The following is a 116,486-nucleotide window of genomic DNA, read 5'->3' as shown; positions in this document are numbered from 1 at the left end:
TACCATATTGAGTATGCTAATGCATGCATTCTTAGATGTAAAGATGAATTACTGTGTTTTACATGTGGTGTCGTCTGAACTTTTTTATCAGGGAACTTGAATATAAGAAAACAATGCGATTGTGCGACAAAGGTTTATTCTGTTCTCGGCAAGATGAAGTCTTGTAAATGTTATCAACTTCATGACTTTTTTATATTGAAACCACTCCACTGCTCTTGTAATTAGCTGATTTTTCCAAAACAATGCCAGTGGATGAATCGTATTTTGATCAAATTGATTTTTTTTAAACAGAAATGGGTTGTTATTTTCAATGATTTTCAAATAATCTTATGATTCTTAAAGTGTGTTTGATATATAAGATTATAATAAAATATGATAAGATGATATTATGAATAATATTAAATTAAATAATATTATTTTATCGTGTATTTGATGTGTGTAATTATTAAAATAAAATAATTTTATTTATCGGTCAAATTTTTTTTTTTTTTTTAAGTTTAGACAAGTAATTTTTAATAGTATAATAAAACATATAAATTCAATTTTAGAAGGATTGAATCGTTCAATGCAAAAAAAATGATTAATTTTGGTATTTTTTTTTTTTAAGATATAAATCAAATATGATATAAAATACTTATAATTTTATTTTATCTGTTATTTTATACATCAATTATAATCTTTAATCTTATATGATTATTTTGTTGGATTTCATATTTCTTTTCTTGTTTCTTCTCTTTTATTTGAAAACCAAGTTGTAAATTTCACTATTCCAAGACATTCGAGAGACGCAAGGTTCCCTTTTTTTTTTCTTTTTCTTTTTTTGGGCCAAGGTAATTAATTAAGAGATTATAGATATGTTAGAAATATAAAGATTATAATAAGATAAAATAAGATAATATTATGAACAAAATTAAATTAAATAATATCATTTTATTTTATTGTTATGTGTATAAAGATCAAAATAAGATAATTTATTTATTAGTCAAAATTTTTTTTTTCAAAATTTATATAATTTAAATTATTAATGTAATTTTTAAAACTATAATAAGACATTTAAATTTAATAATTAAAAATAATCTCTTAATTTTTCAAATAATAGGGTTATCTTATTGACATAAGATATCTAATCTTTTCAATAATTTAATTATTTTATTTGAGTACATAACAAAAATGTAATAAAATGATTAGTATTTTAACTTTTAATTAATCTTATGTGTCAAACATAAGCTATGTACTGTGATTGAATGTATTTTAGGGTTTTAGCTTTAAGCATAAGGAGTGAATCGTTTGGGGCTTCGAATTATCAAATTTATGTCATTTTACATCATTTTATGTGCTTGTAAAGATTAATTAAGTAGCTTTTCTCTTATCCTGTTATTATATTTATTCTATTTTTAAAGATTTTGTTTAAGACTGAAAATATTCTTTTAAAGGGATGATACACATCTTTATATATATATACACATACACACTTTTAGGGGACTTTACAGTTTCCATGATATAATTTTATGCTCCACTTTTTCATGGGGAGACAGCACTTTTCTTTTTCAGCTTTTTGGGAACGTGGATTTTGAGTCTGGGAAACTTTGCTTCAATGTTGATACTAATAATACTAATAATATTACATCCATTGGTAAAATAGACTCAAAATTAAACATTTCGTCTTGTTATTATTAATATTTCCCGAAAGGAAAGAATTATAATTTTAACTTAAGCATTAGGATCAAAATTACTGATAAGTTAAAATTATAATCCTCACTTCACTTGTTCCTCATAGTGCTTTCAACACTGCTTTCAAAAGGAAGTACGATACGATGCCCTCCCCTGCTAAAGCCTAAAGCTGGTTGGTGGTTGCCCTTAGGCCCCAGCCCCAGCAGGCCAGCCAGCTAAGAGCTCAGCCCAGGTGGTGGTCCGCGTCTATGCTGTAACTAAGGCAAGAATGATTGGATTCCCACATCGGAATCTGTCCCAAATGCTTCAAACCGAACAAAAGAATCCAAGTAGAATGGAAAAGGGTCTTCATCAAGCACAAAATTTGAATAATTGGGTTGCATCATCACTGGAGTTTCTACCATGTCATAGTCATAGTCATAGTTGAAGCACTGAACCGCACGTTCCATCCATGAAGGATCTCTAACACTAATCTGCTCCTTCACTTCTTTCTTCTCATCCAAATCCAATCCCTCTGTTGTCCTTTTTGGACTTGTGCTGAAAATTGGCTGAGAATTATGTGATTGGCTTGGTTTCTTGCTATCCTGCAGGGTCTCAGTGTCTTCGTTTTCAATCTGTTTCTTGTTTGAGTCAACAGCTTTTCTTTTTCCTAAAATGCTTTTCTTGTTCAAATGGGTATTCCAATAGTTCTTCACCTCGTTGTCAGTGCGACCAGGGAGTCTCCCAGCAATTAGAGACCATCTACAATTTAGAAAAAAAAAAAAAAAACCCAAAATCATCAAATTAATGCTACTCAAAACAAAGAAAAGTTTCTATGTGTATTTGATAAAATTATGTAAATTGCACCCGAACGTTTAATTCAAGTGAGCGATGCATGATTTCCTACTCAATAAGCAAAGTGCGAATTTTTTCTTTCCCAATGACAAAACCATATATATGTAAAATAAACAATATATATATATATATAAAACATTGATCGGAATTTGAATCATAATCATTGAAACTAACCGGTTACCAAGAAGCTTGTGCATTCGGATAATAAGGTCTTCTTCCTCCTTAGACATGCCGCCACGTTTTATGTCTGGTCTAAGGTAATTCTTCCATCTCAGTCTACAACTTTTCCCTCCTCTCATCAACCCTGAAAATACAAATTAATATGTAAGGTATTGACTAATATTGTTGCCTTAATTATAAAATTACTTCATCATCAAAATTAATTAATTCAGGAGATGAGAACTGAGAAACAGTAGTATTAATTGATATACCTGATCTCTTAGAGACGGTTGCCCAGTTGCCTTCCCCATGAGTCTCTATATAATTCTTCAAAATCAAGTCTTCCTCTGGTTTCCATAAACCTCTTTTTGGCTGAGCCTTCGTTTCTTTATTATTCTCCATGTTCTTGCTTCTCCTTATCTTTCTTTTTCTTTTTTTCTGACTCACTCACACGCTCACTGAGTTAAACGAGAAGGAGAATATTATATGTAACATATATAGGGGAAGAAAGAGATTTCTAGCTAGCAAACTGAGATGTCAAATCTTTGAGCCATTTTTGCAGAACATTCGTGCATGGACAATACTGAAACAGTAAAAGGACTGACATGGGAGGGCCACCTTTTTTTTTTCATTTACTTTAGCTTTGCTTCACACCATCTCTCTCTCTGTTAAAGCCAAGGAAATTTTAGTAACCAAATAATTCACCTTCTCATATTAAAATTTTTAAGATCAATATCCAACCCAACATTTATCATTTCCATATTTATATATATATATATGTATGTATGTATGTACAGTTCTTATTCATACTGTTGCATGTGGGAAATTAACTTTTAAACAAGATTTTGCATGTGTTTAAGATTTATTATAGTTTATGATTTTGAAGAATTCATATAAATAGAGTGGCTAAGTTTAATTCTTTTATTAAGTGACAAGAGATTCTTAAAGTTTGCTTAATATATATATTTTTTGAATCAATTCAAATACGTTTATTTACTGAATCTAATAAATTTATTAAAAATTAAATTAATTTTTCATAGTCTCCCAAAAAATTCTAATCATATAAAAGTTTGTTCAGGTGATTGTTATTTTAAAAAAATAATTACAATTCAATAATTCATCTCCAAATTCATAAATAAAAAAGAAAAACAAAACATAACATTATTTTATTTAACTCCAATAAATAATTCTAAAATTGATTTAAATCTCCAACTCCTAACTATATTAAAAGATTGTGCAAATTTTGCAAACCAACTATATATATGAAATATAGTGTCATAAAAAATTTGGAATTAGGGTTGTTACTCTTGTTATCTTCCATCCTTTCTGATCCTCAAAATGTTTTAATGGCTGTTGCTGAATCAAAAGGACATATATAGAGGAAGGTTAGTTGAGCCTAATGCTATATTTTTAAGAAACATGCAAAAGTTCTAATTAATCAAGCCTATGCCCAGTTCTACCAAATTTATGAATTATATCAATGATAATTGTTCTTCAAGTACTTTGTTTGAATTCATTAATTAATGCTACTTAATGATGGAAACTAATAAAGAAAAGAAATATAATTAAAATAGTATTGGGGATATGTAAAATTGTAAATGATCTGAGGCACCACTATCCCCCCATTGCAGCTTTGTGAGCCCCATGAAATGACATGCAATTCTTTTGTATTTTTTTTTTGGGTGCTTGCTTGTTATTGGGTTTTTTTTATATATAAACATGATTATAATTTTAAAATAAAAAAATAATTATAAATATTAGAATTTAAAATCAATTGAACATCAATTTTTAAAATTAATTGAATTAAGTTTTAAATTAATTATAGGGTATTAACATGGTGGAAAGAAATGAAATAAATTTTTATTTGTTTAAAAATTGAAGATGTGGAGGGTGGGGAACAAGGGCAATGAATTAATTGCATTTCAGTCATATCAGTCAATTCAATAGTAATTTTTTGCTTTTGAGTGCTATAATTTTCCTTTTTTTTTTTCAATCTCTCCTTGCCTACAGCAGTTTGTCTCAAAATCTTTGCCAAGATAAAACAAAATAGTATGAAACAAACAATCATACCTCTTATCATTGAGTTAGCAATAGGGCTTGATTCCAATAGGCTTTTGTGAATTAATTTGCCAATGTTGTCTTATTCGGGCAACCTTTTACCAGTCTTTTCTAGCTACTACAACCCATTTTACTTCAATTTTTCCAATAATTTTCTCATATCATCAAATATAAACTCATATAATATATATATATATATATAAACACAGCCAAAACATATTTCAAGACAACAAAATGCTACTAGTATCATATTTGACTGTCGGTTACCACTTACCTGGGAACATGTAACAATTCTCATGGCGTTGGCCATTGGGTTGACAATTTAGTTCAGGATTCCTTCAATGTTGAGAATCGTGTCTGCTCAGTTCCACATCTAAATAGTTTCATTTGACTCTCAAGTTAATCAGTCTTTAATATATACTTAATAATAGACTCTTCATGTGTAAAATGAAAAACAACAAAAGATGGTGCAATGACATTATTTGTAGTATATTGTCTGAACTTTCAAATGAGAAATTGAAAAGACAAAATCATTAGCTGTGCCAATTGATTACAAGGAAGCGAATACAGTAGGTAAAGATAAAGGAGGAAGAAAGTTGGTTGCCAACGTAAACCAAATTTGAAGGTCGGGAACACTGTGTCTGGCTTCATGTCTGTCAGAAACTACTGTTGCATTATTCTCTTGTTGTATCTTGCTTTGCTTTTCTTTTTTTTTTTCGTGTCATTATCACAATGTCAAGGACTCCCAAACATATCACATCCTTTCACTGCCTGTTTACATAACTTTAGGTTTTTTTAGACAACTTTATGTGAATTCTGCAAAGATTTTGGGTTTAATTCTTCAATAAATGGTTAGTGGGATTTTTCCCTTTTTACAGAGAATGAAAGCTGCAATAAAATCCTAGTCTATATCTCCCCACTTCCCCTCTCTCTCTCACTCACAGATAAAAAAAAAAAAAAAAACAACAGAAAAAGGCTTTCACATGAAGTATCATTCACTTCATCAGATTTGTATTCTTGAAAACATCATATGTGCATATATATTCTATTTAGCTGAATTGGAATTTCTTTTCAAAATAAATACTAATCATTTTTGTCTTTATGATATTGTCACCTAATGCACCAATTCAATCTGTATTTAATGTATTTCAATTTAACTAGATTTTATAAGGTTAAAAAATAAATTTTAAATTAAATTTTGAATAAATTTGAGTCGAGCATTTTTTTAAAAAAATCAATGTTAAGGATTTTATATGATTCCATTTTGATTCTGTATATATATTATTATTTGTTTAATTTTATATTTATATATTATTTTATATTCATATTAAAAAAATATTTTATATTAGAAATAAATATTTTATTAATTTCAAATAAAATCAGATCAATTATAAACTTAAATATATACAAATCAAATTAAATTTAAATAAAAAAATATTTTAATATCAAATTAAATTTAAATATTAAATTTATAAAATCAGATAAATAAAAATTTATTCCGTACTAAACCAATTACCAAGTATTAATGCAATGTCTATAAACTAGATCCAATGATGGGATTGGCACCAATTTTATGATGTAAGTCAATTTCTTGGGATAAGAATGTGATGTTTAGAAAAAAAAAAAAAAAAAGTGTACACATATTACGAAGTGGCTGCAATATTAGCATACTTTTACGCTGGCAACATATGGGTGGGCTTTTCTATCACGATTCCTTCACTTTCCCATCATTTCCACAATGATATTTCAACTTTTTTTTCTATCCCATTTCACAAGTGAAAGCGACCAGCCAAACTCCAAATTGATCCCCTCCTTCCTCTTTTGATCTTGCAACCACGAGTAGCACATTTTTTTCTGTAAAATTTCATTACTTCTTTCGTCTCAAAATAATTATTTTTTTATTTTTTATTTTTATTTTTCGAAATATAATATTAAATTATTTTTTTAAAAAAATACATTCTTTTTAAAATCTGAAACTCAAAATTTACTAAATTTACAAATTTTTGTAAAATTTTTTTTATTTATTAAAATAATGAACAAAATTAATTAATTTAAACAAAAAAAATTCATAAAGGACAATAATTTTGAGACGTAGGAGTATTTTTTGACACTCAAACATCACCAAAGTAATGACTTTTGAGTTTGAGTCAGCAGACAGAAGGACAGGATTCACGTGTGTATATTTTAGTGGCTGATGGAACAAGTCTATAGCATAGAGACCGTGACCAGCAATATTATGAAAAATAAGACATGTTAATTTTAAACATGTGATTTGATAAAAAAATTAAAAATATATATTTCGTATTTAATTATATAATATTATTCATATTTTGTATGTACACATTTAACATATATAAAAATAAAAAAATAATATTATTTTCACATGAAATATATATTTAACATGTATGAAAAAGTGAAATAAATTGCCACGTTTTTTAAGTGCTAATCCTAAAAAATAATTTCCTCATTCATTTCTCACTCACCGACGCACAGTCATCATGCATACCGCCGCTTCTTCCTTTCTCTAGAAAAAATCTATCACAGCTGCCTATTTCGACTTTAGACTGAAAGTTTATTTCAGCATTTTCACTCATCGACTGATCAGTACTCACCACCAACCCTTGCTTTTCACTTTTACACTTCGAATTTCCCAAATTGGAACTAGCATATTTAGATGTATCAAGATAGAGATACAACCAATTCAGTTTGAGTAACTATAATATCAATTTAAAATTTAATTTAAATTTGATTAAATTTTATATTTTTAATTCAAATTCGATTATAAATAAAAATTAAATTATTTGAACTTACTCAATTAAATTCAATTAACATATAAAAATAAATTTAAATTTTATATTTATTAAAAATTTAATTATTTGTATTCGAATTCAAGTTTGAATTTAAAATAATTAAAATATATTAAAATATAAAAATTTAATTAAATTCATAAACTATTCAAATCAAATATAAAAATATTAAAATTTGACTTAATCGATAAATTGAACTGTTTAGATTCGAATTTGATTCGATAATAATTAAATTAAACTTAAATTTTATTTAAATCGAACTCAAATTATTTATGAATATTAGTGTATCATTTACATCTTTATATCACATTATCTGTGAGATATAAAAATTTAAAAGTATAAGAAAGGAGGATTGATCGATAACAAAACCTTTATATTTTTTTGGTGTTTGTATTTTGATATTTAAATCAATATTTAATCAAAAAACGAAAAACAGAAAAAAAAACAGAAAATAAACATGAAAACTAGAGTTTAGTTAATTTAGAATATTTGGAATGAATTATTTATTTTTGTGTGATGTGAGTCTTGGTGGCCTGCGCTTAATGTGGGGGGTTTAAGGTTAATATCATAGACTCGAGTTGAGTTGATAATTAAAATTTAAATTAAAAAATGATAAATTAATATTTTTATATGTTAATAAATGATCGAATTGATATAAAATTTTAAATTTTAAATTGAATCGACTCGTTAATTCAATCAAAATGATCGAAATACTTTCACTTGACAATCAACTTATATTATATAAAAAAAATATCTACTTTAACCTTTAGATACTAAAATGCCCTACCAATCTCCTTAGGCCTAATCTCTCATGTCACTACTGCCATCAATCAATTGGTCATCACTCGTTGCAAATTGTAAGATGTATGCCTGGGCTTTCTTCTTGTAGCCTGCTTGATTGCCTTCTGATACTGGACTGGCACGAATAATAGTTAACAATTATGCCAAACACATTTATGGAAAAACAAACAGGATTTTGTCTCTTAGATGTGATGTTTTGGTCTAAATTTTCCATTTTGCTTTGTGTTGCTAAATTGGATTCTCCCAAGTTTTACATTTAATTTAAAATAACCAAAACAAAACTAAATCAGATTTAGTATATAAAAAATAAATTTATATTTGATATATTATTAGTGTATAAATTTTATACACTATTAATAAATCAGATCATATCACTTTATTAACGAATAAATATCAATCCTTAAAATAAATATATAAAAACTAATATTTTTTTAAAAAATTTATTCATTAATAAAGTAACATCATATGATTCATTTCATTAATAAAATGATATCATCTTATTCACTAACAATATATAGAATTTATGTATTGATAGTACATTAAATATAAATCTATAACAAATATAAAAATAAGATATCTAACATGATTTTCACTGCTCCCATTTCGATGAAGGAGCTGATATGGTATGATATGTGAGAAAATAAATTTTCAACATTTTTTCATAGCTTCTGCTTCCTAGTCGGCCAATTCAACCATTGCTATTAACAGACTGAACAAATTTTGAATCGCTTTTAAAAATTTCAAAGAGATCTGGGCCTTTCCAGTTTTCATTAATGCTTTAGAAAATTTTTTTCTTTGCCATCTATTCTTATCCCAACATTACTGAAACATGAACCCCCTAATTGACCAACAATGTTATTAATGTACTAAACGTCAACGAACTGGTAAACTGAAGTAAAATTCATTCTCTAAGGAGAAAAATGGTGTATTAGAAAACCTTTTTAAGATGAAAATTTGATACTAATGGACCATCATGATATGGTTGGTTGGAAAACGACCCAAGGGTTAAAATGATGTGTAAAATGCAAATGGGTTGGATACATAATTGTATTGGGTCCCGATATACGCATGAATTTTAACAAGCAAATGGGTTGGGTTTGTCCATGGCTTTATTTAGTAAAGCTAGCCTGCCAAAAGGAGCAAGAAGACAATACCTTCAATGCCCAAGTCACGGAAACACCCTTCAATGTTGTCATCTATTTCTTCCCCATGTGAGAATGTGGTGGTGCCCATCTCTCCTCCGAATCCAAAGATTATTTCCAGTCCTCTCCATATCAACCTTTTGAACTAAAGTTTTAATTTGATTTCTGCAATTTTGAAATCGATTCTAATATCAATTATATTTAGAAAAAATAAAAATAAAAAATCGATACATAAGAAGCTAGAAAGAAATGTTAATTAATTTTCTTTCTTGGCGTAAATGATTTGTTCAGTTATCTTAACTAAAATAAATTCATGTCCTTTTAACGATTCGGTATTGTTCATTTATTTCTCTTATTACTGTGGTCTTCAAATTAATTACCATAAAATAATGGACTTTGAGCTTTAAAGATAGCTTCACATGCAAACATAAATGAACTTACATTTTTTTTTTCTTAAGTAAGGATTTAATAAAATGAATAACCCCAAAAGAAAGGGGACCTCTTGGAGAGACAAATTCGAGCTCTACGAATCAACCTGCCTAGTCATTAGACTGCCCCTCACCTACATTTCTAGATTCTTTGAAAATTTATTGCCTAACAAAAACAATCCATTCACACACAAGTGCCTTGACTGAGTGGCAGAGAAATTCATCTATTTCTTGATCACCATTCAAGTTGCCCCCTCCCCTCATCCAACCCCAATTCCTCATTGATTTTGCGCATGCAGAAGGATTAAATTGACTAAACGAAGCAGTCCACGACACAGTGTGATAAATGCCCTGGCACTCACTTAGCACGTTGCCTCCCTAGTGAACAACCCTAGTCATTAACTCATTTAAGTGATGGACCAATAATGGATGTCGATCCAGCTCCATCCATTGGAATGGAACCAGTCTTATCGGTAGGAAAAAATCGTTTTGTTCGAATATGGGTGGCACCATCTCACCGCCTCGTGCGGGTTGCCCCGCCTTGACCGTCTGTCTCGTGGGCTTTGCCTCTGGCTCTGCCTTGGGGGACTTCCCATCACGTGAACCCTGCATGGTTCCCTTTCAACCTTGTCCATCCTATTACAAAGCAATGGACTAATGTGAGTTGAAACGTGTTTTGGGTTTGAATGAAGGCAATGTTGCCAAACTTCATTTTATTGGAACAAAGTTTTGTTGGCATAAGCCAAAAAGTGAGACAAAATCTAAATTAAAAATATATTTCTCATCAAAATTGTAGTATTAAATTTTATGTTTAGAATTCAGCACCAAACATAACTTAAAGCACATAGGGAACATGTGTTTTATTAAACATGACAAAGTTATCTTCTGGGGAAGACCATTGGGGCAATTTTGCTGTGGGTTACATTCTCCACAATGCTTTCCTTTCTCTCTCTCCATTTCCAAATTAAAATAAAACCCATTTTTTCTTGACATCAAAAGATGAGGTCTGCCCTAGAACAATTATTCTTTAAGGAGTTCTTGTATGCTTGTGAGTGTAATTAATTATAAAAATATGCATATAAAAATTTAGTGGGGATTTATTAATAAAAAGGTAAAATTTCTATCAACTAAAACATACCATATCGAATTTTATTTATTTTTTCTTTATTTGATAAGTAAAAAAGGAAATCTGAAAATTTTGAGAGTTACCAACCCTGTAGAGAGAGAATAACAAATGTAGAATTTATTGAGAAAAATTTTAATTGGTTCAATATGATTATTGTGGATATTGTATGGCTAATTGTTAGAAGAATTTCAGTTCATAATTTTTTGTTGCGATTTTATAAGAATTTATCTAAGAAAAAAAGTTTTTCTGCTGATTGGATTGATGGGAATTGAATTCAGTAGGCAAGAGTAGAAAACTTGGATTCTTTAGATGGATTCTATGGATTGAACATCTTATCAGCTAGACAGAGAAGCTAATCAAACGTGCCATATTGAGTTGGATTCTATGGATTGAACATCTTATCAGCCAGACAGAGAAGCTAATGAAACATGCCGTATTGGGTTAAGTATTGCATGAAAGAGGCGAGGAAACCAAAGACGTCTGAATGAATTTGAATGCAAGAGAAATCATCGAGAGGGTGGCCCCCGTAGGTATGACTATCAAATCTGTAACCTAAACAGGAATTAAAGGATCTGTTGCTGTCTTAAGCTTTGCTTTCAATTTCATGGGGCCCTTTCCCTGGAATCTCAAAACCCAACTTTCGAGCCCCTCTCACTCTCCGTACAGAAGCGTGTTTGAGTGGTGACAGAACACCCAGAATTCAACTTTCACTTGGGGTTGAAACTTTGAAGCTTTGCTGTTATCAATAACAGTAGAAAATTTGTACATCTGCATCTGATTTGCTTTTTCCAGGTTATTTTGAGGATTGAATTTCTTTTTTTCCAGCTCCATTTAAGATTCAAAATCCAAGTAATTTTCTTGGAAGATCATGAGAAGCAACTCAAAGTTATGGCTTAACTTTCCTTTTTAAGTTTAGTGTATAAGTTATGTACGAAAATTCTAACTTCATTCATAGACAAACTGATTCACGAATAGATTCCTTGCAAACAAAACAGGACTCGAGGTTCATGCTTTTCCCCCCTCTCACTGTCAAAAATGGCGTCAAAGTGAGAAAATCCATGAATCAAAGAGTTGAAAAAGAAACACTCCCAGTTTTGGTGCGCGTGGAATCCTTGGCAGTGTAGTTAGCAAAAGATACAGGAAAGTCAAAACAATGGGCAGCAACAAAGTAAACAGAAGGGGGCAAATAGGTCGGCTAAAAGTGAAGCAAAGCTTGGACCCACTTCACCAAATGTTACCCTTTGTCTGCTAAATGTCCCCATCTCACCCACTAGCCGTGCATCTTATATTAAAATCCCCGGCTTTGCTACCAAGAAACCCAGATTTCCTTGACTCCTGACCCCAAAATTGCTTCTCTTACGCCGTAGCATAATAGCAATTGCCCTTGGCTTCTTTTAAAGTATTCTATTCTATTTCATTTTTGTTGGACAATTTTGGTTTTCAATTGTTATTGATGTGCATGGAGCTCCAATTGGGACTTGCCCTTCCAAGTACTCCTATTATAACCATCAAAATGTTCGACCTAAACAGCTATGGTTACGAGCCCAGGGAGGCTTTGGGTTCCAACACTTTGAGCCAGCCTTTGCTAAAACTGGGTCCATGTGACATTAACATTAACAGCAGCAGCAGCAGTAGCTCTAGCAGCGGCGGTGGCAGCAAAAAACGTGGCTTTGATGAAGTTCTACTTTTTGATGAGAACAGAAATGTTCCCAAAACGCTGCCTCTTTTGCTTTGGACTAACAAACCTAATGACGAAGATGACCCTAAAGACCTCGATGACAACTCTTCTTCTGCCATTTTCGAGTACTTAACTCTCTTTCTCTCTCCCCTCTTTTTGTTTCTTTACGTTTGTTTCGTGCGCCTGTCCGTTTCTTTGTTTATAATTGAAACCTGTCGTGTTTCTTTTAGGGTTCGTTTCAGAATAAGAAAAAAAATTCTAAAACTTGAGTTTTTGTTTTTTTTTTTGGTTATCATCAATATTCTTGATGAATGTATGTTTGGGAATTTGTTATTTATGGGGTTTAATCTTTGGTTTGATAGGAATGATGGACAGGGTTTGGTGGGGTGGCCACCAGTGAAAACCTGGGGGAAGAAGCTACGCCGCGAAGTTCCTAATGACGAAGCAGATAACAATCCCATGGTGGCCGCGGCGGAGAATGGCTGTGGTGGTAGCGCTTCAAATTCCACGTACGTGAAGGTAAAGATGGAAGGAGTTGCAATTGCCAGGAAAATTGACCTTAGTGTCCATCACTCCTTTGAAACGCTTATAAACACCCTGATGAAAATGTTTGGTATACGTAGGTAACCCGAACCTTGCTTAAATTTAATTCAACTTTCAACATTGAGTTTGATTAACAAAGCATGAATAAACTTCCTTTTTTCCTTGGTTGTTTGGGAACAGCTGATGAGAATTGGAAGAGCTTTAAACTCACTTACCAAGACACAGAAGGAGACTGGTTGCTTGCTGAAGATGTTCCTTGGAGGTACTTATCTGGGATTTTTTTTTTTTTTTCTTTTTGGTTGGTTAGATAGAAACTGACGGAAACTTGAACCAGAAAAAAAAAATGATGAAAACAAACTTTATTATTTCAGGACCTTCATTCGCTCCTTGAAATGCCTCAAACTAATTAAAAGCAGAGGCTAGCAAGCAAATGGGCTTCTCATGGACCACATCAAATTATCAAAATCATCGGCCATGTTTCAGCTTCCTTGATTTTGGTCTTAAAAGAATCCTCGTGGCCTTATTTTTTGCTTGTATTTTGAATGACAGTATGTAATATATAGTAATTTAACTCTTTTTCTGTAAAATCTGAAACTGCAATCAGATCTATGACGATTGGAAAAATATCAGAAAAACCATATGAACTGGTCATAATATTTGAATCTGCTTGCATTTTCAAGTGCAATAACTTTTAATGCTCTGCTTCAATTATTCTCAAACATTTCAATACCAATGGTAAATGGAGTACTAAATTTATTTATATTCTTCAGCATGAAACAACTTTGGGCCCATGAAAAAGGCCCTAGATTTCTTTTTCAATTGCAATGTATCTGGGTATCCCTTGTCAGAACGAGACTATCACAATTTTACCGAAGATTATGGCGTTTTAAGCTATGCAGTTTGCATTGCCATGGCTGTTGGGAACACCCAAAATCCCAAAAGGAAAAATGAGATATATCCATGTAGCAGAGTCCGGGCTACTCAATGGACCAGCCTTCCTGCACTAAGAACATGTTGGGTTTGAACTGCTAAAGTTAAGGAATTGGCCCACTACTAATTCTGGAAGGAGAAATACTAAAAATAAGAATGAAAAGTACCTTGTGTACTTGGACTGATTCATTAGAGTGCCTTTTGTATATTTTCTTTTCAAATATGTTCTTACATAGGAGATGGTAAGATTGGAAGTTAGAGGAAGAATGGTAATGAATAGAAATGATCTGTTCGTGACTGCATCTGTTCTGCTATGTCTAAATAAAGTTGAACTTCGTTGCAGAGGATGATACTGCATATGTGACACTACATATGTTTCAATTGTTATTGCTGATTTCAAACATATGATAGGCAGATTAATTATAAAAAAAAAAAATGAAAAGTTATAATATATATAAAGGACAAGGCAAATAATTCTGTCAGATGAATCACCTCAGATCATGTCAACAATACTCAAAGCCTGAGCTATGCACTACTTGCAAGGCTTGCAAATTGCATGTGACAAAGGACTTGGACGTGCAATCATCAACTTCAAATGAAAAATCTTTCTTTGGCATCCGTAGATTCTTGGAAACTTCCCCATGATATCGACCCTTATAGTTAAGTAGTCAATTTTGTTTTTTCCTATCTGTGAAAGCCCGTTGGAAATTTTAGGAATGGTTTAGATTTTATAGTATTTTTTGATGTGACGTAGTTAAATATATTATATTATTAATTAAATTTAAATATTATTTTTAATGAAATTTATTTAATATAAATTTTTAAAAAAATTTTAAATCATAATTATAATATTTTAAAATTATAATTAAAATAATTTTTTTATTATTTTTAATTTCATCAAAATTAATCTTATTATTCATCTAAATAAAACCTCATTTACACAAAAAAAATTGTTTTTTTCTTGTCTTCGAAGTAGCTTTGAAATGATGGTAGTATAATTTTGTTTTTTTTTTTCACCGTCCATATATGTACCTTAAAGACAAGTACACAATGTGTCGATTAATTTTTAAATTAATTAATATATTATTGAAATTCACGTTTAAAATTTATGAATTTATGGCATAATTATTAGGGTAAGAACTTTAAAAAAAAAAAAAGGTACACAATGTGATGGAGAAAGCAGTTTATAAAGAGCAGAAACCTCCAAAATGTACGTTAGTGGCCAACAAAGGTTAATTTGCTAGGCAATTTCCTCATGTCGTTTATTCTCTACACCTCGCAATTGCTGCTTAGCTTGTTCAACAAGTTTGGTCTCGTGTATTTTGTCATTGGATACCATCAATTATTGGATGCGTCTTTTCCATTACTTCATTCATGCTTTTTAACAGGATTGGGAGCATTTTTAAGCTTTTTTTTTTTTTTAGTTTAATCCTTTTTATGAGAGATTTTAAGTAAAGTTGAAAAAAAAAAAAACTAAAAATCAATTTGAAATTATAATATTCGATTTAATTTAAATTAAATTTAAATATTAAATATATATTTTAAAATTTAAAATCTAATTATAAAAAATAAAAAAATCAAACTGAACTGAATTATATATTTTTATTATATATAAATTTATTTAAATATATTAAAATATTTATTAAAATAATATATAAAAAAATTAAAAACCAATAAATCGAACCGAATCAATAGAAATTGATTCGAATCGAATCGATTTTAATAAAATATTAATTCAGATTCTAATCAAATTTAAAAAATTTAAAAAATTTATATTATTTGAAAAACCAAACAAAAATTGATTTGATTTCATCCGTTATTACCTATAATTTTAAACAGATATTTTCTTATATTGATTTAATGCAATAAAATTTTTATTTTTAAAATATTCTTAAAATATTCTTCGATGATTATATCTACTAGACTAATTCCTATGGGTGTAAATCTATATTCATGTTGATATAAGAATTTTAAATAATGTATCATATTCATATATACTATCTTTTGTTGGATCTAAACTGATAATATATGCGATCAAACTAGGCGATAGTTTAAAATCTGTCCATGAGAATTACCTCTAACTTTGACCCAACTTATTTATAAAACATGCATGAACTTGGACTGACTAATCTTATCTAATAATCTGACGTCTTTAATTCTAAAATTAATAATATAGTCTTAGAAACTCAAACCTCTATAATATTTCAAACACCCTAACTAAAGTATTAACAAATTTTCACATGTAAAAATATAAAATGATGTTACCTTGGAAAATATCTATAACTTGAAGAAAATAAATTGAATTATAAAAAAGTGTAAAGTTTATGGTTAAAACAAAATTTCATGATAATTAATTACAATATTGTAACTAAATATAAAATATGTATACGTGATCATTATTTTTTTATACGAATAAGGATACAGTTTAAGGCTAAGGAAAATAATTATAGAAAATAAAATTTAAACTCTAAATTTAATGAAATTTAAATTTTAAGTCTCGATGTCATTTTTTCAAATTGAATGTATGAATTAAATAAGTTAAATTCCAGATCCAAAATTATTATTTATTCAATATTTTTAACCCAAAAAGAAAAATATTATTTTTTAGATTATTTTACAAGAATGCACTTGTTTTTCCTTTTCTTAGGATTATTATTCCTGATGGATATAGTTCTAAATTTGAACGCTCTTTTGAAAATATTATTATTAAAAAAAAAAAGAAACACATTTCTCACTAACTATTGACTTTTAAAAAGTTGAAAAAGACTTTATCTCCAATTCCAAACAAGATTCGTCCGACTTACTAGAATATATAATTTTCTAAGAAAAAAAATTTAGATGAAAAACTAGAATTCTGGAATTCGATGAACAAACCTCAAGCAAATTGAAAGAAATTTTGAATCTAAAGTTTATTGATTGTATCCAATTGAAAGTGACTTTGTGGTAGTGAAATATACTTTTTATTTTTTACTAAAATTTATAAAAAATTAAAAATTATTATTTTATTTATAGTAAGTGTTCGACATTTTATGAAAAATATAAAGGAAAATGTTAACTTATTTCTGCATGAAATTATTATTTCGGTTATAAAATTTTGAAAAAAATATAATTCTTATGGTTAATTATAAAGCAAACAAATCATGATTAAACATATCATAATTATAAATGACATTGTTAAACGAATTTATATAATAAATTTTCCACTTACACGAATACATTAATGCATCAAACCGTTCAAAGAAACCCATCGATGTAGTTACTGTTGATTTATTTATTAATCATGATTCTTGTAGTATTTAACTGAAAATTCCCATGTGACTGCTTTTTCTTTTTTCTATATTATAAAAAAGAGACCCACACCAAATTTATGCAGAGGAGCGTCCCATATGATTCTCACTTCTACTTTTTTTTTTTAAATTAAACAAAAAAAAAAAGAGAAAACCGACTTTTTTGCTAGATAAATACAAAAACTCGTCTAATTAGAACCGTTTAAAATGTCTTGCGTCACAGTGAATTGACGTGCGGTTGTTTTCGTTAAACGATAAAAATGATGTGATTTTGAGAGAGAAAGAGAAAAAATATATCAAGACAAAATATCTTTTCACGCGATATAAATCGCGATGGAATTTATAAAGAAACACGATATTTTTACTTTTTAGCTCATGTTCATTAAATTCGTTTGTCATTCACGTCTGAAACAGCAAAAGCGCTCTTTCATGGTCCTTTACGCGCCCGAGCGGTGTAAGGATTTTGTACTCGCTTGTTGTGATGAGCCAATTTTGTATAGGGATATAATCGCGGCTTAAATTATCATAAGCCACCATATATAAAGTCATGATCGGATAAAAATGTCAAGGAAAGAGTAGATCATTTGTATTAAAAAATTCTTTTTATTTCAAACATTATAATTATCGATCGTAGCATAATTTTAAAATCTCATATATTCTTTAAAGGAAATGAGCGATCAACGTATTATTAAATTGTTTTACTGATTAAAGTATGTATTAAGTCATTTGTTAAGAATTATCTTTTTGATTTCGATGATGATAAAAAATCTTGATGTATTATTTTTTATATTAATAAAATATTTTTTTTCAAAAATTTTGTGTGTTGTCTCTATGTACTTTTTTTTCTTTCGATATAAAATATGCTTATTTATATGTAGTTGAGATTAATTTATGATTTATTATTGCTTATTCAAATATCAAATTATCTTTAATTGATTTGTGTGAAAATATCTATTTAAATGTCACACGATTTATTACTATATGAAAAGAAAGCTTAGCCCATTAGACTTGTCGTGTGAGTTGCGTGTCACTAAAAAAACTTTTCAGGCTTTGACAATAAATAAATATAGTGAGCACGAATTGCAGCCATAAAAAATTATTTTTTGATTAACATTTTTAATTATCAAAATTTTGAAAATTTGTAATTTCAATGGCACATGAACAAGAGGTATCGCAACGTTGACACGTGATGGATACTTTTCTTATTCCAAGGGTGTGGCTTTTCTTTTTTATTATCTTAGGCAAAAGTTGGACCGACCGCCCACGCGCTTCAAAATATTTGAAGAAAAATAACACACTTTTTTATTGTAACATAAAATCAACATTAATTTTAGAGTTGGCAAGAATTACATCTATTTGAACCCTAGTATAATTCCCTATGCCATCAAGGAAGATTGTACGTGAAAGATTCAAGAGAGAGATAGAAGAATGGAAAAAGAGAATGAGGTTTTGGTGCTGTTTGGTGATAAAGGACATTGCAATTAAGAGAGACTGCATTGAGAAAAGAGGAAAAAAAAAAAAAAGGAGAAAAGAGGAAAATATGGGGGGAAGAGGTCAAGAGAAAGAGGATAAAAAAATAGTAGGTTAAAAAATAAAAGTGTTAATAATTCGAATTAAATTATATATGGTTTTATTTGATTTTTTTAAATAACATATAGTATTAAAAATTTTTAAATTTTGATCAATTTTGAATCGATTTTTATTTTAAATCGACATGATTTGTGTCAAGTATTTAACTAAAAATTAATTGATAGTAAGTGAAGGGGTTTAACATATGTAGATGAATATGAAAAAAACCTACTATGTAATGGATTAAGAAATGATAATGAAAGAAAATCTTGATTTTGATACCATGTTAAGCATTCATTTTAAAATTAATTTGTAGTAAATGAGGGGGTACAATATGAATATAATATTACAAAAAAATTGATATTTATTAAATATAAGATAATTCACTTTAATAATTTGAATTGAATTTGTTCGATTCAATTTATCGATTTTTAAATTTTATATTTGTGTTTTCTATGTATGGAATATAAGGCTTAATGCATTGTTATTGTATATTTGAGTTTTTTATATATTATTTTAATACAACTTTTAATACATTTAAATAGATTTAGAGATAAAATATTTATTTTTATTTTATAAAAATTTAAAAAATATATAAACTAATAAAAATATATAATCTAGCTCATTTTAATTTTTTTAATTTTTCACATACCGATATGAAATTCAATATAAACTTAATATATACATTTAATTTTCATACTAAATTTGATTTGAATAAAAAATCAAATCCAAACCGATTAAAACATTATAATTTCAAATTAAAATTTTATTTTTCTTAAAATTTTCTCACCCTTACTAAGAAGATCTCAAAAAGAGAGAAAGAGGTAGCTAAAAGAAAAAAAAAAGGATAAAGACTGATAGGAAAAAAAATTAAGTAAGAACGTTTAAAATAAAAAATCCTAATATAATAAATATAGCATATTTTATTTTAAACTTATATATGTTTTATTAAGTATATTTAAATATATTAAATGCAGGCACATGACAAGTGCTATAATATTTGTATTTATCTCTATTTTTATTGAGTATTTTAAATTCATATTTATCTTTTTTTTTTTGTTCAAAACTTGATATACATATTAGTTTAATAAAAAAAAAATCACATTCCTGAAATATGAGAAATTTGACATACCTAATTGCATGCATGCATGCTTTGTGTAAAAAAAAAATGAAGGAGAAAAGAGCAATAAATAAGTAGAATAGATGCATGCAAAATAATATCCAATAAAAAATAAACATGTTTATAATGTGTTATATTTATATTTATCATGTTTAATATATATAAAATATAAAAATTATTATATCATAATTTATATAAATATATTAAATATAAAATATATATTTTTAATTTTTATCAATTTGATATAGTATTTTATTGAAATTTTAAAATCATTTAACTTTTGTATTTTTTACCGTATCATTGTACCAGCATATCGAATTTAAAATCTCCAATCGCGGCACACTTTGATTTAACCTGTCCTCCCTCCAAAACCAAAATGGCAGGTCCACGTTCTTAGTTGTTGTCCAACCTTATCTTTTTTTCAGCGCGTGCATTCACGAGAGTGGAAATGTTATTTTAAAAAGAAAATTTGCTTTACAAAAGTTGTGTTGTTGGTGAAGGAATTTCATTTTGGAATTGAGTTTTAAGGATGGAGACAAACGAAACGTATATATGGTTGTAGTTATCTCTTAGCAAAGAAACAACACAATCTATTAAATGTTTAAACTTATTAACTCACTAGTAATCATGTAAATTAGCTTTTGTCATGTATTGCATCCGAATATTTGTATATTTTTATTTATTTTCAAATAATATATAAATATAAATATTTAATATTGTTATAATTTAGAAATATGATAAATGAAGAATTCTTATTTATACATAAGATAAACTATTATTAATAATTTATTATGAAAATAAAAAATTATCATCAATAAAACTTATTTAAGATATCAATTTAGATATAAAAAAATCATTTTTATTAATAAATAGTTTTATCAAAATTTATTAAATCTCAAAATTTATAATTTTTTATTTTTAAATTACGACTTCTCTTATAAAATCATAAAATCTAATATTTCAAATGTTCAAAAAATAATTTTTTCTGAGCTAAAATTTGCTTCATAAAAATTCAACCCTAATAAATACACATCGATATAAAAATATAAAATAACCTCAACATATGCTATTACATTACTCAATTTCAGTATGTAAGTTTGGTACCATTTATCCAAATATTAAAATGTTTTTTCATTTTTGAGAAAAAATTAAAAAAATATGATAGAAAAACAATTAATATTTTTTTTATCAATATTAATTTGACCCACCAACTCTCTTTTACTTGTCATACAACTACTTTCTTATTTTATTTATTTTTTTGTCGTAATTAGGTAACATTTTTTAATTAAAATTATTAAAATTTGAATTTTAATAATTCAAAATAAAAATTTAACAAAGACAGTTAACAAAATTATGTAACATTTTTTAATTAAGCGACAACAATGTTTTTGACTAAACCTTCCTTTAAAAAAAAGGACGCTAGTATTTTTTACTACACAAAATTCATATAAATAACAAGAAAACCTAAGGCTTAGCCTGCAAAATGATGAGTACATTTAATTATACACTTGAGAAGCGAGCAAATCCAGCGTATGAATACGTCTATAAGTCCCACGACATATCAATATCTTATTAGTTTATAAGTCACTTGACTTATCAACTCATCTCATCTCGTCTCGCTCTCATCACGGTATTTAATTTGTCTGATAGTGCCACACTGGCATATTTCATTTTTCCTTTTTTTTTTTGTTTTCTCTCTTACCTTTCGAATCCCTAACCTTTTTTTCTCTCTATAAATACTTCACCAGAACAACGCAAAGAGAGAGAGAGAGACAGACGAGACAAACAGAAAAAAAAAAAGAAAAAAGAAAAAGGAAAACTAAAGGGAAAGCGGTGAAACGACCTGTGGTTCTCTTGGCTTTTCTCCGAAAATTTCTTCCGATCTGTGCAGTTCAATCTGGTAATTTTTGTTCTCATTTCTTTTTTTTTTTAATAATTTTTTGGATAATTAGTTTGGGTTGTTGAATTTTTTTAGCTAAGACTGCAATTTCTTTAGGGTTTTTTGTTTGTTTTTTTGAAGTATTATTGATCTGTGAGGAGTTCAGATCTCTTTTTTTTTGTTGATTTCTTTTTACAGAATTACAATCATGTCCTCGCTTAGCAGAGAACTTGTGTTCCTGATACTTCAGTTCCTTGAGGAAGAGAAATTTAAAGACACTGTTCACAAGTATGCTTTAATCTTTGAACTCTTTTTTCTTTCTTTCTTTTTTTAAATTTATATTATGAATGTGTTGATGTTTTTCTTTTTGTTTTATTGGTGTATTTGTTGATTAATGAATTTAAATTTAATAGATTGGAGCAAGAGTCAGGGTTTTTCTTCAATTTGAGATATTTTGAGGATATGGTGACAAATGGGGAATGGGATGAAGTAGAGAAGTATCTTTCAGGGTTTACAAAGGTTGATGATAACAGATATTCCATGAAGATTTTCTTCGAGATCCGAAAACAGAAGTATCTTGAAGCTCTTGACAAGTAAGCCATTTTTTTAAAAAAAAGTTTGTTAAGTTTGGCGTGTCTTCTAGTCCTGTTGTTTTTTCAGTTGGTTTATCTTACTTGCAAAGTTAATTTAGTTACCAGAAAAAGGGAAATGATTGTAAGATTATCTGTTTTTTACTGAAATAAATGCAGGCGGGATCGTGCTAAAGCCGTGGAGATTTTAGTTAAAGACCTGAAAGTGTTTTCGGCATTTAATGAGGAACTTTTTAAGGAAATTACACATCTGTTGACATTGGAAAACTTTAGGTATGATTGAGATTTTGGTCATTTGGTGTTGGTGCTCGGTTTGTGCTAGTCTAGCATCTTAGAACTTTGGCATCTTTGTTTTTGCATTTCATTAGCTCATGGGATTTTATGGCTTATGCTAATGCACAGAGAAAATGAGCAACTATCCAAATACGGGGATACGAAATCGGCTAGGTGTATAATGCTTGCTGAATTAAAAAAGTTAATAGAGGCTAATCCCCTTTTCCGCGATAAGCTTCAGTTTCCTACCTTGAAGAGCTCAAGACTGCGGACACTAATAAATCAAAGGTCTCATATTCCTTTTTCTAGATTCTGTACTTGAGTCATTCCTTCCTTTTGTGAGCTTTCTGACAGTAATTATTATTGACATTTAATACAGTTTGAATTGGCAGCATCAGCTTTGTAAAAATCCAAGGCCTAATCCGGACATAAAAACCCTATTTGTAGATCACAGTTGTGGACAACCAAATGGTGCACAAGCTCCATCCCCTATCACTAATCCTTTAATGAGTGCTGTTCCGAAGGCAGGGGGTTTTCCTCCATTGGGTGCTCATGGTGTAAGTAGAAGTCATAAGTAATTAAGCTGTTTCTGGAGTGTTTATTTCTTTTGACTTCATAAACAATATATTTACAGCCCTTTCAGCCCTCACCTGCCACTCTTCCAACCTCTATTGCTGGATGGATGGCTAACCCAACTCCTATGCCTCACCCTGCGGCTTCTGCTGGACCAATAGGGCTTGCTTCACCTAACAATGCAGGTTATTTAAAGAATCTTTTCATTGTGTTCAAAGCGCTTTTGCTTTACTAAGTTCCACATTTATCATATGGGTACTGATGTGCATGTTGTGAAGCTATATTTGTATGTTAGAATTACTTATGTTGTCTCAGACAAGATACATGATGCATGAAACCTGTTAGGAAAAGGTATATTTGTTGCTAATATGTTATTAAGATGTAAGACCAAGAAACTTTGAGAATTCACCAGAGCATGTCAGTGAGGTTGTTTTTCTAGTGAATGCTTATCTTGATGGACTATTATTTTACCTTCTCTATTTGTTTCTCATGGTAGCTGCAATCTTAAAACGCCCTAGAACTCCTACAACAAATAACCCTGCTCTGGACTACCAGTCAGCAGATTCTGATCATGTTTTGAAGAGATCAAGGCCCTTTGGAATGCCAGATGAGGTATCACATGCTAATAATACCCTATATTCTTGTTTATAAGCAGATTTACCTTGTGAAATTCTTTGTAACATGTGCATACCTATTTTCATATGTATCAATTAGTATGGCTTTGAGATATATGTGATGCATATTTATTGAAGTTTAGAGGATATTAATTAATTCATGTGATAAGTATAATTTAAATAAAATTGTTTATCCCTAAGTTTGAAAATTTATTTGTATTATGACTTTTTTGGGTAATAAGTAGCAACTCAAGTTTTGCTGCTTCACCCATTGTCACCTAAAAGATGGGTAATCAGTGAAATGTAGTAGAGCATGCTTGATGAGGCAGAATGAAAATTTTTGCTTTGCTTGGTCTTTGAGTGCCATTATGGTTAGTTTTACCTTTCTGTCATTAAAATTTCATCTTTGGTTTCCGTTTATCATTTGAAAGAAAAAAATGGCAATGTGTAGCTCATATAGTTTTGACTAATTTGTGAGTTTTAGTTGTCTTGTTTTATCATCTTAAGGGTTTTCTGCCACTAGTCTTTTGACTGGTAAGCAGGAGATGTGCACCATCTTGTAGCATAGCATCATTCTTCCAACTTTTCTCGAAATGGTATTTTATAAATGATGGGTACCTAGCTAATACCTCAACACCAGGTCAATAATCTGCCAGTAAATATTTTGCCCGTTCCATATGCCGGCCAGAGCCATGGTCAGAGTTCTTATTCTCTTGATGACTTGCCCAAGACCGTTGTTATGACTCTAAGTCAGGGGTCTGCAGTCAAGAGCATGGATTTCCATCCAATGCAACAAACTGTACTTCTTGGTGAGCAAAGAACAAAATTTTTTATGCCTGCTCAGAATCCATTTTTTGTAAATTGAGTAGGATTTCATATTCTGGTTTTAGCTACCTTTTCCTGTTGTGTTCTGATTGGGTCTTCTCTGTGTTTGGTTTTATAATTTCAGTGGGAACAAACAATGGTGATATCATGGTGTGGGAAGTAGGTAATGGTGAAAAGATAGCTCTTAAAAATTTTAAGGTCTGGGACCTTTCAGCATGTTCAATGCCTCTGCAGGTTTGGCTTTCTTTCACTTCTAACAAGATTTATTAAACATGAAGTAGTTACTCAATGCTTCTTAAAATTGAACTAATGTTAACTTCTGATTGTCATTCAGGCATCTCTGGCTAATGATTATACAGTATCAGTTAACCGTGTTATGTGGAGCCCTGATGGAGCTCTTTTTGGTAATGTTTGGAGCTATAGCAATTGTATTTCTGATAGTGTACTACTGTGCATAGGAAGTAAATTCATCTAAATTAAGCACAAGATTTGAGATTTTCTCCATATTTTCAGGTGTTGCATATTCCAAGCATATTGTGCACATATACTCCTACCATGGTGGTGATGATCTACGTAACAACCTAGAGGTGTGTGTGATTAGTCAATTCCATTAGGTCCAGCAAGTTTGAAGCTGATTTTCTGCCTTTCTTTCTACTAAACATATTCACTGAATTATTTTGTATTTTTAGATTGAGGCTCATGTTGGGAGTGTTAATGATCTCGCATTTTCTTATCCAAACAAACAATTGTGCGTTGTCACTTGTGGCGAGGACAGGGTTATGAAGGTTGCTTATCTTCTCATTATTTTCTTCTTACTGCATCTGTTTGATATGGCTTTCTAACTCTCTCATATCCTGTAGGTTTGGGATGCAACTAATGGGGCTAAGGTGTACACTTTTGAGGGCCATGAAGCACCTGTCTATTCAATATGTCCTCATCACAAGGAAAATATTCAGGTAACAAACTATAGCATGGAGATTGTCACTCATTTATTCCTTTGTTTAGTTTTCTTTTTCATTTCAACAGTGAGTAAAAATAAAGTATATTATTAATTTTCTTTAGTTTACAAAATGAGCCAATATCACTATCAGGACACTAAGTTCAAAACTTTTGACCAGTCTATTCACAGAAATCTTAATAGATGGAATGTATAACATCGGATAATTACAATTTAATGATAAACCACCACCTTTGGACTAATTAATGTTTAATCAGAGTCTGCTTTAAGCTTTTTCTTGGTGATTATTATCTTATCGCCTGTTTTGGAGTGGATTGTTTTATTGTGTTCTGGAACTGTTTGTGCTGCAACTTTTTGTTTTTGACTTCTAGCATGAAAACTGTTGTGTATCTTTGTCCACCGCTTTCTGCTTACGTCCTATTTAAATAAATGTAGCAGGGTCAAAAAAAAAAAGATGTGGCAGGGTTAAAAAATATTTTAAGTAGAATTGTTCTATGGAGATCAACACATGACATACTAAAAAGATTTTAAATTTTGGGATATTGAGTTTGTCATAGAACAATCTGTTTTAGGATTTAGAGCATTCTTTCTTTCAACCATAGAGTCCACAACTACCTTTCCTTTTGGTGAGTGTTATTTTTAGAATTATTTACTTTAATCATTGGTATCCTGTGAGTTTCATGTTTATATTGCTGTTATGCTTAAAGACTTCCATTTTCTTCTTTGTATCCTTTTTCAGTTTATTTTCTCAACAGCAACTGATGGGAAAATAAAGGCATGGTTGTATGATAATATGGGTTCAAGAGTTGACTATAATGCACCGGGCCAGTCATCCACAAGAATGGCATACAGTGCTGATGGAACAAGGTTCATATGTCTTGTTTGGACTCTCTGATTCTTGTCTTTTATTCTTTTGAGGTTGTTCTTTTGCTATCTTTCTACTTAGCAGTAATACTTATCCTTTAATTTATTGGCCACTTATAGGTTGTTCTCATGCGGGACAAACAAAGAAGGGGAATCATATTTGGTGGAATGGAATGAAAGTGAAGGAACTGTCAAACGGACGTATTTTGGTCTCGGGAAGCGATCTGCAGGAGTTGTTCAATTTGATACTACAAAGAATCGGTTCTTGGCTGCTGGTGATGAGTTCGCTGTCAAATTTTGGGACATGGACAATCTTAATCTATTGACAAGTACTCCAGCAGATGGTGGCTTACAGGTACATAAGCTTAGGCACTATTCCATGTCAGATTATCTTATGCTTATTCCTACCTACTAACTCTATTTATTACAACAAAATGCAGCCTTCACCTTGCATTAGATTTAACAAGGAAGGAACGTTGTTAGCTGTCTCAACTGATGATAATGGAATTAAAGTTCTAGCAAATTCAGATGGGATTAGGTTGCTACGGATGGTGGAGAATCGTTCATTTGATGCTTCTAGAGTTGGTCTGACTGCTATGGTAAAGGTAAAAGATAATACACATGCGCGCGTGTATACATACATACATGCATATATTCATTTTATGTATATACATATTTTTGTGAGAATTGCCTGATTTATGTAACAGTCTCCAAATATTGGTACATTTGGCTCCAACAATGCAACTATTGGAACAACCATCGGTGATCGGTCTGCACCAGTAGCTGCTATGGTTGGAATGGTGAGTTATCTCTCATAATCATAACCTAAATGCTTTTGGTAGAGATTACATACATTTACTAATCTTCTGGATGCTAATCTTTGCAAATTCTAATTTATGCATGAAAAAACTTATGATCTATTATGATCTAACCTTTTTTGTTTTGAGTCTCTGCAGAACAGCGATGGTCGAAGTTTGGCAGATGTAAAGCCCAGAATTGTGGATGAGTCTCTGGAAAAATCTAGGATCTGGAAACTTACAGAAATCAATGAACCTTCGCAATGTCGCTCATCAAGGCTTCCTGATAGTTTGACTGCAATGAGGGTAAACCTCAGTCTCTAGTTGTGTAACTTTATAGAACTTGGAAATAATTATGCCTGAATATCCTTTCTAAAATCATCTGCTCATGAATAATTCAATAAGATGTTATCCTCTGCTGTATGGCAGACAGCTGTTGTGTTTTTAAAATTATATTTACAATTTGGGACTGAAGCTATCAGTAGAAATGTTTACAGTTTGCATTATTCAAGGCTGTGATTTTATTCTGAGTAGAGTATGATAATCAACATAAAGAAATACTATATTTGATTGGATAATTTTCATTGACTTGATGAATATGGATGCATAACATACCATCGGAGGTTATTTTGGTCTTTAGCCAGTTATTGATTTGAATTTTGACAAATTTTCGATGATAATATTTAAATATATATTTGTATTTATATTTATATTTATTTATTTATTAAAGGATAAGGACAATCATTTATACTTTGTGTTTGGCGTCTAGGTTTCTAGATTAATATATACAAATTCTGGAGTTGCCATATTGGCATTAGCATCTAATGCCGTACACAAGCTCTGGAAATGGCAGAGGAGTGATCGCAACTTAACTGGGAAGGTATTGAAGTTTCTTCAACAACTCTTTACTTGGTCGCATACATAGCGTCCTAATTTTTTATATTTTCTTAATGTTATTGTAAGCTGGGTATTAAGTAAGATCTTGCCTGTTGTAGGCCACAACTAGTGTAGCACCACAATTATGGCAGCCTTCAAGTGGAATACTAATGACTAATGATATAAGTGGTACAAATCCTGAAGATGCTGTTTCATGCTTTGCACTTTCAAAGAATGATTCTTATGTCATGTCAGCTTCTGGGGGTAAAATCTCGCTATTCAATATGATGACATTTAAGGTAGGTCCTCTCTCCATTTCATTCTTTGGACATGATTACATTTTAGGGAAGCTCTGGATTTTTTGGTTAATAGGCCATTTAAAGGATAAACTTTCGAAGTGCAATGATGAAGTTTAAGGAATTTCAATTAAATACTGGTACTATTCATTTCGGTTTTTAGGTTGAAACTGGCTGATGAAGTTACTTTTTCTTTGCATGAACTTCAGTTTGCAGAATTTAATCTCGTGCTTTCTTTACATTCATTTTGTATCTTTGTGCTTTATTAATATGCAGACAATGACAACATTTATGCCCCCACCACCAGCAGCTACCTTTCTTGCGTTTCATCCTCAGGACAATAATATCATTGCCATAGGCATGGATGATTCATCAATCCAAATTTACAACGTTCGGGTGGATGAGGTCCTTTTAATTTACTTGAAACTTTGATGGCTGTTGATAAATAAGCAGAAATTGTTTGATTAGCTTTGTGCTCTATTTTCACAGGTGAAAACAAAGTTAAAAGGTCATCAGAAAAGAATAACAGGTCTTGCATTCTCCAATACTCTAAACGTGCTTGTATCTTCAGGAGCCGACAGTCAGGTATGAAATATCAGTGTTTATCCCATGCATACCTGTGTTGCCCTAAAGCAGCTTAACAACCCACTATGAGAAAGCTAAGATAACTGATACTCTGAGATGGGAACTTAGATATGTTTAAAGCTCAAGTTTAAAGTAGTCGGCTGATTTTGAGTTAATCTTGTTAAGGACTATAGGGCAAAGAATGGCTAGGGAATGATTCTCCCGAATAAGTGCTTGCTGAGAACGTTCTAATTTTTATGCTTATATCAGGTGTTTCCTACATGGTTGTTGTTTTTCATAGGATTACCGTGTATGGTCATGTCTTATAAAATGATTTCTAGTGTTTGTTATAGAATTAAATATACATTTATTTCTGCTAATTATTCCACATCCTTCTTTCCCTGCAGTTGTGTGTTTGGAGCACAGATGGATGGGAGAAGCAAGCTAGTAAGTTCTTGCAAATCCCAAATGGGCGAGCAACATCTCCTCATGCAGATACCCGTGTTCAATTTCACCAAGATCAGATGCATTTGCTGGCAGTTCATGAAACTCAGATTGCCATATTTGCAGCACCAAAATTAGAATGCCTAAAGCAGGTGTCTGAACTTATTTGCTGTATTATCTTTACTAATATATATATATATATATATATATATAATTTTTTATTGCTTAAAATCTGTGTTTAAATCAAGTGCAATTCAGGAGGTAATTGCTTTTCAGCTTTCATGCATGTAGTAAGAAGTATGCCAGCAATGCAGAATTTGAGCTTTTAGAAATTGCTTTGTTGCCAGTATAATTTGCTAGTCATCAATAGTGCCTACAGGATTGTGGGATTTTTTTTGAGGATACTAACATTATCTTGGAATTCTTTTCTCTAACAGTGGGTCCCTCGTGAAGCAAGTGGTCCCATCACACATGCAACATACTCATGTGACAGCCAATCAATATATGTGAGCTTTGAAGATGGAGGTGTGGGTGTTCTTACTGCTTCAACGCTGAGATTGAGATGTCGAATAAGTCCTGCTGCATATTTACCTCCCAATCCAAGGTGCCTTTTCCTTTTTCTATTTATTAAACCAGTAATATACACAAATTGAATTAGTTGTTAAAATCATCTTTTTCTTAGACGTTTCTAACAATGCACCTTGAACAGCTTAAGAGTTTTTCCTCTGGTCATTGCGGGACATCCATCCGATCCAAATCAATTTGCTTTGGGACTAACAGATGGTGGAGTCTATATCCTTGAGCCTTTGGAGTCTGAAGGAAAATGGGGCACCACTCCTCCAGTTGAAAATGGTGCTGGACCAAGTACCCCTTCTGGTGCAACTGGTTCAGAGCCACCCCAACGGTGACTCCTCCGTGTGCAGGTCTTTTAGAAAGGATACCGAGTATGTATCTCTACCATGCTATCCCACTCCATGGTCCCATGTTAATGTGATTTTTAAGGGAAAGCTGCATAAGTAAATTAGGTTCATTTAAATGGCATGACATCCGTTTTGCAGCCAAGGCATAGTGTTCATTGATTCCATTATTCAGGGTTGATGTAAATTTAGGAGTTGGTGCGTTAGAGAAGGTGGGCCTGACTATGGACTTTAAAAAAAACGAAATCAGGGACAAAATATGTGGTTTATAATAGCTAGGAGCCCTGGCTGTTTTCCCTTTATCATTTAGCGTTTCAGAAACTGTTAATTATTTGATATCACCAATTTTTGGCTGAGCACAAACGTTAGTAGGTTATTTTTATTCTTGCATATGGTTAATTTTTGGGTTTAAAATAACTTTTTTATTTGACGAATGTAATAAGAAATTCTTTTTGCATTATGAATTTCAGCTATTTTTTGAAGACATAAGATTGAGAGCAAATTGTGATCACTATAAAAAACGTGTGATATTATTTTTAAGATTATCATGGTAATGTAATTATTGAAATGATTTTATTATCAAAATAATTTTATTATTCGAGATTTGAAATCATTTGATTAATATTATTAATTCATACAAATTAAAATAATTTTGTTTGATATTATTAAAAAATACAAATAGTCATTTTTATTGTAATAGTAATACAAATTAATGATTTAAAATATTTTTTAAAGATAATAGTTCATAAAGTATAATAATATTTTATTCATTTGTTAAGTAAATTAATTTCTATAATATAAATTATGTAAAAGACAATCAAATTGGAAAATAAAATTAATTTATTAAAATTATAATAAAAAACAAAGATATTATATTATATATAAAATATTAAAAAAAGTAAAAAATATATAAATTATCTTCGAACTAGTGAATATTAGTTTGACAATTTAAAGTTTTATAATATAAAATATTATAATTTTAAGAAAAATTAAAATTTTAATTTATATATTAAATAGATAATATGGATTATTATTAATTTTTAATTATTATGGGTAAATTATTATAAATTTTTAAGTGATTATCTCATCCCATGCATCATTTAAAAACATCACTTTCAAAAATAATAATAATAATAAGGGGATAACAGTATTTGTTCTTATATATATCCATTTATCCCTAGATTTTTGCATGCCACGTTGAATGAGTACATTTAATTTTTTTTTAGAAAAGCGTGTATATCTTCAATTTTTTTTTTTTTGTGAAATAAGTCTATATCTTCATTTAATTGTGTTAAATGAGTTGAAAAAAAAATACAATCCAAACACGTTGAATACATATAAAAAGATTATCTATGTAACTATGAACAATTTCGTTATGAGAAAAATAGAAGTGGTGTTTCGATAGAAAAACCGAAATTAGGTGATAAGAGTGGTAGTTTTTTTTGAATGAATGATAAGTAAATAAAACATATTTTAAAAAATATATATGTAAATTTATATTGTTATCATTATTTTATTTTGATTTTTATGTAATTGTTAACTATAGTTAATATCTCTTTACTTGTAATACCAAATTTAGTTAAAAGCTTTTATATGGAGAAATATGCTCATGTAATTATTTTATTTTATTTTATGTAGGAACTTACTTTTGACTATTTATTTTAATATTTGTTATTAATATTTTCTTTTTGTTTGTTGATGAAATTATAAAAATTGAAATCTCATCCACTAATAAAAATTGGAAGAGGAACACATAATCACATATCCCTTTATGATATATTTAAAATATAAAAAAATAATAAAAAATATATTTACCAACTTTTAATTTTTTATAAAATTTTTTTGCCTATATAAATCCAAATTATGTTTGCCCCAAGATCAAGTTTATGGGTAAAAGTAGTGGACTGATTCAAGCAGAGTCGATGAAACATAGACGTTGGAATACAAAATTCTAGAATGACAAAGACAAATCTTTGTTGCTGATTTCGAATAATTTGCGTTGACATTAATCGAAGCAACATCAAACCAATTCAATTCTCTTTTCCTTCTAGCCTGCCTCATAAACGCTCGCCGCGACGTCGTATTACGAGACTTTAATCGAAGCATCCTCCTTCTATTACGCGCTTTTGCAATTCTTTGCCCGCTCTTCTCCCTCTCTCTCTCTCTGTTTCGTTTCTACTGTAAAACAGCGATAGAAATGGAGACAATCACGAAACTTTAGATTCTTCACTCTCGCAATTCATCTCACACTAAAGCAGAAAAAAAAGGAAATATCAGTCATCGTTAAGTCTCTTGGATCCGGTTCCACCTACCATACGGACACCTCTCCTCCGTTGAAAACTTCATAGATCTTCCCCCTTTGTCCATCTTTGGGATCAAAGAAAGTCTTCAAAGGTAAACATAGATAAACCCCTTTTTTTTTTTTCGGGATCAAGATTCTCTTTCAGAAGAAACCCGTACAGATATTATTTTATTGAAAGAACTGAACTTTTCAACTATAAGAAGTTTATAATTTGCTGTCAGAACGAACCCAGTTTTTTTTTTTTTTGGGCTAACGATTTCGTTTTGGAGCGTACAGATTTGATCTTTTTTATATAGAAAGCAAAAATTTTCAAGATTAGAAAGGAAAGCAGAGTCTTTTGTAAATGGCGCCAACCACGATCCGTAAAGCGATTGGGGCAGTGAAGGATCAAACGAGTATAAGCATAGCCAAAGTGGCAGGAAACATGGCGCCGGAACTTGAAGTTTTGGTAGTGAAAGCCACGAGCCACGATGAAGATCCGGCTGATGAGAAGTATTTTAGGGAGATCGTAAGCCTTACATCTTATTCTAGAGGTTATGTTGATGCTTGTATTGCTACGGTGTCCAAAAGGTTGAGTAAAACCCATGATTGGATTGTTGCACTTAAGTCGTTGATGCTTGTTCATAGGCTTTTGGTTGATGGAAACCCTTGTTTTGAAGAGGAGTTTGTGCATGCAACTAGGAGAGGGATGAGGGTTTTGAATATGATGGGTTTTAAGGATGAGGCGCATTCCAATTCATGGGATCATGCCGGTTTTGTTAGGTTTTATGCTATGTATCTTGACGAGAAGGTGGAATTTTCTGTGTTTGAGAAGAAGGGGAGAGGTGGGGAGGGGAAGTTTGAGGAGAGAGATGAGAGGAATAGGCGCGTGTATGGAGAGTTCAGAGATGATTATGATCATGGAATGGGTAGGAGATCAAGGTCTTATGGTGATTTGAATGATTCTGTCAGGGGAGAGCAGAGAGAGCAGAGGAGAGAGGGGACACCAATGAGGGAAATGAGGCCGGAGAGAGTTTTAGGGTGGCTGAATCAGTCGTTGAGGATTCTTAATAGAGTGTTGGCTTGTAGGCCAACTGGTATGGCCAAAAGTAGCAGGTTGGTACTTGTTGCACTTTATCAGATTTTGAAGGAGAGTTTTGGGCTTTATGTAGAGATATGCGAAGCATTAAGGATTTTGTTGGATAGGTTTACTGAGATGGATTATGCAGATTGTGTTAAGGTTTTTGATGCTTATGTTAGTGCAGCAAAGATGATCGACGAACTTGTGGGGTTTTATGGCTGGTGTAAGGACACGGGAATTGCTAGGTCATCTGAGTTTCCTGAAGTGCAGAGAATTACTGATAAGCTTTTGGCGACACTAGAAGGATTTTTGAAGGAAATGGCCAACCGGCCGAAGAGTCCAGAGAGAATTAGGGAAGAGAAACCACCAGTTCAGGAGGGGACAGAAGCAAATATGAATGAAGTAAAGGCTCTTCCTGCACCAGAGAATTATACCCCACCTCCTCCACCACCTGAAACTGAACAACCTAAGACACAGCCACAGCAGGTGACTGAGGATCTGGTGAATCTAAAAGATGATGCGGTTTCAGCTGATGAGCAAGGGAACAAATTGGCTTTGGCTTTATTCTCTGGACCACCTTCCTCAAATGCTAATGGTTCGTGGGAGGCATTTCCTTCAAATGGAGAGCCAGAGGTGACTTCTGCATGGCAAACACCAGCTGCTGAGACTGGTAAAGCAGATTGGGAATTGGCATTGGTTGAGTCAGCTAGTAATTTATCAAAGCAGAAAGCAACTTTGGCAGGTGGTTTTGATCCATTGCTATTGAATGGAATGTATGATCAGGGGGCAGTGAGTCAGCATGTGAGCACTACTCAGCTTAGCGGTGGGAGTGCAAGTAGCGTTGCTTTGCCTGGCCCGGGCAAGACTACTACTCAAGTGCTAGCTTTGCCTGCCCCAGATGGGACAGTACAACCAGTGGGACAGCACGATCCTTTTGCTGCATCCCTTGCAGTGCTACCTCCTTCATATGTGCAGATAGCAGACATGGAGCGCAAGCAGCATTTACTTGTACAGGAACTGCAGCTATGGCATCAATATGCAAGGGATGGAATGCAAGGCCAAGCGAGTCTTTCCAAGATCACTGCTAGTTCTGGCTATTATGCTCCTGTTGCACAACCAGTGACGATGCCTTATGGGATGCCACAAGTCAATGGCATGCAGCAGCCAGGAGGGTACTACTATCCACCCTACTGAATCCACTTGTTTATCAATCGATATTTCATCCCATGGTTCACATTATTACTATCACATCAAGCTTCTTAGCTATCCACCTATTTGGAATATTTTCTTTCCATCCTCTAGGTTTCCTGCATTTGTTTTGTTTACATATACTTGCCATTTATTTGCATCAGAGGGTGCAATGAACATATAAGTTTGGATAAACTATGAAGTACAAGTATGTGATGGATAGTTGTCATAATTTATGTTATTTTTGTGTTATGCAAACAATAAGTTTTTGTGGCTCTCTTTGAGTGACACATCGTCATTCAGAATGTTACAGATTATTAAAATTTACTTCTAGGTGCTTGTTGGTTGAAGACAACCTTAAGAAAACATTTCTTTGAACTATGGAATTAGTTTTGAACTAGTCTAACTAGTCCGACATCTCTTAGGCTGAATATTTTAAAGAACGGCATGCGCTGACCAAGACCTTGCCCTGACTGCTTCCTACTCGTTTTGCTCGCGAGCAGTTTATCCTTTGCATAGATTTCATCAAGCTATGGTTATTGGGGAGTTTTGATTGCCGCCACCCAACATGTAAAATTGAAATAATTACATAAAACAAAACACATGTATAAAGTGCTTTAGATAAACCAATGTTCTTTTCCTCTATTCTTTAGTTTTAATCCAACTGCAATTGTCAGTAAATAAAATGGTAACCTTATTAACACGTGCCTCAGTGGTATAATGTTCAAGTTCAAGGTTTCAGACCCTAAACCTTTCCTAAATCCTGAAAACCCCCAAACCGTTGTCCACTTTCCTGGAATCAATCTCCTATGAACAGAAACTGATTCTTATAAACTTGATATGTTACTGTGTCTAAGAAAACGAAACCAGCCTTCAATTACCAAGCCATCCTAAACCCCTCACTGTACTATTATGAACAGAAAACCCTCAGCAACAGCATTGGCAGAGACATCGACGACATCAGTTGTCCCATTTTGAGTACCCAAAGCAACTAGTGGAACAGCTATTGCAGGAATGTTTCCCCCACCTTGGCTTGCATAATATAATGTGATTAATCAACTTGTAAAAGCCTACATCGAGGTTCGTTTCAGGCTTAATGGAAATTAAAATTCAGGAGTTGGAACTAACAAGCCATAGTAGCTGTAAAAGAAGGGGACGGAACCGCCAGCAAGTTCACTGTCGAAGAAGAAGCCAAACTGCACAAGTGAATTGGCGTATAATTACACATGAATAACCCAAAATAATTTGTAGGTAGGCAAAACGAAATGGAGAAAATAATTATAAGCTTCTATCTGAGCACCTAATCCATGGCATTCTTAATTGGTAAAGAGAAACTCAAGGACTTTATATTACTACAATAACATAACGCAGTTATGTCGACGAAGTTTCACCCGACAAAGCCATCCATGATTTACAGTTCTAACTGGTAAGCAATAAACTGTCCGGTCAAATAACACTTCTTCCATTTCCCACGGATTTCAGTAGCTTTTATCTTTTAAAAGTATTTTTCAACAGCAAACATATTTTTATGTAGCTTTTGCATTTAATTTGCAAAATCAGATCAAACTTTTTGATTGCAAGATTCAAAATTTTTATCCTATTTAACATAATTTTTTTCAGCCAAAAACACGATTTCAATGGTAAACGGGGCCAAAGTTGATAACGTTTAGTTATGAACCAGGTGGTCCAAGCTCGTTGGCCGCAGCTAGCAGGGGTTCATCTCCATACCACAAGCTTTTCAACAAACTGCCGGCGGTGGGTTCAAAGTTCAGTGGCGTAACTTTGAAGAACCCTCGTCCTCCATCCAGTCTGATATCACTTGAAAGCCTAGAAGAAGGGTTAAGTATACCGTTCAAGTAAGGATTTGAGCTACCACCATTCATAACTCAAGTGCTCAATTCTCATTTTTATGCTGCTGGCTGTCATCAAATTATTGACTCCGATAATCAGACGACGACTTTAATAATTGGATTGCCCTGGCAATGAAACCCATCTCTAATAACTGTCATGTTCATAATGCTGACTGCAGCACTGTCCACTCTTTGCCATGATTCATGTTTTTAAGCTTAATGCCACAAATAAAACAACATCTATTTGCAAATCATCATAAACAAAGAAACTCCACAAATCAACTTTAATATATTAAATAAGAAAAATAATTAAAAAAAGGCCACAGCTCCATACCACAGACTTAAACCTACTTCCACCAATTTCTTTTCTCTTTTCCATTATCTGCTTTGTTCAAGGCTTCAAGCTAGATATCTCTTTCTTTTTCAGCTGATATACAATGGCAACAGTCGCCATCGTGGGTGACAAATTCTGTTTCCATGAGGAAACCCACCTGACAGTCCACAAGACCTCTGTGTTTTTCCCAGGAGATGGGTTTGTTATAGACAATCCAAAAGGAGAATTGATCTTCAGGTTTGATTCTTACAACGGCCCTGATTCCCAACCCAAAGATGAGCTGGTTCTCATGGACGCCACAGGCAAGTGTCTTCTCACTCTTATTCGAAAGGTCAGTTTGCTTGGGTGCTTAGAGGTGGTCAACATTCAGGATTTGAGATATTATGTGATGTGGTAAAAAAATTAAATGGTAAAAAATTTTCAAAATTATTTAATCCCATAAAATAATGGTCATAAATAGTTTCTTGGAGAAAAATCGAATATGCTATATTAAACTTTATATAAAAAAAAATAATGCTATTTCATTGCATTGTTAAAACTATATATAAAGGCAATTTTTTTTTTTGAAAAAAAACAACTCATATAGAAATTATATGTAGTATAATGTTTTTGTCTTTCTTTAAATATTTTAAGAAGATTATTAGAGTTTTCCTCCAAAATAAAAATATTAGAGTTAATAACCACCCCAAAGTTAGGTTTAAGATTTTTTTTAACAATTATTATTTTATATATATATATATATATATAGATGTATCACTAAAATTTTTAAACTTTGCACATAAATTAAAATATTTTCATCTCATTATTTGTTATTTCTAAAATATATTCTAATAAAATATTTGACAATCCTTTAACATCCTCATTAAAATTTAATTTAAAAAAAAAGAGATTGTAGCCTTATAAAGAATTATAAAAAAAAAAGTCACGAATATTAAAATTTAAATTTCAAATTTAAAATATTACCTTTTAAAAAAGTGATATACGAACAATTAAGCTGCATTGCTAAGCTTTTAAATTTCATTGATTATAATATTGGATAATTTTTCTTCTTTATATTTCATTACCTTTTATTTTTCTTCAATATTTTCTTAATTAAAAATTAAACTTTGACATATTTTCGTAGCACTTGGGTGGCATTTGATTTGGAGAATTAGTAAATTTTTTCTTAGAATTTTGATGATGGGTATCTGATTCTTATGTTTGGTTAAAGTTAATCCGATTATGAAAAAAATGACAGATTTTCAGTAGTAATCAAAGTCTCGAAATCAAAATCTCACTCTTTTTTATAGTATTCTAAGATTTTGGGAGAGAAAGTTGCTTTATTTATAAATTTGACTTGAATAAAAAATTATAAAATAGTTATTTCTCTTTTGAAGAGTATGTATAGAAGTGCTGAAATTCAGTTATAAGTTTTTATATAAAAAAAATTTTATATTGCAATTAAGGTGTTTGACATGAAGAAATACCTTAAATAATTATTTTTTATTTTTATAAATAGATTATTTAAAATATTTTTGTATAGAAAATACCTTAAATAATTCTTTTATATTTTAGAGTTTAGGATTTAATATTACTATTTTTATAAAATGATTATTTAAGATATTTTTGTACAAAAAAAGTCATTTGTGCAAAAAAAAACCTTAAATAATCTTTTTATGTTTTTTATAAATAGATTATTTAAAGTGTTTTATACAAAAAATATCTTAAATAATTCTTTTTTATTTTATGGTTTAGGGTTAATATTTTTATAAAATGATTATGTAAAGCATTTCTGTACAGAAAATGTTTTAAATAATCTTTTTATATTTTTACAAATAGGTTATTTAAGGGGTTTTTTAATTCTTCATTTTTTAAAGGGAATTATTTAAGGCTTTTCTGGATAAAAAATATTTTAAATAATTCCCTTTATTTTTTTAAAAGGTATTATCTACGGTAATTTTAAACAAAAAATGCCTTAACTAATGCCTTTTAAAATATATGAAGGTATTATTTAAAGCATTTTTTGTCCAAAAATAACTTAACTAATGCTTTTATATTTTTTAAAGAGTATTATTCAAGATGTTTTTGAACTAAAAACACCTTAAATAATTCTTTAAAAAAAATGAAAGCACTATTTAATGTGTTTCTGGATTAAAAATATCTTAAATAATCCCATTCATTTTTTTAAGTAGCATTATTTAAAGTATTTTTTATCCAGAACCGCATTAAATAATGTTTTTTAAAAAATGAAGGGGATTATTTAAGATTTTTTTTATCTATACATATCTTCAATAATCTCTTTCATTTTTTTTAAATATTAGAGATTATTTAAGGTATTTTTGGTTAAAAAACATATTAAATAATCCCTTTTAAAACAATAAAAAAATTATTTAATGTGTTTTCTAATAAAAAATTGTCTTAAATAAATTTTTATATTTTTTATTAATGATATTTTATAAATAAAAATAGCAATCATAAAATTTTTTTTTTTTTGCTGCTAAAAATATCATTTGTTGTTTATGTATTTATTATTAATAAAATCTAATGAAAAGTTATCTAATATATATATATATATATATATATTATATTACAACATACAAGGTTACATGATCAAAATTACTTATGTGGATGTCTAGGTGGATAATCTCTTTTAATGACATATAGGATAATATTTATATTATTTTATTTATCAAATAAAATTTTTTAATAAATTATTTAAATTGATATTTTGGATAATTATTTACATTAAAATTAATATCTATCTAAGATTGAAATTTTTGTATAAGATTTGAATTCAAATATATTAAATAATAATTTTTTTCTTTTTAAATTTAATGACAATTTCAAATATATATACTTAATAAAATTTTATTTTCTGTCAAATAATTCTATTTAATAAATTATTTTAATTTAATATTTTTAGATAATTATTTAAATTTAAATCAAAATTTATCAAAAATTAAAAATTATTTAATAGATTATTTAAATTTAATACTTTTAGATAAGTTAATGAATTATTGACTATAAAGCATGTATTTTTAAAGTAATAAAAGCTTACAGTTTTATATGAAAATATAAGACATTTGAATGTTGATAAAAAAGTTAGATAAAAATACGTTTTTGTTTTGAAAACAAATCTAATGTTTTATTCTAATATACATATATATATTATAACATACAATGTTACATTATCAAAATTGCTTATGTGGATGCCTAGGTAAATAATTTATTTTAATGACATCTAAGATAATATTTATATTAATTTATTTATCAAATAAAATTTTTTAATAAACTATTTAAATAGAATATTTTGGATAATTATTAAATTGAAATTAATATCTATCTAAGATTGAAATTTATGTATAAGATTTTAATTCAAATATATTAAATTATAATTTATCTTTTCTTTTTAAATTTAATGGCAGCTCCAAATATATATACTTAATAAAATTTTATTTTTTGTTAGATAATTCTATTTAATAAATTATTTAAATTTAATATTTTTAGATAATTATTTAAATTCAAATAAAAATCTATCAAAAATTGAAAATTATTTAATAGATTATTTAAATTTAATACTTTTAGATAAGTTAATGAATTATTGACTATAAAACATATATTGTTAAAGTAATAAAAGCTTACATCTTTATATGAAAATATAAGACATTTGAATATTGATAAAAAATTAGATAAAAATACATTTTTTGCTTTGAAAAAAAATATAATATTTTATTCTAATATATATATTATTATATTATATTACAACATATAAGGTTACATGATAAAAATTGATTATGTAGATGCTTAGGTAGATAATATCTTTTAATGACACATAAAATAATATTATTTTATTTTATTTATCAAATAAAATTTTTTAATAAATTATTTAAATCCAATATTTTAGATAATTATTTAAATTGAAATCAAAATCTATCTAAGATTGAAATTGTTGCATAAAATTTGAATTCAAATATATTAAATTATAATTTATCTTTTCTTTTTAAATTTAATGGCAGCTCCAAATATATATACTTAATAAAATTTTATTTTTTATCAAATAATTATATTTAATAAATTATTTAAATTTAATATTTTTGGATAATTATTTAAATTCAAATAAAAATCTATCAAAAATTAAAATTTATTTAATAGATTATTTAAATTTAATAATTTTAGATAAGTTAATGAATTATTTACTAAAAAAGCATATATTTTTAAAGTAATAAAAGCTTACATCTTTATATAAAAATACGAGACATTTGAATGTTGATAAAAAAATTAGATAAAAATATGTTTTTGCTTTGAAAACAAATATAATATTTTATTTATGTTCTAATTCAAATATTTTTATATTATATATTTGTTTAATTTATTTGTTTCTCTTTAGTCCATAACTTTTTTTAATTTTGCTTAGATTGATTATAATTAACTTTTTGTATTATATATATTTTTTATTTTATTCATTTCTTCAATGTTTTTATTCTCTATTCATTTGTTAACGTATTTGTTTTTATTATTATATATATTTAATCTTGACAAATTAATGTGTAAATTGATATTCTTTATTTTCTTTTGCTATACTTTTTATTATTGAATTTCTTTATTTACAATGAATGATATGAGAATAATGATGATCACTACCATATCAAACTCACAAAAAATATAATCAATTATGTTAAAAATAATTAAAAATAAAAAAAATTCAAAAAAAGTTTTTAAGCATAACATAAAGAATTATTATTTCTTTTTAATCTAAAAAATGACTTTATTTTGTTGACATATATAAAAATAATTGTTAGCCTAATATATATTTGTGTAATAATACTTGAAGTATGTAAAAAATAAAAACTAATAAAAGACAAATGATTATAACAAAATTAATAATTGTGATTTGTTGTTCAATCACATATACATATATACACCACTTAATCAACATTGTGATTAAAACAATTATTAATTTTAATTATTTAAGTATTGATTCTTGATTTTTTATAAAAAAAAAGCAGTAGCAAAATTTTAATATTTAGTAAATAAATTGAAGAAAATATTTTTTTATGAAAAAAAAGATTTTTATAATTTTTAAAAATTTACACAAGTTTAGATTTCTTTTAGATGAACAATATCATTTATAATATATTATGTATAAATTATCATTTAATTGTAACTTAATTTTATAAATATATAAATATATATTAAATAATTAAAAAATAAATTTAAAATTATAAAAAATTTAACAAAAAATCCCATACATTATACGGGTTAAAAAAGGTAGTTATTATATATATATATATATGAAGGAGATTATTATTCAAAAATTAATATATGTAAATTTTTTTAATTGAATAAATAAATTTAAATACAAAATGTCCTAAAAATAATAAAAAAAAACTTCTAAGTGTCATTTTTTTTAATATCATATTTTCCTTTGAAATATACGATTTTTGGAATCAAACGGCCGTTGAAGATAGAGTAATAAGTTTCGAGAATGAGGAAAAGCTGCTATACCAGAAGCCAAGTCTCGATCAATTATTAGGGGTACAAATGGAAAACGAAAGCCAAATTTTCTTTGTCCGTCGATCATCCATCATCGGACGATCAAGCGTGGAAGTAGACGTATACGGCGTGGAATACCAGATGGGGGGCTCGTTTCCCCAGCGTTGCTGTACAGTTAACAGCACTTCCTTAGAGAGCTCATCAAAGAAACCAACGGCTGAGATAAAAAAAAAAGTGGACCCCTCAACGCATGTGATGTTGGGCAAGGATGTGTTTTTGCTTTGTCTTAAGCATAGCGCATTTGCAATGGGATTGGTGCTTATTCTTGATCAAATGTATGATGATGGTGATATGACGACGATGATGATAATGCGGATGCTAGTCCTGGTGTAGAGGATTCTTCCTCTTGACAACCTTTTCTTAAAAAACAAAAAAACAAAAAAATAGAAAAGTGAATTCGAACTACAATCACTTTTAAAAATAATATCTAATAAAATATTAAACTCAAATTTTAATATATCTAATTTTTACTAAAAAGTCAAAAAAATCTTAAAATAAAAATTCAATAATTATTTAAATTTTTAATATTTTATTATGATTAACCAAATTTAAAATTATTTTATTTTTAATCAATTGAATATTTAAATAATTATTTTCACTCAATTCAATTTTTAAATATTTATTTTCATTTCAATTAAATTCTTAATTAAACAAATATTTTTATTAACGATTAATCAACTTTCATATAATAAAAATTTAAATTTAATTAATTACAATAAAATAATAAAAATTTAATTGAAATGCTCTTTTAACCTTTTAGCCACATTTTTACTTCCAAATTACAAACTCCTTTATAACAAAAAGGTAAGAGAGGAGAATGTAAACATAAGAAAAGTTGAATGGAATTTGAACATATCCATCAAAAGCTTATCACATTGCCTTTTAAACAAAAAGTTGAATTGCATAATTGAAATTTTGCCTTTTGATAGCTCCTATTTGTCAAAGGGATTCTTCGATTCCCTGACAAACATGAAGTTTGTTGATTTTGATACTGATGTGAGTGAACGCTACTTTCCTTGGTACAAAATTCTTTTGGCTTTGCATGATTATTAATTTAAGATTAAAAAAAAAAAAGGAACAAAGGAAATTTGTGGAATTTACACTTGAAATTGTCATTTCAACTGTCCCAAATTTGTGGATCTAAAAAACTATGACATGAAAACAAAATGTTCCTTATCTTTGACTTACCTATCAATGTTACTGTCGGGTCTTGGCTTATCAATTAGGAAAAAATTTTAAAATTTTGAAGATTTAAGTTTAAATATTATTTTATGTGAGTTTGGTTTTAATTATGTTTTAATTGTTAATTAATTAATTAATTAAATTATTTAATAATATATATATAATATTTAATTATGGTTATGATTTGTATTTATAATTTTTAAAGAATTTATTAATATTATTTGTGTTTTAGTATTGGCCAATGGGCTTCCTACCTAAACATTTTAATAGATTTTAATGGGAATTAATTGGTGCAACTCTGAACAATAAATTAATATATGAAACTATTAAAAAAAAAAGGGCATTTATGTTGTTACATTTGTTCCACTTTTAACTTTTTTTATATATATAAAGTTTAAAATATAAAAAGTAATTACAAATCTTAAGATTTGAATTAAAAATTTTTAAATATAAAATTTTAAAAATAATTGAATAAATCAATTAAATTAAAATTTGGGTTATTTTTAACTTAACTGTTAGCTTTGCCCACAGCATCACATCTACTAATAGGATAGATTCAAAAAAGCATTGTCATTAATGGAGTATCTTATTTTTGTTGAAAAAGTACTAATAATACTACTTAATACTATCATTAATTAAAAAAGCAATTAGAAAGAGGTTATTTTTTCACATCATGAAATGTAAAAACCATGTTGTAAAAGTGAAAGATAAAAAAAACAAAGCAAAATCATACCATTTGCCATGCAGCAGAGGGTTTTTTTGGGCCAATATGCAGCAGAGGGTTGAGTATGAAAGGAGGAGGATAGGATGTCAATTTTATGAAGTGCCCATGCTGGGAAAAATTTATGTGCAAATTGCTGAGGCAGGTGGACAATGGGCATGGCCAGGTAGATTTTAATGGTGACTATTAAATACTTGAAACCCATCATTTGTTCCTTTTGATACCCAAACCCCCAACTCTTTTTCTCCCTCTCTCCCCAGCGAAAAAATGACCCAAAAACTCACTGTAACCACAATGGTAAACTCTCTTAAATTATTGGGGCAAAAACAAAGGCATGAAAACAGAAAGCAACCCTTCCTCTCTCACCTATTGTACTACTCATCAGCCAAAAGAGAAGAAAAGAAAAGAAAAGAAAAGAAAAGAAAAGAAAAGCTCCCCATCTCTGATCTCTCTTTTCTATTGCAAACTCGTAATTGAAAAGGAAAGGAGCAAAAGACACCATTAAGAAATTGACTAATCCATCAACCCCATGTAGAGAGTACTGTCTTAGCGGTAAAGCACAAATATCTTCCCATCCCCCCTTGGTTCTCTGTCTCTTCATTTTACCATACAAGACTTTGTTTTTCCATTGAAGAAGAAAGATGCCAAGGCCAGGCCCTAGACCTTACGAGTGTGTAAGAAGAGCTTGGCATAGCGAAAGACATCGACCCATGAGAGGTTCCATCGTTCAGCAGATTTTAAAGTTCTGGGTCTTCTTTATTTTCATCAATTTTCTTACATTTTCACCGGCATTTACTATTTTTTGGGTTTAATAATTCCTTGCCTGTCATACGTTTGATTTTAGGCTATCTATGGAAAATCATAGCACAGCTACAAAAAAGAACAAGGAATGGCAAGATAAAATACTTGTTGTCATCGTCAAATCTGAGGAGATTATGTATTCCAAAGCCAATTCTGAGGTTCTTTTCTGCTTTCAATTTTGTGGATCTTTTATTTTGCATTTACATTTTTGGGCTCATTTTTTTATTAATGTTTTTTAGGCTGAATATATGAACAAGGAAACCTTATGGGACCGTGTTAATGATGCCATCAACACGATTATCCGTAGGGATGAGAGCACTGAAACAGGAGAGCTTTTGCCTCCTTGTGTTGAAGGTACTATTGATTTCTATTTGGTGTATTTTTGGATACGAGTTTGTTATTATGTTACTGGATTTTTCTCATTTTGATACACATTAGCTTAAACTTTATGAAGTTTTCTATTTGAAAGTAGTTTCAATGACAATTTGAACTGAAAGATTGTAGTAAATATATGTTGTTTTAGCGGCCCTTAATCTGGGGTGCCATCCAGTGAAAGCTTCAAGGAGCCAACGGCACTGTAATCCTAGGACTTACCTTACGCCAAGAGCATCGGAACCTGTTTCTGCAGCTCCTAGGATTTTTGATAAAGGTAGTGAGGCAAGGTGTCCTCAGATATCGCCAGTTCTGTCTGGTGGTCAATTTGCTAGAATAGCTACCAATGTGAATTCAAATATTTTGGTTTCACAAACTAACTATCATAGTTTTCCTTTTCTCTCTGAAAGTTGTCCATCTGGCCATGAACAATTGATGAGGAATGAAACTAACACCCCGCCAAACCTGGGTCAAGTTTATCCCCTTTATTATGGAATTCACTGTCAAAATGCAGAGTCCCTGACGGGTTCTCCAGTTCAGGAAAATATAGCGTCTGATACCATAATTGTTGGGAGACCTATTGGTACATCAATTGCAGAGCCAGCAGCAATAGGTTTCTTACAGAATCTCGTTTCCTCTTCTGATGTTGGTGTTGATGGTAAGAGAATTGGACAGATAGATATCAGGCACGTTCATGAGAAGTCATTTGGGACAGAGTGCGATTTGTCCTTGCGGTTGGGTCTATTTTCTGACCCTTGTATGCAAGTAGAAAAGAATTCAATTTTGGAAACTGAAGATGTTGGTCCAAGAAGCTGTCAAGATGGGGGCAAAGTTAATGAGGTTTTTCAACAAAAGAGTAAAGAGTTATGTATTTTTAGGGAGAGGACTGTTAACGACCATTTTGAATCATTTTCGAGAAAGTGGTTTATAGAAAGTGAAGGTCACAATTTGGGGGCAACAAAGAGAAAGCGTAAGGCAACATTTGGAGGTGATTTGGAAGATGAACAATTTTGCTGGCAACCAGGGCCCTCATCTTATAATTGAAAAAATGGCCAGGTTTGTAGACAATAGTTTTGTTTTGTAGTCTGTCCTTCAAAATTAATGATCTCTTGATCATATTAGTGAATCGCTTCTGCAATCTTTACTTTCTAAGTAGATCTGATTGTAAAATTTAAATGCTGACCATGAGTTGCATTGTTGGGATGCAGCAGAGAGTGAATTGTAAATATAATCTGAGCATGATTGGTATCTAATTGTTGAATGATTTAATTCTCATGACACATCTAATTACTTAAAACCTTTTAATAAATAATTTTTTTCAGTTGATGGCCATAAAAGGAATATTTACCTTCTAACCATCTTACCTAGTGATTTGTAGGTTTCTACTTGTACAAAGATATAGAGCAAAACGAAAGAGGAAAATTTTTATAATTAGCTATTTGAAACTATAAAGTGTAGTAAAATATAGACCGGAGCTAACATAAAGTGAAGTGAACCAAATTGAGGGTTGATTATGAAGGATGTATCCAACATCCATTATTCATGTTCCCCATTGCCTTAGGAGAATATGCAAGGATTGATTTTTGCATGTTTGTAGCACAGTGATACATTTATTGTTGATATGACTGTTTCTTGAGTTAGCCACAGGAGGGTAAGTTTTAGTTCTAGGCATTAGGTAGCATTACATTTTGTCACTTTTGTGATGTAGATAAGTCTTTGGAGTTCAGGATGGGGCAAGAGGCATAATGGAGGTAGTTTGCGGGAAGGAGACTAGATTACTGCAGGTGCAGGGGATATGGGACAGGATGGTTGCTAATGGTCTCATATATATCTTTGTGGTCTGATACACTTCAGTAATTAGATGCACTTGGGCATAAGATGGTTCCTGGGAATAATCCTGGTTAGCATTGAACTTATTTGGTTTTTAGGTGGTACAGAGGCGCACTAGAAGGATTCTTTAGTTGAGGACTTGTGATTGGTGTTTTGTAGAAAGAGCCTTTATGTGTTTTGATGAGTGGAGTTTGTACTTCCTATTTCAAGAACCTATTTATGATACTGGAGTGATTTGCAACGAGAATGGCTTAGTTATTTTCCTTCGGATGGGGTGCCAGTGTTTTTCAGTTAAGCCTCAAAGATGAATGCTTGCTTTGAGGATTACTTCATTTGGGGTTCTGATTTCTGGAAAAGGCAAATGTTTTACTGATGTTGAGCGCCCTTCATCCAGGTTTTATAAAACCCTTTGAATCTGAAGTTGTAATTGGTTGTTGAATTGATATTCTCATATACGGTATGTTGCTTTACTTCCATTTGTATCTCATTCTGGACCTCGTAAGCTTAAATCTTGTGGAAATTCCTCTCAAACCTGGGCAGACTCTTTAACTCTTTCCATGTGATCTGTGGTGGGGTGACTCCACCAAGCTCTAAATTTATGGTTGGTAAACCATCCCATTCCTCAAGAGTGAAAACGACAGTTCATTTTTGTTTTCTTTCTTATTTCAATGCACTTTTTGCTTCACCTTAGGTTATTACCCTGTCACTTCCAGCACAGTAATATCAGCTCAATAAGTTGAGTTTCCAACCACTTATTCGTTTCGGGCAGACATCCCCCAGCCGCAATGTAACTAAGTTGTGGGTTCCAGGGAAAGACATATAATAATAACTCATAAAACATCACATGTTTAGAAATTTGGACATGCGAAGAAAATGTCTAAACTTGTAGCAGTAGTGTGTCTCTTAGATCAAGAATCGTATTTTTGTCTTTTTGCAGTTAAAACAACATGACGATGTCAAGGTTATGCCAATTGCCATCTGGATGCTCCAAAGTTTCAAAACACAACCGAAACTATTGACAGGCAAGACTTGGTTAAAAGACGAAAATTCTACACAATTGACAGTAATTTGAAGACGGGAAAAAATTTTCTTCACACAAATTCCAGTTGTTCAAGCCTGCATTTTAAAGAATAAATGGACGCTCTCTAATCAGTTTAACTCTATTTTGGAAAGTATCGGTGAAAGCTCACCTGCTGAAAAACAGAAGAGTAAGAGTTTTTGGCAGGTCCCATACCTCAAAACAGCAGCTGGACCAGAAGAAAATTATCAAAGCTTAGGGGGTAGCCTAGCCAGGCCTTTTCCCAAAGCATCAAACTGGGGATGGGAGGAATACTTTCCTACTGTGTGATAAATGGTATCAAGATAGGCCACTTTCTCTACTTTCAACAAAAGAATTGTATTGGATCAAGGTCTTAATTAAAACACAAGAATAACAGATTTAGTGTCTGGTATCGGCCATTAGCAAAGATCAACTGATTTTCTAACTATTAATGATGAAGTTGTTGTTTGAACAGCTACAAAAATTTGGAAATTTCAGCACTTCGGAAAATTGGATTGCTATTACACATAAACAACCGAAAGTGGATTGGCACAGGCTCATTTGGTTGATTTACATGTTTTTCCACATCTAACCTTGGTTTTGTAGTATAATAATTTACATGTTTTTTCTGTCGATTTTTTTTTTCAAAAAATAAAGTAAAACAAAGTGATATTCAGTTGTTGTGAAACAACAGTAACAGAAAATATGTCGCTATAATTCACAGCAAGGCTCTGATCAGTTACATCTTTATATCCAGAAACGAATCAAAGTTTTATTCAAACACAAAACACACTCCATGATCACTACCATAATAAAAATGAAAGTCTCTCTGGTATAGGCTACATACTCTGAACTCATACAATATCGCATAAAAAGTAAAAGCAGGCAAAAGGGTTAACATAATCAGCACAACAAAACCAAGGCAATGGACATGGAGACAAGATAGAGGGTGGCAACAAGGGATGAAGCTGAGCTGGGAGGACCTAAAATTCCGGGCGTAGTACTGGCGCCATTTCCGACGTCGACCTTGAGCTTTTGGCCTCCGAAACAGTGAGCAGGGAAAGTGCAAATGAAGTAGTACTCACCAGTCCTCTTAAGGGTAATTCTTGCAGGTCCGTTGTTCTCAGTAAAGATAGTATCGGTAGTGCTGCAAGCGTCGTAAGCAACTTCTGTCACCTCGGCAACATTATGTGCTCCTGTAGTAAAGTTGAACACTGCAAAAACATGGAACAATTGGTCCATAAAAATTGATTCAATACAAACCCTGGAATTAATTCTGTCCACTCCAGGAGCATAATTCTCCAAAGAAAACAAAACAAAAACAATACCTATATAGCTGATGATCAAATTCTGGTTCAAAATTTCAATTAAAAAACTTGTTTAAGTTGGATTTTGGGCTAAGAAACTCACCAAGAACATCCCCAACCATGAAGTCTTTATTTTCAGCCCAATCATCATAAAAATCAGCATTACTATTAGGGATTTGCCAACTAATGGAGTCTCCTACTGTGTAAGTTCTAGCATATGTGATCTGCACCAGGGTTGCAGCCAAAACTACAGAAAGTGCTGCCATGCTGATTTTCCTAGCCATTTTTTCTCTGTTTTCTCTGCTTACAGTCGCCCCTAGACCTCTGTCTCTCTCTATCTGCAGTAATGCGTGGTTGTTTATCCTTCTCTTCCCTTATAGAGAATATATATAGAGTAATGGAGAGTGACAACCTTTTTGTGTCAAGCCATGCATGCCACCACTTTGTTTAGTTAATTAAAATGGACATGAAATTAAAAAAACCTGACTTTTTTAAGTATTCAATGAATGCCAAATATAAAACACAAAATGTAATTAATGGAACTAACATTAGGGGAAAAAAGTCAGGACATCTTAGACATAGCTTATGGAAACTAAAAAGAAAATTGTTCATGGATGAATCCTCTTAAGCAACTTAAATTTGGGGAAAAGAAAAGAAAAGAAAACAACCTTTTTTTTTTCTCATTCAGCTCTTATTGTTCACTCAATCATGCTGAAAAAAAAAACCCAAAAGCTCAGCATTAAAATATATATATATAATAAATTCTTGTAAATTTTGATGTTTATTGTCATTTGGTATCACTATCACAAATTTGATATCTAATGTATTATTAAAAGGGAGGAAGAAAAAACGTTGGTGAGGATAAATTTGGAAGGTCAAACTAAAAAGAAAAGGTTATCAGTGTAGTATTAGCTTTTTAGGTCTTAGAGCCATCGGCTTTGCTTAATTAGAAAGGGAAAGAAAGCCTACAAATCAAGCCCATCGTTGGCCCAAATAGTATCCTAAACTGCTCTTATAAGTCGTAATTCAATTGGTTGTTAATATGAATTCGAGGTTTTGTTTTATTGATTTATATAATTATTTTGAAAAATAATATTTAGTTGATTTGAAATTTAAAGTTTAGTATTTATTATAATGTCATTTGAAAAAATTGTTATTATTTTTTATTTTAATTATTAAAATTTTTATTTTGAATTTATTGAAAAGAGTTAATATCATGAGTTATTTTTAAATTATAATAAAATATTTAATGTATTCATTCATAATGTGATTAATTATAAATAATAACATGTAAAAAATAAATAATTTTTTAATATCATATTAATTAATATATTTATGATTTAAATATCATATTAAAAATTTTTTAAATTCAAATATCAAATTAAATATTTATCTATATCTTAAAAATTATTCATGATATTAATTCTATTAAAAATGATATAATAATTTATTTAAGGTCATAGTTTCCTTTTTTTTTTTCAATTTTCTTTCTTAAAGAAAGGATCGATATACCTTTTTAGCTAGAGGCAGGCTAGTTCATTAATACTTAAGCTTTCATTACCAGAAAAAAGAAAGTCTAAAACCAAGGCCCAAGGATTAGCCTCTATTGCTGTGATAAGTCATAATTCAAACTGTCTTTGTTGATTTGGCCAATCTTTCCAGCTATATATATATATATATATATATAATTTTAATCTTTTCACAGTTTTTTAATGTGGGTTTGGTTCAAATTATATTATATATTATATGAAATATTTAAAAATTATATTTATATATTATACAAAAGATTTATTCCGGCAAAAGAAATATACATTTTCTAAGATTTGTAAAGAACTAATCAGCAATTTCCAGCATGTGACCATGTGTTTCTGAAGGTACAAAAATCGGGTGTATTGGTTTGTTCTCAAGTATGACACGAAAAATAAGTACTAAACCTATAAGAATATCATATCTGGGTGCTGGTTTGGCATCAAATGCAAACCAGAATAAGCCCCAACACATGTTCAATCACTATCTTGTGAAAACAAGCAGCAATGCAGTGGAGATTGTTAATATTATTGAATAGAAGCCAGTCCAACCGCTAGCTCGAATATCCTGCAAAGATGAATCATTGTGATGTTAAAAGAGCAAGTCATCACAAACAAGTGAATCACTAAACCACATATATGCTATGTTCAAGACTACATTTTATCAAGATGCAAGCAGAAGCAACATCTTTTTGTTCACTTTATTGACAAAGAACACAGATATATGCATAATAACTGAAGGGAGATCTTGTTACAAACTAGACAACAGACCAAACAAAGCCACTGTCCATTAATCAAATAGTATATCAGATATGTACAGTTAAATCAGGGATTGTTGTTCATGCCATCAAGGAATCAATCCCACAAGGCAACAAGTATGAATAAAGTACTAGTAAATTAAAGACTACGTAGAACATATGGCATCTAAACAAGATACTTCTAATTGAAGGAAGTGCTTCCCATGTAGCATTGGTGCAATGGTATGATTTTTTAGTTGTCCTCAATAAAAGTCCTAGTGCATTGTAAAGAGGGATCCATGGTAACACTTGATGAAGTAGATTCAGTGCAAAGGCTAATTGAAAGCTGAACTCGGTAAGAAACCTTTTATCACTTTTGGAACCAAATCTCAGCCGGTAGAAATGGTTAATAAGTTGTGTATGATGATAGAGTAACCTTTGGCAAGGCAAACAGATGAAAATTTTAGCTAATCTGATTGAGGGTAAGTTCTGGAAACAGTTGTTAGGCTGCATTGGTTTGGTTGGGGATACTAGCATTCAGCCACCAAATTGACCCTTCTATGGGTACTTGGCATCCTTCCAGCATCATATGCATAGTAATTGGCTTTGGTCCAGCAACAGGTAGTCTGAAAGAAAACTGGCAAATTGGAGTAGCTTTGCATCACATAAAAGGAGGTTAACCTTACCTAGGAAGACCTTATCCAATCTTTCAACTACATTTCTGTCCCTTGCAATGATTTATTTACTCATCAGTTCATATTAATTAGAGAAACTTCCTTTCACGCAGGATGGAGAAAGGAAGTAACACAGGAGGTTCACTACCTAAGAAATTTAGGAACAGAAATTAGTTTTTTGTTAATCTGTTTATTTATTTATGGCTTGAAACCGTTGCCTTTTGAGATTTAAGCCTTTCCTCCCCTAAAAAAAACTTGTTATTATGATTTTTGGGCTTTAGACTTGATTATTGGAATTTGAAATCAGAATCTCTCCACACTCATCCTTGTTCATCTATCTCTCTCTACTTTCTCTCTTTTTGTCTTCTCTATCCTCATCGTGTTCTTCCTCTTCAAGCTGCATTAGGAAGTCAAAGAATGTTTCATGGAAAGGAGTTCAAAATAGAACTTAGTCATTCAAACTAATAAATAATTGGATCTTAGGTGTCTTCAGACATAAATAAGGCATTTACATAAAAACTATATACCAACCAGTTTTTATTGGTTCAAGAACATGATGTGAAGACCACAAAAATGGTGCAAAAAAGGCATTATGAAGCTATTAAATTCAATCAAGAAGGTATAGACATATCAGAAAGAAGTGTAATTTTTGTTTGGGGCTAGTTATGTGGTGCAGACTAGTAAATTTGGTTTCTGATGCTTTATAAGATATGCAAAGGTGATATACTTAATACTCCTAAGCAGATAGTAAAGAAGAAGATAAATCAGACTCATAAAGTGGTTGGGTCAGCAGCATCGCATAGCATCTTCCATTAACATGAAGAAATTGTTATCAAGGTCTGTCTTTCTCTTCATTAATAGACATTATTCCTAATGATTTTACCATGTCTAAATTGTAAAATTAAAACTGTCTAGGTACCACTGTAAATGTAATTTCATCAAGTGGAAATCAAGGAAAAGAAAACAAAATAATTAGCACACCAAGAACATGACAAATTTATAATGTTCTAAGCACATGCTTCTTCTGTCTGAGAACACTCAAATCTAATCTGCAAATGTTAATATATCTAAGATGACATATGTCAACGGTGGGATGAACCTCATACCTTCAAAGACAAGACTGATGAATATGCAGATGAAGATTTAAGTCCATGAAACCCAATATCATATGAGATGCTCCCATCAGCTTTAAACAGTCCAAAATTCCTCTCAGAAGTTGGCCCAGGCTTCAAATTTTCATTAAAGATCGCAAAAACATATGCCTTAACCACATTTTTTGGCCTGAGTGGAGTTCCTTTCATCTTTGCCAGCCTTTTTCGCAAGTTGTAATTAAATGTCCTTGCATTATTTGGTGTCGCCGCAGATTCATTCTCATCTCCACGTGAAGCCCACCCGGTCTCTGTGACAATGACTTCCATCTTTTCAAATCCAGCATCTTCTAATGCAGCATAGGCTGCATCAATCTGAGCATCAAGAAGGTTATCATAATGCAACTTAGTTTTCGCATCATTTATTCCCTCTGTTGGTAGGAAGAGAGCATAATTAATATCAATCTGCTCTGGATCACTCATGTAGGCTAGAAATGGGTAAGCATTTAAACAGAAAGGGGAGCCAATTTGTGAAAAAAACTCTAAGAGTGGCTTCATGTACTGAACAACATTATCTTGGAATACACATGATGAGGGAGGGAAGGAATTAGCAAAAACAGCCTGTGAATGTGCCGTGGTAATCTGAACTACATCACTTAACTTAAGCTTATTTACTGCATTGTAAACATTCTTAACTGCACCTAGAAGAAATCCCGAAAATTCACCACTCCCTCCTAAGACTTCATTCCCTATAGCGATCCCACAAATACGTGTATCAGGAAGATATGCCAGCACATTGTCCTTGACCCAACTCATAGCATGATCGGCATTGGCACTCACATCACTCAGATTACCATTTGGGAGTCCAACCACGATTTCCAGCCCTGTCCCACTAAATGCTTTGAGGACACTTTGATCAGCATCATAAATTCGAACATTCCTTATTTTTGCTCCCCTAAGAAGTGTGACAACTTCATCAGGTGAAGGGATGTTATTTGCAAATCTTCCATAATTAATGCCATACGTTCCAGTGAAAGCTTGCACAGACACAGATGCTGGAGAAAAGAAACAAAAATAGTTTTTTAATCACTGTCATTTCATTTCCAAGTGCCATGTAACAAACAGGAAGACAATCATATTAAGAATAATATTCACTGGTCAAATACAGAAGAGAGGACAAATTTTCAGATAGCTATTACAGTCAATGTTTTAGTAGGAAATGAAAACTAAAGCCGTTCTTTTCCCTGATTTTTGGCAAATGCATCACACATCCTAGAATTCTACAATAAAATAGTAAATTGTTTCTGGATCAATGAAACAGATGGAAGTATTTATGTTTTTTTTTTTTTATAAGATCTCAAGAAATTAAGATACCCATCATAAATTGTAGGAAACAATTATCTGAAACACCATTGGAACTGAATACATAAGCAAATTCTCAAACTGGTAGAAAGACAGGGTGAAAAGAAGAAAGCTACCAAGAGAGAGATACACACATACACACATGTATCGTACAAGCCAAAAGAAGGAAGTTTTGTTCCAATGTGTTCTAAGAGAGTATGACTGTAATAGCGATGAGTAGTTATTAATCAGCAAAAAAGCAAGAAAGGCCTTCATGGTGAGAAACTTGGTTGGTAGGTGGTTATCAAATATTTGGTTCATAATCGTAAGTTATTTTCATTTTCAAATTATTATTATATTGTTTTAATGACTTATATCGCATGGTTTGCAATTTAAACCATGGAAGGATTATTGTGGCATAAAGTAAGTGAGCAAATTTCAACCTTCAAAACCATCTTTAGGTTTTTTTTAACTAATAGCAGATACACAAACAAAATAATTTCGGCATGGAATGCAAACGAATGCCATTAACGATTCAATGCCAATACATAAAAGAAAGGTTATAAACTAGTATAACCACCTTTATGGATTAAGCTATACTAAAGAAAACTCTCATATTTTGATGAGACTTGAATCAAACAATATCCACCAAAATGAATTCCTATATAATCCACCAACCTTAAAACAGAATAATAGAATTCAAATCTCAAATCCAACTAAAAAGTGCAGCCTGCAAAAGAGCCATCCTCTTAAATAATCATGAAATAAAGAAACAGTAAATTTAATTAAGTTTTTTTTTTTTTTAAAGATATTTCATTCAAAAGAGACGTTTCTCAGTTGACAACATCTTTTTTTTTTTTTTTCCTTAAAAGAGTTGAACCACTCACCTGAGCTTACAATTATCAAAATATAAAGAACAATACAACAAAATTCACAATTAAGAAACCAAGATCCCAGTGTTAAGACAAGGTGAGGCCATATACACTGATCCAAACAATTACATTCAACAAATTCTGAAATCAACCCAATTCAGACAACATAAAAAACTAACAAAAAAACCAAACAAACAAATTGAATTAGGAACCTTAAAAAACAAGAATAAATGAGAAAGTACCAACTGGAGCAAGAAAGACTAGGAAGAATAGATGAACCCCAAAACTTTTCATTGCCTTTTCTCAATCTTTTTAACTTCAAGGAAGAATCAAAGGATCCAACTTTTGGAAACGATCCTTACAAGGGAAAGATAAAAACACAAAACCAAAATCGAAAATTGAACTAACTCCTTCAGTGCAAAACTCCGTGTAACTGTGGCATGCCATAACACAACAAAGATTCACCCTTTGTACTTCACTCTCTCTTTATATCACACTCTCTCCAATCCCCATGCCTTTGTTCTTCAATCTTTAGAATCTAGCTTCTTTTTTTCTTCAACTAAAATCTGGGTAAATCCGGGAATGGAAAATTGTGAACTGATTTTACATATAGAGAACAAAAGCCTTTCCCTTTGGCGGTCGTTTTCTGTGGGACTTCGCTGACTGGGAGAGGCCTTCTGGCCTTGCTGTTTTTATTACAAAAAAAAAAAAAGAAAAAAAAAAGAGAGAGATTATTTGGGTTTTGGTATTAAATTTGTTTGTCTTGCTTTAATTTGTTGTCATTGGTCAATGCTTACTTGCCGATTTGGAAGTGTTTAACTTTGGTTTTTACCCACTCGCTTGCTCTAACACTGCCTACACGCGCCACTATTAGCAAGATTAATAGCTGATTTATCAAGTGGAGCACTAATATATATCGTTCAAGTTGAGATAAACTAAAAAGTAAAACCTCCTTTTACCATCCTTAATTCATTGTTACAAAAATTTGAAACGGAATTTCATTTGTTATCTTAATAAAAATAGTTTCGTGCAATTATTTTTTTAAAAAATAATATTTAATAATTTTAAATGTATTTCTCATAATTTAGATTTTAAAGAATCCAAATGATTTTTTTTTCTTGTATTACTTAGTTTCAAAAATTAAGTAAAAAATATAAAATATTTATAATTTATTGAATACATATATTTGATAAGTTATATAATTTATAAAATTTTTATATTCGATAAAATTAAAAAAATTACATTCAATATTTATGAAATAAAATTAAATTAAAGAAAAAAATCTTATATTTTAAAGAATTTCTACAATATTATAAAAAAACGATTTGTTTCAAATGATTATAAGTTTATTTATAACTTAATAGATAAAATTATGCATGTAGATCTTTAATTTTTTTTATTTTTAAGATAAAAACTTATAAAAATTTTCAAATTTGAAGATTCATAAATTTTTACAAGTTTTTGAATTTATAAATTTATATTTAAAAAATTTGTTAATTTATAAATTAGAAAACTTTAAAATAAAAAAAATTAAAAAATAATTGAATAATTTTATTTACAAATAATTTTAAAAATAACGTAAAACGAAATTGAATGCAAATAGAATCCGACCTTCGTAGGACCCTTTTTTCCAACTGCCACAGGTCATAGCCGAAAATAGAATGGGATTTGATGAATTGGGAAATTTCATGTCGAGCGATGACCGAAGCGCGTGGAAGAGTTGTTTAATGTTTTTGAAACGCCAGACATGGCACACTTGGGAAGAAATGAGGAATTTTCTTTTAAATTTTTGCAAATTCCATTAAATTCTCCTCAAAGATTACAATTTTATTTGTTCATGCTCCTCCAATTGAGCCAATGCCACCTATTTAAGCAAACTCAAATTTCCAAATCTTCCTATATTTAAAAAATTAATAGAGTATACCCAATTTATCTCAATTATTATTATTATTTAATAAAAAATTAAACTCAAATGTTTGATCTAAACACAAGTTCTTATGATTGACTCAACCGTATAATACTTGATTTTTCATTGCATGGTAAGAAATTTTATTGCATTTTGAGTGTAAAAACGATTAAACTTTTTGAAAAACACCCTTCACATATTGAGTATTTATTTTTTACATTCAAATGAATTAAAATTGCCAAGAAAAGTTAGAAATGATAAGAAGTGAATGTTAAAAATATTAGTAATCAGGTTTACGATCTTTTGTTGATAAACGATTTGAAAATTTTCAATAAAAATTTAATAAACTCTTAAATTCTAATTAAATTGATCATTTATCTTGACATTAACTTTGAAAATAGGATAACCTTATCAGCTTTTAAATTTCTTCTTAAAAAAAAAAAAAAAAAAAACTAAAAATCATTCACATTGACCAAAAAATAGATAAAATAAAGGATGATTCAATTAATGAGAAAAAATGGGTTATGAAATGGGAATTTCGTCATCATGATTTACTAGCTAATATGAAAGTTAACGGAGTGTAACAGCAAGCTTTGTCATCTATTGGCCCTCCTCTGCCTCCCTCAATTAAACTTTTGTGGTCCTCTTTCAGAATTTGCCATTACATAATGACTTGTATCATAATTTAAAAAAAAAAAAATTATTTGTTTTCTTTGACATTTTGACTATTTGTATTTTCTAAAACTCGGACAATATTTAGCATTTTTCTTTTATGTTCCTTTAACGAAGTTGGCAACTCCATTCAAGGGAACGACAACTTACGAATTTGCGTCCCCTGTGCAAGGGAAAGCCAATGATTGGAACACAAAGGAAGGTTCATATAATAAAGTTGTAAGAGCAACACACTTTTTGCTTTTGGATTCTGAATCTTTACATGTATTTTAAGCATTAACACTTCCAAATGAATCTTTATATGATGAATTTCTAACATTTAACTTCCAAATGAGCCTTGGAAATTCTTGCCAGCTTTAAAATATTCCACTTGATTTAAGAGGCAATTAGCGTAGCCGTGGTGGAAAAATGGTTGATGCTTAACTAACAAGAATTGTCCACTTTCTATCATTACCTTAACTAACAAGAAACAAGACAGTTGGGTGTGACTACTTTTCTTTGAATTATTCAGCTCCTACTACTTACTTCACTTGATAGTGCAAAACTGAGGAAAAAAAAAAAAACGCTAACCAGTGTTTTGATGAAGGAAGCAATGCAAATGGTGATAACTTATAAGACCAGATCAGTCTTCCAAGCTTCAATTCACATTTTGTTTATGCTTTAATTCTTAGGTTTTAGATGAAATTTTCTATTAAAAATGATTAAATAAAAATTTTAAATTAATAAATTAAAAGGTTGTGTTATATAAATCAATTTATTAATTTAATTACTTCTATTTGAAATTCATGCTGCTAGCAAATAAATATAAGCCAGATGACAAATGAAATGTGTTCAGATCTCTCTATGAATAAGTTTTGTGCATCAACTCTAAAATTAATTGGTAATAAGTAAAAAAGTCTAACTTAAACATAAAATTATAAAAAATTAGATATGGGATAATACTATTTTATTAAACTCCCATCATATGTAGATAAAAATAAAAGATTAAATATGAGATAATATTACTTTAATAGATAAATGAAAATTAAAGAAATTTATTGTATGATAAATTTAAAAAAAATAATAGAATAAAATTTTGATTTTAATATTATATTAGACATCAAACTTAAAACTAATTGATAGATAATTGAAGCTCTAACTTGAATATAAAATTAAAAAAATAAATATTTATTAAATGTGAGATAATACAATTTTATCATATATATATATATATATATATATATATATATATATATATATATATATATATGTAGCCCAAAAAAAATCTGGCATGAAAGGCTAGTCTTTAGAGCTGGCTTTGAAGTGATACAGCATTTGGTTATGGAGGAACTGGTAGCTTTTGTCAAACCAAATGCAATGCTACACGTAAGGGAATCTACTTTTTCGTCCTCTCATTTTTTGGAGTGGGTAAAGGTAAAGGAAAGCAATGAGAATTTTCTTGGCCAGTAAGCAATGAGATCACATCACTATAAGAAAGCTTCTTGATTTCCTTTCTATTTCTTTAGTGGCCCATGGTTTCACTGCATTTTCTTTTCTTTCAATTTAACAGAGAAATATGATATAATTGTTTTGACTGAAATTATCCGATCATGGTCTGATCAGAGAAAAAAATTTATTTGAGCTTCGATTGTTGGTAATATTTCTCAATAAGCACCACAAATTCTGATGCAATCATTGAAGTTAGCAGCCTGGGATCTTGTTTTGCCTTCTTGGCCCCTACTGGTTGTCGGGCATTTCGTGGTTCCTTTCCTCAACTGCCCCGGCCGGGGTAAAGAATAAGAAAACATCCATCGAAGAAAATACCCATCTTGGAAGAATGGGCATCAGACGTTGTTTCTACAGAATGTACAGCTTGCCATTAAAGCTTTACCAAATCAATAAAAAACTAACAAAAGCAACATAGCAGAAGAGCATTGGGAGTTTCATCCATTACTGCAACTTATTACTTAACACTGCATGTTACATCCATTTACAGTATTTAGATGCCATAATGTTACATGTATCACAAAAAGCTACAAGTCTGACCGATACATCGGAAACAGCTATATTATACAGCTATCAACCGTTACATAGAATGATGTCTCAATGAACAGTCAGTTATTATCCTTATCGAAGCTATAGTCATTTGAAGAAGTCCAAAAATCTAAAAAAGGGTCACAAGGAGGTGAAAGGAAGCCTAAATCATGTTAATCTATTGCATATAGTAACTCAAGGCTAGACCTCGACAGCATTATTACCATTCTGAATTGCTTCTTCAGCTTTCTTGTTATTTTCATTGTCGCCTGCAGTGTTTTGTCCCTCCTTGCAATTTGCTGAATCTTTCTCCTTGATTGCTCCTTCAGAATCAGTGTTGCTTCTATCATGTTTCACCTTTTCTTCTCCTTCCGCCTGCTTTTTTCTTTCCTCAGTAATGCCTACATCTGGTTTGTCCAGCTCCCCAGATCCAAGCCCTTTCTCTGCTTCGGCCACTGGTTGTTCACGCTTTCCCTGAGAGTTTGCACCCTCCAAACCCTCTTTTTCTTTATGGGGAACTCTAGAAGCATCAGCTTCAACTCCATCCTGGGGGTCATTCAACTTTTCAGATACTGCTTCAACATTTTCATTACCTTCTTCAATATTAGTAGACATATTAGCAATAGCATCTTCTCCATGTTTCACTTCTTGAGAAGCGGATTCAGTTTTGCTATCAGCATCTTGTGTTTTATCTTTATTCTCATTTTCATTTTCCTTCACGGCAACCTTTCTGGCCTCACCCTCCACATTCTCTTTCTCAGATTTTTCAGCCTCTTCAATACGAACGCCTTTAGTCTCCTCAGTTCCTTCAGGGGCAGTCTCTGATTCTTTGTTATCCTTCTTTGAAACTAATGATTTTCTGCCTCGTTTTTTTCGAGGTTCACTTTCTGGTGTTGGCATTGCTTTTACCTTCTCGCTAATCCTTGCTGATCTCCTTGGGGTCTCGCCAGTGCCCCAATCAAATTCTGATACTGCTGGACCACCAGGGTTTGCTCTAAGGAACTGTTCCAGTTGTCTCTTGTTACTGATTTCCTCTCCTGTGGGAGCAGTGAATATGGTCTCATTTCTCTTAGGAGTCCCCCCTTTCTTCAGCATGAACTGCAGACAAAAAGAAACCCTAAGATTGCACTGGCTTGCTGATCAGAAAATATAGAATGATGTAAATCCAATATCAAGAAATTCAAGACGAGAAAATCTTATATGAAGGTCTCCAGCTATAGCAATGTGGCAAATGCTAAAGCAAATGTAAGCTATAAATTAAATTCAAATGTTGAGTTTGCGCACATCACAGTGAATCAAATTTTAAGTGTATCCATGCATGTTTGCATAAATCAGATGGAAACATTGTAGCCTTATGCTGATCTTGTAAAAGGGTAATAAACATAAACACCAGAAAAAACTTTCTGGGTCTATTATTACATTAAGAAGAACATAAAAAGCAATTAGAATTCAAAAGTAGAACCATGAAAAAACTGCAAAATGAAAAAAGAAATAAGCTTGTTTCTATAAGAGATACTTTCAACTTCCAATGGACATCAGCTTCTCGCTCGAAAAGAGAGTGTTTCACATGGGATAGAGAAAGTAAGAAATAATTTTGCCAAGCATATTCATCCTACACACAGTTAAGCAAACTTTGTTCTCTTCATAAAAGATATAGAGAAGCCAAACCATAAGAATTAATAAAACTAAAGACGGTAAATGGAAATGTTTCAGTATGCCCATTACTTGAAGTGGCATCTTTATCCACTCTCTGGAGCTTATTTTATCCCATAAGGGTGCCGGAATTGTTACATCAATGTATCCAAAATGATACTGGAGAAGCCTCCCTGGTCCATACAGACCAGGAACAGACTCTCGACGGTACTTCCACAGAAATGGTTCAAGGAGAGCATAACTACAACAACCTTTGGCAGCCCCTAATAAGATAGGAGCCACTCTTAAACTGAAACAGAAATCACAGCCATACAAGAACTTAACTATATCAGCCACAAGAAAGAACAAGCATAAATGTAGAGACCATTTTTGCACATAAGTAGAAAAAATTGTACACAGATTCAGCAGAATAACATTAAGTCTTTCATTGGATTAGACCGAAATGCAAACAATCTTAAGTAAATTTATCAAATGTAATAAATCAACATTGAAGGAGTACTAAACCTCGAATAAATTCTTTTGCAACAATCATGACTTTGTATGTATAAAAATCTTATATAAATTTTAAGAAATTGCAGAACAACTTCAAACAACGCGCAAAAAACCTCACATTCTTCAACATTCTTCCAGAGCTAATAGTTCACATAGCAGTTATCAAATGAACATTATATCTTCCAACTAATAGCACTAAAATTTTATATGGTTTGCCCACTTTGCTTATTTGTCCCCTAAAATTATTTAAAAACAGAAATTACAGAGAAAGGCCCTTCTACAGAACCCTAGTTATTGCTTTGCCTCCAATAAAATGGGAAACCCAGAAATTTTCACCAAAAAAGCAGAGAAAAAAAAAACCAAAATAGAAAAATTACTCGCAATTCGTCATTAATCTTAGAAGAGTCCAAAAAAAAAAAAAAACCCTAATAAAAATCATCATTAGTTCCAAAATTTCTACCATAAATTCCTAAAGAAAAAAAAATTAAAACCATACGAAACCTAGAGCAATACACTGAAGTTAACAGAGTTGAAGCACCTAAACCACAAATAAATCAAATTATTTAGAAACCATGTTACATTAGAAGCAAAATAATAAAAAAAAAAACCTTTTTCGTCCAACCAGGAGGAGCAGAGAGTTCTAAGCAAACAACGTCCTCTTTGCCACTTTCCATTTCCTTCTCCGCCGGGCTCGGCATTTCCGCCTACCAATTTCCCATACAAAGATGGCAACAAGGAGGAAGCAAGGGAGAGAAATAGAAAGAAAACGCTGAGTTCACCAGTTTTCTCTCTCTTAAAATTATTATTTTTTAGAGGCTTTTAAAACTTTTTTTTTTTTTTGACAAAAAGGGTTTATCTGCTGGAAACTTTTGGATTTTTTTTTTTTATATAAATGGATTATGTTTTGTGAAATAAAATATGACAAAACAATGCCAAATAGTTTTTTTTTTATTATTATTATTAACAAGACCAAATAGTTGATAAATATACAGGTTTCTTTCCCCTTTTTTTATTTTTTAATTTCTTAGGTTTTATTTGTATATATTGAAAAATTAATTTTGATAAAATTCAAAATAATAATAATTATTATTATAATTATGATTAAAAAATATTATAATTAGGATTAAAACTTTTATATTAAATATATTTCATTAAGATTAATATTTAAATTTAATTAATGATAAAATAAACTATTTATCTCTATTGAAAATAGGGTAAAATTAAAATTTAAACTTAAATTTAAGGTTGATAACTCAATTCATCTCCGACAAATTTTAATTTGATCATATTTCATAAGGGTAATTTTTTTTTTAAATTAAGTTTTGAGTTAAATAATTGTAAGAAAAGGTCTCACATATATAAAAAATTATTTTTAATTATTTATTTAATTATTTAATTATAATATTTTATATTTATATTTAAAATAATATTTTATATTTTAAAAAATAATATTTTATTAATTTTAAGTTAAATTAAATCATATACTATTTATATAATATCGAACCAAATAAAAATTAAATATTAAAAAAAATTAAATTAAATCAAATTTAAATTTTATAAATATAAAATTAAATCAAATTCAAAACAAATAAAAATATGAACCAACCAAACCCGTTACCAAAAATATGAACCAACCAAACCCGTTACCATCCCTGCTTAAATCTCCCAAGATACGACCTTGAAAAGAGAAGATTTTTTTTTTCCCGGGTCGGGTATTCTTCAAATACAACGGTTCTGTTTTTGGTCCAACACAAGTCATATTTTTTAACATCATGAAACTAAAAGCCTAGCCCAAGATTCAATTGGATTGCTCATTTGATCCATATACTTTGTGGGTAACCTTTTTCATTCATGTAAAACAATATTCAATTTTTAAGTATTTAACTACATTTACTTAGAATTGCTCTTTTGAAGGCATCAATGAAAGAAGTGGTCCAAACCCATAAATTATCGATCAGCTTACATGGGTCCTTGAAAATGAAATATAACATTGCTTTAATGGAACATCCTAAAATATTTCACCTTCAAAAGAAAATTTTAAAGGAACAAAGAAAAGGAAAAAAAAAATGGAACCACAAATTGTTACCTCTTTTATGGCCCCTCATCAGCAATAATGATTGACTATGTTTCAAGGTTTAATCAGCCATAAAACCAAGAAAGTTAGTGGGGAAACCATCTGACAAGTCGAAGTTGATTGCATTATATTGACAACTAAAAAAAAAAAAAATTAACCACACACTTTTGATTTTGAGGAGACCAATGATCCAGAAGCCATTGCCGCAGCTCCAACTCCCTGGGCTACACACCAAACTCCAGTGGGCTGAAAGAAACCTGTGTTTAATACTGTAATCATGGCTAAGTAGTTTTCACGGGAAATGATTTCTCTTGATTATTTTTTGTATCAATTGATATGTTATTAAAGTTAACACTTAAAAATTATAAATTTAAAAAAGCTTGTATGTATGATATACTCTTTAATTAAGTAATAAGGTAAAAAGATTTAAAAGTAGATTAAAAATTTTTTAAAAATTCCTTCGCTACTTAAAATGGAGAACACATGAGAAAGTTACTATTTAATTGAATGTGCTCTCCACGGATCTCAGGTTTTGATTGATTAGATTCAGCTTACAATATAAAGGCTACAATTCGGAAGAGTACATGAGAGAGTTACAATAGGCAACAGCCAATATCTACAGGCGGTCTCATACGAGGGAAAAAGAAAGGTGAGATATATACATCTAAAATGGAGAATTAGAACTTAATTTTATCAACGATTTGTTTCATCAAACAATTAAGGTTGCAAGAGAATTGCATCTGTACTTCATTCTTAATAAAAGCACAGCGGATGTAGGTGGAACAATTACTGAATTTGATATTTCTCATCTGTTTCCAATCTATAATTAATGTTCATAAACAAATTAAGTTTCCCTTTGTTTTGATATATGGGGGTTTCTATACTTAGAAAAAAGTTCTACCATGATCCATTCATTAAATTGGTAGGTGGTGAAGCCATTTGCATATGCCAAGTTGCCTAGAAGACACGAAATTACAAGTACAAGGAACTGAATTCTTATCCTATTCTCACCTTTTTTTTTTATTATTTGTATTAAAGAAATTGGAATTGAAAATCTGCAAAATCAAACTTGAAACTTAACCTAAATGATTCACCCACTTTTTTAGAAAATGAATTCTTTCGAGACCAGGGTTCAATTCCCATCTCTTACAATTCTCTTTCCCTTATTTTTAAGAAAGATAAATATGATCTCGAAGTGCCATAATATAATTGAACATATCAATAAAAATAGGTGCTGATTTACGGTTGAAAATTTTGATATCTAACAGTAAGATGTCTAATATTGCCCATTAAAAACTCTTTATAGTGCCTAATATACCAAACTTGTAAAAGTTTTTATGTTGTGGAATTAACATCACTCCTGAAATTCAATTCTTTGATCATTCACTTTCAAATTTCCAACCGTCCATTAAAAAGCTCGTGGACTATAAAAAAATGTACGAGTACAGAACATACATTATGCTTCTTAATTGATGGTTTTCATTTTTAACTAAAAGAAGCAGTGGGTTTTCGTTTTCAATTAGTCACTGTTTCAGTATCTAGGTAACTATTTTGGTAGTTTGTCGTCCTTCCGTGTTGAGCTTATCTTGTCTGACGCTGATATTTTATGAACTATAAATAGGTGGATGATTTGGAATTGTGCTGAAGTTTTTCAAGCATCAGAGACATGAAAAAAAAGGAAGCATATCTGGGTCCATATGCCATTATTGAGGCTTCTGAATCACATTAAGCACATGCACTGACATATATTGAATTATAAACGGATGAATTGCAAATATATATATATATATATCGATCCATCTTGCACTGCTTGGAAACATTCATTAAATTTCATGCCAAAACCAAATGTTTTAATAATCAATGAAACCATTAATTCTTGTGAATTATTGGCATAAAATTATTGAAGGAGTCAAACGAACATATGAAGAAAAAGAAACCCCCTCTTTTCCTTTGAGGAACTATCTAAATCAAGCTAGTCACATGAGGTTTGACCCTCAAGAACACAGCATTCCACACGAGGATAAACCTATCAATCTCTTCTCAGACTGACTGAGTCACTGGATTTTTTATGCGATCAATATATAAATATGCACATTGTAACTGAAAATCATTGTCTAGCTAGAAAGATAGAGATAGCAATTCCAGGGAAGGGAAGGATCAAGACATTGAATTCATATTGGTAACGTGGCACTATCCTTGATGTTCCATGCCACTTGGCTAAAATATTTCCACCTAAAACTAGTTTTGTATATATTTATATATAATATATGTCACCTGCCGGCAAAAATGTCCATGAAAGAGAGAATGTTAACGTAATAAAATATTACCATTAATTGCAGAACAGGTAAGGAGTAAGTTGGTCGAAAAGAATGAAGGAAAAAACTTTTTCAGGCCTATGAGATGGGATGGAAAGAGTCCTAGCACGGCCAACCAAGCAGGCAGAGAGTTGCAGAGTCCTCGCCATTAAATGGCAGTTAAATATATACACATATATATTTTTATTTTCATATATATAATATAATATTGGATACCACATGAGATTCTGTATTTGTTATGGCTTTTTCCTAACTTCAAAGTAGTACGTACTACATGCAGCAGCTTGGTTAAAGTCAAAAAAACCTTCACACTTTTGAAGATACCATTTATGTTTTGTTGCAGTGAAGGAGGCCAAAGCCTTTTTTTTAAAACAAAATTATTATCTTACGTAATTATTTTTAAAAATTAACAGTTAATAAGTATAGATTTTAAATTTTAGGATTTATAATTTTATTATTATTTTTAGATCATTAATTGCCTCTTTCATAAAAAAGAGCCTTGTGAGTTCTGATTTAACACTGTGGTCCATGCCCGATAGCTGGATTCAAAATCTAGGCATTAGCTACCCCAAACATGCCCTTAATTATTGAAAGAAATTATACATTAAAATTGTAATGATTAATCCTATTGCTTTTCTTCAACCCGACAAAATTAAAGTGCTCCAGCTGCTACCTATTTCTTTCGAAGAACAGAAGAAAAGTAAAGAAAAAAGAAAAAAAAAATCCAATTTTCTCTTTTATGTTGTAGTTTCGGTCCACACCATTAAATAGACATGAGGCTCCACTAGGCACTATAGTTGGCTGGTTCTTGTTCATTCCTTTTGTGCATGGACAAAGCCTATTCACACGACACCGGTAACTCATTGGGTTTCCTTTAAATCTGGATTATCCCTTAGGACAATGCCTTTTTCTTTCTTAATTTTTAAAAATTAATCGAATCAATTAAATTAATTTCGATCGATTAATTTTTAAAATTAATCGAACCAATAAATTTTTAATTTTTCATTGTAAATGTACTTAATGTTTGTATAAAAAATAACCAAGTACAAGATTATAATGACATGAAATTCATGGTACGATCTAATTTCTTTCACTTTTATTATTACAATTTCATCATTACTCATTTGAAAATGAAAACGTACCAAGAAAGAACATACTAATAACCAAAACCAATATATATTTTTTTGTATATTTTATATAATGTCGTTAATCCTGACGTGGAATTTTCCATAGGAGATATTGAAAATGGAGATGCAACTGACTCCCTTTAAGAGAAGCTCTTCCACGATTCTGGTGGCAGCTATTAGCTAGGACGGTTGAGGTTGACAAACAGAATTTAGAGAAATTTATTTCTGCAGCTACCCATGAAAGGAGGAGACCTGAATATAATGTATAAAATGAAAAAAAAAAAAAGAAGCAAAAGTACATAACTGGAAACAAATAATTAATTATACAATTAAGATCTAACAATTAATAGTTATAGCAATTAATATCCAAAGATGAAGAAAAGTAAATTAAATACTCTTACTTATTGTCCTTTTATATGTTTTAAGTTTTAACCACATATAAATGAAATGTGGATCTCACTTGCAAATAATAATCAATATTAATACCATTTTTTTATAATACGATCAACCGTATCTTCAAATTTTATTTGGATTTAATCAACTTTTTGAACAATCTTAATGAGAGTTTGGATTCTACCGCATGATACAATTAAATTTACTGCACAACTAATTGAATTTAAATATCAATTTCAGTGAGATCCATTCAATATAAATTTTTACAATTACAATATTTTTTTGTTTAATTGTAGTTACCCACATACAAATGAAAACCAAAGAGTATTACGAACTCGATAGGACCACAAAATAAAGATTACATAATTTTGGGAAAAAAGAAATTAGGTGCGTGTGTTATTGTCCTATTAATTATTAAACCAAATGAAGACAGGCAAATTTAGAAGGTTGAGAGGTTGCTCTTTCGCCAAGCAAATCTTTTCAAGATCAACTCACCAATTTATTGCTCTTTTCTTGTAGGTGAGTCACATAATTTTGTGTATTATAGAAGTATAGAAGGTATATGTTATATATGTGTCACTTAATTTCATTGTTTACACTGACTAATTGTACATTGCAATGTTTATTATAAGCATATTTATTTGGATAAATTATGTATAAATTCAATTTAATTAATAACAAAGGTTAATGCCCCAATTTGGTGAATTTCACCTCTTTTCTCTAACTCTAATCCTTAAACCTAGCATTTTATTTCAGGTAATCCACTTAATATTTTATGGGGCTATATTTTTCCCAAAGTAGAGGGAAGGTAAATTTAATCAAAGATTTCATATAATTGACATTGTTTGCCATGTGATTTTACTTCTTGCAATGCGAAATATTTCACATTTTATTTTTGGGAAATAAATAAAACTTGTAGCTAAGTACCCAAATTCTATTTTTTTTCGTTTTCGAGTTTAAAAGTATATATGAAACAATAGGAAAAAGGTGGTAACAAATAAAGGCTTATCCATTATTTCATAGTGCTTCACTTCTTACTTGCATATCCATACTCAAAACATTTGGTGTTAATGTATTGAATTCGTTGTATTATGTGAATTAATTAAGATCCTCAATAAAAATAATAAGGAAAAAGTTTCAAGGTTCTACAAATAGATGATAAGTTAGGTGCTCATTTTACAAATGTGTAGCTCTCTACATTGTAATGATGTAAAGATTTCAATAATTCAATCATTTTAAAAAATAAAAAATTAATTAAAAAAAATTAAGTGAGACATGTTTTGACTCTTAACTCTACTTATAGAGTTAAAAAAACTAATGACCATATATAAAAAAACAAAACCTAATAAACAAACCACATTCAAGTATTTTTGTTAAGAAAATTAAAAAATATTAATATATTTTTTCTAGCCAAAAATAATTACGAATCAGATAACAATACATTGAGTTATTCCTCTCTTAAACAAAGTTTAGAGAAAATTATTGAGAATTATCTTTGAATCTCTTAATCTCACATGAGAATTTTATTTATCGAGGGTTTATTTTGAATCTCATATTTTATTTTTAGCTGAATAATCTCAAAATAGTTAGATACAAAAAAAAAATAGTTAACCGAGTGGGTTATTACAAAGGTGTAGAAGTGTAAACAAACAGAGATTTTGATGAATTGTTCTTAAATATATAGATTAGTAAGCTTAACAAACAATTTTGAACAGTATTTTTATATTCATTTATTAAACGAATCGAATACGAACATAAATTTATTGGTTCATTTATATTTATAAACAAATTCATTTAAAACTTATTTGTCTATTATTCGTTTATTGTTCGTTTATAATAACACTAATAAAATTATATTTTTGTCATTTATTCTAATTCTATTTTAAGGTTCATTTCGTTTATATTCATTTAGATTTGTTTAGAATTTATTTGTTTAAATTGTTTGGTTATAATTTGTCTATTATTTATGAATATGTTTGTTGATATGTATTAGTGAACATATTTGTCTAATATTCAAGAACGAGCTATTTAGCTTAATTGAATCAAATATGAATCGAACATGAATATCTTATCTTTTAAATGAATCAAACTCAAACAAACAAAACAATTTTCTTATCAAATATGAACTGATCCCAAACACCTCTAAAAATAAATGAATAAAACAAAACAATTTTTTTATCAAATATGAACTGAGACTGAACATCTCTAAAAATAAATGAATAAATTATAGATATACATTCGTTCGTTCATATTTGGTTCGTTTAGAGTCCTAAAAGAATATAATTGAGCTTTGGGATTATAAAGAGTTTTTGTGATCTTTTTTATTCTAAAAGTTTTACAATTATAAAAATTTATTATTAATGAATTGGATTTAAGATAAGCCATTTAAAATTGGATTAAATCATATTAAATTATTATCTTTTATATAATTTATTTATGATTGAATATTGCTTCTACTTATGTAAACATTTGATTGATTAAAAGTTTTTTGCCTAAAAAAATACCATGTCAAAGTCCACCTGACGACATAGCACTAAATATGTTACGGCCAAGCATGAAATAGATTAGGATATTAACAATTCAAAAACTAAAAGAATATAGTAGTAAAAATCTAACCAATAAAAACAAAAAAGGATTGGAAAGCATATAGATATAGTATAATAGTACATATGCAGCAGACATCGAAAGGGACTCAACCCTAACCGGCATTGCTTTGCCTATATTATTATCAAGTTGCCTGAGTGGACAAACGAAGAGATCCTAATAATTTTCTGCTTTCTCATCTTCTTTTAGTACGTCCTTAAATAATTTTTTCGAGTTTTATTTTTGTATATAAAAGTGATCACAACTTAAGAATAAAAAAAATAATTATAAGTGTTGAAATTTAAATTTTAAATATATTAAATATTATTTTTTAAAATTATTGTATGAATTAACTTGATTAAATTTTGAATTTTTATTTTATTTCTCTTTCCATTTCTTTTTAATTATACAATTAAAGTAATTAAATTCTTGTTATCTAATTTTAATAAATTGGCAGTGTTTTGTAATGCGGCAGCTTGTGTGTCTATATATACATAACATTACTCTATCATATATTGGAGGGTTTTAAATTCTATAAATGAATTCATTTATAGATTATCACATGTCTATTTAGTAATTATAGGAAGAATTTGATTTCTTTACTATCTATATTCAAGGGTTTTAATATCTTGAACTCAATTTTATTGAATTTAATTCTCATTTTTTTTATTAAAAGTCAAGATAATTGATAGCCATATTAAAATTTTATAGTAATTTCCCTCACATTAAAATAATATATATATACACTATACTATACTATACTATACTATACTATTTTTCCTTCTACAAGTGTGTGGTTCAAAGTTCAAACTACAAACCAATGCAAAATATATGTCGAATTCAAGTTCAAGTCACTTTCTGTTTTACACAATAAAACCTCATTCAACATGAAATTAAAACTATATATCTTTTACTGCATGCGCCAACAGTCCAAGTACTAGAAGCAATGATAGAACAATGAACGATGTCATCGAAGCCCTCTATTTATAAAGATCATAGCAGTAAAACTTTCTCTTTCTATATATTTACAGCAAATTAAGACAACTTGCTTCATGAGCAGTCATTGCTTACTGAACACCTTTTGAATTCCAACTGTAATAGGGTCCATCACCTCCCCCCCCCCCCCCCCCCCCCCATTGTCGTAGATAAGCAAAGACTCACCACATGATACAATAATATAGTTGCGATTTTAGCTTCATGATTAAACTATCACTCATTTCAGACTAAATTATAAGTAAATTTCTAATAAGTTTCAAACAATTAAATTTACCTGATGTCTTGTCATTATAATCTCTGTCACTAAATTAAAAATATTCGGAAAGATTACAAATTAATACTAGGTGCATCAAATAATGTTTATAGTTGAACCCGTAACTTAATTCGGTTCATGCAGTTACTCGCAAAAAATGATATATAGCAAGTTTAAAGTTTGAATTTCAATACCTACAATGATGATTTCTTTTGGGAAAAAAGAAAAAAGCAATGGAAATAGTCAAAGAAAAGAAGGAATGAGATAAAAATTTCGCCTTCCTTGTCCGCTGAGGTTGTAGCAGGGTCCGCTGGGTCACATTCATTTCATCATAATAGCAACAAACAAGCATAATCTAGACAAGATTGGTAATGCTGCCAAAATTTACCCCCTTTTTTTCTTCAAACCCTAGCTTCTTTAACTGACCAGTAGCAAGTAATTGAACCGCTTTTACATCTCTAACTAAATCCGGTTTCCCATAAGAAACCACCCTTTATTTTCCCTTCCTGGTCCCAACATTTGCTACCTGCCGTGGGCACTCCTAAATTCAACCTCCTTTTTCACCATATTGGCTTGGCCTCTCTTTCTTTTATATTACCTCTTTGGTTCCTTTCTCTCTCCGAATAAATTTTTTTCTACATATAAAGAACAATAGTTTACTGTTGTAATACATAGCCCGGTTTTAAAGCAAGGAGTTGAGGGAATAAAAGCTCTTTTTTTTTTTTTGTTTACCAAGTGTTGCTTTCTTCTTGTGGTTTTTGTTACTTGTTGCAGAAGAGCTATTGGTTCTCTTTTCTTTACCTTTTCTTTCTTGGTTTTCTTTGTTGCTTTCTTCTTGGCGTTGAGGAGAGGTAGCTCTAAGCTTTGATTTGATTTTTTTGCTTGAAAGACATGTCGAGCTTTATCGATGTTGTGCCTGAGCAGCTCTGCTATATCCCGTGCAACTTTTGCAACATAGTTCTTGCGGTATCTGATCTGATACATCTCTTCTTTTAACATAGGGATCTGCTTTTTTTTTTAATATTAGTCACAGTTCTTATCAACGGCCCAGTAACTTATTGTTTGTGCATGTTTTGATTTTGGTTTGGTATTTTCTTTCTCCATGTATATCTTACAAGAAAGAACATTTTAGATCCCGATAAAAGCTGTCTTTGATTCTGTGATCTGAGCTTCTGTGTTCTTTGACTGAAATCTATTGATTTCGTTAGACTTTTCTTTTTCTTCTTCTTTTGCAGTCATAATGCAAAGACCAGAGAAAGAGGGAGAGGGAGAGGGAAGGGCATAGAGATTACTTATCTTTAATTATGATAATGATAAAAGAAAGAGTTTTTTTTTTAACGTCCAAAGTTCAATCACAGGCGTTTTGTTGATAATCTGATGAGGACAACTCCTCAACTCCCTTGGTTTACTACTGCTGTGACATACCTTTCCCTTGCTAAAATACAGCCATAACCTGATCTTTCTGCTAACTCAGTTTCTTTAGCTAACGGGGAAAAGAAAATGAAGATGTCATTAGCTTCGATCATTGCCCAGAAAACACCCTACTCAAACACATTAAGAAACCTACCATGCACCGATAATTTTAGTATTACTATCTTCTTTCCATCTAAGGAAAATCAAAGGAAAAAAAACCCATTTCCCTTCTTCTTCTTCTCTCCATGAATTCACAAAGTCTATGCTTCTTCCTTGGCCGATATTCTACTAACCTAGTCACCTTCTTCTCTGTTGCCTGCCCTTTTTTTTCTAAGCTGATTCAATCCCAAGTTTTTTAGGATGTTAGCTGATATGGGATTTTCTTTCATTTGCTGTTACAACTTACAACTGAATTTTGCTTTGCAACAATATTAATAATTTTTTGAGGAAGAAATATTTGCTAATTACTGGATTAATGCACAGGTGAGCGTTCCATGCAGTAGCCTGTTTGATATTGTGACCGTCCGATGCGGGCACTGCACCAATCTATGGTCCGTGAACATGGCAGCTGCATTTCAGTCACTTTCATGGCAAGATATTCAGGTGATATGATTGTGGTCGAAATAATTTGTTAGTATAATATGTCTATTTCAGGCTCTTGAAAGCCGTTGAAACCTGGGCTTCTCGGAGTAGTAAACAAATTTTCTTTTAAAACAGAAATCAAAGCTTTTCAACACCTAGACGGAGAATTTCTAAACCTTTGTTTTTCTCTATGGAATAGTTCCAGTCACTGGCAACCCTAGCAGCCCCCATGATCAAAAACTATTTTATTCCTTTTTTCTGTAGAGCTGGATTTTGCGGCCGTGAGTCAGGAGGCCTATATACGTAAACTAAGTATATTTTTATCCTGACCCATCAAAAGCTTAGGCATTTTCTAAAGATTTTTTTTGCAAACACTTTCTTGGGTCACTTTTTTTTTTTTGTTTTTTAAGGTCTGCTTTAGACAGCTTGATTTGATTGAGATGTGAGTTAGGGTTCTTAGGTTTAATGTTTCTTTTCGAGAACTTTTGTTTTCAACTATGTAAAACAAAGAAAAGGAAACTGATAGGGAGAAGGGGTTTCAGAGAGATTCTTTGGTTAGAAACTTATTCAGGGGCCCTTGTTTTAAGGATTTGGCTGTCTGGGTTATGTCCTTTATTTATCTTAAATGATGCTTCAATTCTAACTGATTCAGTCACTTCAATGCTGGTTTTGCTCCTTTTCTCTCTCTCAAAACATCATTTCAGTCTACTCAGCATTATCTTTTTCTCTTTCTTTTTTTTTCCCTCTCCCTCTCCTATTATTACAAAAATCTAAAGAGGAAAGCAAAATCCCCATGTTAGCATAAAATGAAAGGACCCCAAGAACGAAAACATGACTTATCTTTGTTGATTGATGGAGAATTTCACTTGACAAATGATTGTAATCAAAACTATTGTCTTTTGATATTGATCTGATATTTTCTTTAAAATTTTTCAAACTTTATTAGGCACCCAATTATGTAACACAAGATTACAGGACCGATTTGGGTTCCTCTTCCAAATGCAACAGTAAGTTCTCAATGCGAGCTCCTTCTAACCATGCCACTGAGGAAAGGGTAGTGAATCGACGTAAGTTAACATGCCTTGTTCTACATCATTTATCATTTCTTTTTTCCTTTTTTCTATGTATCTGCTGGCATGCACACTTATGTGATCAAGAGATTATTTCCAATTATTTCTGTGTTTTTCTTTTCATTCGTATATAAATTCATTACCAATGAATTGTTATTTTCATTTTCAGCTCCCGAGAAGAGGCAGCGAGTACCATCTGCATACAATCAATTCATAAGGTATGAAACTGTAATAAATTTCTTTAACGTAGCACAATATTATTAATTCGTATATATGATTGCGTCTTTACTATTTGATTACCATTTGATTACTATTTATAAGAAAAAGTATGAAATTAAATGTAGAGAGGAGATCCAAAGGATCAAGGCCAACAATCCCGATATCAGCCACAGGGAAGCATTCAGCACTGCTGCTAAGAACGTAAGTTCACAAGGCTGCAAAAACTTGATCAAAAGACAAGACAGAGCTTTAAGATTTCATATAAAATCTTTTTGGTTATTGACCACCTGTTTTTATTTCTATAGTGGGCGCACTTCCCTCATATCCATTTTGGGCTGATGCTGGAAACCAACAATCAAACTAAGCTGGGATGATGTAAGTAATTGATCAATTGCTGACAGTTTCTATACAGTATATACTTAAATTTCTCTTTATGGAAAGTTGAGAACAAAATCTAACTTTGATTAAGATAGAAATTATCTCTTTTATACTTGAAACAACTGCAATAAATATTGAAATAACACTTCACAAATGGTCCTTGAACCACCTTTAGGATATATATAAATTGATGAGAAGGATTGAATAACCCCTTTTTTTCTTATTTTCTTTTATTAAATTGATGAGAAGGATTGAATAACCCCTTTTTATCTTATTTTCTTTTATTAAACTTTTACTTATTTTAACTTTTTTAATGCCTTCTTAATTAATGCTATTCAATTATTAAATATTGAGTTCATTTTAAATATTTACAGGCTTCTGATAAGCATCTCGTGTCAAGGACTGCACTGCTGAACTGCACTGCTGAACAAGTGATTATGTTTAAGATTTCAACTAGTACCCTTTCCCAGTGAAGGCAGTCTATTGTTTGAAGTGAAGAAAGTTCTTGATCCAATGTGTTTTTAAGGGACATGAATTTACATTCCTTAGTTTTATTTTGTCTTTAAGTTGTTTAGAACATGTTATTTACTTGAACTGAGCTACTTCCCCTTGTTGTCTTCATCATCCCATCCACTTTTCAAGTGAACTTATATATATATATATATATATATAAATATATATATATATAATCACTAAAAATAATAAATTCCACTGTGTTGTTAATTCATATTTAGCCTCTAGGAATATCAAGTTTACAATATATATTTTCTCCTTTCGAAAATCAGAATTTTTAATAATTAAAATATTTTAAACCCAAGATTTAACTTAATTAGTTCATATAGTTACTCTTAAAAATGTGATATATCCAACAAGCTTGAAATTTAAATTTCAAAACCTGCAATTTCTTTCCCTATTCTAAGGCTATGATACTAAAAAAGTATATTTTTTTAAATAGTAATTAGAATACTTTAAATCTTAGTATTGATAATTTTGAGCTTCATTAATCATGCATATATTGCTAATTTTGTTAATTAATATAGTTACATCCATGTATAATATTGATCGAGTTAAATACAATTAAAAATTAGCCTAATATCTATTTACAAACTCTTTCATGCATCATAATTAGGAGAAATCAATTAATGTTAAACATGATACTCCTTAGAAGATAATATATTATAGACTAGTGTCACGGATCTAAGAAAGAGTCATGAATCCCACATCAAACATAATAAGAGGTCATTGAGGTATAAAAGGGTTCACACCACCTCTCTCTTGTTTGTAGGATAAAATCGTGAGGCTAAAGGGACTAGAGCGGATAATACCTCACAAGAGTGTGAACCATGGTGGTTAGGCTGATCTGGGATGCCCGGATCCCGGAATCGCGTGAGTTCGATACTTAAGTCTCGACCCGTGACACTAGCACTTGGCATATTTATCATCTAGTTGGAAAATAGTAGTTGGTATTGTCTTAACTTTTCTAGTTGGACTTATTAAGCTTAATAATGCTCTAAAGGAAAATCACTAAGAAAATTTATATGATTGACCTCTTTTGTGATTTAAAAAAATAATAAAACAAAAAGAAATTAAGAATTTATTTTGTTGTTGTTTTATAGCTTATTATTTACTTTCTAAAAAAAAAACTAATTAAAAAATAAATTTAAATAATAAAAAATAGGATAATTACAAAAAGCACATAACGTGGTTTAGGATGAAATAAATAGGACTAATATGGTTTAAAAAGTAACACGATTTAATTTTGAAGCTAAAACTATTTACTTTTTTTCCTTTTTTTTAAAATTTTTTTATCGATCTTTATTTTTATCGAATTTTCTGTTCTTATGACTAAAAATGATAATGGGCGAAATTGAGACAATTTTTCACTTACCAAACACTAAACTCAACTCTAATTTATTTATATTTAAATCTGACACGATTTGATATTAAATATTATTGTTATATTCAACTTATATATTCATAAATCACAATTGACCAATCCAAAATTATTTTAATAATAATATTTTGTAAAATATTATTTTTTAATATAAATTAATTCTTAATTATACATAAATATAATATTTGTATTAAATTAATATTTTAAATTAAAATATTAAATAATAATTTTATTAATATAATATATATAAATATAAAATTAATTAAATAATAAAAAATATATCAGATGGGGATGGTACAACCTAAAACTCGACTCCGATCAAAATCCGACCTTAGAGAAAAAAATCTGACCTAATTCGACCTTTGATTTAAAAAAAAAATATCTAATTTTATTGAATCATGATGAGTCAAAATCATCGAATATGAATTATTTTGTTATCTTTACCTTCGCTCCAACACTGTCATGTCTATTGTTTTTTTCTTTGATAATGATTTGAAAATTAAAAAAATACAAGATAATAAAGTGCCAATTTTTAAATCTCGGGGACAACAAATTTATTTGACCTCTAATTTCACAGGGTAATGTTTGTAATTTACCCCAAAAAAATTGTGATACAACGCTCCTTTGAGTATTTAATAATTTTTTTTGCTTTCAAAAAAGTAAATATCCAAGAAAAGTCTGTCTGTCCACGCAGAGATTACAACTCAGAAGCCATAAACTCTGTGAAAAGTAGTATTTGGACCACCATTTTGCTCCTTTGCCATTTCATCTCAACATCCACAGAATCTATATCAAAAAGCACTAAAGTTATAGAGCAAACGCTTTTGCATATATAAAAATATATTTCCAGCCTCTGATTTTGGCATTCAACTGTTTGACTGAAATATGTTTTTACGTGTAATTGTGATTTCAAACAAACTTTTATACTAGAATCATTAAATTTACCCTTTTTAGTGAACAGTATCATTAGATTCATGAAATGGGAGATGCATTATTATGCAGAGACAGCAATTAGGACATCTCTCAAAACAGCTGGTGAAGTGGAAATGTGGTCTCCCCACTGCTCTATTCTCAAGAAGAAAGTTCAAACTTTCATTGAACACCTATATATAAACACCCACCTTTTCTTTTTCATTGCATAATTAACCTTCACGAATCTAATTTTTTTATTAGTAAAAAATCTAGACATGACATGATCCTATATATATATATATATATATATATATATACATACACACACACCTGAAATGGTATGTGCATGAATTTTTTTTTCTTTTGTTTATACGTTGATCCATTTTCTTATTTCCAAACTGATGTTTCTTTTGTAAAATAAAAAGGGAAGGGGGGAGTAAGTATGGTTTTTGACAGCACAGATCATGATTAAAAGAAAGTAAAAGTCCATTGAAAATAAGAATACTTGTCACTAATTATATGATATCTGCAAGTTAAATTGAATCATATTGACAAAAAATATGCATGCTTATATGTTAACTAGATAAGATTTGTGTGGAAAGAACAAACAAGCAGCACGTACGTACAAAGATATATAGAGATCTAAACTAGGATGTTTTCAAACTAATCAAAGAAACCAAACTGTATACTTGGTTGTTGTGGAGCATAGTCTGGTTGCTTTATTATTTCTGTCAAAGAAAATGGAAAGAAAAGAACAAAAATGGAGTAAAAACGGTAAAATAGTTTAAATGAGAAGAAACTATGAAGAGTAAAAATATGAAATTCAATTACAGCTAGAGAGCACGAAGTGCATGTAAAATGTAAAATGTAAATACTGGTAATAATGATTGAATGCCCTCGGGGTCAGCAATTGGATTGTAGTAAGATTCCAAGCTGGCAAATGGATTTTCTTGCTACTTCCACTACTTATTTATCCAAAGAAAAAATGAACAAAGAACAGTTGTACATAAGAGCATGATGGGGCAATGGTCGGTGGTGGTGAGAGTGAGGAGTTAAAGAAAAAACACTCGAAAGGGCAAGAGTTGCAGCAGTTCTGACATAAGAATCTGAAATGTCAAATTCATGTCTGGTGCACGCATTCATTTTCATTTCATTGTCATTTCACCTCTCAAGCCTGACTAGCTCCCCACACAAATGGGGCACCCCCCGCACCCAACTCACCGACTCTTGATTTTGGACTTTGGCCTGGTATTCTCCCCCTTTCTCTCTCAACATGAATTTGGGTCTTTTCACAGTCTGATCTTCCTACACATTGATTTCATTGAAGGTAGGGACCAACAGGGATAAATTCTTTGTTGTTGAAAGTAGGAGCAACACCTCAGCATGTGATTCCTGTGGCATCCTGTTCGATCGGTAATCTTCTTGGCTTTGGGTTTTCGACGTAATTTCTGTAATGAGTGAACACGAATTATTCCACGTCCAACTCCAATCATCCAAGGTGGTCTGGTTTTCTTGTTTTCTTATCTAGAGAGCAGATGGGAAGATCCAAAAGCCAAAAAAATGGGAACAAGGCTAAGTTATAGTCCTCTCCTCTATCCGAAAGGGGAGAAAACCGCATATTCATAAAGAATCAAGTCACCGAAATAATTCCAACGGGTACTTCTTTCCATCGCTCCTAAAATAAAGATTATCAACCTGATCATTTTTAGACCGCCGACCTACCCATGAACAAACTAATGACAATACAATTTGCCGTAATCATGAACCAAGAAACCAAGAAGCGTACGTGCAAAAATTAAGTGAATCCAGGTTTCAGCTTTAGACAATTCTCTCTCCTAATCTCCTATAATAAGGCAATGATGCATAACTAATTGAGATTCTCACCGATGAAATTAGGTCTCCAGCTCACTACAGTCTAAATGGGGTTAAATGAAAAAGAAAAAAAATATATCATTTCTGTGTCAGTAGCATATGGCGTTTTTTCCTATTGAACTGAAAGATATTCTTGATGAGCTATCAGATCCGAAGTTGAAAGTAATATCTGAAGCATCAACATGGTTAGGGGCATTTCTTGTCGATGGGAAAGAAAAAACAAGGGCAGGGGATGATCTGTTTGAACCAAAACTATATGAAGGTCCTGTGTGGTCCTCTTTGGGCTGACGCACACTGCTACCTGATAGCGTTGGCATGATGGATGGTGTTGGAGGTTCAGAAGACACGCCAGAAGATGCAGGAACAGGGAAGGTGAAACCACTGCTATTATCCGTGGTAAACATCCACCTTTGCTCATGCTTGCAGACAGAAATAGAAGCCAAAACTGGTTTATTTCCCAAGGAGTTAGATGAAGGTATTTGTAGACCCTCAGACACAGTAGTATCAGTAACCTTTGAAAGATCCTGCCAAATAAATTGATTATTATGTAATTCTTTGATGTACACATGAATTATTAAAAGGAAAAAAACAAAATAAATGACAGATATAACAAAAGTTTAAACACTTGATACACCTAGGTAAGTTGACAAGTGATAGATTAAGTGATTTAATACTGCTTCTGCATCATATCATGATCACCAGATTCATGACCCCAACCAAATTTCAAAGTTGATTTACAAAAGGGAGGTAAAATGGTAGTACATCTTATCACCAATGTACTTAGTACATATGAGAGATGAAAAAATAGATAGAAGAACTTCACGCTTCTTTCACTTTCGAAGTTGGGACAACAAAACGATAGAATTTGGATGTTGATATATAGGCCATAGTGCACTTGTTAATAGAAAATGATATATTATCTTCTATATAGTATCTCCGTAAAAACAGGGCAAAACAGGTTCAATTTCCTCTTAAAAGATACTGAGAGCCTATAATTTAAATGCTTCTTGTTATAGCTGATACTCACTAGGAAAGTACTTAGCAAAATGATTACCATTAAGGCATGAGAATAATACACTGCTAGAGAATGCACAAGACCTAATGAGAGCATGCATGGTCACAGAGCACTAATATAAGGATGAATGAAATACCTTCCGTGCAGTCTTGATTTGAGAATCCTGAGTTTTTCCAAAATCTAGTGAAGATCCTGCATTATTGCCAAACATTGTAACAGTGTTGTCAACTTTTAAATCTGAAGTAGTTGTTATGTTCACATTCTTAGCCTCAATGGTACTCTCTGGAGAAGCCACAGAAAATGAGTTATGTCTATCTCCGTTCCATTGAGCAGGACTTCTATTGTTGATTTGATCTCTGCTTTTAGAAGAATCAAGTCCTAAATATGGCAAACCATTGTGACCCTTTGAAATGGCAGCATTAGCATCCGAAGATTGAGATCTTTTCCATGAAGTGTCTATCTTTAACTTGTCAGACTTCTTAGGAGTAGCTGGATTTCGCTCAAGGTGCTCCAATATTGTCCTAGCCATCTGGCTGGAATGCGGATGAACAGGTGGGATACGCATTTCAGAGCTTCTACGACCATCTACTGACTGAAAAACTGAAGAGCTTCTGGTGCCTCCTTGTTCCAAATTCTTCTTGATAGAAGGAAATAGACTTTTGGAAACATTGGAATTTCCCACTGGAAAAGGACCATTTAATGACAAATGAGAATAAACAGATCCTTTGGATGGAGTTTCTGCAATACCCTTATGTCGAATCCTGCGAATGGGTCCCACAGATCCATGCCCATCATCCACTATGTTGCTCCTCAACTTCAATCATGCGTTTAAATAACAAGCAAAGGAGTCATGTCAAACAGATGGACTGATAAGAATTTAATTCATCAAAAAGCATGTTGCAAACAGGCAATGGCTAAACCATAATTGATAGTTCCTTAGATTTTGTATATATCCAGCTTTGTAAAGAAAATATGGAGATTAGACTCTGTCCAACCTAAGGATTTGCTTGGTAGGAAGGATAGAGGGATTGAGGGAAGAAAATTTTTTAATCTAATCGCTAGGTTTCATAACAACTTTCCAACTTAGTAGCTTAATAATTGGATTAAAAACTTTTTCATCCTTATCTCTTTCTATCCTTCCTACCAAGCAAAGCCTAAATATTCGTAGGATAAAATTTTAGATAAATGATTATGACAAAACATAGAGACTACATCAGAAAACATAATGCTTATCCATACATCGGAAGTAACCAGGAAGACATTGAAGAAGCATGATGAAAACAAACATAGAGAGGATATAATTCAAGCTTGAACTACTAGTTATTACCATACTAAAAAAGGGTCAAGATTCAACATTCAATTTCCCCGTACTCATTATCCAAATGTAGCCTCTTTTTCTTCCTTACAAGAAAAAGGAAGTTGATTCCAAAATCTTATAAAGGTCCCACCTCCCAACTCCCAGTAAGCAGTTTCGTTTGTCCTGGTGCTTTGCCTAAATATCACATCAAGAGAGAAGGGTGAACCAGCCTTAGGACTTACTAAGAGTAAACCTACTTCTTTTCTTAGGTATAAAGAGAGTAAAGCTATTTGCACAAATTTAGATTAATTGCCCAAAGCAGGAGCTTACTTATTAGAAAAGTGCCATTCCAAATAGAATTGTAATCCTAGTTTATTCATTTCCACATAAGCTAACAGCTAAGTTATAGGAATCTTGTTCTGTCCCCAAATCCTTGTTCAGAGGACAAGTAACTATAAGCTTAAGCTCGACTAACTTATTTATCCACGCATCATATAAGCCATAAAACTTATTTATCCACACATCATATGAGCCATGTAACAAGAAAGTTATGCTTTAAAAAGAGAAAGAGGACAACAAAAGTATGTAAGTAAAATTTTCAGCATGACATTTCATTTTAAAATGTACTAAAACCCAAGCCACAATTTCTTCATCCTTCTAGGATAACTAGCATATGTCATCTGATTCACTTCAACCATCTCCTTTCATTTTAGCCTTCTAAATTAAGCGAGATATCATTCTTAGAAGCACTTCAAGAACATTGCTTGACATGTGACAGTGTTAACTAAGGTATTTATGCACCTAAATTACCAAGCAGTGGTCAATGTCACTAATGAACAATGAAAATGGTATGACCTCACCATGAGACATGCATACCAAGAAGTAGAAAAACATGTATGCAAATGCATATATATGCTTGTGTGTGTGTGTTTATATATATATATATATATATATATATATATATATAGAGAGAGAGAGAGAGAGAGAGAAAGCACCATAATCAGAAGTAACATTATGACTGCTACTCATGAAAAATTACCTGCCCATACACAGGAGTTTGTGAATGTTGCAAGGGTGAGAATAAACCATTCAGGAAACCATTATCCTCATCTTGAACATGAGCCAACTGATTACACGCAAGGAAGATGAAAAAAATCATCTCTCATGCAATCAATCAAGTTTAAATCATAACAGAAAAAACACAATATTTTGAAATTCCACACCTTGGATTTAGATTTTGAATAGATAGATCTGGAGTAAGGGGTTCTTGGAATATTATGGAGCCCCAATCTGCCTCTTTGACTTTGTGGAGTTAGATAACCACACTGATCCTGTACCATGGAACCTGGCCAACATGCGGATGGCTTTGATGAAGGCAATTGTACAAATGTTTCTGATGCAAAATCATCACCAAGCATTTTTGGTCTTTCATCTTTTGATATAATACTCTTAGAACCTAGGTTTACTTCTAATCTCTGGCTTGCCATGTATGCTTTTGCAATTTCAATTGGTGAAGGTACAGTTTCATCTAGGAGCTGCAATGTTTCATAGAATTTAAAAATTTAAATAAATAGGAAAAAAAAAAAGATATGATGGGAGACCAGAACATCAAATTTCAACAATACATGATATATGTTGAGCATGCCAAAAGATGCAACTCTGTGCATGCACCCACATATGTATCAGAGAGAGAGAGACAGACAGAGACAGAGAGATGAGATAAAAAAAATGATATACTATAATACTAATAAACTTCTATTCATGGGAGGAAAAGAGACTTACCTTTTTTGTTGGCAGTTCCCACAAGGCTCATCCTACCCAACCTTCCTCTTCCTAACCGACCCACAGCTGTCGTAACTCATCTTAATTTACTTTCAAGAGCCCAGCCCTCATTTATATCTCCTTTCAATATGTCAAAAGCTTCCACAAAAACATTTAATAACATTTATCTATCACAAGCCTATTCAAAAGTTAGCTATTTAATATCTTTGATAGAATTATTAACTTGACAAGTATATCATAACTACTTCTAATTATATGATACACTGCATTGCATCTTTACTTCCTTAAGTGAGTACACTTATTAGATATCCACAAATAAGCACCTAAGCATCTGATGCGTTAAAGTTAATGAACGAAATTATGAGAATTTTACAGCACCTATTCTCTCTTTTCAATTTGTGCAATGGAATTTCTAGTCCAAAATGTGAAGTATTCGAGCTATGGTTAGAAGGCTAGATCTTTTATTTTCTTTCCTATCCAGCATTGTTTCAATTCACAACCAGCCCTAAATAATTCTATTAAAAGCCTAGACGACCACCTATCAAACCTTAACTGAATGCACACCAACAACCTTCAAGCTTCAACTCTAACCACTGTCCATGGTACTGTTGACAACCCAAATCAGCAGGGATATTTATTGCCATTTTGTTTGCTTTTGCTCTCAAAGTGAAGTCTTTTCCTTTCTAAACCAACCAGAAGACTATAAATTATACTATCCTATCCAATTAAACCCTAAAATTACAAGTTCTTGTCACTATACAAATAAATTACCTTAATTGGATGCAACCCCCTTTCTTGTCCTACATCAATTTCATTGAAGACTAAGTTACATTACTTAAAGTGATAAATGATACAACAATTTGAGTTCAAATTTTAGGCTTTAAAAATAAAATATAAGGGTTTCTACAAGTTATGTTACTCTGACTCAGGGTGAATGTCGGATATGGGTATGGGTGTGACACGGGCATGTTCAATTATTTCTAAAAGTTTTTCCATAAATTTGGAAGGTGGACCACTATACCATGTCTGTTGGATATGTGATGCAGACGGATACTTAAACGAAAATAAAGAATTGAAGCAACATCGTCTAATTTATAATTCACTACAAATGGAATAATTTTTCATATTTTGGCACAAAAATCATGACAAACAGAAGCCACAGCATTCAATCTCAGTGTTCCATGCAAATACCATTGATCCAAAATACAAGTGCATTATGATGATTTCACTCACCGTTGGCTTAGAAATTGGGGTTGCCAAATTCCATAAAGCTTTATTTAAATCATCCTGTTTTTCTTCAGTTGGCCTCATCAGGTTTTGAGCAACTATAGGTTCCTTGGCACCTCCAGCAGACAGGGTTAAATCCTTACTTTCTTGATCAACTTTAGGAACATCAACAGCCCTTGCATTTATAATCCCTATCAGATGATTGATTTCATCCCTGGATATAGATTATAGATGTTAAAACCAATATTAGATTAGATTATAGGTTTTAAAACCAATATTAGATAATTAACTCTTTGCACTAACTGAATGATCACCCTGATAGTTAGAGACAAACATGATATGATTATGTGCACAGACAGAGATGAAAAGATCATTAATTAATAACATCAAAACCAAGTTCATTCATAATGGCTAGGATATGGCTATAATTGATGTTCTAGACAAAATTTATACCAGTAATCTTGGAAGAAACAAGCAAGTTTACAATTTATGAACCAAGGAAAGAATGTATAATCATCACCAACAACAACAAGAAGAAGAAGTCACCTCGAAAATGTTTTCCCCTTCATCAGCTTTTCAATTTCTGAAAGTCCATCATCCTTAAAGTCAACCTGATGGTCCTTTCTGTTTTCCACAAAGTGAGAAGCAACCTTTGATCCATCAGTTGTTCCACCAGTACCGGTTGTTTTGGACACTCCAAACTAGAAAAAGAATACAATTATATTCATTCATTGTCAGCCATCAAGAAAGCTCAAATTAACAATTTTTCGATTAGATAGAGTCAGTACAACGTGATTTAACAAAATTTAAAGTGAATCTTAAAACCCTTACAATTGAAGAACAAGTTTGATCTTCGCCATTAGCATGTTCTTCTATATCTTCATCCAAGTTAACTGTTTCCAACAGAAATAACAAACCTCAACAACTAATCACAGTAATAAATCATTTACTCACTTTCAATAACCCACAAAGTTACTCACTTTCAATCCCTAAAAAACCCTAATTAATTCCTACGAAAATAAAAGTTTTAACAAAGACGTAGTTTTTATTTAAAAAAAAAAGTTCAACTAACTGTGAGTTTGAGGTTCTGGCATTGGGAGGTAATCGCTGGTTAGTGGATTCGAGAAGAGGGAAGGGAAGATTCTAGTGGCGCCGCCGGCTATGAGACGGCAAGCCGGATCGACGAGTTTGGAAAGCAAGCGACCGCGTAGGGATTGGTTTTGCTGAGGGCGGGCGTAAGGTGTGGCCAGCGGTCGACGCGGCGGATTTCTCCTTAATTTCCCGCCGGCGCCGCGCTCTGTTGCTTCGGGGTCTTGCATCGGTAGCACGCACAATCACGCATCGGCTCACTGTGCTTACTGCGAAGGGCGCTTTATTGACATTTTTTTTTTCTTTTTGTTCCTTTATAGCTACGAGTTTGGTTTTATTTTTCTTATATTGTGCGGCAGCTACCCGGTATCCACCAAACCAATAGGAACATGCCACGTTTTGCAATAATGAAGGGACGTATAAAAAAATGAAAAAAATTAAATAATATTCCGATAAACTCTTAAAATTTCACTAAAAGTGAAAATAATCTTTTTATTATATTAAATTAAAGTAATAAAATTTTATTCTATTATAATTAAAATCTTGAGATTGTAAAATATTTAATTTTTTATTAAAATTTTTTAATTGAATGATATAATTTTAAAAATAAATTATTTAAATTTATTTCAATGAGTTGAATGAAAAATATTTACAAAATTATTATTTTAATAATTATGTTAATCGAATGTTATTCCTTCGTTTTTTATTTTTAATAAATATAATTACAATAAAATGAAAATTCATATTACTAATTTCATGTAGTAAAAAGTTGAAAAACTTATTTTTATTATTATTGAGTGAAATTTGAGAATTTATATGAATATTATTAAAAAAAATTAATTACTACTGGTATGAAATTGTAAATAAAAATACATCTAATTTATGGTTTATCTTTATCTAGATTGAAGTGGTTCCCTTTGGTCATTTTCTTTCTATTTATGAAGATAATTAAATTTGTATAAGATCATAAAGGATTTATACCGGTCCAAATAAATAAGCAAGAGAGTCAACAAAAAAAAAAATTTTTAATTCTTTTTGACATGTTTTTTCTACAAATAATTTTCTTTCAATATATGACTTGTTTTGAGAGCTACGTTATCAACAACAATAACCCAGCCAAAGAAAAAAAATTAGAATCGCAGTTCAGAAAAGAAGAAGAAGAAGCAAGGGAAGGTAGTCAACATGGGCAGTAATGTTTTTCCTTGAAGGTGCTGATGTCATGCCAAACGCTAAAGGAAGTAAGTAGCGCACATTAATTTCATATCAAATTGAAGAGAAAAAAATATATCACTGAATATATAAGCGTTGATATTACACATTTGAATAAATTAATTTTATGATAATAGGATAATAGTTACATGATAAGTTATATTAGAACTAATTTTTGATTCATTCAACTTCATTCTAAGCGCCTTAATGAAAATAAGTATGATGGATAAAATATGACTACATCAAGCACTTTAAAAGAAAGTAAGCAGGGTGGCAATCATGACAAAGGTAAAGAATAAATAAGATGCATTAACCTTATATCGAATAGAAAAAAAATAAGGTTATTGGGCATATAAACGTTGGTGCTGTACACTCTAATAAACTGATTTTACATGGAGAGAATAATAGTAACGTGACACTTAAACTGGGACTAGCAGCTTATCTTTGATCCATGACCATGAATTGAATAGCTACGTTTGGAATTGGGAACACATGACCATCATAAGCCTAAACAAGTTGATTGAAATATCAGCATCACTGCCTGCCTTGTTTCAACAAATGAGCAGGTAAAAGTATAAATTGTTGCAAATATCATCATGCACCTTACTTAGCCATTTCCTGTAGCCAAAACATGCTCTCTTTGAAACCCTGGAAGCCAATGATGATCAAGGCAAACATTGAAAAGATGAATTATTAAACCATGATCTGCTTCATCTCATTAAGAAATATATATGACAACAGTTTCAGGCATAGATAGATCATTTTATTCAGATTTAAAGAAAAAAACATTCAGTTCCATCATTGCGGTCTTCGTATACCAAAGGAAGACTACAGACATAACAGGTGCTCCAGCTTCATGGCAATCGCTTAAATTAGTGTTTTTATCAAGAAACTGTGTTTGAAGATCAGTTTGGCAGCTCTATTATTGCAGAAAACTAGAAGTTCTAGGAAACAAATTGCCAGGTAATTCATGTGGCCCAGCACTGCAGGCGCATAGCTAAAATGCCGGTACTCTGATGTATTTGTTGTTCGCATCCAAACATAAAATCAACAATAATGTGGAATATTATAGCAGAAGATCATTCATTGTGTTAGGCCTAGAAATATCACTTTAATCATCAGAATTGCATACCATATATAAATATACCTTTCGCATTTTGTGCAGATTGGAGAATAAAGTTCCAAAAGTTAATTGCTTTCAAAGTCAAAAAGTAAGTAACCACTAATTACCAACAGCTTGTTATCTTGTATTGGGTTGAAAACTAGTATTAAATAAAAAAAAAGTTTAATTATGATTCCACTATTTCATAAAGCAAACCAATTTTTGTCCTTAACACTTTGAATTAATGGACGGTGGAATTTGGCTTGTGCAGGCCTATGATAGACTTGGGAGTATCATATGAAGCAAGTACCAAAGGCATTGCTTCTCTGTTAGTGTCTTTGTCACAGTCATGAGTGTGAATTCTTGTAGGAAACAATCATGAGTATGTAGCAATCATAGTTATATTCATCAAGATAGCATTATTTTTCAACAGTGAAGCAGAAATCGTTTCCAATTAAGTTTTCTTTTTCGAACAAAAAATGTGGTAAAAACCTTGAAGCTCTTTCCTTATGCGTGGCTGGTTCTGCAGCAACAATTCATGGGTGACTGTTTCATGTGCTGTCATTTATCAGCTTCCTTAAAAGTAAGAAAAAGTAAGGAAGCAAAGGGGTGGAGAGCAGAGGGAAAGAGAGGGAATAATAGCAGGAGCTAATAGTTGAAACGACACAAGTCAAAAGAGGGGGTGATCAAGCTATCTGGTGAAGATTTTTTGGCATTGAAAGATGGAATCAAGTTCTGCAGATGGATGGCTAATCAAAAAATCAGGACCTGTTCAACTTGCCGAAAGGACCTCTTCTTTCACTTCGTGACCCTTGACAGCAAGTTGGTTCTTCTCCAAATAAATCTCATATCAGCCTATCAACATACTCAGCAGCCACTGATATCTCGCATTGTCAAAATTAAGGAGAAAAAAGTTAGATAAATATCAAATCTTCGAATGCTAAGAAGATGTAAATATATAATTGTGCAATTATTGATTCTTTTAGCTGCTTTCTCAAGTGAATGATTATTTGCAAGCCGTGAAATGATTGTCTCAAGAGGTTACAGATATTTGCCAGCGCCTAGTAGTTCTGTTAAGATTCTGATTATTAACTTGACAATACCATGGCATGCTACCCCATGTGTAGTAGCAGTACATCAATGAAAAAGGTACTTCCAACTCGGCCATCCATTGCTGTCCCCACACAGTGCATATTTTCTCCAAGCATGAGCCCCATCGATTCCAAATCCCAACCCATCAATCAAATCCAAGATCAATATTGGTAGAGCTGTCAGCTAACCAAGTGGCTCCGGCTTTATTGGTTAGTCAAGTTGGTTCAATGTTTAGTAACCAATCTCAGAAGGGAGCTAAGTTTTGCATATAAATACCACAAAAGCTCTTGCGCTTGATCAGCTTAATTAGCTTGCTTATGCCTTGCTAATCAACAAGTCAATTCATCATGCTCTGCACCGCTTATTGTAAAGCTTAAATTCCAACCAAAGACTGCATTTACAACTTATAACTTAGAAGTGGAACCTTGAAGCCTGCAAGAAATGCAAAAAATGGAAAACCCAAAGGCTTCAGCAGATCAGCCTGAGCCAAGGGACATTTACAAAATTGCTTATATAATCCATTTCTTGCTTGGTGCAGGCAATTTGCTTCCTTGGAATGCTTTTATCACAGCTGTTGATTACTTCGGTTATCTCTACCCTGACAAGCATGTTGAAAAGGTTTTCTCTGTAGGTTATATGAGCTCTTCTCTGCTAGTTTTAGTTGTTATGATGAGTTCGGGTTGTTGCAGCAGAATGTTTACTCATAGATTTAGAATGAACATGGGGTTTTCCATGTTTATTCTCTCCCTAATGGTTGCTCCAACTATAGACTGGGCGTGGCATAGCAGCTGGTCGAAAGAAAGACAGGATACAACCTATTTTGTGACAGTTGCAGCAGTTGTAATATGTGGTTTAGCAGATGGCTTGATAGCAGGAAGCTTGATAGGATCAGCGGGAAAGCTTCCAAAACAATACATGCAGGCTATTTTTGCTGGAACTGCCTCTTCAGGTACCTTGTAACACTTTCACTATTTAATTCCTATCCTGATTCTCCTATTGCTTATCTGAATTAAACAATCTGGAGTTTTTAAGTATATCGATGACAAGAATGAAGTGACTTTACAGAAATCATATATGAGAAAACATGTCCTTGAAATTAATTATTTCAGTTGAAGAAGATTAAAAAAAAAAAAAGAAAAGCTACTTGTTTCTTATCCTAATTATGGTTGGCCCGAATAGGGATGTACTGAAAGCCCAAGAACCCTTTGCCACGAAATTAAAAAAAAAAAGGGTAAAGCTTTAGTTGTAGTTCCACACAAATTGAGGAATAATCGCTTCTATTAGGTGCTCTTTCTTTTTCCTTTTGAATAAGCTCAAAAGTGCATACCAGCCTAAGGTAACATATGTGCTAAGCTAGAATGTAGCTTATCTTCACTTTTTGTACAAAAAAGATCCCTCAGAATATGGAACTTATTCCATGCAAGTGCGTCCTTTATTCTTCTAATCACCATCTAGGATATTTGTTCTAGCTCCAATTACCCTTGTTTCCTGTAGGAAGACTAAAACAGTTGCTGCTCGATCTGCAATGTGACTCAATTATCTAACTAAATTCAACATATCTGATAACAGGTGTACTGGTTTCCATCCTGCGAATAATAACTAAGGCTTCACTTCCACAAACCCCACAGGGCCTTCGAGCAAGTGCTCACTTCTATTTTATAGTCAGCACCACCATCCTGCTTTGCTGCGTTCTTTGCTGCAATTTGCTATACAAGTTACCAGTTATGCAACAGCATTACAGACTTCATGGAGATGACATATTTTGCTCCAGGACACAATTTTGGACCGTGGCAAGAAAAGTCTGCTGGCCAGCTCTCGGGATTCTCATGATATACGTAGTGACCCTATCTATTTTCCCCGGATTTATAGCCGAGAATCTGGAATCCAAGCTTCTTCAGGAATGGTATCCTGTGTTGCTGATTACGTTGTATAATGTTGCAGATTTCATGGGAAAATCTCTGACTGCAATATATGTTCTACGGAGCATTAAGAAAGCTACATGGGCTTCCATATCTAGGCTTTTATTCTATCCACTTTTCACTGCTTGCCTCCATGGACCAAAGTGGCTGAAGGGTGAAATACCAGTAGTGGTTCTTACATTTTTGCTCGGACTGACGAATGGATACCTAACAAGCGTGTTGATGATCCTAGGCCCCAAGACCGTACCAGTGTCGGAAGCAGAATTATCTGCAATTGTATTGGTCTTGTTCCTGGGAATTGGTTTGGTCAGTGGTTCTGTTCTTGGTTGGTTTTGGATCATTTGATCCTTCCTAGGCTCTGGTTTTGGATCATTTGATCCTTCCTGAGCTTCCCCAGTCTCCAACTCATGTAGCTAGTTTTCCTTGCAATAGGAAAAGGTTAGTTCTGCTCTTCTGTGTGCTGATTTTGCAAACCTGAAGTTAACTCTTAATGTACTCCGCATAATGATGAAATCTGAAAGTTCTCTTAAGAGTCTGTGAAAACACAATAAAAAAAAAAAGCCTCAATGAATGTTATTATTAGCAACCAGGTTGCTTGGCAAAATCTATAAGCAGCTTGTCTTTATTATCAGCCAAAAGCAACGAATAATCAGAAAACTCCAAAAAAAAAAAAAGGATAAAAACAATGGCTTTTGTCTTTTGATCTTGATCTACTTGGAATCAATTTCATGTGCAGGAACTAAGCAATCTTGAAAGATCAACAACCAGGTACCAATTCCTTCAGTAACCTTCATGCTTATTGTAATGAACAGAGAGGTACTAAAAAGAATGAGAGTGGATGATTCCAATGAAAAATTCATTTCCATATCTTATTTTTTCCTTCCACATGATACGGCTCCGAGAATGAGTACAGCAAAACAGAGTTCTCAATAACTACAACTCTCACTCTTTTCTACAAAGGGCAAAGAAAAAAAAAAGGTATATTAACAAAAGTCGGAAAGCTAAGTACAAGCTATGTCACAAGCGTTTTAAGAAGCAGCAGCCAAAGGAGGAGGCATTGGAGGAGATCCGTGGAAAAAGCTTTACTCTGATCCTTTAATCAGATTTTCCCCAACCTCTGCCTCTTCTTTTTCTTCTTCCTCAGAATCCCAAAGAAATCGTGCATATGATGCTAGCACAAAACTGCAATTTCATTGAAAAAAAAAAAGGAAGAAGATTTTCGTTAATCATTGTGTGATTAAACATAAACGACAAAACCCATTGTTTAGAATTTTGTTTTGGGGAATTCACCAGTCGTTAGGGGCGGCTTTAACAGCTTGATCAAAATAAGATTCAGCTCTCTGACCATCTTTGAGAGTTTGCCAGATTAAACCAGCGTACATAGACAGAACATTCCCGTCATTTGGATTTGCCAAGATTGCCCTCCCACAGTATTCCTCGGCTTTCACCAAATCGCCACGAACCTGTCCGGTTTTCCGACATTAGATCAAACTCAAAACTCTTCACCTTTCTTTTGTAAAAAAAAAACAAAAAATAGTAAGCCTAGTTACCTCTTTTAAGAATCTCGCGTAATTGCTGAGGAGAAGTGAATTTCCAGGATTAGCCTCGATCATTTTCTGATAATACAAATCCCAACAGCCCCATTCGTTCTCACCACCGCCTCTGCCGCCGCCGCCGATCTTTCCCCCACTACCGCCTATCCCACACTCTTCCTCCACCCCAAGCGACGCCGTTCTCCACCGCTGAAATCCAGCTTCTTCTTTCTCCACCTCTTCTTCCTCGACACAGATCCCATTCACGATCCCGTTATTTTTCCTAACGGCTCCCATCTTGGGGACTACGAGGTTCCACGGATCCGTCTCGGACAGCGCCCTCGCCTTCCTCCTATTCGAATCGTCGCTCGATCCCACGGAAATCGAGCTCGAACGCGAAACGATTCGGGGTCGGGAAATCTGGTGAGAAAACTCGTGCTCCGGCGATGGCTTCTTCAAGTGTGGGACCCATGAGTTAAGTATCGGCGTTGATCCTCTCCTTAAAAGCATGTTGTACTAAAATAAAATGTTAAGAAATTAATGGTGACTTTCATAAAAAAGCCAAAGATCAGGTATCTAAAACTTTCCTTTTGGCCCTCGCTTCTCGGCTGCAACTGCAACGTTTAAGACGGACGTTCAGAAGAACAAGACGAGGCTGTGATGGGTTTTATATAGGGAGACTGGGTGGCTGTACGGAAAATCTGGGCCGTTGATTTGAGTGATTGAATCTGAAATAGTGATGTGCACGTGGTTTTTTGTTGGGCTGGGTTACTAAAGACCTGTTTGGTTTGCGCTAAATTATATAAAGGGAGATGCTATCACCTTAGAAAGGATTTTTGCCAGCTTCGTCAAAAATTATATTTGTTGAATTTAAAATTTAACTATATAACAAGTTTAAAATTAAATTTTAATATATATATATATATTTTTTATTTAACGCTGCCTTAAAAAAATTGTATTTGTTGACTCTTGGTTGAAAAATGAGGGCAATTGTAAAGTTTTAATGTTAGGAATTTTTTTTTTTTTAGAATAGGAATATTCTAAAATGCAGTACCAAACAAATCCTAAAATTGGCACAACAGACCATGTCGGGCTTTTCTCATTTATGCGGGCCGGAGGAGACAAGTACACGGTTTTGAGTTTTTGACATTACAAATCACGTCAGCTGGAGCTTGGCATCACCGTCGGATTGTCGACCTGACGTGCTTCAACGGTTCCGATTCAATCTCTTCACGTGACACACCAAAAACCGCTGGCATTTTCCCCAGGAAAGGAAGTGGCAGGATTTTTCCTACGGTAATCGTATTACAACTCCGAAGAGAAAAAGCCCTGAATTTTGAAGTTGATTTACGGGGGTGCCACTGATTTACTTGAGTGAATGGTCTAGATGGGACGGTGCCGCAAATTGAAGCAAGTGGTGGAGCCCGGGGTGGGGTTGGGGCAATTGGCCTCAACGGTGCGTAGTTAGAGGCCATCAATTCAATAGCATCAGGTCTAATGGGGGTGACCGGGTGGGCTGTTGTTAATTGGTTAGAAGTGGACGGATGCAGCACCCTCTTCCATGATTTTTACGGGTCCCATCCAAAGTTCCCTTGCAACTTGCAAATCTAAGGCTAATTTCGTCTTTTGAGTCTCAATTATTTCTTTTTTAGATTTTTTTATATAAAAAAAGTTTAAGTAGGTCACATTGCTCGTGATTGCCATCCTTTTTTTCGCGACGTCGCTACTTGCAAAAATTATTAAGTAGTAAATAGTGATGTTTTTGTCCATAATTGCCATGGACAGTAAAAAGTAATTTTCCTCTTTTTTTGGGAGAAGAAATTTACAATTCATTGTTTTTTTACTGAATTTTGACAAAAAAAATACATTAAATGTATTTTTTAAAAATAATATTTATGATAAACATAATTTTTTTTAATAACAAAAACGTCAAAATAATTTCCTTTTTATGTCGTATGCATGATCAACGCTTGATCATTTTTTTTTTATAAATCATCTACAGTTAATTCATTTCTATTTCAATACACCCAAGTGTAATTTTCCTAATATTCTTGACATCTTAAATTAATATGTTTTAAATTTTCAAATCAAGAAGTAAATTTAAATGTTAAAAAATACTAAAAATAACTTTCAAATTATTTTATTTTTTAAATAAATTTTTATATTTTCATTTATATTCAAACTCACTTCAGCTTTTATCAACCTGAATGAGCTTGTTACAAAGGAGAGGAGCGTTTGGGGGCAAGAATTTCACTGGCAGTTGATGCATTATTTTGTGGTCCAAAATTTTTAGTATTCGATAATCATTTTGAATTTGATATATTTGATATCAAATTGAGTTAAATTTTATAAATAAATAAGCTCTTTCAAAAATTTTTTATTCATAAAATTTAAAATCAATTAATTATAAATATTAAATTTAAATTTAAAATTTATTAGATATTATTTTAATGATAATATAAATTAATTAACTTTTTTAAATTTAATAATTATTTTGCTATTATTATGATATTATTTTAAAATTTTTATTTTTTATGCACTAAAATATTTTAATTGATAAGTATAATAAAAAAATGACATATATTTTATTTTTTAATTATTTTTAAAATTTTTAATATATCTTAAAAATTATAAATGATTTTTTAAAATTTTAGTCTAAAAACACTACTACGAGTGAATGAAATCACTAAATCACAAGTTGGCAATTTGGCTCAATTTAGGAAACCCCTCCTACAACGTAGGCAGCTTCTAAGGACTATGATCGGTAATTTAATCCATCTTCAAAGGATTTCGACCGATATAACATTACAAAATCGATTTTTTTTTTTAAATTTGAGTTTTAGATCGAATTGAATAAGATTATGAAACAATCGAGATCGGATCGAGTTTAAATTTTAAATAAACTCAGTCTGATCTGATTCGATATTATATAAAAAATTATTTTTTAATTAATTTTTTAATTTTTTATTTATATATATTTAGATAATGATATTTTTAAATATTTATATTTAAAAAATAATATTTTATTAATTTCAAATCAAATCAAATTAAATTTAATTTATATAATATCAAATCAAAATCAAATTTAGATATAAAAATATAAAAAAAAATTTTAATAAAATCAAATTTAAATTTAACAACACATAAAATTAAATTAAATTCGTACGAATAAAATTCATTTCGAACCTACTCGATAATAACTTTACTCAGGATTGATTATCAAACCTAACCTCTTCTTACTTGTAATTAATAAAGTGAATCAAAAGTAAAATTGACTCAATTATTAATTTCGTAATAATGATTTGATGAAGTCTGTGACATCTTGAATTCTCGATATGCTATAATTGAGTACAGGCCATGTGAAAAGTGACGTGGTAATAAAATTTGTTATTATTTTAATACAAAAATATTGTTATTATGGAAATACTATTTTATGATATAAATGATACATTTATTGTGTACAATTTACAAAGTTTTTTATTTAATTAAAAATATTGCTGACGGATGCTCTTATGAGTTATGACAATGGTTAATATTAGTAAAATTATTATTTACAAAAATATTATTGTATGAATACAATTGTTGGTAATTAATTTGCTAAAATCTATCACTAAATTAAATTTTGTAAAATTTAAAATGACATAATAATATAATACAAAAATAATATATAAAATACACAAAAATCACACAAATTTAAAATTAAAATAAAAATTATACATGAATTTGATAAAAATAAAAAAAATTTCATATTTGATTTATTGATAAAAATTTATTTCATATTTTATCAAATTTATGAATACAATATAAATATAATATCCATTTAGTATAAAATAAATAAAATATAATACAAAATGGTCAATTTAACTCAAATAATGTTTTACCTAATACAATAATTTTAAAAAGAAAAAAAAAAGAAGGCTAATAAATAAAAAGCAACTTGCGGCCAAAGAATAAATAAAACAAGCTCCACCGACAACAAAACAAAATTAAAACAAAAATTCCAGCTCTTTATATCCCTTTGCGTTTCCTGCTCCGATCAATCAATTTACCGGCGCCTAAAATCCACCAGTCTGCTTCTTTTTCCGGTTTTCCAACACGAAATATTTCAGTTTGTAAGCTTCACAAGTTTTATTGGCGGTAAATTTTTCGCCAGAATATTCCTCTAATATTCGCATTCTCTCTTCTGCAATTGCATTATGCTAATCTTTTTTTTGAATTACTCTTTTTATCTATTAAAATTATATTTGATATATAAGATTATTGATAAGATAAGATGATAATTATTTTATATCATATTTGATTTATATATAAAAAGAAAATAAAATTATAAAAAAAATTAATATCCAATAATTAGCATAAGATTATTCAATTTTTTTAAGTAAAAAAAATTATTTTTAATTTATTAAATTTATATGTTCATTTGTATCTTTAAAAATTATATAATTTTTGAAAAAAAATAATTTTGATAAATAAATAATTTATCATATTTTAATATTTAAATATATTAAATATAAAATAAAATAATATTATTTAATTTAATTTTATTCATAATATTATTTTATTCTATCGTATCAGAGAATCTTGCGTGTTAAACTCGATTTAAAATTTTTTATCTTGTTAGTAAAACTTACAGGCTGTGTTTAGTTTGTTTTTTGTTCTCCTTTATTTGTCTAGTTTCTCAGCAGCCAACAGAGATTGCCTATATCTTTGACTAATAATTATTAAATTATTAGTCCCAAATAGTCAGCATGAACAGTAAATTCTCAAATTTTCATTTTCTTTTTGTGTTTAAGGTGTAAAAGTTTTGGTGTGAAATGAACGTTGAAGAATGATGAAGAAAGGAACACGAAAAGTAGGGAAGTATGAGGTTGGGCGAACAATTGGCGAAGGAACATTCGCCAAAGTTAAGTTTGCGCATAATACAGACACCGGAGAGAGCGTGGCCATGAAAGTTTTGGCCAAAACCACCATTCTTAAGCACAGAATGGTTGATCAGTTATTTATTTAATTCTTAAAAAAAAAAAAAAAAAAACCCGTAAAAGCCTTTGGCTTTAGATTTTGTAATTCGTATGCAATGCTTTTGTTGAACTGCTAATGTTTTGTTTAGCAAACTAGTTTAAAAATGATGATTCTTGTCTCCCAATTTTGTCAAAAGTAACTGAATTCACTTTAAAATAACCGATATTGGCTTTGCCTTTTGATTGCTTGGTTGGAAATCGAGTTTGGGCTGTTTGTCATGTTTTGCTTGAATTATGGTTAGTAAGATTATGGCTATGGGATGTGCTATTATAAGGAATGCATGAGACAGCAGTGTTCTGTAGAATGTAAGTAGCAAATTGACCTAAGAATGTATTCGGCAAGTTCTCCAAAAAAGTGATTGGTGAGTTAGAATGATTTTCAAGGGTGCATGAGCCTTCTGGTCTCAGACATGCACTGCCTGTGGAAATAACTTTGTTAAAGTTTCACTTAATGCCACTTCCACATTGGCCCGGCGGGTTTAATTTGCTGTAACTTATAGAATGAGTATTTAAAATACTCTATTGTTGATTTGGGAAATATCTCTATATTTATGCCGTTTATAATTCTCAATATCCAGACCAATATATTTATATTCTTCCCATCACTTTTATTTTTCTTCTACTCTTTTTCTCTGGTATCTCTTATAGTCCTTGCTATTTCTCAATATAACTTTCATTTGTTCCCCATGGACCTGTTCCAGGGACACCGTTTTGATGCAGGATTGTTATAATAAAATTCTCTGAATCATGAGGATTCTGGTTGAGTAGAAGAAGTCTTTTTGATAAGCTAAATAGCTATTTTTGTTTTAGCTTTTGAATTTATTTAGTGAAAAACTAGATCACATCACTTTCAGAAACCAAGCAACCAAAGGTGTCTGAAGATTATTTTTTTCCCTCTAAATAATGTTAGTCTAATATAAATCCAAAGTCGTATTGTGCATACAATGCAAGTGCTCAGGAGGAGAGAAACCTGCTGCCTGCAGCACAGCTAGGGGATATATGTGCATTTGAATTCATGTTCCTTCGGTCATTTAAATCTAAGCCCAAGAATTTTAAATCTTTGGCTTCATAATATTTGAAAGCTTCTATGAGCTTTGAAATTGTAGAAGCATTTTACTTACCAGCTTGATTGATGAATCTCTTCCTCTGTGCCAATTAGTTGGCTAACCCTTTTTGTTTTTTTATTGGATACAGATTAAAGAGAGATATCCATAATGAAGATTGTTAGACATCCTAACATAGTTAGGTTGAATGAGGTATGTGTATACTTTTACCTTGTACATCATAAATTGATGTTCCCACTTACATTGTTGATTTTTACCTTGTACCTTTTTTTATGAAATTTAGGTCTTGGCTAGTAGTACAAAGATATATATTATTCTTGAGTTTGTAAGTGGAGGAGAACTCTTTGATAAAATTGTAAGGCATCTCCTGTCACCAAAGTATTCCCATCTTTTTTTATTTCTCCATATTAATTTCTTCGTGTTTTTCCTTCCTTTTTTTGTTCTTGGGTTTTTCCCCCTGGAAAAACGTTTATCTCCTGTTTTAACTCTTTGGGTAGGTTCACTGTCAAAGACTACCCGAGAATGAATGTAGGCGGTACTTTCAACAGCTTATTGATGCTGTTGCTCATTGTCACAGTAAGGGTGTATACCACAGAGACCTAAAGGTGCAATATTTTGAATTCAAGATCTTGAAAAACACTGATTTCAAGATTCCATCTTTTAATTCTAACTACTAACTTTTCTTTTTCTTTGTAATTTATAGCCTGAAAATCTTCTTCTTGACTCTTATGGAAATTTGAAGGTTTCTGACTTTGGCTTGAGTGCATTACAACAGCAAGTAAGCATATTGACTTCTATTTAGGTTCTATACAGCAACGAGTCTTCACTTATAATTATTCTCTCTTTCTCTCATTACATGTTTATGCCTATGAGCAGCAGGGGGCTGGACTTCTCCACACAACATCTGGAACCCCAAATTATGTTGCACCAGAGGTACATTCAAGCAACTTAAGGTTTAGCAGCAACTTTGTCTTATTGTCTATTATTCTTTGCCAGTGTGTTTGACTTCCAAAATATAATGAATTTTTGTTCTTATGACTTTGGTCAAATTAGTTGTGTCTACTCTGGCTTCTTACATTTTGAACTGCTGGACTCTTGAAATTGCTTACATTAATTTTTTTTTCTGAATAATAGGATTCCGTATGTCAATGGCACCAAATAATGTCAAAAATTCCAAATCAAATTCTAACTCAATTGCCAATATTATTGTCATCCACCAGACAAGCAGAGCCCTATTTTCCCAAGTCATATATGTTTCCTTAGATTTGATCCCAATTGACTTTTTACTTGTTTGTCTACAGATATTTTAACAACTGATCTTTCCCTTCACTGCCTTTGCTCTGTTGCTCCATCAAATCATTATCCATTCATTGTTTTAATATACATTTTATCAATTATTACAAGTATTGAGTCAATAAATACATATTAATGAGTGCTACATTACATGTGCTATGGCTGCGCTGGAACTGATAAGGTCCTTAAAATACTCTTATCATTAGTTTATGATGTTTGCTAGGAATTATTTCCATTTGTTAGTTAAGGGGGGGGAGGGGCTGAGATGCCAAGGGTACTAGGGATGTTACTGCTGAATTAAATTGAAGAATGGCAAACCAAGGAAAATTGGTTAAGACTTTCAGGTTTTTCTTGATAAGCACTTGTCTATTAAATTTTATTCAGTTTATGCTTTTTGTATTTTTATCTTCCTCATAAATTGTTAAATATCTTTTGTGATGATAATTGACTTTTTGTTTGTCATTATGACATGTTCTCTAATTTCTGTAGTTTCTTACTTGCTTAGAGCTAGTCATGGCTGTAAATTGTAAGCATGTTGTGTAACTTGTGTTTAAACAAGGATCAGTACATTTAAATACACGCTTATGTTTAGGTTTCTGTTATGTAGTTGAATTTCTCAAGGTAAATCATTGCCCATCAGCTGCTCAGCAACCAGGGTTTTGATGGCGCGGCTGCTGATGTGTGGTCATGCGGAGTCATTCTCTTTGTGATAATGGCTGGGTATCTTCCATTTGACGAGATAGACCTTCCAACCTTGTACAAAAAGGTTATTACCATCATTTTTTCACGGTTGACAGTTAATACATTAGTAATTTGCAACGTGCTTCATCATTATGAACGAATAATTTTTACAACATTTGGAGACACTGACAGCTATTGAGCTATTTGTCTACAGTTATGCTGCAATGCTCCTACAGCTTTCTCCTCCATTATTTTGAGTCGTAATGATTGCATGCCATCTTATTTTTGTTCTTGTTATGTTCTTTGTCAGACTTGTGTCCTGTGCTGAAACTGGAATTCATGTGTCTTTGCATATAAAATAATGGAGGCTTCAAATCCAATATTTACTTATTTGTCACTCTTGTAAATCCTACCTTTTAGTATATGTTTTGATAGGAGGAGCCACCTTAACTTAACTTAATGTGTATCATTTAAGCACTTAGTAAGTGCACTGATATAACTATGAAACTTTTATCTTTTCCTTTGGTCAATGTGCAGATTAATGATGCCCAATTTTCTTGTCCATTTTGGTTTTCTTCTGGGGCAAAATCATTAATACAGAAGATTCTTGATCCCAATCCTATAACTGTGAGTATATTTAACTTACTGTTTAGCTCTAGGTTTAATTTATCTGAACGCTGTCATTAATACATCATATGTATTGCATTATCCTGTATGTCCATGGATGCCTAATATTTTTCCACAGCCTTGAGCTACTCAATGCATTGGCTGATGTCTGCCACTTTGGGATCTGGTGGATGTTCAGTACATTGAAGAACCCAAATATCAGGTTCCTTCAGACAAAGCACTACCCTTGCAATTATCAAATAAATGGGCCAAGAACTTGTTTTTACATGAAAAGTTCATGAATTTTATAAAAAGCAGGTAGCTTAGGCATAGGAATTAAAGAATAAAATTTCATTACATCTGGTCTTATTTTATTTTTAAAACACTATCATTTGTGACTATTTTTTCCAAACTTTTCAATTTATGATGGTAGGCATTAGTTAGATGGAGCAAGGTGAATAATGCAAAGTTAAGAACTGTTTGATGCTTGTTTGATGTTTCTGAACTGCTTTCTGATTGTTTCCTGCATTCCTGCAGCGTATTCAAATTGAGGGAATTAAAAAAGATCCATGGCTTGCGAAGCATTACGTTCCTGTGAGACCTAGAGAAGAAGAAGTGAATTTGAAGGATGTTCATGCAGCTTTTGATGACATTGAGGTGGGTATTCTTTTGTTCATTGTATTGTAGTTCCTCTTCTTGGCCTAAGAGACCTTCTGATTCTAGCTTACAGATTTTTCATTTTTTTCTTTCATGTCACCATTAATGGTTGTTATTAGAGTTGGGCATGTTAAATGCATCCTGATTGCCTTGAGAACTCTGTTCCCTGGATTTTTTTTCTGTTCTATATTTCTCTTTTGCTGAGTAATCACAACTATATTTTGCAGGACCAGTATGTAGCTGAGCAGTCTATCGCCGATGAGGGGGGTCCCCTGATAATGAATGCATTTGAGATGATTACGCTATCCCAAGGCTTGAATCTATCAGCTTTATTTGACAGGCAACAGGTAGCGCAATATAAGTCAGTATTTTTGCTGCCATATGAAATTGTAGTCCTTTTTTATTTCTTAGTTTCTCATTCAATTCTCCATATTGTTGATGTTACAAAAGGAGTATTGCTAACATGTGATCTTTTATGTTATTTTGCTTCATCTCAGAGCATGACCGATTCTCTCTTTTCATAATGGTTATTGGTTGGTTATAGATTATATTTTCATTGCTCGATATGTTTGCTTAAAATATGAAAAGTGTATCGAGTTGCTATTAACTTGCATAATATTCAGTCAATCAGAAAGGGTGGATGGGGTGATAATCACTTTTTTGTTTTACAACATAAATGCCTGTCAATGCTGTTTGCTGATAATTTACATTGAGAGAATGAGATTATACCATTTAATGCTAGTGTGCAAGCTATAGACCATGCTTTTTCTTTGGCAGGATTATGTAGAACGGCAAACTCGATTTGTATCACGCAAACCAGCAAGAATTATAATCTCAAGTGTTGAAGCTGTTGCAGAATCAATGGGTGTCAAAGTTCATACACGTAATTACAAGGTATGACTTGTGAACATATCTTCATTTACAAAACGAAGGTCACTGTTCAGTAGTGGTATGCTTGAGAGATTTTTTGACAAAATGAAGCCATTTTATCTTTTTACCCAAATAGTTTTTTGTTTCTCGTTATATCATTTTTCTTTTCTAAAGAATATAAAAACTACATAGGTACGCTAACCTGCTGATAGAGAAGCCCTTGAAGTAGCTCCTCTGTCATAGGCACCTAGCTAATTTTGACCTTGAACACTTCTCAAAAACTCAGAAAAAATTACCAGCAGCTTAAGACATGCGGCCATGTGTAATTTGTTCATTCCCTTTGCCTAATAATAGTTTGAATGGAAAAGGTTTATAAGGAAATAACATTGTCTGGGTTAATTTAACTTCTTTTTGTTCTTAGCAAAGTGATGTTGGGGTCACCCATTGTTTGAGTGGGCAATCATGTTTTATATTGCAAAAGAACATCAGTTTACAAGTGTCCTATATTTTGTATTATCTATTTTTCCTTAAATTTTATTTCTTTCTAACCACAGACAAGACTTGAGGGAATATCTGCAAATAAGGTCGGGCAATCTGTGGTTGTCCTGGCGGTATATTCCTAGAACTGTTTTCTCATTTGGTAATCAGTGCATTTTTCCATTGGCAGATGAATTTCAATATGACTTCTGTTTTAAAGTTATTTTTATATCTCTTATGTAGGTTTTTGAAGTTGCACCATCCCTGTTCATGGTAGATGTTCAAAAAGCTGCTGGAGATACTCTTGAATATCACAAGGTTGGTTGTATGTGTCTTGCTCCTCATATTTTAGACATGGTATGCTACACTTCCATTGTCATTGTGTTACTCGTAGCTTTCTCTTAACCTTTAAAAAAAATTATGAGTTACATTCAAAACAAATTAAATTAAAATAGAATGTGTTACAGAGATTTCATGTTATTCTAACAAGTATGTACAAAATCTTTTGTGTAGTGTAGTCACTTCTCACAAATTGGTCCCAAAAAGCTACAATTCAACCATTTTTGGTCTTTTAGAGGGATTAAATTTTCATTATGCTCTAGTAAAAGGCCAACGCTGCTATGTGTTTTCTCATGTTCTTATTTGTCTTTCCTTCTGCCATTTCCAAGTTCATAGATTCCAACTTGTACCTTGCACCATTTACACTGCTACTCTCTATCTTCTTTGCATGAGACTAAAATATCTCTTTCAAACTTTTTCTCCTACTGTTTTTTGCACTAAGGGTGAACTTCTTATGGCAGATTCGTTTCAGTTTCTAGTATTATCTCTGTAATTTTCCATTTCATGATACAATATTCATGTGGCTAGTCTTGTCTCTTAGCTGCCCACCCTGTGGGCTATGGCAAACCCTGGCTTCATAGTTTTTTAAAACTTTTTCTGGCTTGGATAATGATGTATGAATCAGACAATTAATTGCTCATGGACTTTTCTTAAGAGTTTGTTTTATACATGTATAATATCATCTAATGCTGCGAGTTTGTTCATGTTTGATGTCTGACGGTAAATATGCTATGAATGCCTATCAGCAATTAGTGATATACTTCTTATGTTTTCCTTTTGCAGTTCTACAAGAATTTCTGTGCTAAACTAGAAAATATCATCTGGAAACCATCGGGGGGTCTTGCAACTCCCAGTTTTCTTAGATCAATGACTTGCTGATCCTTTTTCTGTGGATGTGATGCTAATCTTTGAGCAAATGGGCCTAAGGAAGCTATTCCTCTTCTGCTAAGCTTCTCCAACCTTCTGTCTTACCATAAAATTGTCTGCTGCGTACGAATCGGTTTCAGGGTTTATCGATCATGAATTCATTGCCTGAAGAGGATCAAAAGAATTTATTTCTCCATGATCATACATTAGTTTTTGACTCTTCCTCTCTGCTTCCTCCTTTCACCCTCCTACTCTCGTAGAAATCTATGGGGCGAGGCAGCCCCATTAGACTTGTATTTTATATCTTTTTTGTAGCAAAGGATCACATGTTAGTGCCTTGGTTATGTTATTCAATGATATGATATATTAACTGCAATAATAATAATTCAGATTAAAGCTTCATCCCCATGCCTCCAATGGAGTTTCTGTCTTCTTCACTCATTGGATTTCAGATTTCACTGTTATTTACTGCCATTGGCAGTTCACCATATTAGCAGTACCGCTACCATTTTCCACGTTCCTTCTCCGCTACCATCAAAATGCACATTTTGTCACCATTAATACTGCTTCAATCATTGTCAAGACACCCAATTTGGTTTTACGTTTTGACCTATAAATTCAAGCTTTTTATAGTTTGTCAAGCAGCCAGCGGCTATTGTTAAAAGATTGCTAAAATCTTGAAAGTCAGTCAGGTTGCATAACTTTTTTTCTTTGTTTTTATTATTTATTTATTTATTTTTTTTAACAAAAGAGATCATAAAAATATGAGAAGTTGCATGTGCTTTAGTGAAAATATACTAATTTCCAACCAAAAAAAAAATTTTTCAAAAGCTTTGGATCTCGAAAATTCAAGTGCCATCAAACTCAGGCAATTTTTTGCAGTACCTTTTTTTTCTTTTACCCTCTATGTAAGATTTAAAAGCTACAAACACTATATTCCCTCTCCATATTTTGCCTTTTAATTTTGAAAATATTTTTACATTTATATAAATTCATTCATGTGAGAGTGTTGAAGAGTAGTTTTAGATTAAACCGATAAATGACAGGGCCGAGAAAAGGCAAATGAACAAATTGACAGGACCCTGATGACACTGAAGAATTAATCTCCAATAAATACAGTACTGCAAGATTCCATTGTGTTGTTAATCGTTGTAACATTTATTCCTGGATTGTTTTTGGCAGTTGGGTCAGTTTCTGTAACAGATAATGACAGTTCAAAGCAAGTGAAAATGGTTCTGGGCTTCAAGGCCACTCAAGTGTGTCAACAGGTGCTTCAGTTGCAGACCTTGCATGGCTGCTTTAGTTCCTTTCTCCCCACCATAGAACTGGTCGAAGTTCTTCATATGAAGGAGATGAAAGCTATTATACGAGGAGACAAGTTCTTCCAACCCTTTCTCTGTGTCCTACTGATACATATGATACCTTATTCAAATTAATTGACCCAACCGCCAAAATGGTGTTTGATAAGACATGCAACTGCCTCAATGTTTCACTGCTTTTTTTTTTTTTTTAAACAGTGCAACTGTGCATGAGTGATTATTCTTGGTGCATTTTTGTAACTGTTTTGATTTGAAATTCTCTACCCTTTCGGTGTAAAAAGAGACGATTTTCGTGACGAGAGATGAATCAGCTCGACATCCTCGTACTATTTACAAGTCTCGAGAAAAAAGGTTTTGATACAGTTATTTCAGTTTCTTATAATTTTCCATTTCTCTTACTTTAACGTCTTTCTTTGTTCATTTCCCATGGCTTCAATGAAGGAAGAAATAAAAAAAAAAAAAAAATTTCTTTAAAATTTTGGTCCAAACACGTTCTTGGGAATCATGGGAAGAGTCAGAAGAGTAGAACACTACATTTTCTCCACCCCATCATGATCCAACAATACTTTTCTCTTTCTTTTTTTTTTTCTCTTTTCATTGACACATTTTCGTCACACCACTGTGACTCAGTTGGTTCAAGCTTAATTAATCTTCAGCCTCCAAAGAGTCAAAAACTCACTACTATTAAACAGTAGAGTAAACAAACGTTTTATTGAAAATCTTGGATTATATTTCTTTCTTCTGTTTCTTTGGACATGCAGCTGGAAATTGGAGATATTAGAAATTTCAAAGTAATCATTGTTACTAATTTGTCACATTAGCTTTTCAAAAAAAATAAAAAAGATTCAGACCTTCATCAGCACGTTCAAAGCTCTAAATTTTTTCTCTGGTTGCGGCACAGTTCTACGATCCTTGCACAATTAGGATACAAATAAATATAAAAAAGGTAAAATATCTAAGCTTCATTGATAATAACAGAGTAGTTGAAGTTGAACAATCCATATAGAAGGAAAAGCCTACAAGACTAAAGACTTGTTGGGGTAAAAAAACCAGCCAAAATGAAGGTTGCTATGGCAGATGAGTGAATCCACTGCCGTAGAAAAAGCTTACCAATCTGCGGCACCCAAACATAGAACTCCTCGACGCAACAACTATATAGACAGTGATGCAAGGAAACACAGGACCCTGCAGGAGTTTCAAACACTGGAAGACCCTAAAAAAAGAAGCAGCTTATAACTAAGATCCACTGATCCAAACAACAGACTTCATAGGACTGAAAACAAAGAAAGCTTAGTCAAGCATTCCAATAAAGAAATGTATGACGAAGAGACATCCAGCAAAATAGGACCAAAAGATATGATGATCATGAGTGGAAACACAAAACCATGACTTAATGACAGAATTCTCCAGGAACCATGGCTATGAAACTGCCTCCTGCAAATTGGGGCTTGATAGTTTCAACAGACTTTCCCGTGTCAAGAAAGCCTGCAAAAAGAAAAAAAATAAAAAGGCTGGACAGGCAATCTGCCAAACAGCCAAAGTCCCCAGGAAAACACCAAGCCATAGAGCAACCAACATGACCCCTTTGTCGGATTTGTCAGAGACTTGCCATACTGCCCAATACCAGCAAGAGTAAAATCTGTGATGTTCAAACCCTGAAGCTTAACCTTTGAAAGGACAGAAGATGCTGATAACAACAGGCTTGAAACTCCATGATCCCCAACAAGTGGGCAGTCCTTGATAGAGATGGACTGCAGCTTGGGGCAAAGCTTTCCAATAGCTTGGAGGCCCTCATTACCAATCTTTGGGCAGGATTCAATGCTCAAAGCGATCAAATTAGGACAGTTCTCTGCTATTGCAATTAAACCCTTGTTTGAAACGTAAGGGCACTGGCAAAGGTCAAGCTTCCCCAACAAATGACAATCTTTAGCTAAATCAGGGAGACCCTCATCTCCAACACGAGGGAAGTTCTACAAAGAAAGTGATTTGAAAGAAGGGCAACCAATTGGTTACTCCACGTGAAGAGCTGCTTCCCCTAATAGAAAGCTTTCCCAGCCCACCATGACCACTTGTTCCAACAGCAACTGCAGCAAGCCTCATGTCAGTTGCTTTCTTCCCTTCCAAGCACTTTGTAAGATACCCATCATCTTCATCAGATGAGACCATCTCAACATCATCAGAAACCGAATTAATATTCTCCTTGACCACCTTTGATGACTCATATTTACCCTTACGAATACTGGTCAGAAGCATAAGCCAGTGCTTTGAGACACAAGCACAGGAGCTCCTTTCTCTGCCCCCAGGAAGTCGTTTGAAGATCTCAAAAAGGCATTCATCTGGAAGGATATCGATTGATGGTTGCTTCTTCTGCTCAAACTCAGTTTCCCCAAAGAGAAATGGGGCACTAATACGAGCCCTTTTACGAGGAGGGCAGTAGACATCCACTTGGAAACTGATCGCAATCTACCCAAGTCTGTGGAATTTGTATAAAACGACCCGCTAGAATAGAAATCATCATCACCTGAAGTTCCAATAAACAATAACTACCATAAGCCAAAACTACCCAAAGAATATTTCGAAAAAAGTTGGAAGAATTCAGACATATTCTCACAACAACGTCTTTCTTCCTTTCAAGCACAATAATATAAAACACAAAAAAGGAGGCCTTAAAAATAGATAAAGCTCCATTCTTTTTACAAAATTTACAAATTATTTCTGATGCAAATCTTCAAGGATCCAATCCTCACATTACATATTCACATAACTAATGACTCCTAAATCTTTTGTCTTCATTTTCTTGTTCAAAACTAAACTAGATAAAACCAACAGAACCATAACCTAAAATTAAAATCAGGTCTCTTGGGTGCGATATAAAATCAAGCATAAAAACCCAACAACGGAAATCTAAATCAACATAGGCTATTCTCCAACCTGATGTCTTACTATAACATTGTGTCTGCTGCGTACGAATCGGTTTCGGGGTTAATAGATCATAAATTCCTTGCCTGAAGAGGATCAAAAGAATTTATTACTCCATGTTGATACATTAGTTTTTGACTCTTCCTCTCCACTTCCTCCTTTCACCCTCCCACACTCGTAGAAACCTATGGGGAGAGGCAGCCCCGTTACCCTTGTATTTTATGTCTTTTTTGTAGCAAAGGATCACATGTTAATGCCTTGGTTATGTCATTCAATGATATGATATGTTAACTGCAATAATAATAATTCAGATTAAAGCTTCATCACCATGCCTCCAATGGAGTCTCTGTCTTCTTCACTCATGGATTTCAGATTTCACTGTTATTTACTACCATTGGCAGTTCACCATATTAGCAGCAGCGCTACCATTTTCCAGGTTTCTTCTCCGCTACCATCAAAACCACATTTTGTCACCATAAATACTGCTTCAATCATTGTTAAAACATCCAATTTGGTTTTATGTTTTGACCTATAAATTCAAGCTTTTTATAGTTTGTCAAGCAGCCGGCGGCTATTGTTAAAAGATTGTTAAAATCTTGAAAGTCAGTCAGGTTGCATAACTTTTTTTCTTTGTTTTTATTATTTATTTATTTATTTATTTTTACAAAAGAGACCATAAAAATATGAGAATTTGCATTTGCTTTAATGAGAATTTGCATTTGCTTTAATGAAAATATACTAATTTCCAACCAAAAAAAAAAAAAATCAATAGCTTTAGATCTCGAAAATTCAAGTGCTATCAAACTCAAGGAATTTTTATGCAGTAGTTTTTTTTCTTTTACCCTCCAAGTAAGATTTAAAAGCTACAAACACTATATTTACTCTCCATATTTTGCCTTTTAATTTTGAAAATATTTTTACATTTATATAAATTCATTTGTGTGAGAATGTTGAAGAGTGGTTTTAGATTAAACCTATAAATGACAGGGCCGAGAAAAGACAAATGAGCAAATTGACAGGAGCCTGATGACACTGAAGAATTAACCTCCAATAAATACAGTACTGCAAGATTCCATTGTGCTGCTAATCGGTGTAACATTTATTCCTGGATTGTTTTTGGCAGTTGGGTCAATATCTGTTATAGGTAATGACAGTTCAAAGCAAGTGAAAATGGTTCTGGGTTCACGGCAATCCAAGTGTGTCAACAGGTGCATCAGTTGCAGACCTTGCATGGCTGCTTTAGTTGCTTCTCCCCACCATAAAACTGGTTGAAGTTCTTCATACGAAGGAGATGAAAGCTATTATATGTGGAGATAAGTTCTTCCAACCTTTTCTCTGTCCTACTGATACATATGATACCTTAGTCATTCAAATTAATTGAACCCGCCGCAAAAATGGTTTGATAAGACATGCAACTGCCAAAATGTTTCACTATTTTTTTTTTTTAAAACAGTGCGACTGTGCATGAATGCTTATTCTTGGTGCATTTTTGGAACTCTTTTGATTTGAAATTTTCTACCCTTTAGGTGTAAAAGGAGCCGATTTTCATGATGAGAGATGGATCAGCTCGACATCCTCGTACTATTTACAAGTCTCGGGAAAAAAGGTTTTGATACAGTTATTTCAGTTTCTTATAATTTTCCATTTCTCTTACTTTTACGTCTTTCTTTTTTCATTTCCCGTGGCTTCAATGAAGGAAGAAATCAAAAAGAAAAAAAAAATCGTTTTTCTTCAAAATCTTGTCCAAACACGTTCTTGGAAATCATGGGAAGAGTCAGAAGAGTAGAACTCTACATATTCTCCACCCCATCATGATCCAACAATACTTTTCTCTATTTTTTTTCTCTTCTCCTTTTCATTGACACATTTTCTTCACACCACTGTGACTCAGTTGCTTCAAGCTCAATTAATCTTCAGCCTACAAAGAGTCAAAAACTCTCTACCATTAAACAATAGAGTCAACAAACGTTTTATTGAAAATCTTGGGTTATATTTCTTTCTTCTGTTTCTTTGGACCGGCTGCTGGGAAATGGAGATATTAAAAATTTCTAAGTAGTCAGTGTTACTAGATTGTCACATTAGCTTTTCAAAAAAAAAAAAGACTCAGATCTTCATTGGCACGTTCAAAGCTCTAAATTTTTTCCCCGGTTGCAGCACTGTTCTACAATCCTTGCAGAAGTAGGATACAAATAAATATTAAAAAAGGTAAAATATAAAAGCTTCATTGATAATAACAGTGTAGTTGAAGTTGTACAAACCATATACAAGGAAAAGACTACAAAGACTTTAGACTTATTTAGGAAAAAAAAACCAACCAAAATGAAGGTTGCTATGGCAGACGAGTGAATCCACTGCCATAGCCAAAGCTCACCAATCTGCGGCACCCAAACATAGAACTTCTCCAAACAACCACTGTAAAGACACTGATAAAAGGAACACAGGACCCTGCAGGAGTTTCAAACACTGGAAGACCCTAAAAAAGGAAGCTTATAACCAAGATGCACTGATCCAAACAACAGACTTCATAGGACTGAAAACAAAGAAAGCTTAGTCAAGCATTACAATAAAGATATGTATGACAAAGCTAAAACACCGAGTAGGGAGACATCCAGCAAAATAGGACCAAAAGATATGATGATCATGAGTGGAAACTTAAAACCATGACTTAATGACAGAATTCTCCAGGAACCATGGCTATGAAACTGCCTCCTGCAAATGGGGGCTTGATAGTTTCAACAGACTTTCCCGTGTCAAGAAAGCCTGCAAAAAGAAAAAAAATAACAGGGCTGGACAGGCCATCTGCCAAACAGCCAAAGTCCCCAGGAAAACACCAAGCCATAGAGCAACCAACATGACCCTTTTGTTGGACCAAAAAACATTGCTGAATGTTGCTACCCGTGTGAGCTGACTATACTAGTTTGATATTTCTAATTGAAGTTGTTCAGATCTGGCTCAACAGCCTTCTATCCTTGATTAGAAAAGGATGTCACATCTCCAAAAGCTCTCCACAAGTAGCTCAACAGTTCGACTGCTGATTGAATTGCAGTGCTGGAGATTCAAACCCACCAGGGTCTTGCCCAACTTTTTCAGGAAAGGCATGCTTTTGTTTGACACTCCGGAGCAACCTGAAAAAGAAAGGACTTGCAAATTGAGTTGCTCTGCATGAGACAAGGCAGCAACACCAGAGTCAGTGATTGCACACCTTGAAACATCCAGATCGCTGAGGAAAACACAATTGTCTGCAACTGCCACCAAACTTGCATCAGTAATCCTCCTGCAACCATCAAGATTGAGCAACTCGAGGGTTCCACCATGTAGCCTGGTCAAGGCCAAAACTACCTCATCAGTCAAATTTAAGCAGCCGCTCAGATTCACCTTCACAAGTCCTGCCTCACAACTCTCCAGAAGAGGTAGAAGACCTGCATCTGTGATGCCATAAAGCCCAGTCAGATCTACATGCTGAAGCTGAGGGCACAATTTGCCCACCATAGCCAGGCTGCCAGTCCCAAATCCTGGACAGTTCCTAACAGACAAGGATTTAAGGGAATTGCGAGGAGAGGACAAAGGAGCTCCCAAGGATATATCCTTAATTCCCATGCACTTTACTAGGGTAAGAGATTTTAATCCACAGTTTGAGAGGACACCAATAATCCCAGATTGTGTGACCCTATTGCACTCCTCCAATTGCAGGCACTCAAGAGAACCTGCAGACTTGGCAAAAGCCACCAATCCATCATCAGAAACAAAGCAACATCTGCGAAGGCACATCTGCTTCATGTTTGTGCATCCCCTTCCTATGGCTTCAAGACTCACATCTGTTACCCCCAAGCAAGAAGTAATCATCAAAGAGACCAATTTTTGCAAACCCTGAGAATTACCCATCACCCAATATCCCTTCTCGCTCACATTTTGTAGACCACTAAGCATTAGATTTGTCAGAGACTTGCCATAATGCCCAATAACAGCAAGAGTAAAATCGGTGATGTTCAACCCCTGAAGCTTAACCTTTGAAAGGACAGAAGATGCTGATAACAACAGGCTTGAAACTCCATGATCCCCAACAAGTGGGCAGTCCTTAATAGAGATGGACTGCAGCTTGGGGCATAGCTTTCCGATAGCTTGGAGGCCCTCATTACCAATCTTTGGGCAAGATTCAATGCTCAAAGCGATCAAATTAGGACAGTTCTCTGCTATTGCAATTAAACCCTTGTTTGAAACGGAAGGGCACTGGCAAAGGTCAAGCTTCTCCAACAAATGACATTCTTTAGCTAACTCAGACAGACCCTCATCTCCAACACGAGGGACGTTCCACAAAGAAAGTGACTTGAGAGAAGGGCAACCACGGGCTATGGCAGATAGCCCAAAGTTGGTTACTCCACGTGAAGAGCTGCTTCCCCTAATAGAAAGCTTTCCCAGCCCACCATGACCACTTGTTCCAACAGCAACTGCAGCAAGCCTCATGTCAGTTGCTTTCTTCCCTTCCAAGCACCTTGTAAGATACCCATCATCTTCATCAGATGAGACCATCTCAACATCATCAGAAACCGAATTAATATTCTCCTTGACCACCTTTGATGACTCATATTCACCCTTACGAATACTGGTCAGAAGCATAAGCCAGTGCTTTGAGACACAAGCACAGGAGCTCCTTTCTCTGCCCCCAGGAAGTCGTTTGAAGATCTCAAAAAGGCATTCATCTGGAAGGATATCAATTGACGGTTGCTTATTCTGCTCAAAATCAGTTTCCCCAAAGAGAAATGGGGCACTAATACGAGCTCTTTTACAAGGAGGGCAGTAGACATCCACTTGGGAACTGATTGAACACAATCTACCCAAGTCTGTGGAATTTGTATAAAAAGACCCCCCAGAATAGAAATCATCATCACCTGAAGTTCCAATAAACAATAACCACCATAAGCCAAAACAACCCAAAGAATATTTCCAAAAAAGTTAGCAGAAATCAGACATATTCTCACAACAATGTCTTTTTTCCTTTCAAAACCAATCGTATAAAACACAAAAAAGGAGGCCTTAAAAATAGATAAAGCTCCATTCTTTTTACAAAATTTACAAATTATTTCTGATGCAAATCTTCAAGGATCCAGTCCTCACAATACATATTCACATAACTAATGACTCCTCAATCTTTTGTCTTCATTTTCTTGTTCAAAACTAAACTAGATAAAACCAACAGAACTATGACCTAAAATCAAAATCAGGTCTCTTGGGTGCGATATAAAATCAAGCATAAAAACCCAACAATGGATATCTAAATCAACATAGATTATTCTTACAAGTGATCCACATATAAAGCTTAAAATTTCAAACAATAGCATCAATCTAAGAATTATAAACAGATCGATAAATCCAAAGCCAATCTTTAACAAGAGAAGAAGAAAAGAAAAGAAACGAAAAAAGCTTACCACCGTTATTAACAAGAGCAGGCATGGTTGAATCTCAAAGAAGAAACCTTTATGAGAAGCCTCCAACCCCAAAACGCAAAACCCAACAAGAGAAAACACTATAAAAACGCAGACCAAGTATAACCCTTGAAAGCTTGAATGCATCAGAACTGTTTTACAACAAAGAATTCAGAAACCCCACTAAGTAGGGCAAAAAAAGATGTTGAAAAAAAGAAGAAGTGAAAAACAACAAGGGTTTTTTTGTGTTAGCTGAAACAGAACATAGAAGTTGTATTTATTGGGTTGGAGAAAAGAAAAAAAACATGTCGTGTTAAGAATTTTCCACTTTATTATTATTTTAATTCTTATGCTTTTGTTTGAGATATATTTACTGACAACTCCTGCTACATGCAATGTATCTTTCCTTTGAAACATTGTTCATTCTTTCCTTTTCTGTCGCTTTCTTTAGTTTAGTCCAACCAAACACAGGTTCCTGGCTACTACCCTTTTTTGA

At 31.8% G+C, this 116,486-nt stretch overlaps 13 protein-coding genes and 2 pseudogenes across 27 annotated transcripts; 8 read left to right on the top strand and 7 right to left on the bottom strand.

The window, feature by feature from the left end:
• Positions 1-1,459: 1,459 nt before the first annotated feature.
• Positions 1,460-3,249, bottom strand: LOC111303282 (uncharacterized). Its single transcript, XM_022899418.2, has 3 exons — positions 2,937-3,249; positions 2,680-2,809; positions 1,460-2,412 (listed from the first exon to the last, which is right to left on the bottom strand). The coding sequence occupies exons 1-3, from the start codon at positions 3,064-3,066 to the stop codon at positions 1,929-1,931; spliced, it is 744 nt and encodes a 247-aa protein (XP_022755153.2). The 5' UTR covers positions 3,067-3,249; the 3' UTR covers positions 1,460-1,928.
• A 9,085-nt stretch (positions 3,250-12,334) lies between these two features.
• On the top strand, positions 12,335-13,909 carry LOC111304230 (auxin-induced protein 22E-like). Of its 2 annotated transcripts, XM_022900757.2 has the most exons (4): positions 12,340-12,829; positions 13,067-13,323; positions 13,428-13,509; positions 13,619-13,909. In XM_022900757.2, exons 1-4 carry the CDS (start codon positions 12,480-12,482, stop codon positions 13,668-13,670), a joined length of 741 nt encoding a protein of 246 aa, XP_022756492.1. In that variant the 5' UTR covers positions 12,340-12,479; the 3' UTR covers positions 13,671-13,909. The 2 variants fall into 2 exon arrangements, with proteins under 2 accessions (XP_089598307.1, XP_022756492.1); XM_089742181.1 differs by lacking the exon at positions 13,619-13,909 and having other exon boundaries at positions 12,335-12,829; positions 13,067-13,327.
• Positions 13,910-21,916: 8,007 nt separating this feature from the next.
• On the top strand, positions 21,917-35,405 carry LOC111303280 (topless-related protein 4-like). Of its 13 annotated transcripts, none has more exons than XR_016326734.1 (28): positions 21,917-22,053; positions 22,231-22,320; positions 22,446-22,625; positions 22,782-22,895; positions 23,025-23,183; positions 23,275-23,452; positions 23,530-23,653; positions 23,965-24,080; positions 24,723-24,891; positions 25,032-25,141; positions 25,242-25,311; positions 25,421-25,494; positions 25,597-25,692; positions 25,768-25,863; positions 26,605-26,732; positions 26,850-27,084; positions 27,170-27,334; positions 27,437-27,529; positions 27,686-27,832; positions 28,296-28,406; positions 28,522-28,701; positions 28,975-29,103; positions 29,188-29,283; positions 29,670-29,858; positions 30,144-30,310; positions 30,416-30,650; positions 32,675-33,017; positions 33,202-35,405. XR_016326734.1 is itself a non-coding variant. In XM_089742175.1 (27 exons), exons 2-26 carry the CDS (start codon positions 22,241-22,243, stop codon positions 30,612-30,614), a joined length of 3,405 nt encoding a protein of 1,134 aa, XP_089598301.1. In that variant the 5' UTR covers positions 21,917-22,053; positions 22,231-22,240; the 3' UTR covers positions 30,615-30,650; positions 33,202-35,405. The 13 variants fall into 13 exon arrangements, 7 of the variants coding, with proteins under 7 accessions (XP_089598301.1, XP_089598304.1, XP_089598302.1 ...); XR_016326735.1 differs by having other exon boundaries at positions 22,199-22,320; XR_016326737.1 differs by lacking the exon at positions 32,675-33,017 and having other exon boundaries at positions 28,522-28,838; positions 33,202-33,531.
• On the top strand, positions 32,746-35,405 carry LOC111303281 (putative clathrin assembly protein At4g32285 pseudogene; annotated as a pseudogene). Its single transcript, XR_016326740.1, has 2 exons — positions 32,746-33,017; positions 33,202-35,405. The product of XR_016326740.1 is annotated as a putative clathrin assembly protein At4g32285 pseudogene (transcript).
• A 1,942-nt stretch (positions 35,406-37,347) lies between these two features.
• LOC111302603 (protein LURP-one-related 5-like) lies at positions 37,348-43,239 on the top strand (annotated as a pseudogene).
• Positions 43,240-45,018: 1,779 nt separating this feature from the next.
• LOC111303279 (uncharacterized) lies at positions 45,019-47,243 on the top strand. The gene is made up of 4 exons (XM_022899411.2): positions 45,019-45,534; positions 45,637-45,751; positions 45,833-45,947; positions 46,117-47,243. Exons 1-4 carry the CDS (start codon positions 45,434-45,436, stop codon positions 47,007-47,009), a joined length of 1,224 nt encoding a protein of 407 aa, XP_022755146.2. The 5' UTR covers positions 45,019-45,433; the 3' UTR covers positions 47,010-47,243.
• A 2,210-nt stretch (positions 47,244-49,453) lies between these two features.
• LOC111304229 (stellacyanin-like) lies at positions 49,454-50,723 on the bottom strand. Its single transcript, XM_022900754.2, has 2 exons — positions 50,245-50,723; positions 49,454-50,048 (listed from the first exon to the last, which is right to left on the bottom strand). Exons 1-2 carry the CDS (start codon positions 50,423-50,425, stop codon positions 49,738-49,740), a joined length of 492 nt encoding a protein of 163 aa, XP_022756489.2. The 5' UTR covers positions 50,426-50,723; the 3' UTR covers positions 49,454-49,737.
• A 1,172-nt stretch (positions 50,724-51,895) lies between these two features.
• Positions 51,896-57,044, bottom strand: LOC111303278 (glucan endo-1,3-beta-glucosidase 11-like). Its single transcript, XM_022899409.2, has 3 exons — positions 56,622-57,044; positions 54,185-55,221; positions 51,896-52,235 (listed from the first exon to the last, which is right to left on the bottom strand). Exons 1-3 carry the CDS (start codon positions 56,671-56,673, stop codon positions 52,152-52,154), a joined length of 1,173 nt encoding a protein of 390 aa, XP_022755144.2. The 5' UTR covers positions 56,674-57,044; the 3' UTR covers positions 51,896-52,151.
• A 3,813-nt stretch (positions 57,045-60,857) lies between these two features.
• LOC111303276 (uncharacterized) lies at positions 60,858-63,977 on the bottom strand. The gene is made up of 2 exons (XM_022899408.2): positions 63,724-63,977; positions 60,858-62,068 (listed from the first exon to the last, which is right to left on the bottom strand). The coding sequence occupies exons 1-2, from the start codon at positions 63,811-63,813 to the stop codon at positions 61,172-61,174; spliced, it is 987 nt and encodes a 328-aa protein (XP_022755143.2). The 5' UTR covers positions 63,814-63,977; the 3' UTR covers positions 60,858-61,171.
• A 9,539-nt stretch (positions 63,978-73,516) lies between these two features.
• Positions 73,517-77,139, top strand: LOC111304228 (axial regulator YABBY 5-like). The gene is made up of 7 exons (XM_022900753.2): positions 73,517-73,822; positions 74,753-74,872; positions 75,798-75,918; positions 76,091-76,139; positions 76,266-76,341; positions 76,446-76,515; positions 76,893-77,139. Exons 1-6 carry the CDS (start codon positions 73,748-73,750, stop codon positions 76,512-76,514), a joined length of 510 nt encoding a protein of 169 aa, XP_022756488.1. The 5' UTR covers positions 73,517-73,747; the 3' UTR covers position 76,515; positions 76,893-77,139.
• A 3,946-nt stretch (positions 77,140-81,085) lies between these two features.
• LOC111303275 (nuclear pore complex protein NUP1-like) lies at positions 81,086-87,924 on the bottom strand. Its single transcript, XM_022899406.2, has 8 exons — positions 87,590-87,924; positions 87,349-87,410; positions 87,064-87,218; positions 86,524-86,731; positions 84,732-85,043; positions 84,548-84,634; positions 82,348-83,025; positions 81,086-81,720 (listed from the first exon to the last, which is right to left on the bottom strand). Exons 1-8 carry the CDS (start codon positions 87,834-87,836, stop codon positions 81,286-81,288), a joined length of 2,184 nt encoding a protein of 727 aa, XP_022755141.2. The 5' UTR covers positions 87,837-87,924; the 3' UTR covers positions 81,086-81,285.
• A 3,384-nt stretch (positions 87,925-91,308) lies between these two features.
• On the top strand, positions 91,309-93,512 carry LOC111303274 (equilibrative nucleotide transporter 8-like). The gene is made up of 2 exons (XM_022899405.2): positions 91,309-91,958; positions 92,579-93,512. The coding sequence occupies exons 1-2, from the start codon at positions 91,451-91,453 to the stop codon at positions 93,271-93,273; spliced, it is 1,203 nt and encodes a 400-aa protein (XP_022755140.2). The 5' UTR covers positions 91,309-91,450; the 3' UTR covers positions 93,274-93,512.
• A 255-nt stretch (positions 93,513-93,767) lies between these two features.
• Positions 93,768-95,103, bottom strand: LOC111303273 (uncharacterized). Its single transcript, XM_022899404.2, has 3 exons — positions 94,479-95,103; positions 94,219-94,391; positions 93,768-94,110 (listed from the first exon to the last, which is right to left on the bottom strand). The coding sequence occupies exons 1-3, from the start codon at positions 94,968-94,970 to the stop codon at positions 94,011-94,013; spliced, it is 765 nt and encodes a 254-aa protein (XP_022755139.2). The 5' UTR covers positions 94,971-95,103; the 3' UTR covers positions 93,768-94,010.
• A 3,311-nt stretch (positions 95,104-98,414) lies between these two features.
• Positions 98,415-106,734, top strand: LOC111304227 (CBL-interacting serine/threonine-protein kinase 24-like). Its single transcript, XM_022900751.2, is given in 16 exon segments — positions 98,415-98,597; positions 99,254-99,455; positions 100,680-100,734; positions 100,826-100,897; positions 101,040-101,147; positions 101,246-101,320; positions 101,422-101,475; positions 102,476-102,601; positions 103,054-103,143; positions 103,660-103,779; positions 104,007-104,126; positions 104,557-104,673; positions 105,204-105,260; positions 105,370-105,444; positions 106,249-106,308; positions 106,310-106,734. Coding segments are annotated over 15 exon segments (1,323 nt in total). The 5' UTR covers positions 98,415-98,597; positions 99,254-99,288; the 3' UTR covers positions 106,337-106,734.
• Positions 106,735-112,766: 6,032 nt separating this feature from the next.
• LOC111303272 (EIN3-binding F-box protein 1-like) lies at positions 112,767-116,240 on the bottom strand. The gene is made up of 2 exons (XM_022899402.2): positions 115,994-116,240; positions 112,767-115,456 (listed from the first exon to the last, which is right to left on the bottom strand). The coding sequence occupies exons 1-2, from the start codon at positions 116,016-116,018 to the stop codon at positions 113,544-113,546; spliced, it is 1,938 nt and encodes a 645-aa protein (XP_022755137.1). The 5' UTR covers positions 116,019-116,240; the 3' UTR covers positions 112,767-113,543.
• Between the last annotated feature and the right edge of the window lie 246 nt (positions 116,241-116,486).

This window comes from Durio zibethinus, chromosome 13 (genome assembly GCF_047325235.1).
Source record: "Durio zibethinus cultivar Kanyao isolate XHJ-2024 chromosome 13, ASM4732523v1, whole genome shotgun sequence".
Taxonomy (NCBI): Eukaryota; Viridiplantae; Streptophyta; class Magnoliopsida; order Malvales; family Malvaceae; genus Durio; species Durio zibethinus.
This window is presented reverse-complemented; position numbering and strand designations above follow the sequence as displayed.

Bases quoted from the DNA above. Each gene is read 5' to 3' on its own strand.
- LOC111304228 (XM_022900753.2), top strand. From the start codon at position 73,748: ATGTCGAGCTTTATCGATGTTGTGCCTGAGCAGCTCTGCTATATCCCG. The intron at 74,873-75,797 runs GTGATATGATTG...AAACTTTATTAG, and splicing joins TTTCATGGCAAGATATTCAG to GCACCCAATTATGTAACACA. The intron at 75,919-76,090 runs GTAAGTTAACAT...TTTCATTTTCAG, and splicing joins GGAAAGGGTAGTGAATCGAC to CTCCCGAGAAGAGGCAGCGA.
- LOC111303275 (XM_022899406.2), bottom strand. From the start codon at position 87,836: ATGCAAGACCCCGAAGCAACAGAGCGCGGCGCCGGCGGGAAATTAAGG. The intron at 87,411-87,589 runs GTTAGTTGAACT...TGTTGGAAACAG, and splicing joins GCCAGAACCTCAAACTCACA to TTAACTTGGATGAAGATATA. The intron at 84,635-84,731 runs GTGTGGAATTTC...GCGTGTAATCAG, and splicing joins ATTCAAAATCTAAATCCAAG to TTGGCTCATGTTCAAGATGA.
- LOC111303278 (XM_022899409.2), bottom strand. From the start codon at position 56,673: ATGAAAAGTTTTGGGGTTCATCTATTCTTCCTAGTCTTTCTTGCTCCA. The intron at 55,222-56,621 runs GTACTTTCTCAT...TCTTTTCTCCAG, and splicing joins AGTCTTTCTTGCTCCAGTTG to CATCTGTGTCTGTGCAAGCT. The intron at 52,236-54,184 runs GTATGAGGTTCA...TCATCTTTGCAG, and splicing joins CATCAGTCTTGTCTTTGAAG to GATATTCGAGCTAGCGGTTG.
- LOC111303279 (XM_022899411.2), top strand. From the start codon at position 45,434: ATGCCAAGGCCAGGCCCTAGACCTTACGAGTGTGTAAGAAGAGCTTGG. The intron at 45,752-45,832 runs GTTCTTTTCTGC...AATGTTTTTTAG, and splicing joins ATTCCAAAGCCAATTCTGAG to GCTGAATATATGAACAAGGA. The intron at 45,948-46,116 runs GTACTATTGATT...ATGTTGTTTTAG, and splicing joins TTTGCCTCCTTGTGTTGAAG to CGGCCCTTAATCTGGGGTGC.
- LOC111303280 (XM_089742175.1), top strand. From the start codon at position 22,241: ATGTCCTCGCTTAGCAGAGAACTTGTGTTCCTGATACTTCAGTTCCTT. The intron at 22,626-22,781 runs GTAAGCCATTTT...AAATAAATGCAG, and splicing joins TATCTTGAAGCTCTTGACAA to GCGGGATCGTGCTAAAGCCG. The intron at 28,407-28,521 runs GTATTGAAGTTT...TGCCTGTTGTAG, and splicing joins ATCGCAACTTAACTGGGAAG to GCCACAACTAGTGTAGCACC.
- LOC111303273 (XM_022899404.2), bottom strand. From the start codon at position 94,970: ATGCTTTTAAGGAGAGGATCAACGCCGATACTTAACTCATGGGTCCCA. The intron at 94,392-94,478 runs GTAACTAGGCTT...AAAACCGGACAG, and splicing joins ACGCGAGATTCTTAAAAGAG to GTTCGTGGCGATTTGGTGAA. The intron at 94,111-94,218 runs GTGAATTCCCCA...ATGAAATTGCAG, and splicing joins AAAGCCGCCCCTAACGACTG to TTTTGTGCTAGCATCATATG.
- LOC111303276 (XM_022899408.2), bottom strand. From the start codon at position 63,813: ATGCCGAGCCCGGCGGAGAAGGAAATGGAAAGTGGCAAAGAGGACGTT. The intron at 62,069-63,723 runs GTTTTTTTTTTT...TTTTGTCTGCAG, and splicing joins CTCCTGGTTGGACGAAAAAG to TTCATGCTGAAGAAAGGGGG.
- LOC111304229 (XM_022900754.2), bottom strand. From the start codon at position 50,425: ATGGCTAGGAAAATCAGCATGGCAGCACTTTCTGTAGTTTTGGCTGCA. The intron at 50,049-50,244 runs GTGAGTTTCTTA...ATGTTTTTGCAG, and splicing joins CATGGTTGGGGATGTTCTTG to TGTTCAACTTTACTACAGGA.
- LOC111303272 (XM_022899402.2), bottom strand. From the start codon at position 116,018: ATGCCTGCTCTTGTTAATAACGGTG. The intron at 115,457-115,993 runs GTAAGCTTTTTT...TTGGAACTTCAG, and splicing joins TGCTCTTGTTAATAACGGTG to GTGATGATGATTTCTATTCT.
- LOC111303282 (XM_022899418.2), bottom strand. From the start codon at position 3,066: ATGGAGAATAATAAAGAAACGAAGGCTCAGCCAAAAAGAGGTTTATGG. The intron at 2,810-2,936 runs GTATATCAATTA...TTGTATTTTCAG, and splicing joins AACCGTCTCTAAGAGATCAG to GGTTGATGAGAGGAGGGAAA. The intron at 2,413-2,679 runs GTTAGTTTCAAT...TCTAAATTGTAG, and splicing joins CACAAGCTTCTTGGTAACCG to ATGGTCTCTAATTGCTGGGA.
- LOC111304230 (XM_022900757.2), top strand. From the start codon at position 12,480: ATGTGCATGGAGCTCCAATTGGGACTTGCCCTTCCAAGTACTCCTATT. The intron at 13,324-13,427 runs GTAGGTAACCCG...GTTTGGGAACAG, and splicing joins GATGAAAATGTTTGGTATAC to CTGATGAGAATTGGAAGAGC. The intron at 13,510-13,618 runs GTACTTATCTGG...TTATTATTTCAG, and splicing joins GCTGAAGATGTTCCTTGGAG to GACCTTCATTCGCTCCTTGA.
- LOC111303274 (XM_022899405.2), top strand. From the start codon at position 91,451: ATGCAAAAAATGGAAAACCCAAAGGCTTCAGCAGATCAGCCTGAGCCA. The intron at 91,959-92,578 runs GTACCTTGTAAC...ATCTGATAACAG, and splicing joins TGCTGGAACTGCCTCTTCAG to GTGTACTGGTTTCCATCCTG.